Genomic DNA, 123734 nt, shown 5'->3' with positions numbered 1-123734 from the left:
CCCATAGACTTCTATTATGACGGAATGCCTCTTAAAGGCATTCCGTCATAGCCCATGGTAATGGAACTTGAAAAGATGAGGAGGCAGCACACTATATGAACAAGGGGTGCACGTCCGGCTGATGTGAACCAGCACCTAGGTCCAATGAACTAGAAGTAAAAAATAGCCAGCAGCACTCCAGGAAATCAAGGCAAACGGTGGTTTATTGGACCCAAAGTCAAGCGACGTTTTGACAGCTTGTTGCTGTCTTTGTCAAGCATAGTGCACATGTGACACAAACGTGATTTAAATAGGGATGTCAATCCACAATACATTAACATCAATCAAATACATTGTAGTATAAATATACATCTTACAATCTAAGAGTGATTCCAAATTACATATGTATTAAAGCGCCATAATCTGGCAAACATGGTGCATAAAAAATAGTAGAGCATAAATATAATATATCCTGTTTACTGTGAAGGAAAACATAATTGGTGCAGGTGATAGTGCTAATAAGGTGAATTAAAAAACTCACTACCCGAACCCTCAACTTGAACAACACAAGTTTGCTCATCCCTACTTACCAGCAATATTCTAGCTGTGTTACCTGTTTCGCCCTAGCTCAGTTGCATTGATACATTTTGGACGCTCCAATATGACCACCAGTCCGGAGCTTTCTTTCTTTTGTAGACAGGTTGTCAGTCTCTCCTGGGTGGCTGACTTCCTGTGAACTACAGGATTACATCATCATCTATCAATCAATCTCCTGGCAGCTCCCAGACTCCTCCCCTCTCCACCAAGCTGTGCTCTTCTGTGTGTCCCTCCATGTATAGAGTGCTGATAGATATATCATTTCTTCCCTATCTAGAGAGAGTAGGTGAGTGTCACGGGGCGCCAAAGGCGCACTCGGTCTCCCATCAGCCGCAGACCTGCTGCTTAGCTTCAGGAGCGAGGATCTGTGTTTGGCCTCGTTCCCAGGGCGGCTTTGCTAGCTGGGAGGCTCCCTGCTCCTAGGTCTGCCTTGAGCGCTGAGCTGATCACTCGGTGCTCGACTTGTCTGGCTGTTGGTCATGTGACGCTGGCCACGTCACATGACCCTCAGACCCCACTATAAATACAGGCAGCCTGTAGGCCACAGGTTGCCTGTTAATTCTAGGTTCCTGGCTATTTGTTGGACTACTGAATACTCACCTGATCCTGTTCCCTGACGATCCTTTGCCTGCTCCTCCTGTACTGCGCATCCCTCCTGGTATTGTGACCTCGGCTCCCACCTGACTACTCTTTGCGGACTCCTCTGGTACTTCTCTACTCTCCTGGTATTTGACCCTGGCTTCTCCTGACCATTCTTTGCTTAACCCTTTGTACTGCGTAGCTCTCTTGGTTCTGACCCGGTCCGTTCACGTTCCGTATTTTGTCTTGTCTGTCTTCCCTGCACATATCCTAAGTAAGGGACTGTCGTCCAGTTGTCCCCTGTCATCAGGACTCGTGAGGCAAGTAGGCAGGGCCAGGGGTGAGGGTGGAGGCAGTGGTTACTATCCTTCCCCCTGTGTGTGTGTGTGGACGTGACTGTTACAGTGAGTCCATGTAATGATTAGCTGTGGTCAAGTCCCCGGACTCACACTGTCTGTACTACTTGTGAGTGCTGTGTGCAGAATCTCCAGTGTATCCTATAAAATACTGCTTCCTCATGCTTGTAAAAGATGAGAGGGAGCACCTATCCTAAGCAGGAAACTGGTGAGACAGGCTGAAGCTGCATTACATAGGATACACAGAGACTCTGCAGTGTGAGTTAGTAGATGGCAGTTCTGTCACTGATTTATCATTTGCAGTGGTTTGGTAAGACTTCACACTTCTGTCTCTACAGAGTCAGAAGGCATAATGGGAAATGTAGTCCGCATCCTGAGAACTGAATATCTGAGATGGCAAGCAGCCCATAAATGCTACACCAGTTAAAACATACATAGATGAGGCTTACACAAGTGCCTCTATTATAATTCTTTAATAATAGCCTATGCTGCACGTCGTAGTACTATGGAAATTACTTGGCAATTGCAAGTCAATGTTATTGTATCCTTTCTGCATAAAGTGTGGAGGACAACGGAAAACCGCTTCACGAGATGACGCTCCGATTCAGAAATTAAGCATCAACTCTTGAAATGTAAACTGGATTATCAAAAGTGAAATGGACTCGCATAGGGTCGATATCCATGCCTGGACGGTGCGCTGCAGACTTCTGACATGTTCCTACAGGGCTAAATGACCTGTCAAGAAGCAGCCATTAACAGCCACCCTAAAAAAAAAAGTGCTTGTTAGGGTGCCTTCACACACAGCAGATTTTTGTGGCTGAAAATTCAGCTACTGAAAATCACTTCCATTAACCTCAATGTGCTTGCTGCCTCATTCAAATGAATGGAACTGATTTTCAGTTGCAGAATTTTCTGCCACTAAATCTGCCAAATGTGAAGGCACCCGTATGGGCAAAGAAGCCACAAGTGGAAAAATTAGATTTTTTTTTTTTTTTTCTGGCGAAACTGAATACAAAGTAAGGGCATAGATCAAAGTTTGTCCAGCGCTCACCCAGATAACCTTTTCGACCTAACCACATCCAAAGCTTTACGGCGCCTTCACACGGTGCAGAGATTTGCAGTGACTAAAAATCAGTTCCATTCACCTGAATGGGGCTTGTGGAAATCCATGTGCTTGTCACCCCACTGAAATGACAGTTGCAGAAATCTCTGCAATAAAATCTGCAGTGTGAAGGCACCCTTACAGCTGCTGAACCAGAGACTCCATCCCACTGAAGGAGCAGTGACACATTTGTGGTCCTTCTGAAGACAAAACTGCTACCAACGCTGCAGAAATGGTTTCCGAGTGGTCACTTTGTTTCAGCAAGCCCTGGCACTTCGCCATATATCCAGGTACAGCATGCATCGTTGGAGGGGCCGGGAAACTCGCCGGATTGAACTCAGTATTATTATTATCATTTATTAAAGCGGCATTCATTCCACAGCGCTGTACATATGAGAAGAAGATGTATACATACATAATACAGACAATTGCACTAATCATAAACAAGACGAGTTACAGACTGGTACAGAAGGAGAGAGGGCCCTGCCCGTGAGGGCTTACAATCTACATGGTATGGGAGAAGGACACAGTAGGTGCGGGTGAAGCTGGTCGTGGCGGTATAGAGGCAGCAGGGTCACTGGTTGTAGGCTTGTCTGAAGAGGTGGGTTTTCTTTTGAAAGATTCCACTGTAGGTGAGAGTCTGATATGTTGGGGTAGCGAGTTCCAGAGTGTGGGGGATGCACAGGAGAAATCTTGGAGGCGATTGCGGGAAGAGGTGAGAAGAGGAGAGAAGAGAAGGAGGTCTTGTGAGGATCGGAGAGTGCGTGTGGGGATGTATCGGGAGAGTAGCTCAGAGATGTGGGGAGGGGACAGGTTGTGGACGGCCTTGTATGTATTTGTTAGTACTTTGAAGTGAATTTGCTGGGCAATGGGGAGCCAGTGACGGGATTGGCAGAGGGGAGAGGCAGAGGAGTAACAGGGTGAGAGGTGGATTAGTCGGGCAGCAGAGTTGAGGATAGATTAAAGGGGTGCGAGAGTGCTAGATGGAAGGCCACAGAGGAGAGTGTTGCAGTAGTCTAGGCGGGAGATGATGAGGGCATGTACAAGTATTTTCGCAGACTCAAACTTGAGGAAAGCGCAGATGCAGGAGATGTTTTTGAGTTGGAGGCGGCAGGTGGTGGAAAGGGCTTGGATGTGCGGTTCGGAAGGAGAGGGCAAAATCCAAGGTCAGTCCAAGGCAGGGGACTTGGTTGACCGGGGATAGTGTGCAGCCATTGATCTGTGGAGGGGGTTGAGCAAGATGGGGGAAAGATGAAAAATTCTGTTTTTATCAATGTTAAGTTTTAGAAAGCGAAAGGAGGATATGGAAGATATGCATTGTGGGATTCTGGATAGTAAGGTGGCGATGTTTGGACCAGAGAGGTAGATTTGTGTGTCATCAGCATAAAAGTGATACTGAAAGCCATGGGACTCTATGAGCTGTCCCAGGTCGAAAGTGTAGATAGAGAAGAGCAGGGGTCCTAGGACAAAGCCTTGCGGGACACCAACAGAGAGGGAATGAGACGAGGAGGTGGTGTGAGAGTGAGAGACGCTAAATGTCCACTCTGTGAGGTATGAAGTGATCCAGGAGAGGGCCAGGTCAGTGATGCCAAGAGAGATTTTGCAACAGAAGGGAGTGGTCGACAGTGTCAAAGGCAGAGGACAGAGTAATATTTTTTGGTTTTGGCTGTTAGTAGGTCATTGGTGACTTTGGTAAGGGCAGTCTCAGTTGAGTGGTGGGGTCAGAAGCCAGATTGTAGCCGATCAAAGAGGGAGCAGGAGGAGAGGTGAGAGGACAGTTCAGAATGTTGCTCAATAGAAAGCATGTGGCTGGTGAAGAAATCACAAACAGGAAACGTGGATTGTGTAATTGGAAAGTGTGAGTAAAATGTGGTTCCAGGATCAAGATGGGAAAGATGTGCAGAAACCTGCTGGAATCAAAGCCCAAGATGGTGAAGCAATCCTGTTTTTCCCAATTAGGGAGAGGTCAAATCACTGTCATTTTTCCATTCTTCTGATACTGCATGCAGGATTTTTTTTTTCCATCTAAAAAAAATGGATCTCAGACCGAAATGGCTCAAACGGATGCCAAATGTGCATAACTGATGCACAGGATCCGTTTTTTTCACAGAATCCAGTTTTTTTTCTTCTGTTCTTGTGATCTATAACAAAAATAACGGTGATGTGAACTCTCAGTATTAGGCCTCTTTCACACGGACGTTTTTTTTTTTTCGTTTTGCGGGCCGTTTTTTGCGGTCCGTATACGGTCCCATTGATTTCAATGGTTCCGCAAAAAAAACGGAATGTGTTCCGTATGCATTCCGTTTCCGTTTTTCCGTTCCGTTTAAATATAGAACATGTCCTATATTTGGCCGCAAATCACGTTCCGTTGCTCCATTAAAGTCTATGGGTCCGCAAAAAAACGGAATGCATACGGAAGTGCATCCGTATGTCTTCCGTATCCGTTCCGTTTTTTGCGGATCCATCTATTGAAAATGTTATGCCCAGCCCAATTTTTTCTATGAAATTACTGTATACTGTATTTGCCATACGGAAAAACGGAACGGACAAACGGAACGGAAACGGAAACACAACGGAAACAAAAAACGGAACAACGGATCCGTTTAAAACGGACCGCAAAACACTGAAAAAGACATACTGTCGTGTGAAAGAGGCCTTAGGCGGAGGCACGGAGAGAATGGGTCCACATCCGTGATGCGGGGTGCACACAGCCGGTGCCTGTGTATTGCGGACCCACTGTTTGCAGATTGCAATACAGGAACGGCCGTGTGCATGAGCCTTTATAGAGGCAAAAAAATGCTGGAGTGCTCACTTCATCGCACACAATGGGGGTAATTTACTAACACCACTATGCCAGTTTTGGGGTTAAAAAAAAATCTGTAAGACCCCTTTTTGCGACTTTTTAGATGCCTGTGGGAAATATTTTGGAAGTGGACAGGATATTGGCCCCAGCAAGCCATAAAAGAGGAGTGAAAACCACTGCAGTCAGGGCCTGGGGTAGTTTTCACTCCAAGAGCACGGACTGCTAGAGGTGCGTCTAATTTATGACCAGGCTTTTCATGTGGCTATCAAAGCCAATCTTTGATAAATGAACTCCAATGTATCCCTGATCTTTCACTATGAATTCTTCTGATCTTGTGGTCACCTGCTCACTATGGATCCTCTGGATAATAGGGTCTTCCGACTAGTGGGGGTTCTCCTGATCATGTGGCCCTTCTGCTCACTATGGGTCCTCCTGTTCAAAGGGTCTTTCTGATAACTGTGGATCCTCCTGATCTTGTAGTCCTCCCAATCAGTATGGATTCTCCTGATTGTTTGGTTAGTGATCACTGTGATCCTCCTAATCTTGTGGTCCTCCCAATCACTATGGATCCTCCTGATCTCATGGTCACCTGACTACTGTTGATCCTCCTGATCTTGGGGTCCACTTGATGACCATGAATCCTCATGATCACAGGGTCTTCCTTAACTCTGTGAGTCCCTCCAATCTTGGAGTCTTTCTGAACCTACACTGCTTTAAATCAGGGGGGGGGGGGGGACACAACCTATTTTGATCAGGAACCACAGATTGAACCAAGGGTCACAATAAAACTAAATTCCCATTACCGTCTGACACATTTATGTCAGAAAAAAAAGTTTGAGCCATAAATGTCTGACAGGTGCCAGTTCCACCTCGAGGACTCCCAATTACTGAGAGAATGGGGGCCTCCTTCACCCCCTCACACTCCATAAAGGAAGAGATCATTCATGCACGCTGCTCTTTCCATTGTAGTTTATAAGAGATGCTGAATCAGCCACGTTTTATTACTCCCATATACCACAATGAAGATAGCAGCACTCATGCATGGCCACCTCTCTGGAGAGCACCATAGGTGCCTGGAGACCCTCATTCTGCCGATATGTATGAAGGACCCAGAGATGGGCACGGGCACTATTCGTACCTGCCTGTCCCCGCTCTATGTGTCATTCCTCTTCTCTCTGACATGTGAACACAGACAAGCTTGTACAGTACTGTTCAAAACTAGCAGTTCAACATCCTTAGGCCGAATGCACACGGCCGTGTTCCTCGTATAGTGTATTACTGTAGTGCAGCGGCGGCATGAAGCGCACGCCGTCATAGCAACCAAGGACGCCGTGCGCTCCTGCTCTCAACAGGAATCCAGGCTGTGTTACCACGGACCGCTCTCAGACGCGGAACACGGCCGTGTGCATTCGGCCTTAACCTGGTAAATCACTGGTTTTGGTACAAGTCGTATTTCTGTGTAGCAAATAATTTACTTGTTAGCGTAGTAAACTAATAGAAAGAAAACAGAACCGGCAATTAGGGCATGCATGACGAACATTCTGAGTAATTGAATCATTAATTGAAAGGGGCTTGCTCAAAATCAAGCAGCAAGGAGTAAAACCGGTGAAGTCATTCCGTGGAATAATAGGTCTGTGAAGGTTCTCATTTATCCAGGTCATGGTATATCTGTAAAGAATAAATCAAGGCAACTGGACTTACTGTAGATTTCTTGAAAACGTTTCACTCGTTCTTCCAACGAGCTTTCTCAATTCTGAGTGACTGTACAAGAATTCTCTGGGAATAAATGTGTAACTGAATCAACATCTGGTAATTATACCCAGCATGGGACCCCATGCTGGGTATAATGACCTCTGACCCCATGCTGGGTATAATTACCAGATGTTGATTCAGTTACATATTTATTCCCAGAGAATTCTTGTACAGTCACTCAGAATTGAGAAAGCTCGTTGGAAGAACGAGTGAAACGTTTTCAAGAAATCTACAGTAAGTCCAGTTGCCTTGATTTATTCTTTACAGATATACGTGGAATAATAGGTGTCAATTGCGGCCCTTCTTTAAGATAGGAAGGCAGCAAATGTTGCTTGTAGTGCATTTTCTTCTAAAATACTGGTGAAAATGGATAGTTCCAGACATTGTTCTCTTGAAGAACATACTTTCTTTAAAGAAAAACTTGATTAGAGAGGGGAAAACATATAGAGAAGTGCAGCAAATTATAGGCCACTCAGCTAAAATCATCTCAAATGGAAACAAAAACCTGAAAGAAATGTCACAAGGTGGGCAACCACTGTTCGAATGGATCAGAAAATAGCCAAAATGGCAAAAGCTCAGCCAATGATCACCTCAAGAAAGATCCAAGAAGATCTGAAGTTACCAGAGAGCACTGCTACTATCCGAAAACAATGAAGTGAAACCAAGTCTCCAGAAAGAACTCTCCGCAAAGTCCGATTGGAGAAAATAGGTTAAAATTTGCCAAGGAACATATTGAACGGCCCAAAGAGAAATGTTGCAACATTTTGTGGACTGAGGAAAGCACAGTTGTTCTTTTTGGGTCTAGTGGCAGCAAACAGTATGTCAGATGACCGCCGAGCACTAAATTTAAGCCACAGTCCACTGTAAAGAAAGTAAAGCATGGTGGGGATATGGGGATGTTTCTCACACCGTGGTGTTGGGCCTATCTATCACATACCAGGGATCATGGATCAGTCTGAATACATCAGAATACTTGAGGAGATCATGATGCCCTATGCCGAAGAAGAAATGTCCTTGAAATGGGTGTTCCAACATGACAGTGACCCAAAACACAGTAGTAAGAGAATAACATCTTGGTTACAAACAAGATTGGGCCGGCCCAATCCCCCGACCGCAATCCCATAGAGAACTTGTGGGGTGCCATCAAAAATGTTGAAGAACTGTGGAATGTAGTCCCCTCGTCCTGGACTGGAAGACCTGGTCAGAGGGCCCAGAAGGTGGTCGACTCCATGCAACACACGTCAAGCCGTTCTCAGAAACAATGGTTCCTCCACTAAATATTCGTGCAGGAATTGAAGGAGTTGAATTTATACATTACATTTTTAAGTTTTTGAAGAAAAATGCTGGCACTACTGTTTTTGAGCAGCCTAATGTTCATTTTTCTTTACTTTCTGTAAACACAAACTGGAGAAATGTTATGTTAAGTGTTGATTTGGAATTGAATGTGTAGTATCTCCAGTGCAAATGCATTTATGGAAATAAATGTTATTAGAATGGTTTTGCGACTTTTGCTCTTCTAAACTCTGCTATTTTTTTTTAACACTGCTGTAAAAGCTGCTTGAATAACCAGGTTTCATGACTCCCATATACCACAATGAAGATAGCAGAGCTCAAGCATGGCCACCTCTCCACCTCATCTCCTTTCTGGAGTGCACCATAGGCGTCCGGAGACCCTCATTCTGCCGATATGTATGTAGGACCCAGAGATGGGCACTCGCTCTATTAGTACTTGCCTGTCCCTGCTCCAACTCTACGTGTCATTCCTCTTCTCTCTGACATGGAAATTACATGTGAGCAGACACAGACGACACAGACGAGCATGCATGTGGCCATTGGGGGCCACAGAGAATTGCATTGCAGGCCACATGTAGCCCTGCGCTCCTTCAGTGTCTGGATGTGACTTTACTTCATTATATCTTCTTAGACCAGGGGCGAAGCTATAGGGGGTGCAGAGGTAGCCGTTGCTACCGGACCCAGGGGCCTGAGGGGGCCCAAAGAACCTTGTGCCGCATAAGAAGACACTGGTATTATAGAAAGTGCATGCTGGTCAAAGTACACCTCTGGCTGGAGGGGAAGGGGTTAGGTCTTTCCTGCCCCCAGACCACAAAGCATTGAGAGGTGGGCCCAAGCTGAACCCTTGCACCAGGGCCTATGTGCTTTTAGCTATGCCCCTGTCCTTATAAATGGGCCCGACCGGTCATCATTTACTGCACAGTAGTCAATCGCTGGAATCCCCCTTTAAATCCTTCATATCTGGTTATTACAACTCTCTGAACTATGACGTATATTCACAAGTTGCTTTTGTCACTTTTTTTTCCCGCATTATTGCATCAAACCCACAGCGACCGATACTGAGCATAAGATCCCATAATAGAGAGACAATCGTCTCCTGACGATCACATTTAAAGGGCCGGTAATGAAACAAAGGCAGAAACCAGGAAATGCAGTGGAAGAGGCGGCAGCCGGTGACCTTTCCCCTATATGTGACAAGCGGTTGCTCCACTAACCCCCCCTCTCCGGGTCCCGGAGGTGTGTGTGGATAAGAAGCCACAGATTGGTCAGGGGAGGGATGGAGGGTTGGACGCTGGGAGTTAGGATCCCAGAGCTGATGAGTGTGCAGGCAGAAGCTCTATGGCTGCACCACACAAGAGACTGCAGCCTCCCACTTGATGCCAGCTTCATGCCCCTGTGTTTGTCACTGTGCTTGGCTGACATCAGAGAGCACATTCGATGGACGTCTGATGCGAGGCATTTGCTGCGGGTCCTGATGGAGGGCGCCATGTCTCCGCTGTGACCGATTGCACCTGTTACAGATTTTACGTCCCTTTAACCTTTTGCGTTATTTTTCTCTGTGTATAAACATGGTGAGCCCTCCGCCTGGTGCTGCCATCTCCATTTCTCCACCGGTGGACTTCGTGCTGGGTGCGTCCGCGTGCTGCCTGGCATGTGTGTTTACTAACCCGCTGGAAGTGGTGAAGACGAGGCTACAGCTGCAGGGTGAACTGCGCGCCCGGGGGTCTTACACGCGGCATTACCGGGGGGTCGTACAGGCCATGGTGGCGGTTGGTCAAGCAGATGGACTGCGCGGGCTGCAGAAGGGGCTGACGGCAGGACTGCTATATCAGGGAATGATGAATGGAGTGCGCTTCTACCTGTACTCATACGCTGAGAACATGGGACTGACGAAGCAGCCGGGGGGCAATGTGGCTGCAGGGGCAATCGCTGGAGCAATGGGGGCATTTGTGGGGAGTCCAGCGTACCTGGTAAGTAAACCACTCAGTCTCTGGCCACTGTTTTGTTCCACTTTGTATGTACCACGGATGTAGCAGAGCTGAACCTGTCATTTAACTGAATACAAGCTTGTGATCATTCTCTGAGTACAGATAATGTAGAAGATGTCACCTGCAGTCCTATGTAACACCACAGATAACACAGTGATAGCTCTCTGAGTACAGATAATGTAGAAGATGTCACCTGCAGTCCTATGTAACACCACAGATAACAAAGGTATAACTCTCCAAGTACAGATAATGTAGTAGATATTACCTGCAGTCCTATGTAACACCACAGATAACACAGTAATAGCTCTCTGAGAACAGATAATGTAGTAGATGTCACCTGCAGTCCTATGTAACACCACAGATAACAAAGTGATAACTCTCTCAGTACAGATAATGTAGATGTCACTTGCAGTCCTATGTAACACCACAGATAACACAGTGATAACTCTCTGAGTACAGATAATGTAGTAGATGTCACCTGCAGTCCTATGTAACACCACAGATAACACAGTGATAGCTCTCTGAGTGTAGGTAATGTAGGAGATGTTCTCTGCAGTCCTATGTAACAGCGCAGATTATAGTGATAGATCAGAGTACAGATAATGTAGTAGATGTCACCTGCAGTCCTATGTAACACCACAGATAACACAGTGATAACTCTGAGTACAGATAATTTAGTAGATGTTCTCTGCAGTCCTATGTAACAGCGCAGATTATAGTGATAGATCAGAGTACAGATAATGTAGATGTCACCTGCAGTCCTATGTAACACCACAGATAACACAGTGACAACTCTCTTTTTATACTACCTCCATCACTATACCTCTTTCTGTCTCTGAGAAATCTGGGTGACACCAACATGGCTGCCATCACTGCTCCCATAGGTGTTGCCACTTTGCCCTTTTCATTCCCACCTTGTATTATCACATCACAATCCTCCATTCTGAAGTCTGGGAAAACTGGTTAACAACCTCGTGGGCAGACCTCACAGGTCCCTCTGAGGTATACTGTAGATTTTCAACTTTACAATTACAATATTGATCCAGAAAGTGTTTTTCCGGTTCCGTATATTAGACCCTATTAGATAATTTTGCGCTATTGTGCAAAAACTATTAATGTGTATAAATATGCAGGAAAAATTGACTTTCACACAATGAACCATAAGGTCTCGTGCACAGGACCTTATGTATTTTGTGGTCCGCAAAAAATACGGAAAAATACGTGTGCATTCCGTATTTTGCGGAACGGAACAGCCGGCCCCTAATAGAACAGTCCTATCCTTGTCCGTTATGCTGACAATAATAGGACATGTTCTATTTTTTTTGCAGAACGGACATGCGGACATATGGACACCGAATGCCCACGGAGTAACTTCCTTTTTTTTGCGGACACATTGAAATGAATGGTTACGCATACGGTCCACAAAAAAAAAAAGTAACAGACACAGAAAGAAAGTGGGGGCGGCCATATTGGTATCACTCAACTTTTCCAGCGACAGATAGAATTTAGAATTAGCACAATAGAGGTTTTAATAACCTCCCCGGTAAGAAAAGACCTTAGTTTATAGTGACGAGCAAACAGCCGCCATTGTGTGACAGAAACCAGATCTGCAGGTCCCTGGCACTGGTGGCGCTGACTCTGCCAGGCTCCTCTAACAATGACGAGGGGAGGAGGATCCTGGTAGATTCCACCTGGAAGATCATCACAGATCTCCTGTCCTGAGAGTTTGTGACAATGTATCAGTTCGGGTACCTTGTATCACTCTGGAGTCCAGGCTGTTCAGCTCATAGATTGCCTGGAATGGATATAATTGTAGCAAACCCTCAGCTTTGAGAAGTATTTGGTCTGTAGTAGCTTTTAAACCTCTGGATGTAAACAATAATGTTTTCATTCACTGACAGCAAAATACATTTTAAAAATAGTTAGAAATGATATACTAAATTAATACATTTTAATTAATTTTAATTAAAGGGAACCTGTCACCGGGATTTTGTGTATAGAGCTGAGGACATGGGTTGCTAGATGGCCACTAGCACATCCGCAATACCCAGTCCCCATAGCTCTGTGTGCTTTTATTGTGTAATAACACCGATTTGATACATATGCAAATTAACCTGAGATGAGTCCTGTATGTGAGATGAGTCAGGGACAGGACTCATCTCAGGTTAATTTGCATATGTATCATATGTATCAAATTGTTTTTTTTTTACACAATAAAAGCACACAGAGCTATGGGGACTGGGTATTGCGGTGATCTAGCGGCCATCTAGCAACCCATGTCCTCAGCTCTATACACAAAATCCCTGTGACAGGTTCCCTTTAAATGTTAAATTAATAATTAAATTTACAATTTAGTAAACTATAGTTTATTAGAAAATTGTGCAACTGCATAAGGTCCCCCCAAAACTGAGCAGATTGGCGACCCCCCGAGTTTCTCTTTAACAATGCAGCAATCCCTGTCCCCCATGTGACCGGCGTCTCTCGTTACTTATGACCTCTGTGTCGGTATTTTAGGCTACACGACTCCAAGGTGACATCACTAGGAGCTTCAGTCTGCAGGCGACCATTGAGGAAGGACACTGCTCCCTCATATGCATCCACCATTATACCGCCACATAGATTACAGTCCTTCCATAGTCTATATGTGAAGTCCTGGATAGAATAGCGCACTGCAGCCCCGGACCCTATAGAACCCAGTGTAAGTCCATGGCCTCCATCCAGGTGGAAATTAAAACTATGGCGCAGTGTGTAATAGTGTAACCCCCTCCCTGTCATGTCAGAGCTCGTACGCCCCCCACCGCTCACCCCAATATCAGCATCGCCCACTTATTTCCCAGGATTTACTTAATCTTACAATATTATTCCAAATACCGACTCCTGAAAATTCATCATCTGAAACCCTGCTCCTTTTCTACAGGTAAAGACGCATCTTCAGGCGCAGACGGTGGCCGCCATTGCTGTAGGACATCAGCACAATCACCAGGTGAGATGGGAGGAGAACCGACGTCTATAACCCCAGATACATAGTGATATATCCTGCAGATTATTACACCACTAACTTCTCTAGAAATCTGCAGAACATTGCTCTGTGCTCTCTACCTCCTGACAGATACATAGTGATATATTCTGCAGACTATTACACTACTGACCTCTCTAGAGATCTGCAGAATATTGCTCTGTCCTCTCTACCTTCTGACAGATAAACAGTGAAATATTCTGCAGATTATAACACCACCAACCTCTCTAAAGATCTGCAGAACATTGCTCTGTCCTGTACTGCCTGACAGATACATAGTGATACATTATTCTGCAGACTATTACACTACTGATCTCTCTAGAGATCTGCAGGACATTGCTCTGTCCTCTACCTCCTGACAGATACATAGTGATATATAATTCTGCAGACTATTACACTACTGATCTCTCGAGAGATCTGCAGAACAATGCTCTGCTCCCTCTGAGCAGGATTGGTGGGATCTATATGGTTGTTTACAGTCAGTAACTGGTTGTTAATGGTTTGTGTCAGGATACAAAGTCCAGAGGAGGTGGGAGCCGTGTCTCCTCTTCTGACTGGTTTAATGATTGTGACAGCGGCCGTTCCTCGTCACCCAATCGGTAATCCGTCCTATGGCCCGGCCCCCCCGAATTATTATTCTACTACTGGGGTGACTGGACTCTGCACATATAGTCTCTGCCTCCTGCTCCTTGTCACGTTGTCACGTTGAATTGTCACTGGTGGCTATAGCTGACAGTGCTGTGTGATACACATAATGCCTCCAATGAGATCAAAACCCCACATAATGCTTTAGGACCCCGCCTTTCCTACATGGCACCTGTGCTGGGTGTTCGTTTGCTCAGAGCACTAGGGCTCCATTGTAACAATGCCTATCCTTGTCCGCAAAACGGACAAGGATAGGACATGTTCTATTTTTTTTTTTTTTCCGGTGCTACGGAACGGACATACTGACGCGGACAGCACACGGTGTGCTGTCCGCATTTTATGCGGACCCATTCAAATAAATGGGTCCGCATCCTATCCGCAAAAAAACGGAACGGACACGGAAACAAAATATGTTTGTGTGCATGAGGCCTTATAGGAAGGAATAGAGGGGATCAGATCCTCCTGCCACCTATGGACGTCCCACTTCCAGTTCACTCCAGTCCTTCCCAGCAGCAAGACAGGACGAATGTATAGCACCAGGGGTCGGGGCTCAGATGCCCCATCTGCCCCCAGTGATAACAAGAAAAAATCAAGTGCCCCAGTGTTTTTGTTTATTGCCACAGGGAGAGAAGGATAAGTGGCTGCCCGACACCTACAGCTCCACTTATCTCCAGGGGAACAAACGATAGACATGTGCCAGAGATGGCATGCAAGCCGTGTGTCACTGGCACACAGCCTCACGAGACGCACAGTGCTGCACCTTTAATAAAAAAAAAAACAATTCAGATGCGCCACACAGGGTGTGTCTGTTAGGCCCTTCCCGCCGTGCCAGCTACCAGACTCCACTACCTCAAGGGCTGGCTGCTGTACCCGCTGGTGTTCCTCTGCTGCTCTATCACTGCTGGCATAGGCGACAGCAGAGAGAAGGGAGAAGTGGTGACACAAGGGACAGTGATGGGAGTAGTAGTGGCACAGGTGACAGCAGAAGGGAGGAGTAGTAGTGGGCAGGGCATGGTGTGCTAGGACAGGCAGATGGAAGGATGATGGTGAGGTTGAAGAATGGGGGAAGCATTGTGACTAATTTGGGGGTGGGAGGATGGTGAACCTGCAGGTGACTGCTGCGGGTAATGGGGGGACAATGTGGAGCAAGATTCTGGCAACTCTGGGGTGGTCGAAGGATGCTGAGCCTGCATGTGATTACTGGGGGTGATGGGGAGAATGCTTCCGACAACTTTGGGGGTTGTTGGAAGATAGCGAGCCTGCATGTGACTGCTGGGGGCAAGGAGAGCAAGCTTCTGACAACTTTGGGACGTGTTGGAGGATAGTGAATTTGCATGTGACTGCCGGAGAGACCCGAAAGTCTCCTCGTATGAACCACAGCTGGATTGTCTTTGCAAAGAAAATCAGGAACAAGGCTCAGACTGAATGGTAACTTTATGTCACATGCAGTTTGTTGTGTTAGGCCTCATGCACACGACCGTTGTTGTGTTCCGTTCCGCAAAATGGGGTTACGTTGTTCCGTGATCCGTTTCCGTGTGTCTTCCTCTTTTTTTTGGAGGACCACCAGACATAAAGGAAGGTAAAAAAAAGTCTAAGACAGGTTTGCCATGCAAATGATAGGAATAAAACGGACGCGGATGACAATCTTGTGTGCCTCCGCGTTTTTTAGCGGTCCCATTGACTTGAATGGGTCCGCGAACCGTTTTCCGCGGACAAGAATAGGACAGGTTATATTTTTTGGACGGACTAGAACCACGGATCACAGACGCGGATGGCAAAAGGTGCACTATCCGCATTTTTTGAACAGCTCCATAGAAATGAATGGGTCCGCACCTGAAATGCTAAAATCGGCGGAACGGACGCGGAAGCAAACAACGGTCGTGTGCATGAGGCCTTATATGACTTTCCTGTATTGCCCGGCACACTGAGCACTTCTGCTATGATTTTTTTCCTTGGCACAACGTCCGAAAAAGGTTGCCGACCCCTGTGATAGACCGTAATAAAATACAACCTACCTGATCCTTGTTTCCCCTCAGGCATAGGACATGTTAGATTTTTTTTTGCGGACCACGGAACGGAGCAACAGATGCGGACAGCGCACCCGTTGAAATAAATGGGTCCGCATTTGAGCCGCCAAAACTGCGGCTCGGATGCGGACCAAAACAACGGCCGTGTGCATGAGGCCTAAGGTGTGGATCTCATGTCTGATCACAATGTAATTATATCACTATTATATCAGTGATGTCACTAACAGGGGGCGGGGCTGTGACAACCTCTCAGACATGATATACAGGCTGGTTGTCAGCAGTGATAGATGAATAGCTGCTCCTGTAGTATAAGGTGTGTGGATCTGCAGCGAGCCGGACCGCAGGCGAAAACACGTGAGGCTCACGGTGGGCCGATGGGGGTAGTAGTTGTTTGTACTCACGGTTAGTAGGGCCTCCCTGGGCCGGCAGTGCAGTGGAGGGGAAGACAACACTAAATCCTCCGTGGTACTCTCTATTGCAGGGAACACCAGCCAGATGGAAGTTGAGGTGCCCTTGATGGTGTAGGTGTTATAGGTGCGTTGGTGGCTGGGCCCCTGTGTTTGTGACGCCAGCACCGTAAAGTGCAAATGTTGAGTGTGTTAGTAGTAGTAATGAAGAGTCAGTTGTAAAAAATACCAACCTTTCCTTGAATCAACAGTTTCCAGGCAGATGTTACAGTCCATCAATAAAGTGCATTCATGTGGCATAAGTGATGACTCCACTTATCAGGTTTAGGCAATTGTCAGTTGAGGAGTTCTCTTTAAGGCTGACACTTCACAGGCAAGACTTCTTAGAATAGTTCTAAGCTTAATCTATAGCACTCTGGTACTAAATATGCTGGTTTCGGTTTACTTTGAGCTATCCTATAAGGGGCGTTCTCCCTCGTGGCAGGCATCAGTCTTCTGCTACATTATTTGCAGGATGCTCTCCTAAAAAGGTTTAGGTTTTTCCACTATGTCCTGGAAGGCTTGTGTAGTGGATAAGGACAATTCTGCTCACTAATTATCCATACGTGTCCCGGCACTTGGAAAGTTGCTCTCAGGCACTTGTGCTGATGAGGTCCATAAGCTAGATCCAGCTGTAGCCCTCACTAGGCTTACTTCATATTTAGACATAGACTCACTGTCTTCTCCAGGCTTGATCAGGGCCCAGAGGAAAAGAAAACAGCTACATGTTGATTTAGGCCTGTTTCTCTCCTCCATGAACTTGCTTCCCCTCTCTCACTCTGACTCTAACATAACATTCTGCTCTAAGCTAGACACACCCAAAGCTATATATAGTGTGGTGCCAGCACCACCTAGGGGCGAATGGGTGGAATGACAATGCCAGACTGATAATGTGAAATATACCTTACATTAGATAAATACATAGATAAGCAGAGGTTTAAAGTGTCCCATTTACACAGATATGTGGGACGCTGCAGATTCATCACAATGACATGATATTACTATTAGGGTATTTCAGCCTTTATGTTGTTTCCCATGTGTTGGGGTTAGGGCTGTATTATAATGGCAGATGAGCCTTATGATTGACATGAAAGAAGCATTACTTCCGAGCAATCACCTGCTCGTCGGCGGAGGAGACCACTGCTATTACATGCAGTGATCTCCTCCACGGTATGGGGAAAAATGATCGCTGATGCCATCGCTTGACCTCATACAGAATCATTATTTACCGGCAGCTGAGCGCAATTAGTAGGGTGGCCAGACTTCCGGTTTTAGGCCGGACAGTCCGGTTATCAGGCTCCCTGTCCCCCGTCCGGTGCAGGGCCTGGACGGACACAGGGATGTTCTCCTTTTCAGTTGCTCAGGTTCAGACAGCAGCATTGCGCTGTCTGAGCGTGAGCTGCAGTAACTGACTGAGGCTTCTTTTACCCCCAGTCAGTCACTAGAGCCGCAGACATGGCTCCCTGTGGCTGACTGAGGGGGGGAGAAGCACCCCGGCTGCCCCCAGCTCACCTTCCCCTCCGAAATTTCTTCTCTCTCCTCTCCCCTTTTTTCCTCCCGGCTGGCGACAGGGGAGCGTGGCGTCACAGAGGTGTGGGTGTGGTTTTATTTATGAGGGCGTGGTTTGTCATTTGGGGGTGTGGCCGGTAAGGTCCGGCTTTCTTGGGTGAAGCCAGTGGCCACCCTAGCGATTAGGCAGCACGATCTGCTGGCGGCAAACGATGATTTTTGTGCCTGCATAGAAGATGCTCATTCATCAGTTAATCAGCAGCACCTTTACATTGGCAGATCATCGCTAACGAGTGTTCCTACGAATGCTTGTTAGGGCTCATGCACACAAACGTTGTTTGGTTCTGCATCCGAGCCACATTTTTGCGCTCCATGGGCCTGGAAAAAAAAATAGAACATGTCCTATTCTTGTCTGTTTTGCGGACAAGAGTAAGCATTTCTATTATGGAAGGCCTGTTCTGCACATGAGCGGCATTCGTGTTTTGCGGATCCACAATTTTATGGATCCGCCGCGCGGTCGTATGCATAAGCCCTTAGGGCTCTTTCACACGAGTGGATCCTGTGCGTGTAATCCGCTGCGTGGAAGAGAGCCAAGCCCCGTTCCGGACAGCAGAGACACTGAGCACTAACATGATTGTGATCTTTTTACTACAAAATTACAGTGAGATAAAGTGGTCACTGTGATTTTGTAGTAAAAAGATCACAGAGAGGCACGGAGATGTTAATGCTCCATGTCTCTGCTGTCCGGAACAGGGCTTGGCTCTCTTTCACGCAGCGGATTACCCGCACGGGATCCACTCGTGTGACAGAGCCCTTAGGCTGAATTCACACTTCAGTTATTTGGTCAGTTATTTCCCAACCAGGTTTGGGTCAAAAACACAGAACAGGAGGAAATCTTTCCATTGTACCTTATCTCTGAGTAGGCTTCACTACTGGTTTTGGCTCATAATAGCTGATGGAAATAACTGACCAAATAACTGAAGTGTGAATTCAGCCTTAGCGATGATCTTGACGACCCTCGGCCAGTGTAATACAGGTATTACCCTTGTATAGGCCGGTGACTGCTCAGATGTTTTGTTCAGCTGTTTTCTTATCTCCTTCACCTTTGTTCCAGCTCAGGGGCCGCACCTGCCGATTATGACACAGCAAAAAAACACGCTATCTCCTCATCAGTAGTGTTGAGCGAACTTCTGTTTTAAGTTCGGCGTCTAAAGTTCGGCTTCCGGTTAGCGGAGAATCCCGATATGGATTCCGAATTCCGTTGTGGTCCGTGGTAGCGGAATCAATAATCGGCCATTATTGATTCCGCTACCACGGACCACAACGGAATTCGGAATCCATATCGGGATTCTCCGCTAACCACAAGCCGAACTTTAGACTACTCATCAGGTGATGACGTGACTGAAGGTATAGCGAGAGTACGTTACCTCCTGGCAGGCAGGGCTGTGCAAAGCCACCAGTCATCAAGGAATAAAAGATCTGTCCTGTAACACTTGTAAACCAATGTTCTGCTGATCTCTAGGGAGGTCAATGGTGTAATAATCTGCAGAATAACATGTGTCTGTCAGAAGGGAGAGAAGACAAAGCAATGTTCTGCAGATCTCTAGAGAGGTCAATGGTGTAATAATCTGCAGAACAACATGTATCTGTCAGGAGGTAGAGAGGACAGAGCAATGTTCTGCAGATCTCTAGAGAGGTCAGTGGTGTAATAATCTGCAGAATATATCACTATTAGAGATGAGCGAATTTCAGGTTACGAAATTCATTCACACTTTGTTTACTGGTATAAGCTGAATCGCGTTATGGATCCTGTTACAACGGACCATAACGCAATTCTATGACGGAATGCATAACGGAATGCCTTTAGAGGTATTCCGTTATTCATTCCGTCATAATAGAAGTCTATTGGCTGCAAAACGGATCCGTCCCGTTTCTGTTATGCAGGGGAGTCCTCCTATTATGACGGAATGAATAACGGAATGCCTCTAAAGGCATTCCGTTATGCATTCCGTCATAGAATTGCGTTATGGTCAGTGGTAACGGAATCCATGATGCAATTCACCTTTTACCAGTAAACGAAGCGTGAACGAATTTCATAACCTGAAATCAGGAGGTAGAGTGAGCAATGTTCTGCAGAGAGGGTGGTGTAATGATCTGTCTGATGAACCCTTTATCTTTCGTACAGAGTGTCAGTTCTGCGTTTGAGACCATCTACAAGAAGCAGGGAGTCTTGGGACTGTGGCGTGGCGTTAACGGAGCCGTCCCGAGGGTGATGGTCGGATCTGCGGTGCAGCTGGCGACTTTTGCTAATGCTAAAGAATGGGTCAAGCATAAGAAGGTAATGTAGACGGGTCACCAGGTGGATCTGCCACTCCCTAGAGGTGGCCGGCTCTGATTCATTTTCATGGGGTGCTCCTTATAGGTACAGTATGTTCACATGCAGTAGACCTGAAATTTCACCTGGACGGGGCTTGCAGAAATCCATGCACCTGCGGCACTTTCAGAAATTTCTGTGACTAATCTGCTGCGTGTGAACCTACCGTAATAGTGTGCTGACGTATGTAGGGGACAGATAGGATAAATTGTTGGATTCCCGTGTCGATTTCATGTAATGATGGAGCTTTTTGTCTTCCAGTGGTTCTCAGATGACAGCTGGCTGGTGCCGTTGGCCGGAGGGATGATCAGCAGCGTTGGTGTGTCCGTAGCAATGATGCCATTTGACGTGGTCAGCACACGGCTGTATAACCAGCCTGTGGATAGTGAGGGCCGGGTGAGCGCAGCTCCGGAGTCTTCCTTGTGTCTTCTCCTTCTTCTCATCCCCTCCTCGCTCATCTTCTCTTGTCTTTTGTTCCTCAGGGCCGACTTTACCGGGGTTTCCTGGACTGTTTCTTGAAGATCACCCACAAGGAAGGTTTCCTCGCCCTCTACAAGGGCATTGTCCCGGCTTACGTCCGCCTGGGGCCACACACGATCCTCAGCCTGCTCTTCTGGGAGGAGCTAAGGAAAATGACGTATCATTACCAGCACCACTGAGGGCGGAGCCAGCGCGGACTTAACTTCCAGGACCCCAACATGGGGGCCCATATGATCTCAGGACTCAAAGTTTCCAAAGCAAAACTGAGGTGATGATAAGTGGCAGAGATTCTGGTTTCTTGTGCCAAGAGTGGGGTGAGCGATGGTTATAATGTCACCTGCAGACAATGGTGCATCCCCTGTGGAGAGCGGACGCTTGTTGCAAGTGTTCGTAGTTTTATTTTAGTTACTTTTTAATATTTTGGGGTGCAGGCGCCCTGTCCTCCCTCCCCCAGATAACAGGGTCCATATAATGTACAGAATCAGGGTTATCCCTTGTTGTGGGGGAGGGGGTTGTACGTATGATAAATTAAAATGTGGCGTTATTGACGCCATGCTGTTTTTGAATCATGTGACCTCCCCAAATATGCTGTGATCCCGTGACTCGGCATCAACCCCTTGGTTAGTTTACCTATTTATTACCTCCCAGCAGCAACCAGACATTATGCTGCCGCTCAAACTAAAGGAATCCTAGCAGTCTATGACCTTGTCAGCTCGGAGATTTATGGCGGTAATATGAACGTTAAAATGCGCCCACATCATAGCCGTGTGAATAAGGGCTCATGCACACAAACGTATTTTTGGTCTGCATCCGATCTGCATTTTTTGCAGGTTGTATGTGGACCCATTCACTTCAATGGGGCCACAAAAGATGAGGACATGAGGTCATCCGTATGTCCGTTCTCCGGCCCCGCAAAAAAAATAGAACATGTCCTATTCTTGTCCGTTTTATGGGCAAAGATAGGACCGTTCTATTAGTGGCCGGCGATTGCGTTCGGCAAAATGGGGAATGCATGCGGGAGGTATCCGTTATCCAATTTGCGGACCGCAAAACAGCCAACGGTCATGTGCATGAGTCCTAACAAACATGAAAACGACTTCTACTATAAATAGGACAAGAATTAGCGTCTGCATGTTCTGAGGAGTCAGATCAGGGAGTAATACGACCACATCATATAAGTGCCTTGTGTACTGCGCCACCTGATGGAGAGTTACAAATAAAAAGATCTTTCTTACCTGAAATCTGGCGAATTTCTTTTTACATTATTATGGCTCTATCCACACGGCTGTAGTTGTTTTTTTTTTGAGGATTATTGGGGATTGGGTGCGGACCCATTAATCTCAATGGGGCTACAGTTCCGCGGCCCTGCAAAAAAAAAAAAATATAACATCTCCTATCCTTGTCCGTTTTGCAGACAAGGATAGGACATTTCTGCAGGAGAAAATAAACATGGCGGCAGGCACTCGGCTGGGATCCGCGTTTTGCGGACTGCAAAAACAGATACGGTCGTGTGCAGAAGCCCTTATTATATTGGGTTATTACAAAATGCCAATTATATCAAGTGATCAAGTGACAATGGCACTCGGTGACATTTATCTATCTCTCTGATGCTATGAGATTTACCACCCCTTTCCCGTGCTTGGGCAGCAGGAACCACTTGGCACTGAAATCACTAAGCATGGGCTCCCTTGTGCATCCCAATGCCCATATCACGCTGTACTTTCCTGTACAGCGCTTCGATGTGGGCGCTGAATGCAGCAGGAGCCGATGAACAATGTTCTCACAACCTACCTCCCCCCCTCACCAATGGCTTGGTACCACCACATCACGCTTCCAGGATGGTGAAGCAGGAGCCACTCTCCACTACATTGCTCAGTGCAGGAGTGAGTTTGGATGAACCGCTTCCTTCTCCCCACTCGCGCTTTGAACCTCCTACATCAGAACCCCCCCAGCTGGTAAGTGCAGACCACAGTGCGCTCTACAGTATAAACAATTAGGTGTCAAGTCCTCCTCTATTGGCTTACATAATATATACCATATTTTCCAGACTATGAGGGCTCATTCAGACGACCATATGAATGGGTCCGCATCCATTGTGGAACGGGTGTGGACCCATTTATTTCAATGGGACCGCAAAAGATGCGGACAGCACACCGTGTGCTGTACGCATCTGTAGTTCTGTTCCACGACCCGCAAGAAAGATACAGCAAGTCCTATTCTTGTCCAGAATAGAAGACAAAAATAGTCATTTCTATCATAGTGCCGGCCATGTGCGGTCCGCAAAGTGTGGAACGCATATGGCCGGTATCCGTGTTTTGCGGATCAGCAATTTGCGAGCCGCAGAACAGTACGGCAGTCTGAATGAGCCTTAGGAAACAGAAAGTTTGAAAAAAAATGTTCCTACTTATTAAACTTTTCCCAGTGGTTTAATAAAGTGGAGGGGTCAAGGTCAGTAACAAACGCACACAGCACTGCTGCATACACACTTGACAAATACAGCTTTCATACACAGCTGACATATATACACACAGCACTGCTGTGCACACCTAACAAACACAGCCGTGACGTCTGTGTTTCTTCCTTTTTTTTTGGACGCCCCATTTACTTCCCTTTCTTGCGGTCAAGAATAGGACATGTTCTACCTTTTGCACAGAAACAGAACATACTGGTGTGGAAAGCTTTTAGCATCCATATATCCGCTCCGCTAAGAGATAGAACATGTCCTATACTTGGCCACACAATGCAGACCACAGACTCATAGCAGTCAATGGGTCTGCAAAAAAAAACGGATGCAACACGGATGTCATCCATATGTCATCCAATACATACAGTTGCAAGAAAAAGTATGTGAAACCTTTGGAATGATATGGATTTCTGCACAAATTGGTCATAAAATGTGATCTGATCTTCATCTAAGTCACAACAATAGACAATAGACAATCACAGTCTGCTTAAACCAATAACACACAAAGAATTAAATGTTACCATGTTTTTATTGAACACACCATGTAAACATTCACAGTGCAGGTGGAAAAAGTATGTGAAACCCTAGACTAATGACATCTTCAAGAGCTAATTGGAGTGAGGTGTCAGCCAACTGGAGTCCAATCAATGAGATGAGATTGGAGGTGTTGGTTACAGCTGCCCTGCCCTATAAAAAACACACACCAGTTCTGGGTTTGCTTTTCACAAGAAGCATTGCCTGATGTGAATGATGCCTTGCACAAAAGAGCTCTCAGAAGACCTACGATTAAGAATTGTTGACTTGCATAAAGCTGGAAAGGGTTATAAAAGTATCTCCAAAAGCCTTGCTGTTCATCAGTCCACGGTAAGACAAATTGTCTATAAATGGGGAAAGTTCAGCACTGCTGCTACTCTCTCTAGGAGTGGCCGTCCTGTAAAGATGACTGCAAGAGCACAGCGCAGACTGCTCAATGAGGTGAAGAAGAATCCTAGAGTGTCAGCTAAAGACTTACAAAAGTCTCTGGCATATGCTAACATCCCTGTTAGCGAATCTACGATACGTAAAACACTAAACTAGAATGGATTTCATGGGAGGATACCACAGAGGAAGCCACTGCTGTCCAAAAAAAACATTGATGCACGTTTACAGTTTGCACAAGAACACCTGGATGTTCCACAGCAGTACGGGCAAAATATTCTGTGGACAGATGAAACCAAAGTTGAAGAAACACACAACACTATGTGTGGAGAAAAAGAGGCACAGCACACCAACATCAAAACCTCATCCCAACTGTGAAGTATGGTGGTGGGGGCATCATGGTTTGGGGCTGCTTTGCTGCGTCACGGCTTGGACGGATTGCTATCATCAAAGGAAAAATGAATTCCCAAGTTTATCAAGACATTTTGCAGGAGAACTTAAGGCCATCTGTCCACCAGCTGAAGCTCAACAGAAGATGGGTGTTGCAACAGGACAATGACCCAAAGCATAGAAGTAAATCAACAACAGAATGGCTTAAACAGAAGAAAATACACCTTCTGGAGTGGCCCAGTCAGAGTCCTGACCTCAACCCGATTGAGATGCTGTGGCATGACCTCAAGAAAGCAATTCACACCAGACATCCCAAGAATATTGCTGAACTGAAACAGTTCTGTAAAGAGGAATGGTCAAGAATTACTCCTGACCGTTGTGCACGTCTGATCTGCAACTACAGGAAACGTTTGGTTGAAGTTATTGCTGCAAAAGGAGGTTCAACCAGTTATTAAATCCAAGGGTTCACATACTTTTTCCACCTGCACTGTGAATGTTTACATGGTGTGTTCAATAAAAACATGGTAACATTTAATTCTTTGTGTGTTATTAGTTTAAGCAGACTGTGATTGTCTATTGTTGTGACTTAGATGAAGATCAGATCACATTTTATAACCAATTTGTGCAGAAATCCATATCATTCCAAAGGGTTCACATACTTTTTCTTGCAACTGTATGTGCATGAGGCCTACGTGCAAATACTGAGAATTACACCCAGTATATAGGACAGGAGAAGTGGTACTGTGCAGTGTGCACTGTACAAAAACGTTGCCATAAAATTTTCCAAACAAGGTATAAAGTATATACACTTACCCTACTGGCCCAGCTACATGCATACTATCTCATTCATACCTACTAAAAAAAATGGAGAAAATGAAACCTAGCCTAACGTAAACATCCAATCCGGCTGAGCCCCGACTATATACAAATTTCTCAGAACAGAAAATAAATTACAACTTCTTACAATAAAAAATAATAAACATAAAATAATCATAATAGAAATATTAAATAACTATAATATATATATATTTTTTTTATATATATATATTTTTTTATATATATATATTTTTTTATACATTATTTTTTTTATATATTTTTTTATATTACACACATATATGAGAAAACACAAACCTATACTAACCCTACCAATCTATCTATCTATCTATCCCATCACCTTCACCCAGGGCCAACCTCCGCCTCTTGTCCCTCCATGAGGCCAGCCCTTCCACCACCACCCACACCCAGCCCCTCGCCTCATGTCCTCCTATGTCCGCATAGTCCAGGGCTGGATGCAGGCCTCCCCACACAAAAATATGAACCTCCCCACCCCATCCCACCCAACCCAACCTAACTACACCCCACTTACCCTATCATACAATATATACATCTTATAACAACCATATCAATCTATACAAACCAATATTAAAATCCACCCGAAGGCCCAAGTTCAGTCATTTGCAAACCTTTCTTCAAAAACTCATCTTAAATACAAAACAAAAACCTAATGTGAAAGCCTCAGCCCAACACCAGGAAAAGTGCTACTGAGGCTAAGGCACATCAAAGGTGAAGCCTCTCCAGAGGTAAGAGACCCCATCCGTACCCACCTTCTCGCACTCAAGAGAGCGAACCTTCGCCAGGTCACCTAGAATGTTCCTACACACCTCTTCCACAGGGAGGATTTTCTGCTGGGTTGAAACTAAACACTGTGCGTTCCATGTGAAGTACCTGATCACTATGCTAACTATAAAAGCTGTGCATGGGTCCCTTCCTCCCAAACCTTTGAATGCTCCATAAGCCCATTCCGCATAGGAGAGGTTGGCTAGCCTAGGCCAGCCAATAGATGCACCCACCCGTTTGTATACCTCTGTATTAAAGGGACACTGAAGCAGGAAGTGCTCCATACTTTCTAGTATGTCGCCACAGTCCTCCCGGAGACAACCACTTTCATCAGAGTTCCTGTACTTCAAGTTGTCCCTTACATACAGCTTCCCGTGAAAGCAGCGCCAAGCCAAGTCCCAAAACTTCAAGGGGATCCTTGCCGAATTTAACAACTGTAACCCCTTGTCTAGATCCCGGCTTGGGCAATCCTTAAGGGCCAGGGGCTTCCGGAAGAGGGTCAACAAGACCCTCTCGTCAAGGGATCTCCTTGACTGGGTCTTGATTTCCCTCACTCCCAAACCCCACTGGCGGATCACCTTCAGAATCGGGGTGACATAAGCCTGAAGATATCCGTGAGGTGTACGCAAATCCTTCACTTGCCCTCCTGTCTCCCACTCCTGGAAGAAAGGCCGAAACTAACCCCTGCAAGAGACTACCCACGGAGGAGCCCTCTCTTTCCAGAGGTTTGCCAGGTTGATCTTAACAAAGGTGTTCACAAGGAACACCACTGGGTTGACCATACCCAACCCCCCTAATCTCCTCGTACGGTATGTCACCTCTCTCTTGACTAGGTTCAGCCTATTCCCCCATAACAGTTGAAAGAACAGACTCTAAACCCGAGTCCAGAGAGGTTCTGGCAAGACACATACACTGGCCAAATAGATAAGCAAAGGGAGAAGGTAAGTCTTGATCAGGTTCACCCTTTCCCTGAGGGTCAAAGACCAACCCTTCCACTGGTCAACCTTCTGAGCGGCGATCGTGAGCCTGCTGTCCCAATTTTGGGTGGGATAATCCCCATGGCCGAAATGAACGCCTAGGACTTTGGCTGACGACTGGGGCTCTGGGAGGGTGTCCGGGAGACCGAAAGATGGATCACCCCCTCCCAGCCAGAGACTCTCACACTTATCCCGGTTAATCACGGACCCAGAGACTTCCAAGTAGCGTTCTACCTCCGACATCACGTATTCCGCCTCCCCTCCCGAGGACACGAAAACAGTGACGTCATCAGCATACGCCACCACCCTCAGAGTGGCTTCCGGCTCCTCCAGACTCATCCTGACTCCCGCTAACGGTCCCCGATCAATCCTCCTAATAAAAGGATCAATCGCAAACACGTATAAGAGCGGGCTCAATGGACAACCCTGGCGGACTCCAGACCCGACCTCAAAAGGGCTGCCAGACCAACCACCAGCGGGAAACTCTCTGTCCCTACATACAAAATCTTTAACCAATCGACAAACCCTCCCGGCAGGCCATATTTCAGAAGGACTGCCCAGAGGTACTCGTGGTTAACCCGATCAAAAGCCTTTGCCTGATCTAAAGCCAGCATGTACCCCTTCCAGTTACCCGACCTACTCTGCTCCACTGCCTCTCGGACACCGAGCACAGCACTAAACGTGCTTCGGCCTGGAACTGAGCAATGTTGGGTCTCCGAAAGGAGCCGGGGCGCAAACTGCACCAACCGTTTAAACAGTATCTTGGCCAGGATCTTTCTGTCCGTATTGAGAAGCGCTATGGGACGCCAATTCTCAATACGGCTCGGATCTTTACCCTTTGATATAAGGATCAGAGCTGACCTCCTCATTGACTTCGGCAGAGCACCCGAGGAAAGGCACTCATTGAATACCTTAGTCAAGAGGGGAACCAAGGAGTCCTTAAAGGTCTTATAAAACTCGGATGTTAAGCCATCCGGGCCTGGCGACTTCTTTAGGGCAAGCCCTTCGATCGCCAGGCTGACTTCCTCTTCTCTGTTTTCTTCTATCAAAACGCCAAGAGAGAGGTCTACTCTTGACTCAGGGATGGTTTCAGCCAGGAAAGCCGAAATCCTGTCCCGATTCAGATCCTTCTTCCTCAAGAGGCACGAGTAGAAGGACTTGACGATTTCCAAGATCCCTGATCTGGACCTATCCAGAGATCCCGTACAATCGACCAGTCCCGTCACCAACTTACTTTTCACTGACATCTTAAAGTTTCTGTAAGGGTTGGGCGAGCGGTACTTCCCGAAATCCCTCTCAAAAACCAAAGATGTGTGCCTATCGTACTGGCGCCTCTTAAGCAAAGATTTCACCCTGGAGATATCCTCTCGGCTACCTCCAGTCGAGACCAGTTGTTCGAGTTTCCTCCTCAGACCCTGATACAAGCGGTACTTGTTCAGGGGCCTGAGGCTCGAGAGCTGGCGGAAGAATTTTGCCACCCGATCTTTGAATATCTCCCACCACAAAGATCCAGCAACTCTACCTGACTCTGAAGGAAGTCCTTAAAGGATTGTCTCACCTCTGCTTCCTCCAGGAGGGCCGAATTTAGCTTCCAATAGCCTCTTCCCATTTGGGGGGATTCTGCAACATTCAAAGAGAACATAATCATACAGTGATCGGAGAATTCCACCTCTACCACCTCTAAAGGTGAAAAAGTAGTCTCCTCCTTTAAATAAAACCTGTCTATTCTAGACCTAATCTGACAACCTCTATAATAAGTGAAACCACCGTGGCCTGGGGTGTGCCTAATGTGGACATCCACCAGGCGAGCCTCGCTAGCTATGCTATTCAGGGATACACTATCATAAGCCAGCCGGTTTCTGGCGCCTCCCCGGTCTTGGGACCTTGTGACTGTATTAAAGTCCCCGCCAAAGACCACCTGCCGACTCGTAAAAAGGAAAGGTTTGATCCTCATAAAGAGACGCTTCCGATCCCACCTGGTTTGGGGACCATAGATGTTTATCAGGCGAAGCTCTTGACCCTTCATGAGGACATCTAAAATCAAACACCTCCCCATTTCTAACTCAATCACTCGTCGGCTTTCTACTGGTGCGGTAAAAAGAACCGCCACTCTGCTATACGGCTCAGCCGCAAGAGACCAATATGGAACGCACCTCCACTCCTTTTTTGCTTTATATACAGCCGCCAAATCTGGCAGCCTGGTCTCTTGCAAAAATAAAATGTCAGCTTCAACCCGGCTGAGAAAATCAAAGGCTGCAAACCTAGCCGCATCCGATTTAATACTGGCGACATTAATGGTCGCCAGCGTCAACGAAGTGAGTGCCGCCATATAGAGTGATTAAGTTAGACGGCCTTCTTCCTTCCCTTCCCCTTCTTGTTCTTCTTCTTACCCCTCTTGGGGCTACCCCCTAAGGTGGCACGATCTCTTTTGAGAGAGACAGTGGTGTCCATCTCATTAGTCACCACCGCCTCCCCCTTCGCACCATTCTTGTCATTCCCATTCCCAGTGTCTGGACCCACCCCACCTCCCGAGGACCTTGCATCCTCACCGGAGGGAGGCGCGGGCCCTTCCAGAGGCTCCTTCTCTTGCCCCTCCGGCTCCCCACCTTCAACCTCCTCCCCGGAAGAAGAGGAGGCGGAGATCTCATCCAAGGTGAGGTACCGGTTGGAAAGATCCAGGGGAAGAGAGTCAGGATTAGAGAGGTCCAGGGGGGAGCTGGCTTTGCCTTCCACAGGCACTCTAGTCGGGCTAGATCTTTTTTTGGTCAGACGTTTCCTTCTTGTTCTTTTAGACTCTGTCTCACTCCCATCTGTTGCACTCTCGTAGCAAGAGGACAGAGTCACCTCGGAACGGTCTAGTCTCCTGAGTTCCTCATTCCCCTCGATATCCCCCAGGGTCTCAGCTCTAGGAGAGGCATTCTCTTGGGAGGGCACAGGCATCACCCCAGGACGGGGTTCCACCTGCCCCCTCTCCATTTGACGCCTCTCCCTCCGTCTCTGCTGAGACGGGCCGTCTTTTCTCTTCATCGACCCCACTGCCCTGTTGCCTTCGCCAGCACTCGCCTCGGCGGTGGGGGCCTCCCGGCGAGCCTCCGCGCGTGCACGAGCCACGTTGGCGACAGAGCGAGGGCAACGACTGAACGGGTGCCCTAGCTCACCACACAGGTTGCATCTAATCTGCCCACAAGATGCAGCTAAATGGCCTTCACCCCCGCACAACGCGCACCTCTACACTTGGCAGCTGGCGCTGAAGTGTGAAGGGCTGCCGCACTTGTAACACAGCTTAGGCTGCCCCCTGTAGAACACCATGATCCTATCCCGACCAAGGAAAGCAGATGATGGTATGTGGGAAACCGACCACCCTGAATGTCTCAACTTAATCTGAAACGTCCAGGCACCCGACCAGATGCCAAACTCATCCAGGTTCTTGCTAGGAAGACCCTGGACGTCCCCGTACCTGCTCAACCAGGTCAAGATGTCAACACAAGAAAGTGACTCGTTACGGGTGAGAACGGTCACCTTCTTGACCTCATTCTGGCGGGTTATCGCTTGCACAAAAAACCCCTGCCAGTCCGGCTGGTCTTTTGCCAGTTCATACCCAGACCAGAAAAGTTCAAGACCCTCTGGCCGGGCAAAACTGACATCAAACTCCCGGGTGCCATACGGATGTATCAGGGCAAAGGGACCACTGTTAGCCAGAATGGCCCCCATTCTTTCCTGCAGCTCTTTAATAACTTCTTTTAAGACTTTTATTTTTCTTGATATTTCTGGCCTGTTTTTCCTGGCTGCTTTGTCCACCTTCCCCCTCTCAAGCTTTAGGTTCACCCTCACCTTCTTGAGGGTCCTATTCGCTTCCTCGTACTCCCGGAGGTAGGCCGTGATTCGGGAGCTGTAAACGGCGATTAGTTCCCGGGGCTTCATGTTGCCCCAGTCAGCCTCAACCGGAACCGTCCCATCCCCAGGAGCACTCCGCGTACCTCTTGGAGGGCTACTGTCCGCCCTCCTGGAACTGCCGGCGATGGACACGGCTTCACCTCCGGGGGCTGCAGGGGCCGCTGCACCACGACTCCTGCTGGATCTTCTGACCCCCGAGGCGGAAGATGGAACTGAGGCCGGTAGCTCACCTCCCCTACCTCCCGCCGGCCTACCCCGGGAAGCAGGATCCTGGGTCTTCAGTCGCTTCATGGCCCAGGACACTACCAGCTCCCTGGGGAGAGAGAGGCAGGGCCTGGGCTGGGAAAGATGGAAAAATCCATGGTAGCTTGTCAGCAATCAGCAGGAGCTCCTCCAAACACAACCACACCCGTCCACTGGCTCCTGCACACTGAGTATTACACCCAGTATACAGGACATGAGAAGTGGTACTGTGCAGTGTCCATATATACTGAATAAGAGCAGATACTGAGGATTACACCCAGTATACAGGACATGAGAAGTGGTACTGCGCAGTGTCCATATATACAGAATAAGAGCAGATACTGAGGATTACACCCAGTATACAGTACAGGAGACGTGGTACTGTGCAGTGTCCATATATACAGAATAAGAGCAGATACTGAGGATTACACCAAGTATATAGGACAAAAAAAGTACGGCTGACTGTACACCAGATACCTGTTGTATAACCACCTCTAGTGTTGGTTTATTTTCACCAAAACAACTGGATTAGGTATTTGATAATCCAACAGCCCGTTCCTTATCTCCCTGACATCTGCTGTCGGGGGGAGAGTCGGGAATACCCCTTACACATTTGACATTTTGCCAATCCTGTCAAACATGGTGTGTTGTGCAGTTATACATCTAGGGGTCTTTTCACATCTGCATTGTTTATTACAGGAGCAGAACAATGAAGCGGTGCCTGATCCATTGCATTTTGAACAACAAAAGGCGCCTGAAGGACCCGAAGACTATAACAGGGGTTTCCGACATGAACAGAATCTGCAGCACACATGGGAACACGGCCTTGTGTATGCTGCTCAAGGATTTCAGCGGTGTTGTGCAGTGTTTCCAGTTTACATTATTGACTTGGAAACCTTTATGTCTTCTTTCCTCTGAATCTTGAATGACAGGAGCAGAGCGGTGACTCTACTTCTGCTGCACTCCTTCCATATCAGTAATGTGCGCTGTTATTTGTTCCCTTCCCCCCTTCGTCTTGTGGACAACATCCAGTTCTATTCCCAGACTATTAAAAACCTGTGCTGACCACTCGGGTTCCACGTGCCGCGCAGGTGCTAGGAAGCTGCAGGACACGAGGGAATCACGACCCATAAACAGAAATAATAATTATGGGGCACATTTACTAAGACCGGCTTGTTAGGTCGGTCTTAGATCCTCCCTGTGCTGCCATAAAACTTATGACGAGGCGTGCGCCAGTGGCAGTTCTTGCGCCTGGCTGCGTAGTTTTTCGAAAACATTTACACCTGGAAACTTCCACACTTTGCCTCCATGCACAGCTGGTTAAAAAAGGGGATTTGCGACTATTTTATGCCTAAAATAGTCACAGCATAAAAAACAGCATAAAAAATGTGATAAAAAAATGCACATAACCATTTTCTGTGCCGTTTTTTTGCGGCCCGTAAGTGGATCCATTCACTTCAATGGATCCACATAAAAAACTGAATTAACTCCATGTGCATTCCATTTCCGTATGTCTGTTCTGCAAAAAAATAGAACATGTCCTATTCTTGTCCCCATTACGGACAAGAATAAAACGTTAAAAATCATGTTAAAACGAGTAGTGTCTAAGGGTGGGAAGGACTGGACCTCCTTCTGCCCTATCTTATGTTCACAGTGCGAGAAGTGCCCCAGACCTCTACTGGGTTCTCGCCCTTCGAACTACTATATGGCAGACATCCACATGGTCTGTTGGACATAGCCAAAGAGGCGTGGGAGCAACAACCCACACCATATAAAAGCGTTATTGAATACGTCACCCAGATGCAGGAACGTATGGAAACCGTGTTGCCGCTGGTAAAGGAACATATGGAGGCAGCTCAGCAAGCTGAATAATCAGCAGGCTCGGGTCCGGATCTTTAACCCAGGAGATCGGGTTATGGTTCTGGTACCGACAGTGGACAGTAAGTTACTGGCTAGTTGGCAGGGACCCTACGAGGTACTCGAAAAGGTTGGAGAAGTAAACTACAAGGTACACCAGCCAGGGCGGCGCAAGCCGGAGTAGGTGTACCATGTGAATTTGCTCAAACCTAGGAAAGATAGAGAGACCGGTACTGACGATAGCCCGCGGCCGAGTTTTCTAGGAGGAGAGGTTCCGGCCCCTCAGTCTGATGTAAGGTATGCGGTTGCCACACTGAAGATTGCTGACAGCCTCTCCTCTAAACAGACTCAGGAGGCCAGGGAGTTCGTCAGCAGGAACACAGACGTGTTCTCGGACCTCCCTGGATGCACTTCCATAATCCAGCATGACATTGTCACTGAGCCTCAGGCCAAAATCTGGTTAAAACCATACCGGGTACCCGAGGCTTGGCGACAAGCCGTCTCAGAGCAAGTGCAGCTAATGCTGCAACTAGATGTCATTGAGGAGTCCAAAAGTGAGTGGGCCAGTCCAATAGTCTTAATACCAAAGCCGGACGGGTCGTTACGATTCTGTAACGATTTCTGGAAACTAAACGAAGTCTCGCTGCGTATCCCATGTCCCGGGTAGACGAGTTGATTGAGTGGTTAGGACAAGCCCGGTATTTTTCTGTTTTGGACCTCACCAAAGGGTACTGGCAGGTACCCTTAACGGAGGCTGCCAAAGAGAAAACTGCCTTCATCACACCGGAGGGGCTATACCAGTATAAGGTGTTACCCTTTGGTCTGCATGGTGCCCCCCGCCACTTTCCAAAGGCTAATGGACATTGTGCTTCGTCCACATCGTCGGTACACTTCGTCTTACCTGGACGATATTGTCATCCACAGTATTGACTGGGAAAGTCACCTACCCAAAGTGCAGGCTGTAGTGGACTCCCTTAAAAAAAACTGGCCTAACCGCTAACCCAAAAAATTGTGCGATAAGGTTAGAGGAGACAAAATACGGGGTATGGGGTATGTCATTGGGCGCGGAGTGATCAAACCCCAAGTAAACAAAATAGAGGCAATAAGAAATTGGCCCCGACCTGTCACCACTAAACAAGTAAAGTCATTCCTAGGAACAATAGGCTATTACATGAGATTTATTCCGCACTTTACTACTGTAGCTGCGCCATTGACAGGACTCTTGAAGGGACGCAAGTCAGTGATGGTTTACTGGAATGACCGGGCAGAAAAGGCTTTCTCGCTTTGAAGTCGGCCCTGTGTGGGTCCCCGGTTTTGGTGACGCCCGACTTCAAGCGAGAATTCATAGTACAGATGGATGCCTCTGAAGTAGGCCTCGGTGCTGTACTGTCTCAGAAAGTCAACGGGGAGGAGCATCCCATTGTCTTCCTCAGCCGTAAGCTCACCCCAGCCGAGACCAGGTATAGTATAGTGGAGAGAGTGTGCCTGGCTATCAAGTGGGCACTCTAGTCTCTCCGCTATTATTTGTTGGGGAGAACATTCCGCCTGGTGACCGACCACTCCCCTCTCAAGTGGATGAGCCAGGACAAAAAGAGAAATGCCCGAGTCACCAGGTGGTTCCTGTCCTTACAAAACTTTAAGTTCTCCGTAAAACACAGGGCAGGCCGGTTGCAGGGAAACGCGGATGCCCTGTTCCGAGTGTACTGTATGGCATGTGTTCACCCCCTCAGGGTTTATTGAAGGGGGGAGGTATGTAAGAAGTTACAAGGAATCATCGTGGGTGATAGGTACGTGTCACCAGTGATGGTCAGTTCGGAGTGTTCGCCAGCGAACACATGCGGGCTGCCATCTTTAGTAAGGTAGACTCACCCGTCCGGCGATGCACAGGTAAACCCTCACCTGTGCCCGTGGCGGTCTGAAATCAAATGCAGTCACCGGGAGCCTTCATCGGGCTGTTCTCGGAACTGCCTGCTCCCGGTGACTGCATTTAATTTCAGACCGGCTCCCGGCACAGGTAAGGGCTTACCTGTGCATCGCCGGATGGGTGAGTCTACCTTACTAAAGATGGTAGCCCGCATGTGTTCGTTGGCGAACACTGCGAACTGACCCTCACTGTGTGTCACTGGGGTTCCTGGCCTAGGTGGAGTAAGAGCCGGTTTTTATGTGTCAGCAGCAGTTGCTGTTTGACACCTTGATACTTATTATGGGATGGCTCTTACTGGGAGTAGTCAAAGTGCGGGGTGGGGGAATACTCCCCATGTTCCAGGCCGGGTTTTGCCAGGCATAAAAACCATCCAGCACTGCCAGGTAGAGAGGATTACCTCCGTCTGACAGTGGAGCTCAGGAGGTCTGTGTGCTGTGATCTGAGGGCCGTGTTGGGATCTGCGACTTGAGTCGGGCTGGAGGGCTCAGACCCCTGTGAGGGAGAACAAGCCGCTTAACGCCTGCCTGTGGACTTGACAAGACAGAACTTCCAACAGGGTGTGAAGTAACACCCAGGAGAAAAGGTGACTGTTTTGTACACCCTGTACAGAATTATTAGGCAAATGAGTATTTTGACCACATCATCCTCTTTATGCATGTTGTCTTACTCCAAGCTGTATAGGCTCGAAAGCCTACTACCAATTAAGCAAATTAGGTGATGTGCATCTCTGTAATGAGAAGGGGTGTGGTCTAATGACATCAACACCCTATATTAGGTGTGCATAATTATTAGGCAACTTCCTTTCCTTTGGCAAAATGGGTCAAAAGAAGGACTTGACAGGCTCAGAAAAATGAAAAATAGTGAGATATATTGCAGAGGGATGCAGCACTCTTAAAATTGCAAAGCTTCTGAAGCGTGATCATCGAACAATCAAGCGTTTCATTCAAAATAGTCAACAGGGTCGCAAGAAGCGTGTGGAAAAACCAAGGCGCAAAATAACTGCCCATGAACTGAGAAAAGTCAGGCGTGCAGCTGCCAAGATGCCACTTGCCACCAGTTTGGCCATATTTCAGAGCTGCAACATCACTGGAGTGCCCAAAAGCACAAGGTGTGCAATACTCAGAGACATGGCCAAGGTAAGAAAGGCTGAAAGACGACCACCACTGAACAAGACACACAAGCTGAAACGTCAAGACTGGGCCAAGAAATATCTCAAGACTGATTTTTCTAAGGTTTTATGGACTGATGAAATGAGAGTGAGTCTTGATGGGCCAGATGGATGGGCCCGTGGCTGGATTGGTAAAGGGCAGAGAGCTCCAGTCCGACTCAGGCGCCAGCAAGGTGGAGGTGGAGTACTGGTTTGGGCTGGTATCATCAAAGATGAGCTTGTGGGGCCTTTTCGGGTTGAGGATGGAGTCAAGCTCAACTCCCAGTCCTACTGCCAGTTTCTGGAAGACACCTTCTTCAAGCAGTGGTACAGGAAGAAGTCTGCATCCTTCAAGAAAAACATGATTTTCATGCAGGACAATGCTCCATCACACGCGTCCAAGTACTCCACAGCGTGGCTGGCAAGAAAGGGTATAAAAGAAGAAAATCTAATGACATGGCCTCCTTGTTCACCTGATCTGAACCCCATTGAGAACCTGTGGTCCATCATCAAATGTGAGATTTACAAGGAGGGAAAACAGTACACCTCTCTGAACAGTGTCTGGGAGGCTGTGGTTGCTGCTGCACGCAATGTTGATGGTGAACAGATCAAAACACTGACAGAATCCATGGATGGCAGGCTTTTGAGTGTCCTTGCAAAGAAAGGTGGCTATATTGGTCACTGATTTGTTTTTGTTTTGTTTTTGAATGTCAGAAATGTATATTTGTGAATGTTGAGATGTTATATTGGTTTCACTGGTAAAAATAAATTATTGAAATGGGTATATATTTGTTTTTTGTTAAGTTGCCTAATAATTATGCACAGTAATAGTCACCTGCACACACAGATATCCCCCTAAAATAGCTAAAACTAAAAACAAACTAAAAACTACTTTCAAAAATATTCAGCTTTGATATTTATGAGTTTTTTGGGTTCATTGAGAACATGGTTGTTGTTCAATAATAAAATTAATCCTCAAAAATACAACTTGCCTAATAATTCTGCACTCCCTGTATATGAACTTTCATGTGTGTGAACGATCACCAAGCAACGTGCATTTTTGTTTTGCTTTCACGTGTGAATAAACACTGATGTTTTGAACCAAGAACTTTGCGGCACCCGCTAATCCTATCTACCAGAGCGAATCCCCACACGCTGTACAGAGATGTGTGACTATGACAGACATGTGACGCTGTACAGAGACGTGTGACTATGAGAGACGTGTGATGCTGTACAGAGATGTGTGACGCTGTACAGAGATGTGTGACTATGAGAGATGTGTGACTATGAGAGACGTGTGACGCTGTGCAGAGATGTGTGACTATGAGAGACGTGTGACGCTGTACAGAGATGTGTGACTATGAGAGACAGGTGACGCTGTACAGAGATGTGTGACTATGAGAGACAAGTGACGCTGTACAGAGATGTGTGACTATGAGAGATGTGTGACGCTGTACAGAGATGTGTGACTATGAGAGACAAGTGACGCTGTACAGAGATGTGTGACTATGAGAGACAAGTGACGCTGTACAGAGATGTGTGACTATGAGAGACGTGTGACGCTGTACAGAGATGTGTGACTATGAGAGATGTGTGACGCTGTACAGAGATGTGTGACTATGAGAGACGTGTGACGCTGTACAGAGATGTGTGACTATGAGAGATGTGTGACGCTGTACAGAGATGTGTGACTATGAGAGACGTGTGACGCTGTACAGAGATGTGTGACTATGAGAGATGTGTGATGCTGTACAGAGATGTGTGACTATGAGAGATGTGTGACGCTGTACAGAGATGTGTGACTATGAGAGATGTGTGATGCTGTACAGAGATGTGTGACTATGAGAGATGTGTGACGCTGTACAGAGACGTGTGTATGAATACTGTGGATTAATAACAGGATAAATTAACATTAAGGTATGACAATGAGATAATGATGCGGTGTGTGAATGGGGCCCTTCGTGTTGTCTTATCTGTTTGTGGTGTTAGTATAAAGGTAAAGTTACTTCCTGTGTGAAAAGTTACTCACTGACTGTTCAATTAACAGCAGAGATCAGACTACGAGCCTCGCTAAGTAGAAATGGGTGAGGCAGCCCAACTGAAGGGGGAGGTACTTTCTATATACCACCTTAGGCTCCATTCACCTGTCCGTGGAATGGGTCCGCATCCATTCCGCAATATCCGGAACAGGTGCAGACCCATTCATTCTCAATGGGGCAGGAATGGATGTGGAGAGAACACAGTGCGTTCTCCGCATCCGCATTTTTGGAGCGTGGCCCCGATCTTCCGGTCCGCAGCGCCAGAAAAAAAATAGAACATGTCCTATTTTTGTCCGCAATTACGGACAAGAATAGGCAGTTCTATGAAGGTGCCGGCCGGGTGTATTGCTGGGTGTATTGCGGATCCGCAATACACCACGGACGTGTGAATGGAGCCTTACAATGGCGTCCCCTCAGACCACGTCCCACCCTGTGTCAGAATATGTTGATATTCTCTCAGCATGTGACGCAGAACAGTGAGGGTTTGAAGAATCTATTTGTGAAAGGCAGCAAAGTGTCCAAAGATAAGCAGCAGTCCTAGCGTAGACCATGGTCTCATTTCTAGGACTGTGTACATTTCCAGGTTTGAAGTGTATTCAGAAAACCCCTCTCCCTGGAAATCCATGGTGAATGAGGCAATGTTTAGGAATAGTAGGGTATTGTGAAGAGGGGACACCTGGTGCCTCCTCCTGCTTAGGCTGAATTCACACCTCCGTGGAACACGGTCCGTGAGATACCGGACTGGCATCCTGCTTAGTGCAGGAGCGCACAGCGCCATTGGTTGCTGTGACTCCTTGAGCTTTGTGCCGCCACCGCAGTACAGTGATCTACAATGACGCCATGCGCTTCTGCACTAAGCAGGATGCTAGTCCGGTATCTCACGGACCGTGTTCCACGGACGTGTGAATTCAGCCTTAAAAGGCTCATAAGCAGCTTCATAACTGAGCACATGATTGACCATCGCACTAGTAGACTCCCCACTACTGTGGACTATGCCAGACATGCTAAACTACAATAAAATAAAAATAAAATAAAAATAGTTTTTTTTAAACAAAACTTTGTTTTATTTTGACATAAACATCATTACATCATTGATCCATTTCTACAATTTTCATATGCATTATATGAAAAGTCAGGTTGTTTACATTACACCATACAATAATGTGCAACTTCAAATACAACATCCTATTTATCTAATTAACCCCTCTCTGTGTCCCAATCACTGTCGCTCATCATCACCGATCATCCTATGTATTTGCCACTAAGTTTTGTGTACCCCATTATCGTGTCATAGTTTGACTATATTGTATGTACCCCTCAGTTCTGGTCCAACTTTCCCAGTGTGCCTTTTAACTGTTCTGTCATGCAGGGCAGTCTTTAATATTGATTGGACCCTGGGCAAGAATTTACTTGGGCCCCCTGGATCCCGCCTTCACACACCCTAGCATGCAATCACGCCCTCCACCACAACACATAACCCACAGTCAATGGGTCCGCATCCGAGCCGCCAAAACGGCGGCTCGGATGCGGACCCAAACAAGGGCCGTGTGCATGAGGCCTAAGCACATGCAGTCTCAGGAGTGGTCGACACCACACCCCTGCCTTGCAGCCTCACAGGAGTACAGGACCAGTATCTGTACACGTATGTATGGCATAATTGGGATGCACATCACACATGACATGACACAGGTCTTTACCAGGCTGCAGGCCAGCAGACACATTATTATTGCCACATGTGTCACATGCCACTACTGACTGTACAGCCGTTCAGAATTCAGACAGTTCACAGTTCCACTTCCTTCAGAAAAGCGAGCCTGCCGTGCACTCCAGCGACTTACAGATAGAGGCAGTGGCGTTGCTGTGGCTGGTGTCACCCTTTGCTCAGGGGGGCCCTCATGGTGTGGTGTGGAGTGGTCATTTTTACTAAGGAATATTGTTTAACCGTTTATGTCCAAAAGAGAAAAAAAAGAAGTCACTAAGTCAGCTCCAATCAGATATCTGCATAGACCCAGAGTCTTGGTCTATGTGTAGATATCTGATTGGAGCCAACTTCTTATTTTCTCTTTTGCACATAAATGGTTAAACTATATTCCTTAGTGAAAATGACCAGTCCAGTCCACACCATGAGGGCCCCCCTGAGCAAAGATTAGTAAATGTGGCCGGTGGTGGCCCCAGGCCACAGTTCAGCGGCAGACAGAGAGAACCCAACCCCTTATGTCTCCTGGGGCCGTCTGTCTCTATAATAATCCCCCACTAATTTATGAATGGATCTGGGGTTAATTATTAATTCGGTGACCTGACCGGTCTAAATTTCTAATATAAAATAAAGTCAATATGCATGCTTTTTGCTTTACCTACCTCCTCCCCTCCTGGCGCGGCAGTGGCAGGTCTGGTTGTGTAAGGTACTAAGGGGAGTGAGTCACTGGTGGTCTGGTCACGTGAGGCCGTGACTCACCACCCAATCCCTTTAGCTCCGGACCGGAGGTGGAGACTTAGTCCCTGCTGCTGGCTGCTCCGCCGTGGCGCCACTCACCAGGCTGCGGTGAGTGACACCCCCTTTTACCACGTGACAGCGGGGCGCAGACGTGCTTGCTAAGCAGCGCTTGTAAGTTGTTCTGAAGACTGCTGCTGCATAGTGAATGGGAGTCGCGAGTCGGGACTCGGGAAACGGAGCTCCCTTGGGCCCCCAGGAGCAACTGGGCCTGGGGCAGCTGCCCCTTTTGCCCTGCGGCAAAGACAGCTCCGCTGTCATGAACCACGTTGTTGATCTATATGGGTTTATCAATGTTTTAATTTCTTCTTCATCTAGTACTTTTGTTATAAAGTTCCTTCACTTTTTCATGGGCCCTTTTACCATTTTCTCTTTTGTTTGTTCCGTAGCCAGGAATTCCAACCTCATACCCCCTTTCATTTGGTTTATTATATCTAATAAATGCGGTGTGGAAGATTTTAACCAATGTTGTAATAAGCATCTTTTGGCTGCGATAATGCTCATATGTGTTATTTGTGTGATTGGTGTATTATCTGGGTGATTATGAAATAAAATGGTTTCCAATGTTAATGGTACGTCGCTCTTTATTACTTCTTTGGCCCATTTTACAAAAACCTCCCAGAAGGATTTGGATTATGTCCATGTCCATAACCCGTGATATAGATTAGTATTACTCATTTTGCATTTTGGACATTGTGTTATACTGTCCCGTTGTATTGCATTATATGATTCATGAAAACCGTAGATCGCCCTATGAATAATTCTAAATTGTGTTTCTCGCCAAATTTCATTTGGCGTTACCTTTGTTATATCTAACCATCCCCGAAGTATTTTGTCCTGCAGATTTGGGATTGTCGGTTCCTTTTCCCAAGATTTTAAAATTGTTCTTTTCGTAATTTGAGTACTATATCTGATAGTGATAAGATATTATTATTCGGCTCATCATTTGCATAATACCCGACAGTGAATCAAATTGGTTTGACAGGAATTCACATGAAAGGTGTATCAACCTCGATTTTAGAAAATTCAGGACTTGTAGGTATGCCAGAAAATGCTTTGGGGTCAGTCCATATTTGGAGCAGACCTCATGGAAGAAGAGATATCAATTTTCTGATTCATGCCATAAGTCTTTCACTATTATAACACCCTTGTGTTTCCATTCATTAAATTGCTTGTTTTGTGCCCCTTCCGCAAATTCAGGATGGTCCCAAATGGGCATGTGTTTTGACAGAGAGAATGACAGACTGTAATTTTTTCGGACTGCCTTCGAAGTCGCCACTGTATCCTTTATTAGCAAGCTCTTCTTCATTAGGACTCGACTGTGATATCCAGTCTATGCAGTGTCGGAGGTTGCTCGCTACAATATACCTCCGTATGTTAGGCCTCTTTCACACTTGCGTTGTCCGGATCCGGCGTGTACTCCACTTGCCGGAATTACACGCCGGATCCGGAAAAACGCAAGTGTACTGAAAGCATTTGAAGACGGAACCGTCTTCCAAATGCTTTCAGTGTTACTATGACACCCAGGACGCTATTAAAGTCCTGGTTGCCATAGTAGGAGCGGGGAGCGGTATACTTACAGTCCGTGCGGCTCCCCGGGCGCTCCAGAATGACGTCAGGGCGCCCCATGCGCATGGATGACGTGTCCATGTGATCACATGATCCATGCGCTTGGGGCGCCCTGACGTCACTCTGGAGCGCCCGGGGAGCCGCACGGACGGTAAGTATGCTGCTCCCCCGCTCCCCACTACACTTTACCATGGCTGCCAGGACTTTAGCGTCCCGGCAGCCATGGTAACCACTCTGAAAAAGCTAAATGTCGGCTCCGGCAATGCGCCGAAACGACGTTTAGCTTAAGGCCGGATCCGGATCAATGCCTTTCAATGGGCATTAATTCCGGATCCGGCCTTGCGGCAAGTGTTCCGGATTTTTGGCCGGAGCAAAAAGCGCAGCATGCTGCGGTATTTTCTCCGGCCAAAAAACGTTCCGTTCCGGAACTGAAGACATCCTGATGCATCCTGAACGGATTTCTCTCCATTCAGAATGCATTAGGATAATCCTGATCAGGATTCTTCCGGCATAGAGCCCCGACGACGGAACTCTATGCCGGAAGACAAGAACGCAGGTGTGAAAGAGCCCTTAGGAAAACATATCCCTCCTTCCTCCCTTCTGCATTGATATTCTTGGTCGCTTACTCCTCCGAATGAAATATCTGAATGCTGTCTCCAGAGTTTTAATGTCTTTGAGTGTTTAATCAGCATCAGTTTCGTCTGCATAGGATATAAAAGCCTGGCAAAGCTAATCATCTTTAATAAATGGCTCCTTCCCATAAGTGACAATGGCAGGTGCATCCAATTGTCTATATCCTGCAATATTTTTTGAATCAATGGTGGGTAGTTGAGGTTGTATATGGATTCTGGGGTCCGTCCCACTTTAAGGCCTAGATACTTTATATGTGAAGTAGCTACTTTAACTGGCATATTCCGCAGAAATAAATTTGTGGAGTGATGTCCTTGCTTTAGTAATAACAGTTCGCTTTTATCCTCATTTATTTTGAAGCCAGATACATGTCCAAATTCCTTTAGGTGCTGTAGTAACGTATTTAAATCCCTCTGTGGGTTTTCAAGAAAAACGAATAGATCATCAGCAAAAAGGGCATGTTTTATTTCTTACGACCCTATCTTTATCCCTTCTAAGTCCAGTGTTGAATGTATGAAGCGTGAGAGTGGTTCTAGCGTCAGGTTGAATAATAATGGCGATAAAGGACACCCTTGCCTCGTCCTTTTTGTTTATTGTGAATGTAGGAGATAGAAAACCCAGAGTGTTTATTCTGGCCTGTGGGTTTGTGTACAGCGACTTCAAATAGTTACTAAATGGAGAAAATCACAGAAATAAAGATAATAATGCACTTAGTAAAGTAGATGCAAGCATTATATATGGACAAAGTCCTCACTCTGATATAATAATATCTGAGACACTTAGCCAATATATCATGATCAAAACACATCTAAGCCCGCCTACCAAGCGCCAAGGTGGTCTCAGGTCAGACGGGTCCTACGCTAAACCTACCTAAGCCATTGGGCTTCTATGTTCAGGAGCGCAGACGCCGCACATATGGTGTGCTGCTCCTAGTCACCTCCATGTGCATCAAGCAAACAATGGGAGGAGGAGCCCGCACACCCATATGTACCACCTAAAAAAGGCGCTCTATTGGATAGGAAGGGCAAAAGTGCAAAGGAATGCTACTCCCAAGATAAAATAGGTGCACATTCACACTTGAAGGTGCCACTCCCTCAAGCAAATACTACATAGACAAAAAAATCACAGAAAAAACTAAGATAAAAACATCCTGCACGGTATGATATACAAATGTGCGGATGTCCCTGGCCATATTATTGAAGAAAATCACAGAAATAAGATAATAATGCACTTAGTAAAGTAGATGCAAGCATTATATATGGACAAAGTCCTCACTCTGATATGATAATATCTGAGACACTAAGGCCTCTTTCACACTTGCGTTGTCCGGATCCGGCGTGTACTCCACTTGCCGGAATTACACGCCGGATCCGGAAAAACGCAAGTGTACTGAAAGCATTTGAAGACGGAACCGTCTTCCAAATGCGTTCAGTGTTACTATGGCACCCAGGACGCTATTAAAGTCCTGGTTGCCATAGTAGGAGCGGGGAGCGGGGGAGCGGTATACTTACAGTCCGTGCGGCTCCCGGGGCGCCCCAGAATGACGTCAGAGCGCCCCATGCGCATGGATGACGTGATCCATGTGATCACATGATCCATGCGCTTGGGGCGCCCTGACGTCACTCTGGAGCGCCCGGGGAGCCGCACGGACGGTAAGTACACTGCTCCCCCGCTCCCCGCTACACTTACCATGGCTGTCAGGACTTTAGCGTCCCGGCAGCCATGGTAACCACTCTGAAAAAGCTAAATGTCGGCTCCGGCAATGCGCCGAAACGACGTTTAGCTTAAGGCCGGATCCGGATCAATGCCTTTCAATGGGCATTAATTCCGGATCCGGCCTTGCGGCAAGTGTTCCGGATTTTTGGCCGGAGCAAAAAGCGCAGCATGCTGCGGTATTTTCTCCGGCCAAAAAACGTTCCGTTCCGGAACTGAAGACATCCTGATGCATCCTGAACGGATTTCTCTCCATTCAGAATGCATTAGGATAATCCTGATCAGGATTCTTCCGGCATAGAGCCCCGACGACGGAACTCTATGCCGGAAGACAAGAACGCAAGTGTGAAAGAGCCCTTAGCCAATATATTTTGATCAAAACACATCTGAGCCCGCCTACCAAGTGCAGAGTCCAGAGTGAGGACTTTGTCCATATATAATGCTTGCATCTACTTTACTAAGTGCATTATTATCTTATTTCTGTGATTTTCTTCAATAATATGGCCAGAGACATCCGCACATTTGTATATCATACCATGCAGGATGTTTTTATCTTAGTTTTTTCAGTTCCTAAATGGACCCTTTAATCCCATTGAGTCAAATACTCTTCCCATCCATCCCCAGCCCACATTGTCAAACGCCTTTTCTGCGTCGATAGTCAACAGGGCTGGGGATGAATGTGCTGCCGGCCTCAATTTAACCTCGTCCAGGACCGCCATTACCCGTCTTACATTAGTAGCGGCTTACCGTCCCTTTACAAAGCCCACTTGTGATGCGGATATTATTCTAGCCATTATTTCCCCTAGTCTCCCCGCCAGGATTTTAGAGAGGATTTTAATGTCCGTATTGATTAATGATATGGGCCTATACGAGGAGGCCAATTGTACATCTGCAGTAAGCCGGATTGGGACAGATGCACACTGGCGCAATATTAATAGTTTTAGGTTTGTGACGCCAATTGCAGCTTGCGCAGGTACTGTAGCAGGGCCCTTTAAGATGTTGCAACTCACGTACCAAGTGAGGAATGCCAGAGGGGGGTAATGTCTATGTATAGTAGGTATAGTGTCAACGGTGTCTCCTACCTTGGTACGGCTGGACTCCTGTATCCTGGCTCACATGCAATAAATTTAGTGTGGTTAATAGGAGTAATTGAGGAATGATGGAAATCCACACAGATAATAGGGTCCAACTTGTCTTTACTTGGTGGTATGCAGCTTTTATCCATACAGTTACAGCATAGGTCAGGGTCCCAGCAGGTAGTGGCAATATGTGGCAGGAATTTATATGTATTCTGCTTCTTATACATATGCCTATTAAAAATCTGGCAGGTATCTATCTTCTGCTCTGTCTGTAGTCTGCTTGATTTGGGCCTGACTAGCTGAAGGAGGTATTTGGCTTCTCCTGGTCTTTGGATTAAACACTCACAGTTCTGCTCGCAGGGAATAGCTTCCTGGAGATCTGTAGATCTGGAGGTGGCTGCTTGCTTGTCAACCAGCACTGAGGTAGATGATTCAGGCTGGGAAGAGGGATCCTGGGCCTCAGCCGAGGCTGGATCCTAGGTTGGGATCCCTGCGTCTGGGAGCTCCAGCTAACACAGCCTTCCCCAAGGAGGGGGGCTGGTACACACTGGATGTAACTGGTTTCTTCCCTTCCTATGAGGCAGGATGTGGGAACATTCCACTCCTCCTCAAAGAGGGGAGCTAGCCTGGAATGAACTATTCCAGTCTAGGTATACTAACTGGCTTGGTTCTGCTACATACTGCTGCCACCTGCTGGTGTACATTGACATTACAGCAAATATATAAAACAGGCATAGAAATACATACATTGGCAATGCACGGTTAGATTACATAAGGTGGAAATACATATGCACCTGACATGTTGTAGCAGGGAGAAAGAGTTTAGTGACATACTCTGGGATGTTACACATCTCTACCTGGTTTTGGTAATAGATTGATGTGAGACGTGTTTGTCTCTTGGGGAATGTTGATACCATCCAAGTATCTTTATATAAAGATGTTAAAAGTGGTGATATTCTTTCCCCCAGTATCTTGTAAAATTCTCCTGAGTACCCGTCAGGGCCTGGGGCTTTCCCCAATGTTAGGTTCGCAATAACGCTTTGAACGCAGCTCTTCTGGAGAAATCTGGGGCATCTGGATGTTTTTCAGCCAATTCTCCCCCTTTATATCACTTTCACCTACTTTGTATAGGTTTTTGAGAAGTCCATCAAAATTGTGTTTATATTTTTTGGTTCATTTTTCAAAACGCCCCTTATATCCCGTAGAGCTATGATGGGGGGAGATGGTTTGTACCCTTTCACTAGTCTGGCCAGTAATTTACCCGCTTTGTTCCCGAACCTATATAGTTGGACATCTGCCTGAGATTGGAACATTTGTTCCCTTCTCTGTAGCCAGTGTTCATAATCTATTTCCTTTTTCCATTTTTGTTCCGATTCCATGGATGGGTTTGTTTTAAAGGCGGTATATGCTATTCTCAACGCTTTGCTATGCATTTCTATTTGACTTTCTATTTTTTTCTTTAACAATGAGACATATGATATCAATTTGCCTCTTAACACTGCTTTCCCTGCTTCCCATGTTAATTGGACATTATCTGGATTTACGTTTACTTCTATATACTCATCCCACCATCACATGAGTAATTTGTGTAGTTCCTCATTTGCATACAGATCAGACGGAAAACGCCAAATATAGTCTAGACCTCTAGGTATAGAGTCACGTAACGTTAATGTCATAGGGGCATGATCTGATATAACTAATTCCTCTACATTGGATGACATACATCTACCAAAAAGAGTTAAGGTCATCTCTCCTTCTGTACCAGTCTGTAACTCGTTTTGTTTATGATTAGTGCAATTGTCTGTATTATGTATGTGCACCCCTTATCATATATAATAATAAATAATAATAATAATATAGTCAATACGTGACCATGATGAGTGCGCTGAGGAGTAGTGGGTATACTCGTGTCCTTCCAGATTGAGTATTCTCCATGTATCTACCAGACCCACTGAGGACATCAGTTCTTTCAGGACCTTCGTTTTACGTTTTATTGGTGGCTTACTACTTCTACCAGACTTCCTGTCTTCATCCCATTCTGCAACCGTGTTCATATCCCCAGCCACCACCCTTTCTGGATTCTGGTCATTTAATAGCATTCTGGTTACAGATCTAAAGAACTGTTCACTCGTATCATTAGGACCGTATATATTATATACACTCAATGTTCCCATTGAGGATTTTAGGCTGATTTAAATTATCCGCCCTTCATTATCAGCTGAATACGACATCACTGTATACAGTACATTTTTTCTTAATAGTATGAGTAGTCCTGCCTTACGTGCTGTTGACTGAGAGCCATACACAGCTCCTACCCACAACTTTCGCATACGGAAGAAATCTTTTTCCTCTAGGCGAGTCTCCTGGAGGAGAGCGATATCCGCTCGCAACCTATCAAGATGGCGGAGTATCATTAACCTTTCTGTGGGGAATGGAGCCCCTTAACACTCCATGAAATTATTTTTACCATGGTACTACGTGATCATATATATCTCTATCATAGGACAATTGTTTGGTGACTGAGATCCATTGTATTTCTTTTCTTGTATCATTTCAGACCCTCCCTCCCCTTCCAAACGAAATAATAAATGGTAGAACAAAAAAACATTAACATATTTAAACGTGAAAACCATGGCAGCCAACATGTACCATCGTAAATGTGCTTTCTGAACTTCACTTCTTCCCGACATATTAGGAGCAGTTATGGTCAAAAACAATATATCTTTTTCTCACCCCTTCACTGTCACCCTTTCATTTTAGTCCAGCCTTAAAGGAGGAACATACCACAACTAGAAAATATTGCTTGACCCCCTTAGCATTTATCCAGTCCCAAACATAGTACACCGATATTTTAATCTTCCCCTGCAAACTACCTATTATAGCTGTGAGGTATGCCCGATACATGCTCTACTTGCCCCATCCGTAAACCCTGAAGTTCATGTTGCCTGACGCCCCCGGTCGGTCTCGGTCTTTGCTCTCTGGGTTGGTCTTGCTGAGGCAGCATTACTGATGTTGTTGTTCATTTTGGCGGGTTTTCTCTGTGACGTGGGCTCTTAGTTCCAAGTTCACGGACAGGCGTTGCTTGGAAGGCCATTGCTTTTTCTGGATTCACAAACGTGTCATATGATCCCTCCGCGTGAAATATCTTCAGTAGAGCAAGGCAAACTTCCTATTTTGTTTGAACATAGCCGTGCATACATGGGAGAATGCCTTTCGGCGCCTGGTTACATCCGCGGAGAAGTTGCTGAATAATAAAACTTTATTCCCCCTGATCTCAAGATCCCTCGTTTTTCTTTTATACAGCCGCAGTATCTCTGTTTTTTTCAGAATAATCAAGATACTAAGGGCTCTTTCACACTTGCGGCAGGACGGATCCGACATGCTGTTCACCATGTCGGATCCGTCCTTCCGCTATTTCGCCGTGCCGCCGCTCCGTCCCCATTGACTATAATGGGGGCGGAGCTCCGGTGCAGCGCGGCGGTGCACGGCGAAAGCCGCCGGACTAAAAAGTCGGACATGCAGGACTTTTTAGTCCGGCGGCTTTCGCCGTGCATCGCCGTGCTGCGCTAGAGCTCCGCCCCTGTCCCCATTATAGTCAATGGGGACGGAGCGGCGGTCCGGCGGCACGGCGAAATAGCGGAAGGACGGATCCGAACAGCATGAACAGCATGTCGGATCTGTCCTGCCGCAAGTGTGAAAGAGCCCTTACATAGTTAATACATAGTAAGGCTACTTTCACATTAGCGTTTTTCTTTTCCGGCATAGAGTTCCGTCCTAGGGGCTCTATACCGGAAAAGAACTGATCAGTTTTATCCCCATGCATTCTGAATGGAGAGCTATCCGTTCAGGATGTCTTCAGTTCAGTCGTTTTGACTGATCAGGCAAAAGATAAACCCGTAGCATGCTACGGTTTTATCTCCGGCGAAAAAAAACTGAAGACATGCCTGAATGCCGGATCCGGCATTTTTTCCCATAGCAATGTATTAGTGCCGGATCCGGCATTCAAAATACCGGAATGCCGGATCCGTCCTTCCGGCCTGCGCAGACCGGTAAAAATGTGAAAAAGGATACAAGACGGATCTTTCTGTCCGCATGACAAGCGGAGAGATGGATCCGTCCTTGTAATGCATTTGTGAGACAGATCCGCATCCGGATCCGTCTCACAAATGCTTTCAGTTAGCGGGCAGATCGGCGGACCCGGCGGCCAGTTCCGACGACTGAACTGCCCGCCGGATCACACTGCCCCAAGTGTGAAAGTAGCCTTACATAGTTAATACAGTTAAAAAAGACATAAGTCCATCAAGTTCAACCAAGTGATAGGTGGGGACGCGAATCCCAGAAGGATTTCTACACGTTTTCATAAGCATTAATGTTTTTTACTTTTAAGAATTCGTCTAAACCCTTTTTGAAACTATCCACTGTTCCTCAGGACGTGGTCACAGCAGGAAGTCTATTCCACAGATTCACAGTTGACGCTTCTGGAGACTGAACTTTTTCCTTCTCCAGTCGGAGGCAGTGCCTTTTCACCATATTTTTTGTATGGCCCATTTATATATTTGTATAGGTTTATCATGTCCCCCCTTAGACGTCTCTTCTCAAGACTAAATAAATTATATTCTTTTAATCTTTCTTCATAACTAAGACCCTTAGTGTGATGGGGATTTGACTCACTTTAGAGCGATGTGTGACGGAGCGCTGCTCACTCGCCTCCTATCATGTCAGCGCCGGAACTGGAAGTCTCCAGACTTTTGTTGTTGATGAAAGTTCTGCAATTTATGTGGTAGATGGAGTAAGAAGGAATAATGGAGGCCAAGGCCTGGCGGTCTTACCAAGGGCACCTACTGTCCCTGATCCTCATACCCTGCTTAATGACAGAAAACAAATTCTTCTCTGTGATTGACATCAGCAATGCATTCTTCAGTATACCTGTACATAAGGACAGTCCGTTTTGGTTTGCTTTTACCAATAAGGGAAAAAGGTATACATTCACCAGGATACCTCAGGGGTACTGTGAGTCACCAACTATATTTTCTCAGACTATTAAAATAATAAAATGTATGTGGTGGCTCACCTGTCGTGATATCTGGATTAAGATGCTCGGTTATAAAAAGCTACACCCAAAAGCTTTAAAAATATATATTTATATGTGGTTAACAGGCACTCTAAACATTTGGAGCTGCATTGAAAACTAAATAATTTTAATTAAATGTAAACTTGGATGTAAACAATACCATTAATAAAATATACCATTAATAAAATAATTCATTACCCCTGATAATTCATCAAAGATAGCATCAATCCTAATACATATAATACATCATTTCATATGAAAAAACTCATAAAATATTAAAAAAAGAGGAAAAGGAGAAAAATATAATATAAATGACAGTTCAGTTCCCTGATTAATATCTTTTCTGTTGTCCGATGATTTTGTCCAAATAGAAGCAAAAGTTCATAATTCACATGATTAATTCAACGATATATTTGTTACAAACGGAAAGTCCAAAATGATAAAAAAAAAGTGGTGTTAGCGATAAATAATAAAAATTGAGAAAAAATTATTGAAAAAAATATGATGAATAAAAAGTGACTTGATAAGTTGTGATTTCAATTCATCCTTAAAAATCCATCATTTATATGTCTGATTAATTGTATTTATCTCATATAGTGTCCTTGTTGATATGTAAAACGTGCCAATAAGTAACAATATGTCCTTAGACTTTTGCTTAATAGTTGTGCCTCTTTGTTTAAATAAAATGTTCATTCAGACTTCAGAAATGAAACATAATAGATTTGTATTTCTACTATGTTGACTGTAGCGGGAGCAGTTAGTATGGGAACTGCTTCTCCTATATCGAGTGCTGTAGCCGCAGAGGTTCTTCCCCGACCTTAGCGTCTCACGTGTTGTTGGTTACGCCCGTCTCTTGAGTTACCGAGTCGCTGCTGTATCTTAGGTCACTGATCTTTCACTTCAAACGAGTGTTATCGATGTTTTTTGTGTCTTTAGTTTAGCAGTCTCCTCTTTTGTGGCTATATTATATATATATATATATACACACACACAGTCAGGTCCATAAATATTGGGACATCGTCACAATTCTTTTTTTTAATCAGATATTTTTTATTGAAAATTTTTCAGTTTTAAACACAGACAAGACACTGTCCGCCCAATTCCCCCCACCCCCCAACATAACCCCTTGAGACAAGAGCATAAAAAATATTCTGTATCGCATGATCTGACATTTCAGTTCAGTACAATATGTTTATCCATTTAAATAGTTCAGAACAGTGTAACATATTTTCAGCAATATGACAAATTCTACAAGATCTCCTATTCAGGTTCCCCAGTTGTATGACCCCCTCATCCTGGAGCATTCAATTTCCAAACCTACCCTATCGATATCCCATTCCTATTTTAATATTTCTCCTCTCACACCACTCCTTCCTTCATATCTCTCATATATTCTTCACTCCATCTCACATTCACTCTCCTATGTTTGTAAGTTATAATGTTGAATCCAAGGTGACCATATCTTTTTAAACTTTTTAATACAATTCCTTTTTTGGTATACATATTTTTCTAGGCTAATCAGTACATGCACTTTTTTAACCCACTCATCCACTGTTGGTGGTTGAACATCTATCCAGTGGAACGCGATTACCTTCCTAGCTTGATAAAGGATTCTTAGGGCTCTTTCACACCTGCGTTATTGTCTTCCGGCATAGAGTTCCGTCGTCGGGGCTCTATGCCGGAAGAATCCTGATCAGGATTATCCTAATGCATTCTGAATGGAGAGTAATCCGTTCAGGATGCATCAGGATGTCTTCAGTTCCGGTACGGAACGTTTGTTGGCCGGAGAAAATACCGCAGCATGCTGCGCTTTTTGCTCCGGCCAAAAAATCCGGAACACTTGCCGCAAGGCCGGATCCGGAATTAATGCCCATTGAAAGGCATTGATCCGGATCCGGCCTTAAGCTAAACGTCGTTTCGGCGCATTGCCGGAGCCGACATTTAGCTTTTTCAGAGTGGTTACCATGGCTGCCGGGACGCTAAAGTCCTGACAGCCATGGTAAGTGTAGCGGGGAGCGGGGGAGCAGTGTACTTACCGTCCGTGCGGCTCCCGGGGCGCTCCAGAGTGACGTCAGAGCGCCCCATGCGCATGGATGACGTGATCCATGCGCATGGGGCGCTCTGACGTCATTCTGGAGCGCCCCGGGAGCCGCACGGACTGTAAGTATACCGCTCCCCCGCTCCTACTATGGCAACCAGGACTTTAATAGCGTCCTGGGTGCCATAGTAACACTGAAAGCATTTGGAAGACGGTTCCGTCTTCAAATGCTTTCAGTACACTTGCGTTTTCCGGATCCGGCAGGCACCTCGGCAACGGAAGTGCATGCCGGATCCCAACAACGCAAGTGTGAAAGAGGCCTTACTATAGCTAGCCTTCTTTCGGGCACCAATCCCGGTACCTCCACGCACCCCAAAATACACGTCACAATATCCATACTAAGTTCAACATCCCAAACCGTTTTCACAGTCCCCACTACCTCACTCCAGTATCTTCTTAGCCTAGGACAATTCCACATCATATGGATAAGGTCAGCATTCGTCACTTCACACCTCGGGCAGCAATCATCCGTTCTGTACCCCATTCTTTTCAATAGGACAGGCGTTTTGTATACTCTGTGCAGCAATAGGAGTTGCGATACCCTTTGCGCTTCACTCACCGCTATTTGTGTGAACTCTTCCAATACCGTATCCCATTGCTCCTCAGTCAAATTGGGAACGTCTTTCCTCCATTTATCATAAAGCAGGAATTCCTGTCTTTTAAATTGCGCTTCCATAAGACATGCATAATTAAGGGATATTATTCCCGCTGTGCCTCCCCCAGATTTTACCAAATCCACTATTTTTCTTTGCAGGACGTACTGCCCCTACCTGTTCTTGAGCACGTAGGGCGTGCCTAAGTTGCAAATAAAGATAAAATTGGGATTTCTGTAATCCAAATTCTTGCTGTAGCCCTGAGAATTCCTTAAGGACATCATTATCAAAGAGTTGACACATGTATTTAAGCCCAGAACCAGCCCATACCTTGATCCCTTTAACTTTATTCACTTCTGTGTACATATAATTTGGCCATAGAGGCGTGATATCAGAGTAGCCCTGTATCCCTATTATTTCCCTAACCTTCCACCACGTTTTATGAATGGCTTGCAATATCCGGTATTTACCACCTAATGCATGGAAAGTACCCTCCTCCAGAGCAGATCTCAAATTTTTACATCCTACCAATGACTGAATAATCCTACTAGCAGTACTCAAGCCGTCGACTCCCATCCCCTCATATGCTGCATTTGTGCTGCCAGGTAATACATCCACGGATCCGGGACTCCTAGGCCTCCATTAGTCTTTGGCCTACATAGAGTTGCCAGCTTGATGCGGGGTGTTCCCTTCTTCCATATAAGGTCCCTAAAAATAGCATTAATTACGTAAAAGATCCTCAGGGGAAGCCATACCGGAGAATTGTGCAGCACATAGAGAAGCTGTGGCATCAATATCATTTTAACTAGATTTGATCTACCTATAATGGATAGCTGCAGTTTTGTCCAGGCATTTACCTTCTGTCTAAACCTGTGGAGAAGAGGGGAGATGTTCAATTTCTCAAAATCTAAGTCATTACAAGAGATTTGAATGCCCAGATATTTGAAAGAATGCACCACCTGTAAGCCCTCCTCCCACGAGTCCCCGACATCTATACCCTCCTTCAGTGGCATCAGCACGGACTTAGTCCGGTTGATACATAAGCCTGACATTTTCCCAAACCCATTAATAACTTCCATCGCTACCGGGAGGGAGGTTTTCCAATCATCCATAAATAACAATAAATCATCTGCATATAATGCCACTTTCTCCAGCAAGGAGCCGTACTTAAAGCCTCTAATCCCTACAGAGGATCTGATAGCTTCAGCTAGAGGTTCGACTGCAATCGCAAATAGCAGAGGCGATAATGGGCAACCCTGCCTCGTCCCCCTATATAGTGTGAAGCTATCTGATAAATTGCCATTTACCCTAATCCTAGCCGATGGCTTGTCATATAAAAGCTGAATCCACCCTATAAAAGATTGGCCAAACCCTAACTTCCTCAGTACCTTCCATAAGTATTCCCATTCTACACTATCGAATGCTTTGGCCGCATCAAGAGATGCGACCGCCACATCCGAAGCACGTCCAACATCGTCACAATTCTAACATTTTTGTCTCTATACACCACCACAATGGATTTGAAATGAAACAAACAAAATGTGCTTTAACTGCAGACATGTCAGCTTAATTTGAGGGTATTTACATCCAAATCAGGTGAACGGTGCAGGAATTACAACAGTTTGCATATGTGCCTCCCACTTGTTAAGTGACCAAAAGTAATGGGACAATTGGCTTCTCAGCTGTTCCATGGCCAGGTGTGTGTTTATTCCCTCATTATCCCAATTACAATGAGCAGATAAAAGGTCCAGAGTTCATTTCCAGTCTGCTATTTGCATTTGGAATCTGTTGCTGTCAACTCTCAAGATGAGATCCAAAGAGCTGTCACTATCAGTGAAGCAAGCCACCATTAGCTGAAAAAACAAAACAAACCCATCAGAGAGATAGCAAAAACATAGGCGCGGCCAAAACAACTGTTTGGAACATTCTTAAAACGAAGGAACGCAACCGGTGAGCTCAGCAACACTAAAAGACCCGGAAGACCACGGAAAACAACTGTGGTGGATGACCGAAGAATTATTTCCCTGGTGAAGAAAACACCCTTCACAACAGTTGGCCAGATCAAGAACACTCTCCAGGAGGTAGGTGTATGTGTGTCAAAGTCAACAATCAAGAGAAGACTTCACCAGAGTGAATACAGAGGGTTTACCACAAGATGTAAACCATTGGTGAGCCTCAAAAACAGGAAGGCCAGATTAGAGTTTGCCAAACGACATCTAAAAAAGGCCTTCACAGTTCTGGAACAAAATCCTATGGACAGAGTGAGACCAAGATCAACTTGTACCAGAGTGATGGGAAGAGAAGAGTATGAGAAGGAAAGGAACTGCTCATGATCCTAAGCATACCACCTCATCAGTGAATCATGGTGGAGGTAGTGTCATGGCGTGGGCATGTATGGCTGCCAATGGAACTGATTCTCCTTGTTTTTTATTGATGATGTGACTGCTGACAAAAGCAGCAGGATGAATTCTGAAGTGTTTCGGGCAATATTATCTGCTCATATTCAGCCAAATGCTTCAGAACTCATTGGACGGGCGGCTTCACAGTGCAGATGGACATGACCCAAAGCATACTGCAAAAGCAACCAGAGAGTTTTTTAAGGGAAAGAAGTGGAATGTTATGCAATGGCCAAGTCAATCACCTGACCTGAATCCGATTGAGCATGCATTTCACTTGCTGAAGACAAAACTGAAGGGAAAATGCCCCAAGAACAAGCAGGAACTGAAGACAGTTGCAGTAGAGGCCTGGCAGAGCATCACCAGGGATGAAACCCAGCGTCTGGTGATGTCTATGCGTTCCAGACTTCAGGCTGTAATTGACTGCAAAGGATTTGCAACCAAGTATTAAAAAGTGAAAGTTTGATTTATGATTATTATTCTGTCCCATTACTTTTGGTCCCTTAACAAGTGGGAGGCACATATGCAAACTGTTGTAATTCCTACACCGTTCACCTGATTTGGATGTAAATACCCTCAAATTAAAGCTGACAGTCTGCAGGTAAAGCACATCTTGTTTGTTTCATTTCAAATCCATTGTGGTGGTGTATAGAGACAAAAATGTTAGAATTGTGTTGATGTCCCAATATTTATGGACCTGACTGTGTATAAATATATATATATATATATATATATATATAATGATGATGTACATTGTGTACACGCAGTCTTACCCTTAAGGGCCTCGATGCGCTTAGCTGGCTGATTCAACAAGGGAGGAAAAAGAAGGCGGCATGACACTTTACCATGGGCCGCAAAAGCCTAGAGCAAGGATGGCCAACCTGAGGCTCTCCAGCTGTTGCAAAACTACAACTCCCATCATGCCCGGACAGTCTACAGCTATCAGCCTACAGCAGGGCATGGTGGGGAGTTGTAGGTTTACAACAGCTGGAGAGCCGCAGGTTGGCCATGCCTGGCCTAGAGGATAAGGCAACCTATTCCAGAGACCAATTCCTAGCACTTATCAAAGGGAGAATCAAGAAAAAAGGGAGGGAAGCTAGAGGGATCTCAAAGGTTCACAGGTTCGTACGAGATATAGAGAATGTGAAGAGAACAAAATTAATAAACGTGAGGAAAAGGGATCTTTGAAATAGAAGGGACATTACCAACCGTGAATTTATAGACTAAGATTTAGGAAAGCCCCCAAAATTATATGAACCAAAAATAAATGTTACATAGGAAGATCAAACGCCTGTTTGAAAAGTAGGGTTTTCAGTGCACGTCTGAATAAGAGAAGATTGGGGATCATTTTCAGGGCCAGAGGTAGGTGGTCCAAAATCTGGCCCCTTGAGCCGAAAAGGGATCTACCTCCTCGTCTGATCTTATTACTTGCGGATGTTAAAATTCGCAGAGTTACTAGACCTCAATGTCCTCAACGGGGCGTACCTGGTGAATTTACGTCGGCAGGTACAAGGGCCCCCACACATGGAATACCCTATGCATGAAGCATCCAATCTTGAACATCACCCGTTGTTGGACATTAAGGCATAAGAGAGGGAGTGATATGCTCTCGGCGGGCAACACCCGTTAGTTGCTGCGGCATTCTGCACAAGTTGAAGTCTATGCAAGTTCTTTTTAGGGAGTCCCATGTACAAGGCATTACAATAGTCCAACCGACTGCTGATCGCTGCTCCGACCAAGGCTTTCCTGAGAGGGGATTCGATGTATTTTAAGATCCTCCTCAGAAGTTTCAGCTGGTAGTGGCAGGTACTAACCACCTGATTTATCTGAGGAGCCAGGGTTAATTTGGAGTCCAAGACCACTCCCAAGTCCCTGACCTGGATGGCTGTCTCAGGGACAGGTCCAAAAGACAATGGCCATTGGGGTGCTGAGGGTGTAATTTTCTGGTCACTGAATGTAATACATTCAGTTTTGGTGCCATTAAGCTTTAGATAATTGGCACTCATCCAGTGATCGATCTCCAAGAGACATCCGTCCAGATCGACTTGATCAACTGTACCTTTGGCAAGCCTAAAGTACAGTTGTGTATCATCCGCATAAACATGAAACTGAAGATTGTGGCTCCTGATGATGTCAGCCAATGGTCTCAGATAGAGATAGTGCCGAGCCTTGTGGTACTCCACAGGACAGTGGGAGATCGGCTGAGTGAAATACCCCCAGCTTCGTTGTACCCTGTCCTGGAGAAATGAGACCATCCATGCCAAGGTCTTTCCATCAAGTCCGGCTACCACTTTCAACCCGGTTCAGTAACAGTTGATGGTCAATAGTGTCAAAAATATGATGATAGGTCCAGAAGGATTAGGACCATAGAGTCGTTCTGGTCTAATGCCATCAGTAGATCGTCCTGGACATTGACCAGAGAGGTCTCAGTACCCCTTCCAGGTCGGAATCCCGACTGGAAGTCGTCAAGAATGTGATTTGCCTCCAGATACCCCTGTAGTTGTGCAACAGCCTACCTCTCCCGCCTATCTTTGCAGCGAACGGCAGTCCCGAAAGTTGGTCTAAGGTTAACTCAGATCGGTACAGGTAGCGCTGGTTCTTAGCAGGTGAGTTACCACTGCCTGCTTCAGAATAGCCGGCACCTGACCGCTGGAAAAGGAGCTATTTATAATGTCTCAAATGTATGGTGCCATTGCAACCGCGGCGGACTTCACCACGGCCGCCGGGCATGGGTCTAGAGCATGGGTGTGTGTGTGATCTCATAACTGACGCTTTATGCTTAATATAGCAATGTGGTAATAAGTTTAACCGTCAGTGCCAGCGAGATGGTATAAGATGTATTCTATCTAGATGACAGACTTCACATTGATGACACCTTCATCTATGATGTCTCCTTGCCGGGCAAGTAAAAACTTCCTCAAATCCAGATGTCTCATATCCTGACTTGATAAAAGAAAAACTTCCATAACAGAAGCCGTCCGTGTTGTATCCATGTTTTTTCATGGACCCATAGACTATAATGGCCGTGAGGGATCAGTAAACACAGACAATAATAGGGCACGCTTCCGTGGTCTAGCACCGTACTGTGATAAATCACGGATATGTGAATATGCACATTAAAATCTATGTAACATGGAAAACACGGTCAGCACACGTCTGTGATTCAGCGTCACATGAATAAGACCTTACATTGATCTCGTCGCTTGCCGTTTGGAATTTGCAACCAAGAATCCGGCAGCTTTGGATTTTTTGCGATTGTCACATGTAGCAAAGCAGCCACATTCACAGTCATTTCTCGCAATGTCACACAGCCAGTCACCATGCGGCTCTAGTCTATAGCTCATAATTTCTAAATGCACAAAACTTTTGTTTTTTTCCCCCCAGTTATTTAGAAGAGAACCTGTGCAAATGGCTTTTCCTGCCCGAGACGCAATTGCTGGAGAAGACCATGCGAGGCATGCTAACAACATGGCCCATAGAAATGCACAAAATAGCACGTAATTGTGAGGTAAATGCAACCTTTATAGTGCACGTGTCAGTCAGGCACAGTCACTGATGCAGACCATCGCACAGCACAACCCCTGTCCCTCTACTGTCACTGCCGATAATGAAATGGAAAGTGTCAGGAGTAAGTCTTGCCTGTTTTCTGGGGGTGAGCAGCGCCACCTTGTGGTGAGGAGAAGTCATTTGGGGTCATTTATCATGCTCGTCTGTTTCTTAGAGTGGGATTCATAATGATCCGCACCGCAGGTGTCAAATTAGGTGATGCATCTTTGTATTCGTCAGGGCGCCTCACAAATTAGATGCAAAAGTGCAACGGAAAAGTAGCATATGCCGTTTGCAGATGCAGACCCATTCACTTGAGTGGGTCTGCAATCCGCACGCAAAAAAAATAGAACAGATTCTTTTGTTTTTTGCAGCTCAGAAGCACGGACCTAAATGCCACGTAAGCACTCTACAGTGCTTCTGTGGGCTTCCGCTCCATATCTTGCGGATTGCAGACCCATTCAAGAGATATGGAGCTCAACGCCCGATGCCTGCATTTTGCAGACCAGCTGTTTGTGGTCGTCCACAATACGGGCATCGGCCACACAAGTTTGTGTGCATGAGAGCACACAGCCCGCATCTGTATTTTGCAGATCCACAATTTGCAGACTGCAAGACACGGTGCGGATGTGTGCCCCACCATTTTTAGAACCATTGCTGTCTATGGGGCTATTCACATGGACATTTCCTATTTTTGGACGTTTTCACGACCAGACGGACCCTATTGAAATCAATGGGACTGTTTTTAACGCCCGCTTAGACAGGAGTGCACCCGTCTAACGGCTGTTAAAACTGGGTACACTAGAACAATATGGCCTTTTAGGGGTTAAAAAAAATACCTCATCCACTGGCACACGCAGTCACTAATCACTTGATTGAAAAGGACCTTCTATAGACCTGTGCTCAGCGTAATGTGGCATCACAGTGAGTGCAGGTCCTTCGAGAGGAGCGACGGCCTCTGCACGGGCAAGTGGATGAGGTGTGTATATTTATAATTTTTTCTAAAGCAAAACATTACAGCTGGGGCCACTATGGGGGACATTATTACATCTGGGGGCCACTATGGGGGACATTATTATTGCATGAGGCCACTATGGGGGACATTATTATTGCATGAGGCCACTATGGGGGACATTATTATTGCATGAGGCCACTATGGGGGACATTATGTGTACGGAGGGCACTGCAGGGGTTGGGATCTTTATAAAAAATTAAAAATTTTAACTGATTTTTTAACGGAAAACAGCCATGAAAAACTGACAGTGTGTCTGTTTTTAACAAAAAATAAATAAATTTCCACTGTAGTGTGCAGGTAGCCTTAAAGGGGTTCTGCACTTTGTTATAACTGATGATCTATCCTCTGGATAGATTATCAGCTTCTGATTGGCGGGGGTCCGACACTCGGGACCCCCGCTGATAAGCTATTTGAGAAGGCAGCGGCGCTCCAGCAGCGCCGCGGCCTTCTCACTGTTTACCTGTCACGGCTGAGGATGGGGGAAATCCTCAGCCGTGTGGAGCCCGGTGATGTTACGGCTGCTTGGCCATGAAGACAGGATTAGGGAGCAGGTCACCTCCTAAGGCATCCCTAACCTGACCCTAGCTCCTAGCTGCATGGGCCAACCTTGATGGTAGGAGGGCCCATGCTCCGGAACCTAAAAGTCCCTGCTAGCCCTCAAGATGACCCTCACCTAGGAGCTAAGTAAGACAAGCCCACTCCTCCTAGACACGGAGGAGCAGGAGTCTCAACGGCCAAGCTGCAGGAAAAGGGGAGACATAAACAGCTCTATGGATATGGCAGGTGAACAAGGAGTTCCACCTACCTGCCACAGCCTTGCTGACTGGATCCCTGTGTTAGCAGGGTGCAGATCACAAGCGCATCCCCACACAGGGACCCAGATCCATAGCTGCACAAAATCACATATAAAACATCACACGGACATCACACATAACTGGAAATAACTAAAGCACAATATGGTTATGACATTAAGGTTTATGACCACAGGGGTGGCTCTTACTGGCAGGTAATAAATACATGAGGCTGCTCTCAGCTAAGCATGGCTGAAGCAACCTGAAGGCCTGCAAAAGCAGTGAGGCTTTATAGGCCAAGAAGCCACACCCCACAGTCGGACACACCCAGTGATCACACACACTAGGAAGGGGATTAACCCTTCCAACACCAGGGAAGGGAAAACACCACTTAAAGGGAACGTGCACACAATAACATAAAACACAGTGCACACATCCACACATCCCCACACAAAACGCATGCGCAGCGTAGCGAGCTGCATGGCACAGCTCAGCTGCTACGCTGCCACATACATACTGTTGCCAGCGGCAACCACAGGTGAGGCCAATACCACAGCCCCTCACCTGTGATTGAACACCAATGAAAACCGCTGACAACCGCATGCGGTTCAGGAGTCACGGTCATAGCCATGGCCGTGACATTACCGCAGGCCCAGTGATGTCACGACTTATATCAACTAGCGTGGGCGGGTCTAAGCTCCATTCAAGTGAACAGAACACGCTAGTTGATACTAGTCGTGACGTCAGTGGGCCGGCGGTAAACAGTGAGAAGGCAACGGCGCTGCTGGAGCTCCGCTGCCTTCTTAAACAGCTGATCGGCAGGGGTCCCGGGTGTCGGATCCCGGCCGATCAGAAGCTGATGATCTATCCAGAGGATAGATTATCAGTTAAAACAAAGTGCAGAACCCCTTTAACCACCTCAGCCCCCAGTGCTTAAACACCCTGAAAGACCAGGCCACTTTTTACACTTCTGACCTACACTACTTTCACCGTTTATTGCTCGGTCATGCAACTTACCACCCAAATGAATTTTACCTCCTTTTCTTCTCACTAATAGAGCTTTCATTTGGTGGTATTTCATTGCTGCTGACATTTTTACTTTTTTTTGTTATTAATCGAAATTTAACGATTTTTTTGCAAAAAAATGACATTTTTCACTTTCAGTTGTAAAAATTTTGCAAAAAAAACGACATCCATATAGAAATTTTGCTCTAAATTTATAGTTCTACATGTCTTTGATAAAAAAAAAATGTTTGGGTAAAAAAAAAAAATGGTTTGGGTAAAAGTTATAGCGTTTACAAACTATGGTACAAAAATGTGAATTTCCGCTTTTTGAAGCAGCTCTGACTTTCTGAGCACCTGTCATGTTTCCTGAGGTTCTACAATGGCCAGACAGTACAAACACCCCACAAATGACCCCATTTCTGAAAGTACACACCCTAAGGTATTCGCTGATGGGCATAGTGAGTTCATAGAACTTTTTATTTTTTGTCACAAGTTAGCGGAAAAAGATGATTTTTTCTTTTTTTTTTTTTCTTACAAAGTCTCATATTCCACTAACTTGTGACAAAAAATAAAAAGTTCTATGAACTCACTATGCCCATCAGCGAATACCTTGGGGTCTCTTCTTTCCAAATGGGGTCACTTGTGGGGGTAGTTATACTGCCCTGGCATTCTAGGGGCCCAAATGTGTGGTAAGGAGTTTGAAATCAAATTCTGTAAAAAATGACCTGTGAAATCCGAAAGGTGCTCTTTGGAATATGGGCCCCTTTGCCCACCTAGGCTGCAAAAAAGTGTCACACATCTGGTATCTCCGTACTCAGGAGAAGGTGGGGAATGTGTTTTGGGGTGTCATTTTATATATACCCATGCTGGGTGAGAGAAATATCTTGGCAAAGACAACTTTTCCCATTTTTTTTATACAAAGTTGTCATTTGACCAAGATATTTATCTCACCCAGCATGGGTATATGTAAAAAGACACCCCCAAAACACATTCCTCACTTCTCCTGAGTACGGGGATACCAGATGTGTGACACTTTTTTGCAGCCTAGGTGGGCAAAGGGGCCCATATTCAAAGAGCACCTTTCGGATTTCACTCCTCATTTTTTCCTGATTTGATTTCAAACTCCTTACCACACATTTGGGCCCCTAGAATACCAGGGCAGTATAACTACCCCACAAAGTGACCCCATTTTGGAAAGAAGACACCCCAAGGTATTCCGTGAGGGGCATGGCGAGTTCCTAGAATTTTTTATTTTTTGTCACAAGTTAGTGGAAAATGATGATTTTTTTTTTTTTTTTTTTTTTTCATACAAAGTCTCATATTCCACAAACTTGTGACAAAAAATAAAAACTTCCATGAACTCACTATGCCCATCAGCGAATACCTTGGGGTCTCTTCTTTCCAAATGGGGTCACTTGTGGGGTAGTTATACTGCCCTGGCATTCTAGGGGCCCAAATGTGTGGTAAGTAGGTAAATGACCTGTGAAATCCGAAAGGTGCTCTTTGGAATGTGGGCCCCTTTGCCCACCTAGGCTGCAAAAAGTGTCCACACATCTGGTATCTCTGTATTCAGGAGAAGTTGAGGAATGTGTTTTGGGGTGTCTTTTTACATATACCCATGCTGGGTGAGATAAATATCTTGGTCAAATGCCAACTTTGTATAAAAAAAATGGGAAAAGTTGTCTTTTGCCAAGATATTTCTCTCACCCAGCATGGGTATATGTAAAATGACACCCCAAAACACATTCCCCAACTTCTCCGATTACGGAGATACCAGATGTGTGACACTTTTTTGCAGCCGAGGTGGGCAAAGGGGCCCATATTCAAAAGAGCACCTTTCGGATTTCACAGGTCATTTTTTACAGAATTTGATTTCAAACTCCTTACCACACATTTGGGCCCCTAGAATGCCAGGGCAGTATAACTACCCCACAAGTGACCCCATTTTGGAAAGAAGAGACCCCAAGGTATTCGCTGATGGGCATAGTGAGTTCATGGAAGTTTTTATTTTTTGTCACAAGTTAGTGGAATATGAGACTTTGTATGAAAAAAAAAATTATAAAAATAAGCATTTTCCACTAACTTGTGACAAAAAATAAAAAATTCTAGGAACTCGCCATGCCCCTCACGGAATACCTTGGGGTGTCTTCTTTCCAAAATGGGGTCACTTGTGGGGTAGTTATACTGCCCTGGCATTTTCCAGGGGCCCTAATGTGTGGTAAGTAGGTAAATGACCTGTGAAATCCTAAAGGTGCTCTTTGGAATATGGGCCCCTTTGCCCACCTAGGCTGCAAAAAAGTGTCACACATGTGGTATCGCCGTATTCAGGAGAAGTTGGGGAATGTGTTTTGGGGTGTCATTTTACATATACCCATGCTGGGTGAGAGAAATATCTTGGCAAAAGACAACTTTTCCCATTTTTTTATACAAAGTTGGCATTTGACCAAGATATTTCTCTCACCCAGCATGGGTATATGTAAAATGACACCCCAAAACACATTCCCCAACTTCTCCTGAGTACGGCGATACCAGATGTGTGACACTTTTTTGCAGCCTAGATGCGCAAAGGTGCCCAAATTCCTTTTAGGAGGGCATTTTTAGACATTTGGATACCAGACTTCTTCTCACGCTTTGGGGCCCCTAGAATGCCAGGGCAGTATAAATACCCCACATGTGACCCCATTTTGGAAAGAAGACACCCCAAGGTATTCAATGAGGGGGCATGGCGAGTTCATAGAAATTTTTTTTTTTTGGCACAAGTTAGCGGAAATTGATATTTTTAATTTTTTTCTCACAAAGTCTCCCGTTCCGCTAACTTGGGACAAAAATTTCAATCTTTCATGGACTCAATATGCCCCTCACGGAATACCTGGGGGTGTCTTCTTTCCGAAATGGGGTCACATGTGGGGTATTTATACTGCCCTGGCATTCTAGGGGCCCTAAAGCGTGAGAAGAAGTCTGGAATATAAATGTCTAAAAAATTTTACGCATTTGGATTCCGTGAGGGGTATGGTGAGTTCATGTGAGATTATATTTTTTGACACAAGTTAGTGGAATATGAGACTTTGTAAGAAAAAAAAAAAATAATTCCGCTAACTTGGGCCAAAAAAATGTCTGGAGCCTTACAGAGGGGTGATCAATGACAGGGGGGGTGATCAATGACAGGGGGGTGATCAATGACAGGGGGTGTGATCAATGACAGGGGGGTGATCAATGACAGGGGGGTGATCAATGACAGGGGGGTGATCAATGACAGGGGGGGTGATCAATGACAGGGGGTGATCAATGACAGGGGGGTGATCAATGACAGGGGGTGATCAGGGAGTCTATATGGGGTGATAACCACAGTCATTGATCACGCCCGTGTAAGGCTTCATTCAGACGTCCGGATGCGTTTTGCGGATCCGATCCATCTATCAGTGCATCCGTAAAAATCATGCGGACATCTGAATGGAGCTTTACAGGGGGGTAATCAATGACAGGGGGGTAATCAATGACAGGGGGGTGATCAGGGAGTCTATATGGGGTGATCACCACAGTCATTGATCATGCCCCTGTAAGGCTTCATTCAGACGTCCGGATGCGTTTTGCGGATCCGATCCATCTATCAGTGCATCCGTAAAAATCATGCGGACATCTGAATGGAGCTTTACAGGGGGGTAATCAATGACAGGGGGGTGATCACCACAGTCATTGATCATGCCCCTGTAAGGCTTCATTCAGACGACCGGATGCGTTTTGCGGATCCGATCCATGTATCAGTGCATCCGTAAAAAATCATGCGGACATCTGAATGGAGCTTTACAGGGGGGTAATCAATGACAGGGGGGTAATCAATGACAGGGGGGTGATCAGGGAGTCTATATGGGGTGATCACCACAGTCATTGATCACGCCCCTGTAAGGCTTCATTCAGACGTCCGGATGCGTTTTGCGGATCCGATCCATCTATCAGTGGATCCGTAAAAATTCATGCGGACGTCTGAATGGAGCTTTACAGGGGGTTGATCAATGACAGGGGGGGTAATCAATGACAGGGGGGTGATCAGGGAGTCTATATGGGGTGATCAGGGGTGATTAGGGGTGATCAGGGGCTAATAAGGGGTTAATAAGTGACGGGGGGGGGTGTAGTGTAGTGTAGTGGTGCTTGGTGCTACTTTACTGAGCTACCTGTGTCCTCTGGTGGTCGATCCAAACAAAGGGGACCACCAGAGGACCAGGTAGCAGGTATATTAGACGCTGTTATCAAAACAGCGTCTAATATACCTGTTAGGGTTAAAAAAAACACATCTCCAGCCTGCCAGCGAACGATCGCCGCTGGCAGGCTGGAGATCAACTCTCTTACCTTCCGTTCCTGTGAGCGCGCGCGCCTGTGTGCGCGCGTTCACAGGAAGTCTCGCGTCTCGCGAGATGGCGCGTATATGCGTGACTGTGCGCAGCGCTGCCACCTCCGGAACGCGATCCTGCGTTAGGCGGTCCGGAGGTGGTTAATAAACCAGCGAGTTTAAGTCTGACCTCTAGTGGTTGTTTTCTTGTAAGACAGATTCATATTCATTAAGACTTGTCTCATTGGTTTGAGCATGAAAAAATTGCATAAATGACGCAACTATCTCTTCAAATGCAAGAAATGGTTCCACGTGCAATCTGCGGATCGGACACTGAAGAATACGGTCATGTGTATGAGGTCTTAAGGGTATAGCCAAATTGGAGCAGTTTCGGTGCAACTAGGATTTCTCCAAATATTTTGATTAGCTGAAAGGAGGTATGGCTTACTGGGAAGGGGCGGGCACTGCAAGAAAGAGGAAATGCCCTAAGATACAATGTTTTGCGGCAAAATAGCACCACAATTCTGGCATAAAATACTGGGGCACATTTATCAAGCTCGTCTGTATTTATTAAAAGTCGCACAGCCATTGATGAATTAGGCCTCATGCACACGACCGTTGTGTGCATCCGCGGCCGTTGTTCCGTTTTCCGTTTTTTTTTTCGGAAAATGCACCGCTTTGCAGCCGCATCCGTGTTTCCTGTCCGTCAAAAAAATATGACCTGTCCTATTTTTTGGACGGACAACGGTTCACGGACCTATTCAAGTCAATGGGTCCGTGAAAAAAACACGGATGCACACAAGATTGCCATCCGCGTCCGTAGGCTACTTTCACACAGACGGATCCGCTGATCTGTCTGCATAAAAGCTTTTTAGATCTGATTTTTCACTTCGTGAAAACTCAGATCCGACAGTATATTCTACCACAAAGGCGTTCCCATGGTGATGGGGACGCTTCAGGTTAGAATATACTAAAAGAACTGTGTACATGACTGCCCCCTGCGGCCACATTGGTGGCCATTGCGGCCGCCCCCCCTCCCTCCCTTGTATTTAACACATTGGTGGCCAGTGCGGCCCGCCACCCCTCCATCCCTCCCTTGTATTTAACACATTGGTGGCCAGTGCGGCCGCCCCCCCTCCCTCCCTCCCCGCCTCTAATTAAAATGAGGGGGGGGGGGAGGGAGAGGGGGGGGCCGGCCGCACTGGCCACCAATGTGTTAAATACAAGGGAGGGAGGGGGGGCCAGCCGCACTGGCCACCAATGTGTTGAATACAAGGGAGGGAGGGGGGCCGGCCGCACTGGCCACCAATGAGTTAAATACAGGGGAGGGAGGGGGGGCCGCACTGGCCACTAATTAGTACTTAGTTCTTTTAGTATATTCTAACCTGAAGCGTGCCCATCACCATGGGAATGCCTCTGTGTTAGAATATACTGTCGGATCTGAGTTTCACGATCTAACTCAAATCCGATGGTATATTCTAACATAGAGGCATTCCCATGGTGATGGGGACGCTTCAAGTTAAAATATACCATCGAATTGGAGAAAACTCCGATCCTATGGTATAAAAGGGACGATCCGTTTGCAATTGCACCATATTGTGTCAACATCAAACGGATCCGTCCCCATTAACTTGCATTGTAAGTCAGGACGGATCCGTTTGGCTCGCCAGGCGGACACCAAAACGACTTTTTTTTCATGTCCGTGGATCCTCCAAAAATCAAGGAAGACCCACAGACGAAAAAACGGTCACGGATCACGGAACAACGGAAATCCGTTTTGCGGACCGCAAAAAAAAACGTCCGTGTGCATGAGGCCTTAGTCTGACCTCTGGTGGTTGTTTTTCAGTACTTCAGTACTACTAATTCACTTAGTCTGGTCTAATTTACTTGCATATGAAAAAAGTCCCATCTCTGCGGAAAAAAGTTGCATGTCTGCAGGTAATGTGTGACTTAGGGCTTATGCACAAGACCATATGTATCCGCAAAAAACGGATCCGGATGATATCAGTGTGCATTCCGTATTTTGCGGAATGCTACAGCTGGCCCCTAAAACAGTAATGTCCATAATATGGACAATAATGCGGACAATAATAGGACATGTTCTATTTTTTTGCGGAACAAAAATACAGACATACGGAAATGGAATGCACACGGAGTAACTTTGGGACCCATTGAAGTGAATGGTTCCGCATACGGTTTGCGGAAAAAAACGTAACGGACACGGAAAGAAAATACGTTTGCGTGCATGAGCCTCATAATGCAAACAAAGTTGCACTTCACCACTAGAAACAGATGAAGAAAAGTACACCAGCCCTGGAGTGGAGTAGAAATTAGACTGTTTTTGCAACAAATTCAGGAGCAAAAAAAGGCGCACCTAAATAAATAGGTCAGAAAAAAAAGTTGCAAAAAATAGACAACTCTTAAATTAGTTTAAATATTCAAAATAGTAAAATGAGGCACAAAAGCCTCACAAAACAGGTGCAATTTCAGTAGTAAATGCGACACAGCATTTTCACCTAAAAATAGGCGCAGACACTATAGTAAATGGGATCATTTATTACGGTGTTTCGTACCTGTTTTAGACTAATATTTTTAGGCGCATTTACTAACGAAAGTGTGTGTTTTGGAGGCCTTTGCGCCTCACTCAACAATTTTCTGTTTTAGACTAATTCTGGTGGCCTTTTTTTACGCACAAATTGGGTGCAAAAACATTCTAATTCTTCACCACTCCAGAGGTGGCTTAGTTTTTTCATCAGCTTTGTGTGGGGCTGTGCGACAATTTTATTTTAAAAAGTCGTGTCTTCTGGTAGACGTGTGCCTTTTCACAAACATAAACATGAGTATATGGCTGTGACTTTTTATACATAATATGCAAATTTTTACATCTAATATGCGGCTTTCTCACTGCACTTTTGCACCTAATTCGTGAACCGACCAACGAGTTGTCTACCTGCACTCTGATGAATACAAAGACGCATCGCCTCATTCCTCACCTGCTGTGCGACTCCTTATAAATATTGTGCAAAATACCGACAGGCTGATCCACTAAGGGTACCTTCACACTTGCGGCAGAGGATTCCGGCAGGCAGTTCCGTCACCGGAACTGCCTGCCAGATCCGGCAATCTGGACGCAAACGGATGCGGATCCGTCTCACAAATGCATTGCAATACCGGATCAGTCTTTCCGGTTGTCATCCGGAAAAACGGATCCGGTATTTATTTTTTTCACAGATTTAATGGTTTGCGCATGCGCGAACGGAAAGAACAGATCCGTTTTGCCGGAACACTTGGGGCCGGATCCGGCATTCAATGGAAATTAATGCCGGATCCGGCATTCCGGCAAGTGTTCAGGATTTTTGGCCGGAGAGAAAACTGTAGCATGCAGCAGTATTTTCTCCGGCCAAAAAAACGTAAGAGGGACTGAACTGATGCATCCTGATGCATACTTAATGGAATGCTCGCCATTCAGAGTGCATTAGGATAAAACTGATCCGTTTTTGAGCCCCTAGGAAGGAACTCAGCGCCGGAAAAGAAAAACGCTAGTGTGAAAGTACCCTAAGCCAGTCTAATTGCACTCTACAAAACAGACGAGCGTGAGAAATGACCCCCAGAGACTGTACATGGAGCTCTCATGTATGGGCCTACCTAGTGGCTGCCATGTGAATAGTAAATGTGCAGATATGCAGGTCTGCATTGTTTTTTAATTAACTGAACCCATTGGGGTTCATTTACCATCTACACCTTACCAGTTTTTGGCGTAAATCTTTTTTTTTGCAAGACCTCATTTTGCTACTTTTTATACGTCTGTGTGACAAAATTTGGTTTTTCATTTTTGTGCCGTGCTTGCTACTTTGGAGTGGGCTGGGCTAGGACATCAGGCCCAATTTTTTTAATCATCTTTTATGCCTGGAAAACAGGTGTAAAAGTGGAGTGAAAAGTACTCCAGTCAGGGGCAGTAGACTGCCAGCGGTGAGCCTAATTTATGATGAGGCATTAGCTAGGGGCTTTCTCCGTCAACGCGGGGGGGGGGATAACAAAGACTGGTCGAAAACACTGGTCTTCGTAAATGACCCCCATTGCGAATGGAATGGCCGTGTGGTTTTGTAGGTTTAGCTTAGACCTTATTTGCACTTTAGTGTTTTGCATGTCTTCCGTGTTCTTGCCGTTTTTGGACATGTCTCTGCTGCCCGTGGGACCGTGCCCTAACACATATTTATTGCTGCTTTGATTTCTGTGTGCAGCATATGATAAGTAGAATCTTGTTGACAAACTTTTGCTTCATATTGTGCATTTCTATTACAGGTGAACAGTGATCCAGGGGGACTATATGCACAAGTAACCCTGGTGCAGACGCATAGTAGAATACAGCTGCACCCTGTGGGGCACACTTATCAAGCGTGCCTGTTTTTAGGTGCAAAAATCAGACTGGCCTATTTCATTTGTCAGTCTTTCTTGACGGGTATTTATCAAAATTCGCACAGCCATTGATGAATTCGACTCGGCATATTCTAAGTTTGACCTCTGGTGGTTGATTTTCAGTATGACAGTTTAACATTCACTTAGACTGGCCCCGATCTTCAGGTCCGCAGCTCCGCAAGAGATAGAACATGTCCCGAACATGTCCCGGACAAGAATAGGCATTTCTATAGGGGTGCCGGGCGGGTGTGTTGCGGATCCGCAATTTGCGGGTCCGCAACACACCACGGACGTGTGAATGGAGCCTAAAAAGGCGCATCTGGGTGGAGAAAAGTTGCATGTCTACCGGAAAGTGCAAAAAAAGTCACACTTCACCACTAAAAACAGACGAAGAAAAATACACCCTGGAGTGGAGTAGAAATTAGACTGTTTTTGCCACAAATTCAGGCTAAAAAAAAAAAAAACGCACCTACATAAATAGGTCAGAAAAAAAAGTGGAAAAAGTTAGAAAACTTCTGAATTAGTCTAAAAAATTTAAATAGGCGAACGAGGAGCGAATTCCTACAAAACAGGCGCAATTTCAATGTAAAGTCTTATTTAGACTAAAAACAGGAGCAGAAAGTTTAGTAAATATGCCCCTGTGACTAGGGTTGAGCAAATTCTTTTAAAAACTATGTTAAGAACATGGAGGTCTTTTCGAAGTTTCAGCAAATATCGCGAGACTTACTTTGTCTCGCCACTATCACGTGTCACTTTGTATATTTTGATACAGTCATTTATGCGAATAAACGAAGTAACACGTGATAGAGGCGAGACAAAGTGTATCGCGATATTTGCTGAAACTTCGGAAAGTCCTCCACGGAGGCCCTTCCTGTGACCTTATAATCCAATCATTAAAAGGGGGGGGTGGGGGGTTGCTCTGAAAACAGCATTGTGTGAAGGAGCTGAAATGAAGGCAATGTGTAAAGGTGGGTGCTCCCTTCATGAGGTTTGGCATCAGCACATTGCTATCATGGAGCCTCCAGACCTTGTCCTATCACCTGCAAATATTTACCTGGTAGAATCCCTCCATGAAAGAGACTCCTCTGCACCTACCTGGTCAAGGTCCTGCTGAGCCAAGCATTAACCCGTAATACCCAGAGAGTCCAACTTCTGTCTGCAGACGCTGACATCATTGCATAGGAATTGGGTGGAAAAATTAACAGTTACTCTATCTGACCCCAGCGGTGACTTATCTCCTGTGAGAACAGAAGGATCGGGCATTAAAATATGACTGATCATCCTCTCCCCTGACATCATCTGTTGGAGGTGAGTCAGGAGCTTCCCACACACGACATTGTCAACCGGTCCTGCCCAAAAAAAGCTGGGTTCATACAACAATATGGTAATGTGTATTGGGGCCTTGAAGGGAACAAAATGGGGGTCATTTATAATACTCCAGTCTCTGTGGCGAGGGCTACACAGTCGTGGCCAGGATCGCTGAGCAGCGGTGATCCCATAGAAATGAATGGGATCACCGCGGCAGCAGCAAGACATCCAGCTGTGTTGGATTTCATGCAACTGCCGCGGCGATCCCATTCTTTTCTATGGGATCACCGCTGCTCAGCGATCCTGTGTAGCCCTTGCCTATTATCCCTCGCACACTTCGTCATATATTAGGTGCACCTGGGGCAGTCTGTGCGCCAGGAGTGAAAGCTATCCCAGCTCCTGACAGGAGTAGTTTTTACTCCTCTTTTACACCTTCCATTTGCTGGGGCCGATGTCCTAGCCCCGGCACTCGCCACTCCCAAGTGCCGAGTAGGATGTAAAAACGCAGTGCAATAAAATATTGTCGCACTGGCGTTTAAAAAGTTGCTTAAAGAGGTCTTGCAACTCAAAAAACAGGGATAGCGATGTTTGCAAGGGTCCATTCACACGTCCGCAAAATGAGTCCGCATCCGTTCATTTTTCAATGGGGCCGGAATGTGCTGTCCGCATCCGCACTTCCGGATCCGCACTTCTGTTCCTCAAAAAAATAGAACATGTCCCATTCTTGTCCGCAATTGCGGACAAGAAAAGGCATTTTCTATGAGAGTGCCGGTGATGTGCGGTCCGCAAAATGCGGAAGGCACATTGCCGAAGTTCGTGTTTTGCGGATCCGCAAAACACATACGGACACGTGAATGGACCCTAAATGACTCCCAATGTATTCACCGCTCTACAGTGAGCTTCTACCGGGGTAACCCACATGGATTACATGCGGTTTTTCCACATGGATTTTCATGCAGATAAAAAAGCAGCATAAAATACAGTAACGGCAAAGTGAATGAGAGTTTCCAGATCTCATGTACATGGTGCGTATTTTTCTTACATGCAGAAATGTTATATATAGTGGGGGAGGTTTATCAAAACTGGTGCAGAGGGAAAACTGTCTTAGCTGCTTATAGCAACCAATGAGATTCCACCTTCCATTTTTCAGAGCTCCTTTGGAGCTCAGTTTGGATAAATCTCCCCCAGTGATATTTCCTATAGACTTCAATGGGGTTGTTAAGGTCCATCTGTCAGCAGATTTGTACCGATGACACTGGCTGACCTGTTACATGTGCGCTTTGTAGCTAAAGGCATCTGTGTTGGTCTCGTGTTCATATGTGCCCGCATTACTGAGAAATATTATGTTTTAATATATGCAAATGAGCCTTTAGGAGCAACGGGAGCGTTGCCATTACACTTAGAGGCTCTGCTCTCTCTGCAACCTCCGCACCCTCTGCACTTTGATTGACAGGGCCAGTCAGTGAAAACGTCATCATGCCTGGTCCTGTCGATAAAGTGCAGAGAGAGCTGAGCCTCTAGGTGTAACGGCAACGCCCTTGTTGCTCCTAGAGGCTCACTTGCATATATTAAAACTTTATTTTATTTAAACTTTTTCTCAGCGATGTGGCCACATATGAACATGGGATCAACACAGATGCCTTCAGCTGCCAAGCGCACATGTAACAGCTCAGCCAGTGTCATAGGTACCAAACTGCTGAGAGATGGACTTTAACATAAACAGAAAATCGGCAACAAATAATGCACCAAAACCACAATAAATAGTTTGGATTTATGTGCATTTTTTATGCGGTTTTGGTGCAGATATCATGTGGATTTTCTGCATACAAATCTGCATTATGTGCAGTTACCCTAAGGCTACCTGCAGACAATAAGATTAAAGCATGATAAGGGCTCATGCACAAGACCGTATGTATTTTGCGGTCCTCAAAAAATACGGATGACGCCCGTGTGCATTCCGTATTTTTCGGAAAGGAACAGCTGGCCCCTAATAGAACAGTCCTATCCTTGTCCGCAATGCGGACAATAATAGGACATGTTCTATTTTTTGCGAAACGGAAATACGGACATACGGAAACAGAATGCAAACGGAGTACCTTCCGTTTTTTTTTGCGGACCCATTGTAATAAATGGTTCCGCATACGGTTCGCAAAAAAACCGGAACGGACACAGAAAGAAAATACGTTCATGTGCATGAGCCCTAATACAGTGCCAGCAAAGGGGGTCTTTCATCAAGGGGCTTACGACTATTTTAGTAGAAAAAACAGTCCCCTTTTTTGACCAACACGGCTGGTGTCAAAAAGTATTTGACAGTTGCGTGGGACAAGGGTGGCGAGGGGGCATGTTGGGGGCCCCGGCAAATTTACTAACATGTGCATCTGGAAACAGTCGTACATGCTGGAGAAAAACTATGCCAGCCTCTGGCAGGCGCGCAGATTTTGATGCGTATTTGGATGTGGACTTGCTGCAGAATTGCAAAGAAGGCAAATCACCATGGCTGCTGAGGACCTGGCAGGACCACGTCAGGCAGTTTCCGTTGACCAGCTGGTGCCATATTTACAGCTGCCCATTCCTACAGCGAGAGCCTGCATTTGTCAGTCACGTGGGGGCCACTGGTCGGTGCCCCTCAGAGCAGTCTGGTCCTGCAGGGGTTAATGTCTGCCCCTTTGCACAGTGTTTATCAGTTGTCAGGACTCGGATTGACCTTTACTCTCACACAGCAGACAGGGAAGAGCTGCAGCTGTCCTTCCCATACCCAGGCTCACCATGGGGCTCCTGGACTATGTGGTCTCCTTCCTCCCCGGAGTGCCCTGGAACCTGTGGGGCAGTGTGGACTCCTTCCTACAAGGTGAGATGAGTGCCCTGAACACAGAGGGATATTAACGCCATGCAATAGAGATCTGGGTGAGGTGTCCCTCTGTGTATAATATTTCACATAAGGTTGTTTCTTCCTGTTCCCTCAGGTCTGGTCGGGGCCTGCGCCGTGTCCGTTCTGTACAACTTCATGAAGGTTCATCTGTACATCATGTGTTTGAAGTAAGAGGGTCAACTAACCTGTAACTATACTGAAAGGTCACTAACTAGTACTTACTGCACTAATGGAGACTGCAAACTAGTACTCACTGCTAACTACATTGACGGAGACTGCTAACTAGTACTCACTGCTAACTAGACTAATCGAAAGTGCTAACTAGTACTCACTGCTAACTACATTGACAGAGACTTCTAACTAGTTTTCACCACTAACTACATTAACGGAGACTGCTAACTAGTACTCACTGCTAACTACACTAAAGGAAATTGGTAACTAGTACTCACTGCTAACTAGAAAAATGGAAATTGCTAACTAGTACCCACTGCTAACTACATTGACAGAGACTTCTAACTAGTTCTCACCACTAACTACATTGATGGAGACTGCTAACTAGTACTCACTGCTAACTAGACTAATCGAAAGTGCTAACTAGTACTCACTGCTAACTACATTGACAGAGACTTCTAACTAGTTCTCACCACTAACTACACTGATGGAGACTGTTAACTAGTACTCACTGCAGTGCTAACTACACTAAAGGAAATTGCTAACTAGTACTCACTGCTAACTACACTAATGGAAAGTGCTAACTAGTACTCACTGCTAACTACATTGACAGAGACTTCTAACTAGTTTTTACCACTAACTACATTGACGGAGACTGCTAACTAGTACTCACTGCTAACTACACTAAAGGAAATTGGTAACTAGTACTCACTGCTAACTAGACAAATGGAAATTGCTAACTAGTACCCACTGCTAACTACATTGACAGAGACTTCTAACTAGTTCTCACCACTAACTACATTGATGGAGACTGCTAACTAGTACCTATTGCGAAGTACACTGATGGAGAATAACCACACTAATGGAGACTGCTAACTAGTATTCACTACTTACTGATGAAAACTACTAACTAGTATATTGCTAACTACATTGATGGAGACTGATAACTAGGATGCACAGCTAATTACACTGAAGACTTCAGCAAATGGGATTTATCATCTAGACACAGTTAGTATAAGGCACTTACTAATGTATTGTGATTGTCCATATTGCTTCCTTTGCTGGCTGGATTCATTTTTCCATCACATTATACACGGCTCGTTTCCAGGGATTACGACCACCACTGCAGAGCAGATATGAGGTGACCGAGGGGGAAGATGCTGCGCATGCGTGCCTAGATGCTCTCACAGTCCTGGCCACCAGAGTGTAGCGCCTTTTACAATCGTGTGCAAGCACGACCACCGCTGCTGGATTGCAGGGTGGTCCTAACCCCTGAAAACGAGCAGTGTACCTCATATACTCTTTATGTATTGAGGAATACCCCTAACTTTCTAGGAGAGAATCTCTGTACATAATACTAACCCTAATCTATATTACTGAGGCCTAATACTAACTACTCTGACCACTAACCAGTACATACTAACTAACTATACTGACCACTGACTGGCACTCCCTACACTGTATAGTCACCATCTTTTTCTCGCCCGCAGTAACCCCGAGAAACAGAAGAAGGCGACACAACTCAGCTCCCCGGCTCGGTTTCGTGACCTCCTCCATCTCCTGCTCCTCACGTTCATTTACTCCATGCTGGGGCCCCGGGTGGGGGCTCTGGTGGTTTTGGAGTTCTCCCTACGTGCAGTCTCCATGATATTGTCTCTACAGAAGGTTTGTTGATGTCGTCACGTTCATCCATATTGCATGTGACATCACAGCTGGTGACTGAAACAATTCACTTTTTTAGAATATTTTTTGCTGTTTTTGTAACACTGTAGATATATACGGAAACACATGTGAACTATGCAAACATGGAAGATGTGTTTTTAAATTCAATCCATTGACTTCTATGGGATGGAAATGGTACCCATACGGATCCATTGGAACATGCGGCGCATTGATAAAAATGTTATGCGCTTAAAAACAATGTGCATATAAAAAATGGAATTCACCTGGATCCATAATCCATAAGTGTAAATTGCATCTATAAATTGCACGTGGAAAATCGGGATGCAAAAATTGGTTCCATTCATCTGAATGGGGTTGTTTTTGCTGCGAGCACATGGATTTCTGCAAGCCCCATTCGGGCAAATCAGACAGGCCTAAGAGATTTCTGCAACAAATCTGCAAATTCACCCTTAGGCCCCTTTTCACACGAGCGAGTTTTCCGCACGGGTGCAATGCGTGACATGAACGCATAGCACCCGCACTGAACCCTGACCCATTCATTTCAATGGGTCTGTGTACATGAGCGTTTTTTTTTCACGCATCAGTTCTGCGCTACGTGAAAAACGCAGCACGTTCTATATTCTGCGTTTTTCACGCAGCCCTGGCCCCATAGAAGTGAATGGGGCTTCAATGAAAAACGCATTGCATCCGGAAGCAAGTGCGAATGCGATGTGTTTTTCACTGATGGTTGCTAGGAGATGTTGTTTGTAAACCTTCAGTTTTTTATCACGCGCGTGAAAAACGCATCAAAACACATTGCACTCGCGTGGAAAAAACTGAACGCAATTGCAGACAAAACTGACTGAACTTGCTTGCAAAATGGTGCGAGTTTCACTAAAAGCACCCTGAACGCATCCGTCACGCTCGTGTGAAAGGGGCCTTAGAGCTCATGCACACCATTCCGTTTTTTTTTGCGGACTGTATGCGGTACCATTCATTTCAATGGGTCAGCAAAAAAAACTGAAGCTACTCATTCCGTTGTGCATTCCGTTTCCGTATTTCCGCTTCGCAAAAAAATAGAACATGTCCTATTATTGTCCGCATTACAGACAAGGATAGGAATGTTGTATTAGGGGCCGGCTGTTCCGTTCCGCAAAATATGGAATGCACACGGACGTCATCTGTATTTTTTGCGGATCCGTTTTTTGTGGACTGCAAAATACGTACGGTAGTGTGCAGGAGGCCTTAGGGCTCATGCAAACAACAGGTGTTTTGTGGTCCGCAAATTGTGTATCCGCAAAACTCGGATACCGGCCGTGTGCATTCCGCATTTTGCAGAACAGAACATAATGCGGACAAGAATAGGACATGTCCTATATTTTTGCAGATGCAACGGAACGGACAAACGCATGCAGACAGTACACAGTGTGCTGTTTGCATCTTTTGCAGCCCTATTCAAGTGAATGGGTCCGCATCCAACCCCGCAAAAAATGCGGCTCGGATGCGGACAATAAATACGTTCGTGTGCATGAGTCCTTAGGCACCAAAAGCCACATTGAATCCACTCCCATTGCTTTCAGAGAAAAATCCGTGCCGTAGTTTACATGGTGCGATTTTTGTATGTGTAGGAAAAAAAGTTCATTGTTGGTGCAGACTTTGTATGGAAATTTCCACTGAAATCAAAGGCAAGCCGGAAAACCAAAAAAATAAATAAATAAATAAAATACAGTATATTGAATTTAGATTTTGTTTTACTATAAATTCTGTGATCGGGAATAAAATAGGCTTGACAATGCTTAGGTGCATAGAGCTGAGCTCTTTGTTACGTAGCTAGAGGTTCTCTAGCTTCCTGGTCCCCCCAGTGTGTGGTCTGCAGTGAGCAGTACACATGTTCAGTTGCTTTGGTTTGGACTAGGGATGAGCGAATTGACTTCAGATGAAACATCCAAAGTCGATTTGCATAATACTTTGTTTGAATACTGTACGGAGCGAGACTTCGGATAATACCACTTGGAACCAAACCCAATTTCGGAAAAAGTTTTTTTTTTTTTTTTTACAGTAGAAATCAATTTATGAAGGTATTACGCGAAGTCTCGAGAGACTTCTCGAAGTAATAACTTCGGCTCATAGGAGCCAAAGCATTCTAATACTGTACGGAGCGCTCGCTTCGTACAGTATTCAAACGAAGTATTATGCAAATCGACTTTGGATGTTTCATCTGAAGTCGATTCGCTCATCCCTAGTCCAAACCAAAGCAACCGAACATGTGTACTGCTCACTGCAGACCACACACTGGGGGGACCAGGAAGCTAGAGAACCTCTAGCTACGTAACAAAGAGCTCAGCTCTATGCACCAAAGCATTGTCAAGCCTATTTTATTCCCGATCACAGAATTTATAGTAAAACAACATCAAAATTCAATATACTGTATTTTCAAATGCATTTTTATTTAATTTCTTGGGGTTTTCCGTTTGCTCATCCCTAGTTTAGACCATAGGAATGTGGCCAGGTACCTGTTACCAATAATATACTACATTACAAGTAATCAAAGGGAAAGAACCACTAAAAGAAACCTTGAAACACAGGTGTGGATTCCGTGTCTAAGGGAGCCTTCACACGCTGCAGATTTTGTTGCAGAAATTTCCGCGACTGATCATCAGTTCCATTCATTTAAATGGGGCGGCAAGCACATGGATTTCTGCAAGCCCCATTCAGGTGAATGGAACCTATTTTCAGTCACGGAAATGTCCGCAATAAAATCTGCAGCGTGAGAAGGCGCCCTAAACATTCAATGGGCTAATACAACTGTGTGAACATACCATTAGTATGTCCACACAAGACATTCCGTGACTGGCAGATTTTGCATTGCCAGGAGTAGACTGGGAACCTAAATTGGCCCTGGAAAAAAATAAACGTGGCCCTGTGTGGTAGTGAGGCCCAATATGACAGAAGGCAGGAAGGCATATTGTGGCACATTATACCACCTCAGCAGAGCCAAATACCACAGTGCCCTGGAAGCACACAATACCTCCCCAAAACCTGCCCTTCTGTGCTGGCCAGTTCCAGCTGCCACGTTCTGTCCTCCTACTCCAGTTGCCTTATGATGGCAATATAGTTAAATCTTACAGTAGGATTACGTATGCAGCTCTGGAGGTGACTGGAGTATGTCATACTGTAACTCATAATGTTTTATTTGTCTCCGCAGGGCATCCAGAGTTCCCAGCTGTTCCTCCTCTGCCAGTTCTCATTGGGATGCGGAGTAACTTGCAGCCTGGATTACCTGCATGAAGGGGCCCCTCACCGAACATGGAACCTTCTACTGGCGGTGGGCCTATCGGGGCTGATTGTGTGGCAGACGAGCAGGATGTGCCGACATGTGGCAGTTATGTACCAGCTGCACAGCAGCAAACGTTACTGTGGGGTTTGCCTGTCTTTGCTGGCCTGCTGGCACGACATCCCTACTGGGCTGTGCCGGGCACTGAAAGTGGCATTCTTCGTATCGGATCTGGCAGCCGTGGCCGTGATTAACCGGGATTTCCTCAGCACGGCAGAGGCTGTGAGATTTTGGACGCCACTGACCATCTGCTACACACTGCTGGTGATCTATATGCAAGGTAAGGACTGCCATGATCGCACCCCAATCTGATGTCATAGGAGGGTTGCCAACCTCCCATCAATAATTGGACAGTCCCTTAAAATAGGAGCTGGGTGACAAGCAATATAACTGTCATTACAGCTCCTATAGGGATTGTTTCACAGCTTTCCTACTGTACTAAACAATAAATGTGATAAATGTCTCCTATCCCTGTAAGGCCTCATGCACACGGCCGTGTTATGCAGTCCACAAATCACGAATCCGCACGTGTGCATGCCGTCACTTATTTTTAAAATTCTGTAGAAATGTCCTATCCTTGTTCGCAAAACGGACAAGAAAAGGACATGTTCTATCTTTTTTCGAGGGCCGCGGAATGGACATGTGGATGCAGACAGCACACGGTGTGCTTTCCGCATCTTGGGCGGCCCCATTGAAATGAATGGGTCCACATCTGATCTGCAGAAATGCGTATTAAATGTGGACAGAAATTAGGGCTGTGTGCATGAGCCCTAATGCTGTATAACTCGGGTGAGTCCGGGAAAGCAGGGTGGATTCTTATGGGAAAATGCTTTTATATGTGTTGGGTTCATACCTGTGCTGTGTTTGTCTGGCAGAGGAGCAGCACCAGAACCCCACGGAGCAGATGGCATATCAGACAGTGTTTGTTCGCATGGGGGGCCTCCTGATCCTGATGATGACAGTGGGGAGATGGTCAGACATTTTACACATCTTCATCTCGCTGGTCGGAGAGCTGTGGTGCCTGGTCCATGCCGGGGTCATGCTGGACATCTGCAGAGAGGAGGTGAGAGATCAATTATGGATGACTACGCCAGCTGATGAATTCCCCCTGCCAGGGCACTAATGGATGTCAGGGGCAGAGTTATACGCCCCATGTAAGATCTTTACATGGGACTACTGCCCTGCTGTGGTTCCCCTCTGCACCATAGTGGACATCCAGTTAGCGTTAGCGCCTCCTTTGGTGAAGAGCAGTTTGCAGGCTCCTTCATGCATAATTTTGGTCCTGTTTTTCTTTTTCTTTTTGAGGAGTTTTTGTCCCTATAGTGTGTTTTATAATAGTGTTTTTCGTATGCCTAGTGTTTGAAACTATGTAAGCCTATATAATGTCACTTCTACGTTAGATCTCTATGGAGAAAAATCATTGGTAAAAAAACACAACACCATGACACGAAAAATGCCAACACACATTACACATGCATGCACGTGGATTTTTGTGCAGATTCTGCTGTGTTTTCACACCAAAACCCAGATGTATTACTTAAAGGGGTTATCCCATGACAGACGTCATATAGTACATGACAATACCTTCCTAACAAAGCTGGAACCAGCCCTGTACCTCACATGGATCCAGAGATCTCCCCATAGATTTATATCAAGCTGCCAGCTCAAGGGGAGTGTATTTTCTGCCTCAGCTCAGCGGACGGCACCATTCTGCTGCAGCTCTTTCCCCATCACAACTCAGGAGGCAGTTGATGAAACTGAGCATGTGCGACCATCTCAGTGAGCCGGGCAAAGAAATAAGAAAAAAAAAAACAACAACAGCAGGTGGCGCTATACAGATACATTTTATTGAATAACTTAGTGGCCATGCAACATTTTTAATTACATGCAATTACAAAAGTATTCAGACCCAGGTGCTGGTTTGAAAACTGCAGAATATTGTTTATGGGACAACCGGGTTAAGGATTTTCTATGCGGATTTCGATGTGGTTTTGCCCCAGATCCCACTGTTTGCATTGCAAAGGGTTGACTCTGCACTGAAAATACGCCTGAACAATTGACATGCTGCGGATTTCAAAAATCCACGTGGAAAATCTCTGCACCGTGTGTAGGAGATTTTGAAACTCTCATCTGCTTAGCTTTTATTATTTTATGCACTTATATAGCGCTGACATATTTCGCAGCGCTTTACAGACATTATCATCACTCACTGTCCCCAATGGGGCTCACAATCTAAGTTCCCCATCAGTGTGTGGGAGGAAACCGGAGAACCCGGAGGAAACCCAGGCAAACGTGGGGAGAACATACAAACTCCATACAGATGTTGTCCTTGATCAGATTCGAACGTAGGACCCCAGTGCTAACCGCTGAGCCACCCTGCTGCCCACACTGGCACCATACTACACTGTGGATTTTCCACACAAAATGTGCACCTTGTGCCTATCGCCTAAAGGTGCAAACGCCACTACTACAAATAAAAATAGCACCAAAAACTGTAAAAGCTCTCTGTGTGAACCCGCCATACTGCTGTCATTACTTTGGTTGTAATTCCCTGTGCAGACCCTAGATGGCAGCACACAGACACACACAATTTTTTATGGCCCTTGTTCCCGTATTCTGTATTATTTTCCACCCTTTTATCTTCTGTCTAGGATTATTCAGCCAGATTATCGACCTCCAGACACAGTCCAATGCCTAGAAAACCTAAGACAGAGACCGCCCTGGAGGGATGAGACGGATCATATCCTGGAATTTCTTATAATGACTGTTTATGAAAGCACCATGACCGTGAAAGGCACTGACCCCGCAGTCCCATAGTGGAGGGTGAAGGAACGATGATGGAGAACTCATACCCCCTGGATCATCTGCATTTATAGAGCAGGAACCCACGGACTTTGCATGTCTCTGAATCCAGATCACGGGTGCCTGCAGTGCAAAGATAAATCAAACACAAATCAGTGCATCATGAAAACTTTTGCAACTTTCTGATAGACTTATTTAGATTTGTCACCGTTATTAAAATCTCTGCTTGCTCTCAGTGAATAGGAACATTGTGGTTTACATTCAAAGTCTGTAAACCTGTACAGACCTAACAGTTCTTACAGCTGAGGGTTTGTTACAGTTGTATCCAGACTAGTCAATCCTGTTCCCATTCACTGAACAAGGTGAGTAAAGGAAGTGCAAAGGCTATCAGAAAGTTGTATTTCCAGAGGACTGGATGAGCGCTGGACCCAGGGCACTCACCCCGATAGTGTTCGGCATTTAGGAATGTTTTTTTTATTATTATTATTATTATTTTTAAGCGTATTTAGTGGAGATAGTTATTTGTCTATAGGATTTGGGATCGTGTTATGTGATCTTACAAACACTGCAAATCCATTCTGTGCAGTACCCTGTGCACATCTATAGGTGGCGCTCACACTTTGCTGCACTGTCATCACTAAGGTCAACTCTAACAGGTATGTCACTCTGTAGGTAAAAAGCCACGGGTCTATATTAAACTTACTTGTCCTATGACGCACTTCGTATACGATTTGATAAAAATGCATAGGCCATGTCAAGCCTACAGGTGCGGCTGCAAATGAGAGTAGGGACCCATTCAAAAAGGTCCACCTTGACGTGGTGACTGGGCCTATGCATTTTCATCAAAACTTATATGAAGTGCTTCCATGGAGCTATTTATAAAAGAAGCAGTAGATGAATGGCGGGTGGTGTGCGACCCATGCCTTTTCTTCTACAGACCGTCGACTCGAACAAGCCGTAGGTCACACCAGGAGAGTGAGCGATCTGACAGCCCGTGTTGCGTCCTGGCTCCAGCCTTCCCAGTTGTGCCAACCAAAAACATGTGTAAATAAATTGGCTGCTGTATCCAAGCTCCTGGTGTGTAATACTGTCTACTGAGCTGCCGTATCTAAGCCCATCATGTGTGATACTGTCTACTGAGCAGCTGTATCTAATCCTATCGTGTGATACTGTCTACTGAGCTACAGTTTCTAAGCCCATCATGTGTGATACTGTCTACTGAGCAGCTGTATCTAATCCTATCATGTGTGATACTGTCTACTGAGTAGCTGCAGTATCTAGGCACATCATGTGTGATACAGTCTACTGAGCTGCAGTTTCTAAGCTCATCGTTTGTGATACTGTCTACTGAGCTGCTGTATCTAAGCCCATCATGTATGATAATGCCTGCTAAGCTGCAGTTTCTAAGCCCATCATGTGTGATACTGTCTGCTGAGCTGCTGTATCTAAGCCCATCATGTGTGATACTGTCTGCTGAGCTGCTGTATCTAAGCCCATCATGTTAGGTACTGTCTACTGAGCTGCTGTATCCGTACTTACCAACATGTAAAAAAAAAACAACTCAAAATCGGGACATTAAACTGTCCTGGCAAAAACGGTGACTGTTGTCAAGTATGTGTATGTAATCCTATCCCTGAGATACTGGCTGCTGACCCGCTGTATCTAAGCCTATCATGTGTGACCAGCTGGCTATATCCATTAGATGCACGTTGGCCAAACCGAACCATGTACAACGGACGGCAGATTAGTGGGATAAGGATCAAAGAGTGAGGATTCAACCTGCCTGATCCTTCTTCCACCACCAGAAGAGTCTGTCAGCAGCTTACTCCATTCTCCCTATTGAGAACACATGCATGCTCGGCCGAGCTGGGGGAAGTCAGCTGAAAAGGCTGTCCTAGTGAGCAGCATGCTATCAAAAGTGTGCGCCTCTCATGTGTTATACAGTGCTGTGTCTAAACCACTCATGTGTGATACTGTCTTCTGAGCGGCTGTATCTAAGCTTGACGTTATACAAATCTATAGTGTGGGCCAAACGCTTAGCAGACAGCTACTTCTCCTGATCCTCCCATACATATGCATGCTTGGCTTTGATGAGCATGCATATGTAGGGAATGGGGACGGGAGAGAAGCTGCTGCCAGACACCACTTATCTCCTAAGAGCAAAAGGATCGGGCAGTGACCGATTTGGTCACTGGCGTCCATGACCGGGGGAGCCCCATACACATTAGATGCTCGGCTGAATCCAAACGATATCTAATGCAATGCAATATCTAAGCTGCTACCTGGAGTCACATACAAAAGAATCTCAGTATCTGACCTACAGGCGAGTCTCCTGGGGTAGTGGTTGTGGAGACGTCGCTGGGAATAGTGGTGGGAGGTCAGACAATACATAACATACGCTCTGAGATACATAGATCTCCATACCTGGCACAGAACACACTACGAGCGTGTGCCTGTGTAATGCACATGAAGCAGCTGCTGGACCTACATTCTCGCTATAAGTATTCCCCTTCTCTAAAGATCCTGTTTCTCGTCTCACATCTGGGAACAAGAATTTTTTTTCCTTTTCAAGCAAAAAAAGAAAAGAAAAACAAGAGCTGGGGCTCAGTAATCAGCCAGGAATCCAGCAGAGGAAATGAGTGATTTGTTACATTAACCATTTCTGCGCCTCCTCTGCCCCTTATAATGCGCCGCCATCCCGAGTAACTACCTCGAGCTGAAGGGGTTAAGGGACCGTTACCAGAAACTGGATCCATCTCTGGGGAGAGGACGGCTGTGCGGCATGTCATGGCAGAGCCCGCAGGTTACATCCCACCATAATGCTATATATACACATACAACACAGGGGGTGACTGCCCCTCACACCGCGCTCCCTGCCTCTTTCCGGGCGCCAGACTTAATTTCTCCTGACGGGTATAACATCTGGCGCAAATTATCAACCTGCGAGGATTCTGACCTCACACCGCAGGAAATGGTGATGCAGCAAGAGGCAGACTGGATATACGACACCGCCGGGAGGGGGGAGACGGCGACAAAACACAGATGTGAGGCGAACAAAAAGCAACGCCATACAAACAAGAGGACTGGAGCGAGGACTCAGCTAAGAAATCAGCGCGCCGAGAGATCCTCACTGCGGTCATAAATACGTACAATAGACCCGACACATTGGGGAGTAGGATGCGGGAGAGACGACGCGCAAAGCGGTCACAATACGTCACCTCAACTTCTGCTAAATGAACTTACCAGAATATTTACCAGTTTTTCTGCCTGCATTTACTAACATGATTCTGCCTAGAATTTGGCTCGAAACGCGCCAACAGTTGTCTCAATGTGCCGTACTTAAGTGTTAGAATTATTCATGAACCAAATGTGACAAGAAGAAAAAATATCTGAGGACAGATATCCAGTTTATAGGGGGTAATGTATGAACGGCTCTGCGCCGGAAAAGTGCCGCATTGTTAGCTGCGTAGTAGGAAATGCTGCAATTTAAGAAGCGTTAGGGACATATTTTAATGCGTTTTGCTCTGTTCCCATCACGGTGTATTTATTAATGGGTGTGTCCTTACTCAGGGGGAGCATCCTGTCTGCTGCAGGTCTCTCTATATCACAGATCGGGGGGGGGGGGGGGCGTGTCCTTTCTGCTGCAGCTTTCTCCCTATTGCATCTCAGAGTATGTGTCCTTCCTGCTGCAGCTCTCTTCTATTACAGCTCAGGTTATGTGTTCTTTCTGTTGCAGCCTTCTCCCTATCACAGCTCAGTATGTGTCCTTTCTGCTGCAGCTCTCTCCCTATCGCAGCTGAGGATGTGTCCTTTTTGCTGCAGCTCTTTCCTTATCACAGCTGGGGGGGTCCTTTCTGCTGCAGCTCTTCCCCTATCACAGCTGGGTGGGTGTGTCCCTTCTGCTGCAGCTCTCCCTATCACAGCTGGGTGGGTGTGTCCCTTCTGCTGCAGCTCTCCCTATCACAGCTGGGTGAGTGTGTCCTTTCTGCTGCAGCGCTCCCTATCACAACTGGGTGGGTGTGTCCTTTCTGCTGCAGCTCTTTCCCTATCACAGCTGGGTGGGTGTGTCCTTTCTGCTGCAGCTCTTTCCCTATCACAGCTGGGTGGGTGTGTCCCTTCTGCTCCAGCTCTCTCCCTATCACATCTCAGGAGGCAGTTGAAGGATGGAACTGAGCATGTGCGACTACCTCAGCAATATGGAGAGAGAAATAATAATAAAGAACAAACAGCAGGTATCTCAGTGCCTATAATAAATGTTTAATTACATGCATTTACAAAATAATTCAGATCCACTGCAGAATATTTTTGTGGGACAGCCTCTTTCAGGGGCGGACTGGGAACTAAAAGTGGCCCTGGAAAAAGTACTAAAAGTAGCCCCGTTTTGTTGTCGGTCCAAATTGATGGAAGTCAGGGCCAGCAATACCATATTGCGGCACATTATACCACCCCAACAGAGCCAAATACACAGTCCATCACAAAATACTGTCCCCATCAGCATAAGCTCTGGGGTCTGGCTCTATTGCGGCAGCAGGGAGATCTGTGTGGCCCATAAATCCTATTACACTCAGACACCTCCAGGCACATTATACCCTAAGAGAAGGCTCAGCAATGACATATGGCAGTTATATATCAGTGAGGATGATGGGGGCATTACCTGCTATATATCATATGGATAAGGATGATGGGGGTATTATTTATTACATATCACTGATGGGGGTATTATGTCATATAGGTGACAATGATGTAGTATTACGTTATATATCACTGAGGATGATGAGGGTATTTTATAATATATTCTGACAACAATGGGGTACTATCTGTTACATATCCATAAGGACGATGGGACTATACAGTATATTGGTGAGGATGATAGGGGTATTACATATCTGTAAGGATGATGGGGGTGAAGATAATATGGATATTATAGTTTGTGGACAATGATGGGGGTATTATCTTTCATAAACTGATGATGATGTGGATATCATATGTTTCTAGCTGCCGATGGTGGAGTGTTCTAGATCGGTGAGAATGATTGGCCATTAAATTTATATACAGGTGAAGATGATGGGTTATTTTGCATTGACAAGGATGATGGGGGTACTACTTATAGAGGATGGTTGGGCACTCGCCCTGGCAGTGAAGTGCTGTATCAGGCTCAAAAGGCGTTGGCAGGGAGGGCGCCCTCAGGCTGTTCCCGCGTCTCTGGAATGTTGTGTGGGAAATTCACCCGGACGGAGCTGAGTCAGGCGGATTTCTGAGCTGAGTAACTGAGGATCCTACATGCTGCACATTTACTCCTCTACTCAGGACCCGTGTGCAACGGTCTGCGCCTCTGAGGTATGAGGCCTAAACCTTCAAAACCTCACCAGGCTCCCGATACCTCACAGCTGGGTTCGGTCTTACCGTCAGGATTGCGTTGCTCTTTGACGCTCTGAATTGTGCGGCGGCCTTCTTTACTGTATCTAGTAAAAAAAAAAAATATCAGAAACAGAACGGATCCAAATGTATAAACAGACTCATAAAGGATCCGCCGTATCCATCCACAGAAGCTGAGATCACCCACAACTGCCCTGGATAACCCCCTACATTTAACACTTTCACAGTCTTGATGCCAAGAGTGCACGTGTCCTCACTAGGGAGAAAAGGGCGCGAGCTGCTGCTGGACACGTCTGTCCATGGCTTATTTCCCCTGAGAATAAAATCATTGGGCATACTGAAATCCACTGCCAGACCCTACATTTCCTTGAGATCTGCTGCTGGGAAAAGTCAGGAGGCCTCACACACATAAGAAAGCCGCCTGGATCTGCAGAGAGACAAACTGAAGTAATTGGGGGCATTTACGAACACTTTACGCTAGTTTTTTGGGTAAAAAAATAGTTGCAGAACTCTTTTTTGCGACTTTTTAAATGCGACAATATTTTGTCGCAAGGGCATTCTTATTCCATCCTCGCCTCTGGCGGGGGCCGGGACATCGGCTACAACATATTTACTAACATTTATGCCCAGAAAAGTAAATGTTGGCAAAAAACGACTGCAGTCAGGTGCCGGAGTAGTTTTTACTTCTGGCGCACAGACTGCTGGAGGTGCGCCTAAATTAAGGAAAGGCCCCATTCACGCGACCGTATTTTTGGTCCACATCTGAACTGCATTTTTTTGCGGATTGGATGCGGATCCATTCCTTTCAATCTGTATGTTTGTTCCGTGGTTCCCGCAAAAAAAAAAAGGTAGAACGTGTCCTATGCTTGTCCGTTCTGCGGACAAGAATAGGCATTGTTATAATGGGTCCACAAAAAAAAAAACGAATGCAACACGGACGTCATTCTTATTTTTTGCGGACCGCAAAACACATGTAGTCATGTGAGTACATCCTAAATTACATGAATCATCCGGCAGCTCAGGGGAGAAACAAAAAGTGGTGTAAAAATCCAGTCTTTGTAAATGACCCCCATTAAGACGAATTCAAGCAATTGTGGCCTGGACAGCTTGCACATAACGGCTGGGGATGCTGCATCGTGGAGATCCATAGGTCTAAGGATATAAACACACGGCGTGGTCGCGTCGCTGTTGTGATGTGGCCACCACACAGTCGTAGGAACTGCAGCGGGCTCTAATTAAACTAATTAGGACGGCACTGTTTAGTCGGCCTGCATTGTTAAAGGCTGCGCAGTATTGCAGGTGTTGTGCGGCCATTAACAATGCAGACCTACTGAACAATGCTGCTCTAGTCAGTTTAACTAGAACCCACTACAGCTCGTACAACCGCACTGTACCGGACCGCAGCGCTGCCATATCACAACCGCGCTGCCTGGTCATATCCTAAGGGCTCATGAACACGACCATACGTATTTTGCGGTCCGCAAAAAATACAGATGACCTCCATGTGCATTTCGTATTTTGCGGAACGGAACAGCTGGCCCCTAATAGAACAGTCCTATCCTTCTCCGTAATGCGGACAATAATAGGACATGTGCTATTTTTTAGCGGAATGGACATACAGAAACAGAATGCACACAGAGTCATTTCTGTTTTTTTTTGCGGACACATTGAAGTGAATGGTTCCGCATACGGGCTGCAGAAAAAACAGAATGAACACGGAAACAAAATACGTTTGTGGGCATGAACCCTAAGGCCCCTTTCACACGAGTGAGTATGCAGCGTACTCAAGTTAGGTTTAAAAATGTTCCTGGGTGTTGTAGTGCAATTGTGACACTAACCTGAGACAGCTGACTCTCTGCAAGGGCAGGTGATGATAAGTAATGTTCGTGACGCCAGTGCCAATTAAACGGTGGCACGCCGTTTGCTGATAGCAGGAATAACTGAGGAACCACGTGATGATAAAACAGAACTCAAACTTTACTAGTCATCATACATGGACATAGATGGAAGCGCAGTTCCTTCGCAGACAATTGGTTGCAGTACAGTTGATGCAGGCAATATATGTATAGCAAGGTGACTTCAGAGTGTTAAACACAGGACTTGCAGTACAGGCAGCTTGCACTCTATTCCTGACTGATCCTGGAACATAGAAACTCTTCTCCAAGGTCCGATGCCCTAGCTCTGGCGTATATCCTTGGTTTTATAATTATCAAGTACCTCCTCTGTTGTCTTTAGTACCTCTTGCTTTTCTGGACTTGCCTCTGTCTCTCTCAGTTTCCTCAGGCTGGTTAACTGTGGTGTTCCTGCTTCTGCATATATAAACTCAGGAGGGGAACCTTCTCCTTGGATCTGGAACCCGGTTACAGGGACTGCAATACCCTCTCCTGGTCTGCAGGCTTCAGGCCTGGACTTGACTCAGACATAGTCTAATCTCCAACTCCAACTCTTTAACTCTAGACTGCCTCTCCTTACCCTGACTGGGCCTTATATAAACTAGGGCTCCCTAGCTCCCTCTAGTGACTAAGAGCTGGAATGACACCCCTAGCAGGCCTGTACATGCACATTTTACAGTAACAGGGAAGTACATAGCATTACATTACATTATATTTTATGCAGATGACTCATACCAACCTCCCCATAAATAAGGGGAAACGACAGCACACAAGTGACCCTTCTGTAGTGACGGGCATTACAGCTCCCGTACACTACATACCCCGCTGCTTTAAGCTGAGTACGACCTCGTACTCCATCAGGGCCCGCCCAACTGGAATCTTTACCTGAAACAGAAAAAAAACACATGCAGGCATACATATATGTCATTCATATCAGGTCCAATTGGCAAAGGTGAAGTGTGGTGACAAGGGGCGTCGTTCTCTTCTCTCAGGATAGTGAATGGAACTGGGGCGCTGACCTGGCACAGCGTAACATTATTACCAGGATAGTCCATATGTGCAAATTGTCCTTAATAGAACAGCATGAAAGATAAAACAGTATAAAAGTTCTTGGAGGCTCAAAGAACAAATATGAGTCCGTACCCAGGTTACTTTGTATAATTCACAGAGGCTCTCGTGCGGTGGAGTCCATCTCTGGGCACATTTCCTTAAAAACAAAGATCTCAGAGGCTCAGGTACTTTTGAGTCTATCACTGGGCACATATCCTTGGAATCCAGTTGCACAATAAAAATGACAGCTAAAAACAAGTGCAGTAATATCCCTGATCAACCTGAAAAGGGGGTTAAGGGTAAAAGGTGCAATAACGGAACAGGCACAACTTGGCGTGGGATAGCAGAAGCAGGCAGGAGGTCCTGGAAACAAACTTGGCTTTGCTGACTTTATTATTTCAGTGGGTGACACCTACCACTGAGCCGTGGATAAACTGGCAGCAGCAACAAAGGACCAGAAACATAGGACTCCTGTCCTGGAAGAGTTAAATTTTCAAAATCATCTCTTGGCAAAATAAATCAAAGGCCCAGCAGGCTAATTCAAAAGGGCCTGTCATAATCACCCGGCTCTGCTGGCAAATATGGCCTGTAGTAGTCCTCTACAGGAGGATGTGCCCACATCACAGTGTCAGGGGGCAGCTGCAAAGTGAAGGGACCCCTAATAGGAATTGGCCCCATAGGCCTAGGGGTAAATACACTGGTGGACCGTACCGGTCCAGGCATAATGATTGTAGGTTGCGGTGGACTTGATACCGCCGCCGCAAGCGGTCCGGTGGGCTCTGTGCAGCAAGTCACAGGATTAGCAGGTCTTCTTTGGGACCTTGACAGAGCAATGTTAGCAGAAGGTGGTTTACGGGTGGCGACAGGCACCCTTACCTCGTCCTTCTCAGGCGGCGTCTGGATCCTGGCGGTGGCAATCTTGCGCAGCTCCCGCAACTTCTCCTCCAGCCGAACGATCTGGTCACCTATACTTTCAGTGTCAGAGTTGCTGTCTTCTGCTGGCGCCGCCGGCGCAGGTACAGTGTAGGATGCATCAGACGCGGCCGCTGCAGGCTCCGGTGGCGCATCGGGTCTCCTACCCTTCCGGATATTCTCCAGGGTAACGCGGAGTCCTTTGAGATTTTCCAGGTCTTGGATGGTCTTCTCCCGGCGAGGCAGCTCGGGGGACGGATAGGGACTCACCCATTTCTCCAACACGGTTGGCTGCCAGAATACATTAGGACCAATGAAAGAGCCCCGCTCCTGGAACGCGTGATGGGCTGGTTGTTCTGGAGAGCGTTCAGGTTCCCGCTCGCAGCCAGAATAGTCCTCTTCTGCCTCCCAGTCCTCCGGTTCCCTCTTGGGACGGGTCACGGCAGTTGCATATGGGCCTCGCAGACTCTCGGCAGGGGTGAACTCCACCTCCTCTCCTTGGCGGAGGCTATGCTGATATGAAGGGAGGTAATCTCTCTTGACAGATCTCCTGTTAACGTATAAGTCTCTGCCAGTTAGGTAGTCTTGTATGAACCCGTAGCCACGGGTCTTGTCAAAGGACACCACCAACCCCTTCCTCCTTTCCAGGCGGGGTTGGGTATTCGTGTGCCGCTCGTGAATCGTCTTGGTTAGCTCTTCATAATATATTTTAGTTTTGGTATTCCTCTTTATAGCGGCCTCCCGAATCTCTGCCATTAACGCGGACCACTTGAAAGAGGGCTGAAAAAAGTCTCTCCAAGAGCCATAGCAGGGCTCTGTTTCTTTCCTCGGTGGCGGGCAGGCGGGTCTCTCCGGTCCCGGAGAGTAGGCCGGTGGAGCGTCCTCTGGCTCTACACCGATATCCGTCATTTTTGGTAACTCAAGCGCGGACGTCGCAGCAAAGCAGTCCTCACTCTCCAACATGCTCGATCCTTCTCTGGAGAGCGACAGGGTGGCGCCAACAAGTTCAGCCAGATCCTCCCATTGCACTGGGTGGCCGCCCCCCAGGTATTCCAGTATCTGGAAGGCGGAGTCCATGCTGGCAGACATGCAAATGTCCAGACGGGCGATGGCGCCTGACCTTGAACTTTTTCCCGCTTTTTCAGCAAAAAGGCGCCAACTTTTCCCGCCTTTTCGGGATGAAGATGACGCAGCAGTAATTTCAGCAAGCTCAGCGGCCATCTTTAGCAAAAACCGCTGTCTATTCACTGACAGCAAGCAGGCTGGTAAAAAGTCCATAAAACCACACTCCGATGTGGCGATTTCTTTCCTCTTGTTAGCGCAACACTGCACAGCGCTTTTTGGAGGTTTTAGGGACACTTTTGGTATGTTTTTCAGTCCACAAAGTCCACTTTAAATAAGCAGGCAATTTGTCACTTTGGTCACAGGGCAACTGTATAAGGCACAAAGTTCACGCTTCTTGCACTAGAAAGCGTGCGTATCCTGTTCGTGACGCCAAAAGAGAGGTTGCAGCGTACTCAAGTTAGGTTTAAAAATGTTCCTGGGTGTTGTAGTGCAATTGTGACACTAACCTGAGACAGCTGACTCTCTGCAAGGGCAGGTGATGATAAGTAATGTTCGTGACGCCAGTGCCAATTAAACGGTGGCACGCCGTTTGCTGATAGCAGGAATAACTGAGGAACCACGTGATGATAAAACAGAACTCAAACTTTACTAGTCATCATACATGGACATAGATGGAAGCGCAGTTCCTTTATAGACAGTTGGTTGCAGTACATTTGATGCAGGCAATATATATAGCAAGGTGACTTCAGAGTGTTCAACACAGGACTTGCAGTACAGGCGGCTTGCACTCTATTCCTGACTGATCCTGGAACATAGAAACTCTTCTCCAAGGTCCGATGCCCTAGCTCTGGCGTATATCCTTGGTTTTATAATTATCAAGTACCTCCTCTGTTGTCTTTAGTACCTCTTGCTTTTCTGGACTTGCCTCTGTCTCTCTCAGTTTCCTCAGGCTGGTTAACTGTGGTGTTCCTGCTTCTGCATATATAAACTCAGGAGGGGAACCTTCTCCTTGGATCTGGAACCCGGTTACAGGGACTGCAATACCCTCTCCTGGTCTGCAGGCTTCAGGCCTGGACTTGACTCAGACATAGTCTAATCTCCAACTCCAACTCTTTAACTCTAGACTGCCTCTCCTTACCCTGACTGGGCCTTATATAAACTAGGGCTCCCTAGCTCCCTCTAGTGACTAAGAGCTGGAATGACACCCCTAGCAGGCCTGTACATGCACATTTTACAGTAACAGGGAAGTACATAGCATTACATTACATTACATTTTATGCAGATGACTCATACCAACCTCCCCATAAATAAGGGGAAACGACAGCACACAAGTGACCCTTCTGTAGTGACGGGCATTACAGCTCCCGTACACTACAAGTATTCAGCGCGGGTGCAATGCGTGATGCGAACGCATTGCACACGCACGGAATCCGGACCCATTAATTTAAATGGGTCTGTGTACATGAGCGTTGGTTTTCACACATCACTTGTGCGTTGCGTGAAAAATCGCAGCATGTTTTATATTCTGCGATTTTTACGCAAAGCTGGCCCCATAGAAGTGAATGGGGCTGCGTGAAAATCGCATCCGAAAGCAAGTGCGAATGGGATGCGTTTTTCACAGATGGCTGCTAAGAGATGTTGCTTGTAAACATTCAGTTTTTTATCACGCGCGTGCAAAACGCATTAAATCGCATTGCACCCGCGCGATAAAAACAGGCGATAAAAACTGATCAACTGAACGCGATAGCAAACAAAACTGAATGTACTTGGTTACGAAACCGAGCAGTTATCACTGAACGCATCCGCACCTAAGGGCTCATGCAAACGACAGTATTTTGCGTTCAGTATACTGGACGTTTTTTGAGTTCAGTATGCGGAACATATACTGAACCATTCATTTTAATGGTTCAGCAAAAAATACTGAAGTGTCTCCGTTTCAGTATTTCCGTACCGTGAAAAGATAGAACATGTCCTATTCTTGTCCGCAAATCACGGTGCTTGGCTCCATTCAAGTCAATGGGTCCGCAAAAAAAACGGAACACATACGGAAATGCATCCGTATGTCTTCTGTATCCGTTCCGTTTTTGCTGAACCATCTATTGAAAATGTTATGCCCTGCCCAATTTTTTCTATGTAATTACTGTATACTGTATATGGCATACAGAAAAACGGAACGGAAAAATGGAAAGGAAACGGAAACACAACGGAAACAAAAAACGGAACAACGGATCCGTAAAAAACGGACCGCAAAAAGCCATACTGTCGTGTGCATGAGCCCTAATCCGGACACGCTCATATGCAAGGGGCCTAAGGGTCATTTTTCACACCCTGATGCCGGGCTAATGGCGAGCGCCAATCTACAAAGTACAAGGCCGACAACACTCACCTTTCACACAGTCTGATTCAAAGTGAAAGGGGCCGGGCAATCGTTATTACAATCGTTTGTCCCCAATTCACTTTGAATGTTTACATAGGGCGGTGTGCTGCCGACACATGAGGATTTTGGATGTCAAATGAAAGATGCAATCACCTGTCAGGCAAGCGTTTTGCTCAGTTCACAGGTGACTAGCCTAGGGTGCGGCAGGCCATGTCCGCCTATGGAAAACAATGGCCACACCACTTGCACCCTGGGGTCACACCACCATCTCCTGCACATGACCGTATCCGTTATTGCAGAACGTAAAACACAGATAACAGCTGTTGGAATCCCGCGTTTTCCCTTCTGCAGGTCCCACTGTATATTTCCAAAGGCTATTCTTATCCGCAAAACAGACAAGAAAAGGGATGTGTTAAAAAAATAATTTGCGGAGCCGCAGAACAGACATGCGGATGTGGACAGCACATGGTGTGCTGTCCGCATCTTTTGCAACCTCATTGAGATGAATGGGTCCGCATACGGACCGAAACTACGGTTGTGTGCATGAGGCCTCAGCGTGCTGCATTTTGGGTGCAGCAGAAACCTGCATAAAAAACTGCATGCAGTTTTTTCAACAGCAAGAGGGACATTTATCAATCTCCCCTGTTTTTGGCCATAAAATGAAACTGGCGTATTTCATTCGGCTGCCTTTCTTTTGTCGAGTATTTATTAAAAGTCGTATAGCAGTTGATACATTAGACTCAGCGTATTGTTATCAGTCTAATCTATGGAGGTTGTTTTTTTAACACCAAAAACTGGAGCAGCGCCCATCGTAAATGACCCCCAATTATTTGTACTCACCAGAGCTTCAAATGGCTGGTAACAGGGAACAATGGGTGATGATCGCTGCTCTGCTGATTGTCCAGCACTGTGGATATAAGAAGAGTACAATACATTAGTAGATGTGATAATGCACTGAACACATAACATGGGGAGGGGGTCAGCCATTGTACACAGCCCCCGCATACACCCTCAGGCTCAGGCTCAGCAGGGATTGGAGCCAGGACGTGTACGGTGTTATTTGCATACAGACACCCAATACACAGTACACACTGATATGCAATTATAATGTCCCTGACTGCAGGCAGGTACAGGGCGAGCCCACCCCATCCTGCCTCCACCTACTATGGGATAGACAGGGATGGGGGGGGGGGCAGGGTTATGAGGACTGGGGAAGGACTGGGAGTGCAGGGGGCAGGATTGGGAGGAGTGGGACTGGGGAGTGATGTCAGTAGGAGGCTCTGGCTCAGTCACTGACCCCTGTACAATACTCTGCAGATCTGAGAGGCAGACACCGGGCGCCTATTGTTCTGAGGTGAGGGGCACTCACCCACCAAACACCCCGCAGCGGCCAGGTAGGATATTTACCTTCATTCCTGGGGGGCGTTATGGGGGATAAGAAGGGAAAATTTCCTTATTATGTGCTTAACTTTTTCTGTGGACAAATGAATTGTCAGCTCTTTGGGTCAGTGTGGGTATATCTCCTGGGATGAACTTGCTGTTTGGCCACTGTTCTGTTTCCTGCTATATGTGCCCATGTGTATAATGTGCAGAGTCTCTAGTAGCTGTGGAACTACAAGCCTCAGCATGCACTGCCATCCAGTCCGCCTCTGCTTACTGGAGATCATTAACCTGTGTCTATCCATCCATGACCGCCGTCCAGGAATGTTTAACTGGGCGGCTGCAGGGGGTCTGAGCTCAGCTAATCCCAGCCCTTAATTAGAGGAGACCCCAGGCCATAATACAAATGTCTGTATACTGGGCGTGTAAAGATGAGGAGACACAGAGGTATATGTGATATCATACACTGACCCTCAGCCAAGGAGAATGACATGATGGGGAATATATTGCTGGGGGGCTCCAGATCCGCCTGACATCTATTCCTCCGGACACCCCCATATACATGCATGTCCAGCAGCTGCCACAGAAACAAAGGATGCAACATTAAAATCCAGCTGCAGCGTCCTTCTTCCTCCAGACATCTGCTATCAGGGGACATATTAACTAGCCAATATTCATCTAATGTGTATGGGCACCTTTAGATACAGCAGCTAAGCAGGCAGTATCACACATAATAGGATTAGATACAGCAGCTAAACAGACAGTATCACAAATTAAAGGCTTAGATTTAAAAGACTGTATCACACATAATAGGATTAGATACAGCATCTCAGCAGACAGTATCACAAATGATAAGCTTAGATAGAGCAGCTCAGCAGACAGTATCACAGATTATAGGATTAGATACAGCAGCTCAGCACACAGTATCACACAAAGGATTAGATACAGCATCTTAGCAGACAGTATCACACAGGATAGGCTTAGATTTAAAAGACTGTATCGCACATTATAAGATTAGATACAGCAGCTCAACAGACAGTATCACACATGATGGGATTAGATACAGCAGACAGTATCACATATGATAGGATTAGATATAGCAGACAGTATCACACATGATAGGCTTAGATACAGCAGCTCAGCAGACAGTATCACATATGATAGGATTAGATACAGCGGCTCTGCAGACAGTATCCCACATGCAGGGCCGGATTAAGAGCATCATGGGCCTGGTGCTGAGGATTTTGCTGGGCCTTTTTATGGAACTGCACTCAGTGTCTTAATTACATATATATTTTATCGATACCATTAAAGTATTTTGTTCCTGCAACTACCCCTTCATTTGGCTTCTATCTTGGCAACATGGAGGGGGACCACGGGAGGGGGACCCTGAGGGTGGGGCACCCTCAGGGCACTATAGTGTCAGGAAAACCGCTTTGTTTTCCTGACACTATAGTGATCATTTAACATGACTATGAAGATTACTGTTTTCTAGCTGCTGTGGACTGTGGACAACAGCAGCTAGAAACAGTAATTTTCATAGAGCTGTGTTATGATTTATGGACACAGCACTCAGCATGCTCAGCCGGTCAGATAGAAGGCTGGCTAAGCATGCTGAGAGCTGTGTCTAAATAACATAACACATTAAAGGGATTCTGTCACCAGGTTTCACCCCTGTCAGCTAAACATATGCTGATGTTCAGGGCGTCTTCACGATTCCTAATCTGGGCTTATAAATGTCATCTGTGGGCTTATTTAGCTAAAAAACAGCTTTTACTAACCTGTCAGTCAAACAAATAAGGTGCCCAAGGGGATGTTAATGAATGCAAGGTGTCGGCCGCACCCGCCGCCGTTCGTGCCCAGCGCCGCCTTTCCGGACTTCTGCGCCGCCTCCTAATCCTCTGTGCCGCCTCTCGCTCTCCCTCCCTCCTCCTGCTGTAAGATCTTGCGCATACAGGGGTTGAGCGAAGTGCCGGCGCATGCGCACTTCGCTGTAAGAAGCCAAATGGAGAAGTCTGCACGGGCGCATCAGGCAGAGCCCTGTGCGCAAGCGCGAGATCTTACAGCAGAAGGAGGGGGGAGGGAGGGAGAGCGAGAGGCGGCACAGAGGATTAGGAGGCGGTGCAGAAGTCCGGAAAGGCGGCGCTGGGCACGAACGGCGGTGGGTGCGGCGGGCATCTTGCACCCATTAACATTCCTTTGGGCACCTTATTTGTTTGACTGACAGGTTAGTAAAAGCTGTTTTTTAGCTAAATAAGCCCACAGATGACATTTATAAGCCCACATTAGGAATCGTGAAGACGCCCTGAACATCAGCATATTTTTAGCTGACAGGGGTCAAACCTGGTGACAGAATCCCTTTAAAGAAATTACTGTTTCTAGCTGCTGTGGACTAGCTGTGGACTATGGACTGTGGACTAGCAGCTAGAAACAGTAATTTCTTTAATGTGTTATGTTATTTAGACTGAGCTCTCAGCATGCTTAGCCAGTCAGTAATTTTCATAGTGCTGTTATGATTTATGGACACAGCTCTCAGCATGCTTAGCCAGCCTTCTATCTGGCTGTGCTTCTTGAGAGTCACAGTCCACAGGCTCAGAAACAGCCAGATAGAAGGCTGGCTAAGCATGCTGAGAGCTGTGTCCATAAATCATAACAGCACTATGATTGCCCTCCCTTCCAATTGGATGAGTTTATCTGATACCTGCCCTGCTCCAGAAGCTCCTGCTGTCTCACGGGCTGGTGTGGCTGAGCGCTGTGGGCCGTGTGCTGGTCGAAACTGCTGAGTAGGTTGTACACAGCGCAGCGTGCAGGAGGGATAACCGCGGGCGCACTGAGGTCATATCCGGCGGGCCGGCATTACAGGAACCGCACCAGCTGCTCTGACGTCCTGCCGCCGGATATCCTGTGACGTATATCCGGCGGCAGGACGTCAGAGCAGCTGGTGCTGTTCCTGTAATGCCGCGGCCCGCCGGATATGACCTCAGTAGTGATAGGAAGTTCGGATCTTTCAGATGAATCGGTTCATTTGAATCAGCTCATTCAAATGAACCGATTCATGAATCGGATCTTCGGTTCACTTGGTGAGTCACTGACTGCTGAGCTGACTCGCAAGTGAACTGAAGACTCTAGGTGCCGGTGCGCATGCGCAGATGCTATCCATCCGATTCACTTGCTGCTGCTGACTCAGTCGGCTCTTCAGCTCTCTAATGAGTGAGTCAGGATCAGGAAGAGTGATTGATTATAGTGATAGTGAAGGGAGGCTGAGGCTGACGCCGGACAGGAGTCAGGAGCTGTCACTGTGGTGTGCATTGTTGTCTGTTGTGCATTGTTACCCACAGGGACAACAGTCTGACACTGACAGTAGTACAACGAACCAAGTGAAGTGAAATGTGAATGCAGCACAGGGAAAACTATGTGCTGAACTGATAACAGTATTACAGTAACACAGTCACTGGCTGATAATAAAATAGTCCCCACAGTCCCCACTTAACGGAATCCATAAAGGAGATGTGAACCCACCCTTAGTTATATAGCTACTGAATGAGATGCCTTTAACATATATATCTCCTGAGAAGCCAATTTGATCCTAAAGGGTTAATTCAACCTGTAATCTAAACTCTGTGTCATCTGTCACTTCTCTTATCTCTCTGCTCCTGTCAAAGGCGTACATAGAAATCACTGGGCCCCATAGCAAGAATCTAAATTGGGCCCCCATTCCCCTTTTATAGCCCCTCCCACTACCCATTCCAGGCCTCTCTCTTTGTTCCATGAACTATGTTCGCTGCTGTTTTATAATTTATGCCATCAGGGCCGGATTGGGATTACAAAACAGGCCTGGCACACAAACGAGGTATAATAGATACAGTGTGTACAGATGTATAGTGTATACAGCAGTGTACTGATATGTGAGGAACGTGGTATAATATATGCAGTGTGTTCAGGTATATAGTATATACAGCAGTGTACTGATATATGAGGTATAAATTACAGCTCGTACCTCACATATCAATCCAATGCTGTATATACAATATACCTGTACACACCATCTATTATACCTTGTACCTAACATATCAGTACACTGCTGTATATACAATATATCTATACACACTGCATATATTATACCTTGTACCTCACATATCAGTACACTGCAATATATATTATATATCTGTACATATTGCATCTATAATACTGTTTAATATATGCAGAGTGTGTGTGTGTGTGTGTGTGTGTGTGTGTGTGTGTGCATATATATATATATATATATATATATATGTGAGGCATACAAGGTATAATACTGTAGATGCAGTGTTTATAGAAATATGTGGTCAGTTATACATTATAGTCACTGTGTGTGTGAAGTACATGAGGTTGTGGTCACTGTACCTGTCTGAAGTATTATACATGAGTGAGCAATGAGTAAAAACAGGGCATGGAGGGTGGGTAAATGATGAAAAGTGGAGGACCTCCTCTTACCTCTCCATTCCAGTCTGTATGGATCAATGCAGAGCTGCTTGTGAACTTCAAATACTTGCTGTTAGGGGTTGAAGGACCTGTGATGATGTCATCACAGGTCCTGGCAGATGTACCTTTGAAACCTAGGAACTACACCATTTTTGGTGCAGTTCCTTTGCTAGATTCTGCAGGACCTGTGATGCTGAAGATGATGTCATCACAGGTCCTGGCAGATGCACTGTTCTAACCTGGGAACTACACTTTACACTGTGCAGTTCCCTTACAGGACCTGTGAAGTGCTTGCCTTGCCTCAGCTCTGATTGGTTGGTGGGCGGGGAGGGGAGGGGCTGGCAGAAGCAGCTTCCACTCTAGGATCATATTACGCTCCTCCCGAGTCCCGCCCTCAGGCTCCTGCTGCCAGCGTGAGGTGAGCGTCTCTGCATTGACTGTGTGCTGTGTGACGCTGTACAACAGAGGACTTTTAACCCTCCCGACGGCCTTTTGGCTGGCAGATGGGCCTATTTTATGGTGGGGCCTGGAGCTGCAGCTCCATCAGCCCCTACGTTAATCCGGCCCTGCCCACATGATAGGATTAGATACAGCGGCTCTGCAGACAGTATCACACATGATAGGATACAGCGGCTCTGCAGACAGTATCACACATGATAGGATACAGCAGCTCTGCAGACAGTATCACACATGATAGGATTAGATACAGCAGCTCTGCAGACAGTATCACACATGATAGGATTAGATACAGCGGCTCTGCAGACAGTATCACACATGATAGGATTAGATACAGCGGCTCTGCAGACAGTATCACACATGATAGGATTAGATACAGCAGCTCAGCAGACAGTATCCCACATGATAGGATTAGATACAGCAGCTCTGCAGACAGTATCCCACATGATAGGATTAGATACAGCAGCTCTGCAGACAGTATCCCACATGATAGGATTAGATACAGCAGCTCTGCAGACAGTATCCCACATGATAGGATTAGATACAGCAGCTCAGCAGACAGTATCCCACATGATGGGATTAGATACAGCAGCTCTGCAGACAGTATCCCACATGATAGGATTAGATACAGCAGCTCTGCAGACAGTATCCCACATGATAGGATTAGATACAGCAGCTCAGCAGACAGTATCACACATGATAGGATTAGATACAGCAGCTCAGCAGACAGTATCACACATGATAGGATTAGATACAGCAGCTCTGCAGACAGTATCCCGCACTGTCCCTGAAGATGCCAGTAATATAGGGGTACAGTGCAGTTTACATTACATTCAGGGTGTGTGAATATTTACACCTGGGTAATTTGTATATTTTCCTTGGGATGAGATCATTTTCATTGTTCTGGATGTGGGGGCAGATAATTAGCCGGGCCAGGGCTGTAGGGAACCAGACGGTAATGAGTTTCCTTCCTGACACTTTGATGACTGTTTGGCATATCTGGACGCCAGTGATTGTTTCCAGTCCACGAGGCGCTGATTTATACAGAACCCACATGTAGATTACGTACGTTATTTATGTAGCGCCATCGTCTTCCATGGTGCTGAAAAGTGAGGGATGACAATGGGGTAGAGATATCAAAATGTCTTTCTATAACCTTATACAGTATAAATACACTATGTGCTGAAAGAGATATACACTACCAGAAAATGGCGAAAGAACAAAGAGCTGAGACTGACAAAGTATAACCTGCTCGTGGTGCTCGGTCAGTGATCACATAAACAAGGCGGTGCCCCCTTTATTTTGGGTTCTGCAGCAGGGTGTACGATGAGGTCCCATTAATACTGGGTGGCATCTCCCCTTGCTGCGATGCAGGCGGCCACTCTGGCATGGTGCGGTCATACAGATGCTGGATATCCTCCTGTGGTCATTCCAAGCTTCTTCATCTTGGTGCCAAAGTGGTTGTTGGCTGCTGTACATAGAAATTCATCGCCCCATCCAGTCCCAGTCATTCTTGATGGGGGAGAGATCTGGCGATTGAGCTGCTGCAGACACTGAAGATCATGTTGTGTGGCGGCATTATCTTGTTGGAACACCTCATCAATTAAGGTCAAAAAGTCAGTGGGACTGGTTCCACCATGTCCTGGACATACTGAAGACTGGTTGGTGTTCCCTCCAGAAATACCAGAAACACTTCTTGCCCAACGCTTTCCAAGATTTGAAGGACACCCAATGAACAGTCCTGTAAGAGAGAAGATGAAAAACAGTGATGCCAGCCAAAAAAACAACAGTGATGCCAGCCAAAAAAACAACAGTGATGCCAGCCAAAAAAACAACAGTGATGCCAGCCAAAAAAATGTCTGTGGAGCATCTGTGTGTAAAGGGAGGATCTTGGAATTTTCAAGATCACTACATGTAACCCTTTAGCATCGCCATATTGTAAAATAGGCTTTTTCTTTTCATTCCCTTCAAGATGTTCTTTTTTTTTTAACTTTCCGGTTTTAATAGAGGGGTGGAGCCGTGGACACCAATACAGACATAGGCCATTTCGAAATTGCGGTCCCCAATGCATGGGCAACATCCATGCAGCTGCCGCAGACAGATCCATCCACACCGCAAAATAATTCAATTTTTTTGGGCAGTGCGGAGGCACGGAGAGAAACCCCACTTTCTGCACCACACCTTCAAGTTAATAGGTCCGCATCCGTGATGTGCACACGGCCGGGGCCCGTATATTGCGAGCCCGCTGTTTGCGAGCTGCAATACAGGCACAGCCGAGCAATGGCCATGTTCAAGAGGCTATATACTTAGGTGGACAACCTCCCCTCTATTGAGAACTGCACATGTGTTGAGGGGTACAGGGTGATGAGAAATGGGGAGTATATAGGGGGACTATAAGGCTACTTTCACACTAGCGTTTTTGCTGGATCCGGCGGAGTTCAGCAAAAAACGTTTCCGTTACTGATAATACAACCGTCTGCATCCGTTATGAACGGATCCGGTTGTATTATCTGTAACATAGCCAAGATGGATCCGTCATTAAGTCCATTGAAAGTCAATGGGGGATGGATCCGTTTTCTATTGTATCAGACGGATTCGTCCCTATTAACTTGCAGACGGATCAGTTTTGCTTCGCATCCCAGGATGGAAAGAAAACCGTAGTATGCTGCGGTTTGCTCTCCGGTATAAGAACGGAACGGAATGCATTTTGGAGCCCTCCGTTCTGTTCAGTTACGTTTTGTCCCCATTTGACAATGAATTGGGACAAACCGAAAGCGTTTTTTTTCCGGTATTGAGACCCTATGACGGATCTCAATACCGGAAAATATTAACGCTAGTGTGAAAGTAGCCTAATAAAAACATAAGGGACCCTCAGGGGACAGTCCATTTGATAGCCACCATCTAGAACGGGGTAGGCAGCCTCCGGCACTCCAGCTGTTGTGAAACTACAACTCCCAGCATGCATACCTGCTGTGTTCTTCTCAGAACTCCCTTACAAATGAATGGAGCATGCTGGGAATTGTAGTTTCACAACAGCTGGAGTGCCGAGGGTTGCTGACCTCTGGGGTGGTGGGGTGCCTTCTGTAAGCCCTGCCTTGGGTGCCTCCCCATTATTGTGTCATGTCAGCTGATCAAAATCTAATAAATTATTTAAATGGAAATTCCTCAATACTACATACTCAGAGCTGCCCCCCCTTCCCCTTTCTGTAAATGCACCAGTCTGACACCAGTATGTATGACATTTTCTAACGACCAGTACATTTTCAGTCGGTCCTGATAAAGTTGTAGCAGACTTTAGCGTTTTTCTTTCCAGTAAAGTGTGTGGGCGAGAGGAGACACTTTGGACTCTGGACTTTCGCTCAACCTCTTAAGAACAAGATTTGGGAACTTCCTTTATCTCCTCAGAAATCCCCTGCAGACATATACAATGTGTGCAAGCAAGGACTGGGATGGGCTACACAGGGGCCCCTCAGACACTTCAGGGGCCCAGCATATATTGTACATTTATATAAACCAAGTGTCACAAAGCAAAGGTCATAACGTGTTTATGCGGTGACGAGCGGGGACGTCGTTTACACCCACAGTAAACACACACACGCCCGGGCACACCCATCAGCCCGCAGCACTGACATCACAGCCAGGAACACTATAGGTGTACGTGTCTATCATATACAGACCCAACGCTGTGTATAGGCCCTCATAAAGGGGGGGGGGGGGGGTATGCAAAAGTATTAGGCTAGTAAATCTTATTCAGTTGCAAATAATCAATTCGGCAACATTCTAATATTTTTCATTTGAATTCCTCGACATTTTCAAGTCTGTGCTTGCTGTCAGTGAATGGGAATACATTTTGATACAGGTGTGTGACGGGTTATCAGTGCAGCCATTCCCGCTCATCAGAGGGTTTACTACAAAGTATCAGACAGCTCACAGATCACTGTGTAAGGCCTCATGCATACGGCCGTGTGCCCCCCGTGGCCATATTGTGGCCCGCATACAGCGGGTCCGCAATACACAGGCACCGGCCGTGTACATTCCGCATCACGGATCGCGGACCCATTCACTTGAATGGGTCCGCAATCACGGAGATGCGTAACGGAGGCACGGATCGGAACCCCGCGGAAGCACTACGGAGTGCTTCCATGGTGTTTGTGGCCGTGCCTCCGCACCGCAAAAAAGTAGCGCATGCACTACTTTTTTGCGGTGGGACCATCGGATGCGGATCGCGGACCCCATTCAAGTGAATGGGTCCGCGATCCGCATGTGGCTGCCCCGCGGTCTGTGCCCGTACGTTCGTGTGCATGTAGCCTAAAACTTTATACAAATGTAGCAATTTTATTAGGGTACTTTCATACTAGCGTTAGAAGAATCCACTAGGCAGTTCCGTTACCGGAAATCCGTATGCAAACGGATATCATTTGTTTCCGGATCCGTCTGACAAATGCATTGAAATAGCGGATCCGTCTCTCCGGTGTCATCCGGAAAAACTGATCTGGTATTAATTTTTTTCACATTTTTAAAAGGTCTGCACATGCGCAGACCGGAAAACCGGATCTGTCAATGCGGTAAATTCATGAACACATGAATACATTTCAATGGAATCGGCAAACCGGCGAGTGTTCCGGAATATTGGCCCGGAGAAAATACCGCAGCATGCTGCAGTATTTTCTCCGGCCAAATACCGTAAAAGGGACGGAACGGAAGACATCCTGATGCATACTGAACCGATTGCTTTCCATTCAGAATGCATTAGGACAAAACTGATGTGTTTTTTTCCCCCGGTATTGAGCCCCTAGGATGGAACTCTATATCGGAAAACTTTAACGCTAGTGTGAAAGTAGCCTTAGAAACTTTCAGGACGCTTTGTTATACAGTCATTATAACGGTATTATAACCTGTGACTGTTGTTTCCCGGCAGGAGATGTCTAGCAAACGCATGGTGTCGACCGTTCAGATCACCTTGTCTCCTCCAAAGAGAGCAGAACTTTCACGGAGGAGCCAATCCCCGCAGAACACAGAGCCGCAGCAGGTGAGGTCGGATCCTCCTCCTGATGTTGTATCCAGCCTCAAACATCGTCATAATGACTCCTGGATGGACCGGGAGGATCTCCAGAATGGAGGTAAGGTATGGACATTGGCCGAGCTTCCCGCGTGTACATTATGGGGGGTCAGTTATTAAATTTTACACCGCCGTTGCTGCCAGAAAACGTGCTTAATTTATGACAGGGTGAAATTAACATCAGCCCCCTTTCAGCAGCTTTTATGCCATTTTCCTGGCTTAAAATTAGTCAATTTGCAGAGCCCCCGCTTGGTGCTCGTCAGGGGCGTAGCTATAGGGGGTGCAGGGGTAGCAGTCGCTACCGGGACCCGGAGCCTGAGGGGGCCTAAAGACCCTTGTGCTGCATAAGAAGACACCAGTATTATAGAAAGTGCATACTGGTCAAGTTACACCTCTGGCTGGAGGGAAGGGGTTAGGTCAAGAATTTTGCATGGCTTCAGGCAGCAGGAAGGCAGTGAGGGAAGGGGGGCCCAAGCTGAACTCTTGCACTAGGGCCCATGAGCCTTTAGCTATACCCCTGGTGGTCGTATGTGTCAAATGAAGCATAAAAATGCTGTGTAGTTAAAAAGTCATAAAAAAGGAGTCATGCGAGAATTTTACACCAAAGAGAGGAAGTAAAACTGTTTGTAAATGACCCCCTATATCTGTAGAAGTGCAGCGCTCCTGAACTATCAATGTACCTGATGAATGCACACAGGGCTTGTGTCCGGGGAGAAGGGGTCTGAAGAGGTTTGTATTTCTTGATGGAAGGATTGGGGGGTATATGATACTTTCTCCCCCTTTATGATCCACTCCTGATTTTTGCTTGAAATAATGCCATAAGAAACCTGAACAAATGAGTGTATCTCCACATTTTTGTGCTGCAGTCTGCTTCTCTCACTATTTGCAGCCTAAGGGCTCATGTCCATGAGCGTAAGCGCTAAGTGGTACAACCGCATGCGGATCGCGGACCCATTGACTTGAACGGGGTCCGCGATCCGCATCCGACGGTCCGCACCGCAAAAAAGTAGTGCATGCACTACTTTTTTGCGGAACAGAAACACGGAACGGATCCCCACGGAAGCACTCTGTAGTGCTTCCGTTCTGCACCGCATCTACGGATTTGCGGACCGATTCAATTCTCCATCATCAGGTGAAATGTGTACACCTCAATCATCGATGGCGGGCAGTAGATCGTCTAAACAGTGATCTGCCGCCCAAAATCAATGCAGCTGTATGAGGACGAGCGATAGCAGTAGTGACCGCTCGTCCTCATACTGTGGAGGTGATTGCTGCATGTAAATGCAACGCTTCACCTCCACTAAGGAGCAAGCAGTGTAAATATAAGACAGGTGACTGGAAGCTACGGTTCTCTGTTATCAGCAGCTTCAGGCTGGGATGAGAGACAGGAAGTGAAGAAACCTCCCTGCCCCTATGATCACAACTTTATGTCACAGGGCTGATATCATCTGTTCCTCTCAGGCTGCATTCACACAGTCAGTGTTTAGTCAGTGATTGTGAGAAAACCAGGATTGAAGCCTCCACAGACATAGGGTATAAGGGAAGGATCTGCACCTGTTCTGTGTTTAGAGCCGCACCTGGTTTTGACTCATAATCACTGAATGGAAATCACTGAACGAACACTGACTGTATTGTATATATTATATAATGTCCCCGCATTGATATAATATTAATATTCATGGCCACCCCTGATTTGTGACCTGAATGATGGCCCCGCTGCCCCAGGACTTTTTAGTGACTTTATCTCATACAGAAGGCACCACCAAGAAATATTTAGTCCCTGCTGGGCTTTACGCTCAGTCCTGCATTTGACATGGTCGGGGGACAAATGTTTGGATAAATGTTCCTCCGCCCCAATCCTTGGCCTGTCTAAACAACCCGGAAATGAGCAACTGATGGCCGATCAGATCTTTTATGTGAGCAAAATCTGCCCGTGTGAACAAGGATGCACGGCCAACATACTGTAAAGTGTAGGGGGTACAAGCGATTGTAGAAACGGCCATTGGTTCCCTTAAGAGGCTGAATAAAGGAACGCTGAACGTCACTTTCAGCCCCGCATCCGGATATGTAAAAGGGCCCTTTAGAAGCACTAATCTAACACATCGGTGTTTATGGGGCGGTCTGGTGGGGGAGTCATTTATCTTGTTTGCGAGGACATCTGAAGGACAATCAACAGCCATCACTGTTCCGCATTCACTAGACATTTGTATTGTATCTGCCCCTTGTAGTTATTCCAGGAATTTACCCCCCTCGTCCCTGGGCTGCCTGGATCGTCAACAGTTTATAATAGGGGGGAGCCCAAGGAGAATCTGTACAAGGCACCAGTCAATGAGCAGATCAATGTCATCTCCCCAGCGGCTCCGCCAGTAATATAGCCGGAAGGTGTTTGCCATAATTGCCCTGAATAGAATGGTCGTTAAATATATCAACCCCCGCCGCTTGTCAGAAAAAGAAGGCATGGCCTTCAAGTCATCCAACCTAACACTTCTGCACATAACAGGGGTCATTTACTGAATACCGGTGTTTCACATGTCCGTGTTAGTAAAAACCCTGCAGGAGTAAGATCCCACCAATTTATAAACAGGCGCCAAAACCAAAATCTACTGCAGACAGGAGCTAGAGTAGATTTCTGATGTGCGCCAATTTACTGGCACGTATGTTGGGCAGTAAAGGTCCCGGCCTCCTTAAAGGGAACCTGTCACCGGGATTTTGTGTATAGAGCTGAGGACATGTGTTGCTAGATGGCCGCTAGCACATCTGCAATACCCAGTCCCCATAGCTCTGTGTGCTTTTATTGTGTATAAAAAGTGATTTGATACATATGCAAATTAACCTGAGATGAGTCAAAGCTTGAAAATATGACTCTTCTCTGGTCACACAAGTAAGATATGACTCTTTTATGTTAATTTGCATATGTATGAAATCGGTATTTTTACACAATAAAAGCACACAGAGCTATGGGGACTGGGTATTGCGGATGTGCTAGCGGCCATCTAGCAACCCATGTCCTCACCTCTATACCCAAAATCCTGGTGACAGGTTCCCTTTAAGCCCCCTTTTTAGGATAAACTAAAAAGTTGCCAAGTTGCAACAAAACTTGAGACTTTTCTACGGCAGAATACTGATGTAGAGCTATAATAAATGACCCCCAACGAGTGGTGCGACCTGGCATAATGCCATAGCGACTGACTATTCCTCATTCTGTGCATATGACAATATAATTCCATCCTGGTCCCAGTGTATCCAGATACACAGGAGCTTCTGGGGTAAACACTACACACTATGGGCAACATTATAGGAGTGGCTGGTTAACAGCGCCCTCTAGGGGCCCGTGGCTGAATCTTCAGTCTGTCCTTTTGAAAGCGTTGCTAACTTTAGAAAAAACGTTTTATATGTCATAGAGACATATCAAAAGTTTTGATCGGTGGGGATCTGGGTGCTGAGATCCCCACCGATCTCTAAAACAAGGGGAGAGCATGCATATTGCGCTCTTTCCTCCATGCTGAAGACGGAAACTAGACAGGCCCATAGACTGACAGTGAGGAGAGAGAGCGCAATATACATGTGCTATATTAGGGAATATCAAAAGTTAGAGACTAGTGTTGAGCGAAATTCTGTTTTCAAGTTCGGCATACGAAGTTTGGGTTATCTAAGAATTCCGTTATGGATTCCGCTACCACAGACCAGAAGTTATAACCCGAACCTTGTACGCCGAACTTGAAAACAGAAGTTCGCTCATCCCTATTAGGCCTCATGCACACGGACGTATTGTGGCCTGCAAACGGCGGGTCAGCAATCCACAGCCGCCGGCCGTGTGCACCACACATCACGGATGCAGACCCATTCACTTGAATGGGTCCGTAATTCCGGAGATGCGGAACGGAGTCACGGAACACCAGAAGCACTACGGAGTGCTTCTTTCTGTTGTTCCGCACCGCAAATAAATATGACCTGTCATATTTTTTTGCGGTGCGGACAGACCACGGACCCATTCAAGTTGAATGGGTTCGGCTACTGCACGGATGTTGCCCGTGCATTGGGGACCGCAATTGCCGTGTGCATGAGGCCTTAGTGACGATTTATGGCAGTGCTAACTAAACTTTGGTAATTTACCCAAAACTGGGTAAGGTTTCCATCAAATAAAAAATGCCATGAATTTCATGTGTGTGGTTTTTATGCAGACATTTTTGTCATCTACTTTTCAGATGCTTTTTTTTCCTATAGAGAAGCCTATGGAAAAACACTAGAAAAATAAATAAATAAATCACAATACCTACCATATGCTGATTTTGTGAAATGTACCAAAAGTGAGGAAAACCCCCACAAGAAATGTACAGTTTGTATTGCATTTCATATGTCTATTGAAATTCCTGCTAAAACTTGGCCATGGCATTTACAGAAGCGGTGTCAAATATCCAGCAGGAAATACTGTATGACCCCTTTAAGGGGGTTGTCCAGCTGCATAACATTTTCTAACCCCTACCCCCACCCCGCGGGACCTATTGCTCCTTGGGTCCACCACTGTCTCCTCCGGGGAAGGGGGGGGGTTAAAAACTGATGACGGGCTGGACAACCCCTTTAAAGATTGCAACGTGTACTAAAATATATTGGAACATATCACAAAGTATTCCTTTAAGACGACGATTGATTAAATTATCAAAGGCAAATTGTGGAAATGACATGAAGATCATTCAGTAATATTTTTATAACATCATGAGGGGCCTGATGATTATGATGAGAAGAACAGACTTCTGGTTAAAACTCCATTCAGACAGAATAGAAAGGCGTGCGCAGATCCGAAGGCCTGCTGCAGGGGAGAGCACATTTTGATGTAAGGTTATGAGGCGGTGAACGCACAGGAGTTACCCGTATCTGCCCTACCTCGCAGATCAGGACCCTGTGAGCAGGAGATGGACGGCAATATTACATCACACATTCCTCATATTTGATAAGATCTCAGTACAAACAATTCTAGAGAAATTCCAGTAACTAGAAGACAGTTCCCTCCGCCCCCGCCCAGATCCTTAAGGCCCCCGTGCACACCAGCGTATTGTTGGGTGAACCCACCGAGAACATCAGGTTTGGGCCATAGTCTAATGCAGGGATCAGCAACCTCCGGCACTCCAGCTGTTGTGAAACTACAACTCCCAGCAAGCTCCATTCACTTCTATGGGAGTTCTGAGAACAGCCAAGCAAGTGTGCATGCTGGGAGTTGCAGTTTCACCACACCTGGCACCTGGAGTGCCGGAGGTTGCTGACCCCTGGTCTAATGTGTATGGGGAGCTTCTGATTCTACCCCGACAGATGATGTCAAGGGAGAGAAGGATCAGGAAAAGTGAATATTTTTGCCTTGGGCTTCTTTCACACTAGCGTTTCTATTTTCCGGTATTGAGATCCGTCATAGGGTCTCAATACCGGAAAAAAACTGCTTCCGTTTTGTCCCCATTTATTGTCAATGGGGACAAAACGGAACTGAACAGAACGGAATGCTTTAAAATGCATTCCGTTCCGTTTGGTTGCGTTCTCGTACCGGAGAGCAAACCGCAGCGTGCTGTGGTTTTCTTTCCGTCATGGGATGCAAAGCAAGACGGATCTGTTATGACCCACAATGCAAGTCAATGGGAAGGGTCCGTTTAACATTGACACAATAGAAAACAGATCCGTCCCCCATTGACTTTCAATAGAGTCCATGACGGATCCGTCTTGGCAATGTTAAAGATCTGTTCATAACTGATGCAGATGGCTGTATTATCAGTAATGGAAGCGTTTTTGCTGAGCCCTGCCGGATCCAGCAAAAACGCAAGTGTGAAAGTAGCCTTTTGTTCTCCTAGGAAGTGTCTGGAGTCGGCTTTCTCCCCTTTCCCTCTTGACAAAAGAATACACGATCAGCCGAACTAAGCATTTATATGTATGAGAGAGTAATGAAGGATGGCTGTCGGCCGAACGATCATTCCTCCAACAGCATTTGACTCTTTACTGTCATCTGGTGCCGCCGTTATTGGGATGGGACTGCAGTAGGGATGCTTGCTGTCTGTCATAACAACTCATCCTTCTCTCCCCAGATCTCCCAATATTTCCCCCTTACACATTCCTGGATGAGATCCCAGAAGACTGCCTCGGCCCAGACCTCCCGCCTCCACCCCCACCACCTCCAGTTATGCCGCTGTCCCCTAAACGTGTCCCCCTAGAACCCTCCCCGGCTCCTATCCCAGACTCTTTAAGTCTTGAGTTACAGAAGCTGGAGCTTACCCGACCTCCACCTTCCCAGGTAAGTGCATGACCTATTCATAAATAAATGCAGGAAACACGTACGGAGCTGCATTCACAATTCTGCTGGTTGCTGCTGCCACACCCGAGCTTCACCAAACTCTCTAAATGATCATATGTCTGGTGTGGACACTACATCTCCCGCAATGCAACACAGCAGAACATGCTCTGGCCAGACACTGAACCATGAGTTACCGTAGATGAAAGGTCTTGTGGCAATGTGAATGCAGCTCTGGATGTGACTGGAGGAGAACACACAATGTTACTCTGGTACAAGTAAAAAAAAAAAAAAAAAAAAAGTGTTAATTAATATTGCCAGTCTCTGTGCCCCTCTACATTTAAGACTGTCCTCCAAATATGAGCAGTCAATATGGTTGCTAGAAATCACTGACTCTTCAATCCATTCTATACAGAAACTGTTGACGTCTCCATCACCAAAGCCTGTGAAACCGCTGTCCGTGCCCAATAACCAACAGAGAAGAGAGGAGGTCGCTCTAGGGAAGCAGAGTGTGAACGGCTACAAAGGGAAGCAGGAAGGCTCAGGTACGTGGGATCTATCAGCGCATTCCTAGCCCATAATGCAACCTCCTCGACGTAGCCTGCGAATGCAGGGAGTGCCAGGCGGGACAAGCCGAGGCAGCTGTCTCTGGCGGCGTGGTGTGGAGGGCAACGTGATGCAAGAAAGTCATTACCTGCAGCAGGAGACAAGGGCATGAAATCCTTGGTAATCTGCCATCTCGATCGCAGTTTGGTTGCAGTTACAGGTATTTCCCTGTTACCAGCTATAGCTCTATATATTAGGTGCATTCACACAACCGTATGTATTATACGGTCTGCAAAAAATACGGATGATGTTCGCATTGCACATGTTTTTTTGCGGATCCATTGTAACAATGCCTATTCTTGTTCACAAAACGGACAAGAATAGGACATGCTGTATTTTTTTTGTGGGGCTGCAGAACGGACATATGGATGCGGACGGCACACCATGCGTTGTCTCTATTTTTTTGCAGCCCCTCTAAAATGCAAAAAAAGCTGATCAGATGCGGAGCAAAAATAAGGTTGTGTGAATGGGGCCTTACTGTGTATAACGGCGCAGATCCTGATCATTAACAGTCGGGGGTGGAGGTTTGTGGCCGCTGATCATCCAGTACATGACATTAGTGCAGGACGTGCTGACCTCATGGTGACCGGAGATGCGTTATATACCGAATATTCTACAGGATGCAATAATTACAAACTGATTTTTTCTTTCTTTTCTACTTCAGACATTTGTGCCTTCTGCCATAAAACCATCCTCTCCACCACAGCCACCATCGAGGCCATGAAGAAGCAGTACCATGCCAGCTGCTTCACCTGCCGAAAGTGTCACCGACTCCTGGCCGGTCAGATGTACTACCAGAAAGATGGACAGCCGATCTGTGACCACTGCTATAAGGTACAGGGTCCAATGGAGGGGATACATGGCAGACAGTATCACACATGATAGGATTAGATACAGCAGCTGAGCAGACAGTATCACACATGATAGGATTAGATACAGCAGCTGAGCAGACAGTATCACACATGATAGGATTAGATACAGCAGCTCAGCAGACAGTATCACACATGATAGGATTAGATACAGCAGCTGAGCAGACAGTATCACACATGATAGGATTAGATACAGCAGCTGAGCAGACAGTATCACACATGATAGGATTAGATACAGCAGCTGAGCAGACAGTATCACACATGATAGGATAAGATACATCAGCTGAGCAGACAGTATCACACATGATAGGATTAGATACAGCAGCTGAGCAGACAGTATCACACATGATAGGATTAGATACAGCAGCTGAGCAGACAGTATCACACATGATAGGATTAGATACAGCAGCTGAGCAGACAGTATCACACATGATAGGATTAGATACAGCAGCTGAGCAGACAGTATCACACATGATAGGATAAGATACATCAGCTGAGCAGACAGTATCACACATGATAGGATTAGATACAGCAGCTCAGCAGACAGTACACCCATGATAGGATTAGATACATGGCTCAGCAGACAGTATCACACATGATAGGATTAGATACATAGCTCAGCAGACAGTATCACACATGATAGGATTAGATACAGCAGCTGAGCAGACAGTATCACACATGATAGGATTAGATACAGCAGCTGAGCAGACAGTATTATAGATGAGTGAATTTCATGTTATAAAATTTGTTCACGCTTCGTTTGGTGGTAAGAGCAGAATTGTGTTATGGATTCCGTTACCACGGACCATAACGCAATTCTATGACGGAATGCCTTTGAAGGCATTCCGTCATAATAGAAGTCTATGGGCTGCATAATGGATCCGTCCCGTTTCCATTATGCAGAAGAGGACCCCCCTGCATAATGGAAACGGGATGGATCCGTTTTGCAACCCATAGACTTCTATTATGACGGAATGAATAACGGAATGCCTCTAAAAGAATTCTGTTATGCATGGATGGATCCATTATGCAGGCCATAGACTTCTATTATGACGGAATGCCTCCAAAGGCATGGTAACGGAATCCATAACGCAATTCTGCTTTTACCACCAAACTAAGCACGAATGAATTTCAAAATATGAAATTCGCTCCTCTCTAGACAGAATCATAAATGATAGGATTAGATACTGCAGCTGAGCAGACAGTAGCAAACATGATAGGCTTAGATACACTGTATATGCAGCACACTGGAGATTTCCTCAAGGTTGCGTGTCCTTCCAATAAAAAATTGTGATACTTGAAAATAGACAGCTCCATAATACAAAAATGCTGATGATCCTGAGCTGGTGACAGAGTCCTGAACCTGCAGCAGATGAGAGATGTGACCGGTTACAGCGGCAGCAGACTGTAGTATATTATACCTGCACCATTACATTACTTTGGGGAGATTTTGCTGGAATGGGGTACAATACAAATGACTAGGCACAAGTTCAACCTAACAGTTTTTTTCTGTGTTTTTTTTATATTTTTAGGACACATTGGAGAAGTGCGCCAAATGTAAGACCCTGATTCTGCAGCACATTGTCCGTGCACTGGGCAACGGCTACCACCCAGAATGCTTCACGTGTGTGGTGTGTAACCGGCCCATCGCTGACGAGAGTTTTGCTGTGGATGAGCACAATGATGTTCACTGCGCAGAGGATTATTACAGGTAGAGACTGCAGATTATATTATACATTAGTGTGCCAGGGTAGAGCGATAGTATATATGACACATTATATGGTGTGCCAGGGTAGAGCGATAGTATATATGACACATTATATGGTGTGCCAGGGTAGAGGGATAGTATATAAGATATATGGTGTGCCAGGGTAGAGGGATAGTATATATGACACATTATATGGTGTGCCAGGGTAGAGGGATAGTATATATGACACATTATATAGTGTGCCAGGGTAGAGGGATAGTATATATGACACATTATATAGTGTGCCAGGGTAGAGGGATAGTATATATGACACATTATATAGTGTGCCAGGGTAAAGGGATAGTATATATGACACATTATATAGTGTGCCAGGGTAGACGGATAGTATATATGACACATTATATAGTGTGCCAGGGTAGAGGGATAGTATATATGACACATTATATAGTGTGCCAGGGTAGACGGATAGTATATATGACACATTATATAGTGTGCCAGGGTAAAGGGATAGTATATATGACACATTATATAGTGTGCCAGGGTAGACGGATAGTATATATGACACATTATATAGTGTGCCAGGGTAAAGGGATAGTATATATGACACATTATATAGTGTGCCAGGGTAGACGGATAGTATATATGACACATTATATAATGTGCCAGGGTAAAGGGATAGTATATATGACACATTATATAGTGTGCCAGGGTAGAGGGATAGTATATATGACACATTATATAGTGTGCCAGGGTAGAGGGATAGTATATATGACACATTATATAGTGTGCCAGGGTAGAGGGATAGTATATATGACACATTATATAGTGTGCCAGGGTAGAGGGATAGTATATATGACACATTATATAGTGTGCCAGCGTAGAGGGATAGTATATATGACACATTATATAGTGTGCCAGGGTAGAGGGATAGTATATATGACACATTATATAGTGTGCCAGGGTAGAGGGATAGTATATATGACACATTATATAGTATGCCAGGGTAGAGGGATAGTATATATGACACATTATATAGTATGCCAGGGTAGACGGATAGTATATATGACACATTATATAGTATGCCAGGGTAGAGGGATAGTATATATGACACATTATATAGTGTGCCAGGGTAGACGGATAGTATATATGACACATTATATAGTGTGCCAGGGTGGAGGGATAGTATATATGACACATTATATAGTGTGCCAGGGTAGAGGGATAGTATATATGACACATTATATAGTATGCCAGGGTAGACGGATAGTATATATGACACATTATATAGTATGCCAGGGTAGAGGGATAGTATATATGGCAGGGGTCAACAACCTCCAACACTCCAGCGGTTGTGTGAGTCTGCATGCTGGGAGTTGTAGTTTTAAAATGGCTGGAGCGCGGAGGTTGTTGACCCCCTGTTATATGGTGGGACAGTGTATATCTTATACCCCCCCTTCACACATTGAGTCTTTTTAGTTTGCAAATGGCCGCTGGAGATTTACAAGCCGCTTGTCTTGTCGTATTACAGGAAATATGCCCCTATTTGCAATTCTTGCCATGATCCCATATTACCTAAAAATGGACAGGATTCCTATAAAATTGAATGTATGGGACACAACTACCATGAGTACTGCTATCGCTGTGAGGTGGGTATGGTCAGCATGTGATGTCGCGCTCACGTTCTTTGGGGTTAGCACGGTCCCTCAGGACTTTCTCATCTGCATTTTCTTCCAGAAATGTCAAGTGCTTCTGTCCCTGGAGCCAACAGACAGCGGCTGCTTCCCCCTGAAAGGCCATTTACTGTGCAAGCCCTGTCACCTGTCATGGAATAATGAGGCGTCCTAACCATCGGGGCCGAGCTGAGACCAAAAGCAGAATTCACCCCACATCCTGATGTCCTACAGGTTGTCACAGGCGTCCTAATATCACATCTAAGAGTGAAATCTGACAACTCACAACAGAAAAGGCGAGATTCACCCAGTGCTCCAGATGGTAGTCACGTGGGGAGGAGGGGGCTCAATGTGGCACATTTCCAGACCCCTATCTCCGGACAAAACATTTCATGGTATTTGGATGCCATCCACTTGCACCTTAATATACACTGTGCTGATTGTACAGAGCGTCGCCTCCGCACGTATCACATGTGTCCGCACGTCCTGTACTCGCCAGTGATAAATACAATCACAACATGATACGACTCCTCTATTATTATAACAGCCTGCGCTATCACACATGGGGGGCAGTGTACCGCCCTGGTGTCAGTATGATAACCCACGGCGCCAAACATTCCAGACTGCTGCCAGAGATGATATTAATACCGCCATATGACCTCATTCATGCTTAGCATTTACCACAGATATTTGGAGGACTGTGAAGGAATTTTTGTAAAATGTAGCATGTCAATAATATTTGTATGTAACATATAATCATCATCAGTAACACACAGGATGACATCACAGGGTAGTGGTAACACACAGGTTGACATCACAGAGCGGCAGAAACACACATGATGACATCACAGGGCAGTGGTAACACACAGGATGACATCACAGAGCGGCAGAAACACACAGGATGACATCACAGGGTAGTGGTAACACACAAGGTGATATCACCTGTAGTAACACAGGATGACATCACAAAGCAGCAGTAACACACACACAGGATGACATCACAGGACAGTGGTAACACACAGGATGATATCACAGGGTAGTGGTAACACACAAGTTCACATCACAGACCTGTAGTAACACAGGATGACATCACAAAGCAGCAGTAACACACAGGATGACATCACAGGGCAGTGGTAACACACAGGATGACATCACAGGACAGTAGTAACACACAGGATTACATCACAGGGCAACGGTAACATACAGGATGCCATCACTGAGCAGCACAAAATAAACTCGAATCCAGCCGGCACTTGCTGTATTACCTGACGTTGCAGCGGAAAGAAGCGTCGCTCCACGTGGACCAGTGAAAAAATTCCAGCAAACCGCCAATATGTTGCAAAATGTTATTCTTCTTTATTTCATGACTCAATTGATTTGATTATATATATATATATGAAACATTGAGTCATGAAATAAAGAAGAATAACATTTCGCAACATATTGGCGGTTTGTTGGAATTTTATCACAGAGCAGCAGTCACACACAAGATGACATCACAGAGCAGCAGTCACACACAAGATGACATCACTGAGCAGCAGTCACACACAAGATGACATCACTGAGCAGCAGTCACACACAAGATGACATCACTGAGCAGCAGTCACACACAAGATGACATCACAGAGCAGCAGTCACACACTGTGGAGCCACTTTGCAAAATGCAACATATCAGCAAGAGGTGCACAGAGAAGAATTGAAGTCTGTATGTAAGGCATGATTACAGTACAATAGACCCCAAGTCAGGCAGCAACTCACAGCATCATAAATCATTATGATTTTATAAGTTCAGGTCAGAGACGCAGTGTAAAGTCTTGTAAATGTGGCCATCACACAGATCGTATTTTGCGGACTGAACATGCTTGTGTGAAGTGGGTTTACATGTGCAGATTTTCTGATGGTGCTTTTTTTAAGTCAAAACCAGGTGTGGATCATAAAGGGAGAGTTGGTATACATACTGCTTAGGGCTCATGCACACCAACGTATTTTATTTCCGTGTCAGTTCGTGTTTTTTTTTTGGGGACCATATGAAGAACCATTCATTTCAATAGGTCCGCAAAAAACAGAAGTTACTCCGTGTGCATTCCGTTTCCGTATGTCCTCTCCGAAAAAAAAAAAAAAGAACATGTCCTATTATTGTCTACATTACGGACATTGATAGGATTGTTCTATTAGGGGCCAGCTGTTATGTTACGCAAAATACGGAATGTACGCGGCCAGTATTTTTGTGGATCCGTTTTTGCAGACGGCAAAATACATACGGTGTGCATGAGGCCTTAACTTTTTTTTTTTTTTTAATTCACTCCTGGTTTTGGCACCAAGAATTGTATGAGAAACCTGAAATCTGGAACATGTAAATCCAGCCTCAGGGGTGTTTTGAGTAATTAGAATATGGTAAAGACTAATAAATTACATTCATCCAGACCAGAATGTTAAAGCCAGCCCTGCAGAATAATAACGTACAAGCTGAGCTACACACCATGAGGGATTCAGCATCCATATCTGGAATATGCAGCTCAGTTCTGGACAACGGAGGCTCTGGACATGGAAAACGTAATAAAATGAAAAAGGAGCTGGGAGGACCTGAGTAATGAGCACAGCAAACAATAAGACTGGTTTAACATATACCGGTAGTTTGTTTGGGTAGATTTTGGTGTGTTTTTAGGCAAAAACCCAGGTCGGAACTGCAGCAGGCTCTGTGTCTGGCATTTTTGTTTTTGTTTTGCATGGTATTTTTTGTGACAATAAGGCCCCTTTCACACGAGCAAGAATTCCGCATGGGTGCAATGCGTGATGCAAACGCATTGAGCCCGCACGGAATCCGGACCCATTCATTTAAATGGGTCTGTGTACATGAGCGGTGGTTTTCACGCACCACTTTTGCGTTGCTTGAAAATCACAGCATGTTCTATATTCTGTAATTTTCACGTAATTGGCCCCATAGAAGTGAATGGTGCTGCGTGAAAATCGCATCCGCAAGCAAGTGCAGATGCAATGCGTTTTTCACTAATGGTTGCTAAGAGATGTTGTTTGTAAGCATTCAGTTTTTTTATCACGCGTGTGCAAAACGCAGTAAATCGCATTGCACCCGCGCAATAAAAACTGAACAACTGAACGCGATCGCAAACAAAACGGAATGAAATGTTTGCAAAATCGTGCAGTTTTCACTGAACGCATTCGGACACGCTAGTCTGCAAGGGGCCTAAGGGCTCATGCACATGACCGTTGTTTTGCGGTCCACAATGCACGGATACCGGCTGTGTGCATTCTGCCTTTTGCGGAACGGTCGGCCCCTAATAGAACAGTCCTATCCTTGTCCGTAATGTGTACAACCACATACGGGCCGCAAAAAAAATAAAATGTAACAGGCACAGAAAAAAATACATTCGTGTGCATGAGCCCTAAGGCTGTCTTCCAGAAATTCCGCAACATTTCCAGAAAAAATGCATTTGTTACTTTACGGTTTTGCCGCAGATCTCACCATAAAGGGCCGTTTACACGGGCTGATTCTCAGCCAGATGGCCGCTAACAAGTGTTCATAGGAATGCTTGTTAGCGATTATCTGGTGGTGTAAAACAAAACTTGCACGAGATGTGTTTAGGCACAAAAGTACCTGCTCTCCACAGATTTGTGAATTTTTTTCTTCTTTTTTTATATATTGAAACAGGTGAAATCCGCACAAAAGAACCACACAAAGAATTGACATGCTGCAGATTCAAAATGAGCGCAGCAGATCAATTTCAGCATGGAACGAAAAACGTGTACCGAAATTGACCTGCCGTGCTGATTTTAAAATCTGCAGTATGTCAATTGTTTCTGCAGATTTTTGGTGCAGATTCTACCCTTTATAATGCAAAGTGTAAGATTGGGGAGAAACCACATCAAAATACGAAACAGAATATGCAAGTAATGTGAAAATGAAGAGAAATCTGCATGGAAAATTGCTTGTAAACCTGCAGCGCATGTGCAGGTAGCCTTAAAGGGGTTGCGTCGGCTGGGACTTTGATGTCATATTGCTAAGATATGGCATCAAAGAGATAAGTGCAGGTGCTACCTTATCGCCAAAACAGGCCCCCGAAAGTAACGGAGAAAGCACAATGCATGCTCAGCGTGCACTCCTACACTGAAGTCCAATAAAAATGAATGCACAGCTGCTCTCTGCTCACTTCGGGGGTCCTGTTCTGGAGATAGGTGTGGGTCCCAGAGGTGATATCCTAGCGATATGCCACTCAGATGAGACAACCCCTTTATCTGCTTAAGCACAAGCACAGTACATGTACGGCCCTCTGATCGAGTGGGAAAGTTGCAAGTTTCATTTTGCACCATCCCCTTTGTCAAAATGCTGACTCCACCCCTTGATATATAACTTGAGGGGTATAATTTTCAAAATGGGGTCACTTATTGGGATTTTTACTGTATGAGTACTAATGTGATGCAGTACCTAAAAGCCAAATGGCGCTCCTTCCCTTCTGAGCCCTACCCTGTGCCCATACAGCAGTTAACATCCACATTTATGACATTTCTATACCCACCAGAACCTGCCTATTAATTCAAGTAGTGTGGTGTAAGTCTCAGATGGCACACGCTGGGCGCAACCTATTAGGCAGTGAAAAAGATTGCAATTTTAATTTCACACGGTCCGCTGTGTATTGATTCTTACAAGATAAATGTGGCGCCAAAATGCTCACTCCACCCCTTAATAAATACCTTGAGTGGTGTAGTTTCCAAAACATGGTCACTTTCCAGGAGTTCCATTTATTATTTCACCCCAGAACCTCTACAGTTCCGCACAGAATGATAACTGTGCTGCGTACCGCAATTTGGGGACGTGGTCCTGTGCATGAGGCCTTAGTGGCACATTTCACGCATGTAATTACATTTGCGACAAACTGCAATCTCCACAGCATGCCCTAAATTCTGCACTGTTATTTTTTGTTTTTAGCTTTCTTGGATATGAAGAAAATTAGGAATGCCCCGTTTCTTTGCGTATAGTACCCTTCTGGTGAAGATTTTTAGGGTGGAATCTATAAAACGTATATAAAAATAGTATGAGCAGCTGACAAAACACAAGCAGTCCTGGAAGTCATCTCACACTTGTTTTAGTACTGCAGACCAAGACGATCAGGATGAGATGATTTCTTAAGCAAAATAGCCTAAAGCCTTATGTAAAAGTGTAAAAAAAATAAAAACTGTCCGTCGATCCAGTCTGCCTGCCACGTGGAGTCAGAAGATTGTTTTCCCATTATGGGACATTGGAGGGAATTTATCAAGCAATGCACGCCAAAATTC

At 46.0% G+C, this 123734-nt stretch overlaps 3 protein-coding genes and 2 long non-coding RNA genes across 5 annotated transcripts; 4 read left to right on the top strand and 1 right to left on the bottom strand.

Moving 5' to 3' along the window:
* Window positions 1-9774: 9774 nt before the first annotated feature.
* Window positions 9775-22187, top strand: SLC25A34 (solute carrier family 25 member 34). Its single transcript, XM_040423417.1, has 5 exons — window positions 9775-10431; window positions 13367-13432; window positions 20278-20430; window positions 20728-20862; window positions 20949-22187. The coding sequence occupies exons 1-5, from the start codon at window positions 10030-10032 to the stop codon at window positions 21123-21125; spliced, it is 933 nt and encodes a 310-aa protein (XP_040279351.1). The 5' UTR covers window positions 9775-10029; the 3' UTR covers window positions 21126-22187.
* Window positions 22188-68599: 46412 nt separating this feature from the next.
* Window positions 68600-71631, top strand: LOC120994674. The gene is made up of 2 exons (XR_005777454.1): window positions 68600-68639; window positions 71467-71631. It is a non-coding gene; the product is annotated as an uncharacterized LOC120994674 (long non-coding RNA).
* Window positions 71632-74828: 3197 nt separating this feature from the next.
* On the top strand, window positions 74829-84499 carry TMEM82 (transmembrane protein 82). Its single transcript, XM_040423393.1, has 6 exons — window positions 74829-75309; window positions 75425-75497; window positions 76992-77166; window positions 80369-80777; window positions 81373-81560; window positions 83149-84499. Exons 1-6 carry the CDS (start codon window positions 75228-75230, stop codon window positions 83227-83229), a joined length of 1008 nt encoding a protein of 335 aa, XP_040279327.1. The 5' UTR covers window positions 74829-75227; the 3' UTR covers window positions 83230-84499.
* LOC120994666 lies at window positions 83780-87284 on the bottom strand. The gene is made up of 2 exons (XR_005777452.1): window positions 84953-87284; window positions 83780-84443 (listed from the first exon to the last, which is right to left on the bottom strand). It is a non-coding gene; the product is annotated as an uncharacterized LOC120994666 (long non-coding RNA).
* Window positions 87285-97209: 9925 nt separating this feature from the next.
* Window positions 97210-118975, top strand: FBLIM1 (filamin binding LIM protein 1). Its single transcript, XM_040423380.1, has 8 exons — window positions 97210-97365; window positions 107187-107388; window positions 113390-113595; window positions 114008-114137; window positions 114863-115032; window positions 116600-116778; window positions 118304-118421; window positions 118510-118975. The coding sequence occupies exons 2-8, from the start codon at window positions 107190-107192 to the stop codon at window positions 118618-118620; spliced, it is 1113 nt and encodes a 370-aa protein (XP_040279314.1). The 5' UTR covers window positions 97210-97365; window positions 107187-107189; the 3' UTR covers window positions 118621-118975.
* The last annotated feature ends 4759 nt before the right edge of the window (window positions 118976-123734 follow it).

This window comes from Bufo bufo, chromosome 1 (genome assembly GCF_905171765.1).
Source record: "Bufo bufo chromosome 1, aBufBuf1.1, whole genome shotgun sequence".
In the NCBI taxonomy this organism is placed as follows: Eukaryota; Metazoa; Chordata; class Amphibia; order Anura; family Bufonidae; genus Bufo; species Bufo bufo.
This window is presented reverse-complemented; position numbering and strand designations above follow the sequence as displayed.

What these genes read in the sequence shown, in the direction of transcription:
- SLC25A34 (XM_040423417.1), top strand. Translation starts at nt 10,030, where the DNA reads ATGGTGAGCCCTCCGCCTGGTGCTGCCATCTCCATTTCTCCACCGGTG. An exon ending in AATGGGTCAAGCATAAGAAG is followed by an intron (nt 20,431 to 20,727) that starts GTAATGTAGACG and finishes TTTGTCTTCCAG; the next exon opens with TGGTTCTCAGATGACAGCTG. An exon ending in CTGTGGATAGTGAGGGCCGG is followed by an intron (nt 20,863 to 20,948) that starts GTGAGCGCAGCT and finishes TTTGTTCCTCAG; the next exon opens with GGCCGACTTTACCGGGGTTT.
- TMEM82 (XM_040423393.1), top strand. Translation starts at nt 75,228, where the DNA reads ATGGGGCTCCTGGACTATGTGGTCTCCTTCCTCCCCGGAGTGCCCTGG. An exon ending in CTGTACATCATGTGTTTGAA is followed by an intron (nt 75,498 to 76,991) that starts GTAAGAGGGTCA and finishes TCTCGCCCGCAG; the next exon opens with TAACCCCGAGAAACAGAAGA. An exon ending in TGGACATCTGCAGAGAGGAG is followed by an intron (nt 81,561 to 83,148) that starts GTGAGAGATCAA and finishes TCTTCTGTCTAG; the next exon opens with GATTATTCAGCCAGATTATC.
- FBLIM1 (XM_040423380.1), top strand. Translation starts at nt 107,190, where the DNA reads ATGTCTAGCAAACGCATGGTGTCGACCGTTCAGATCACCTTGTCTCCT. An exon ending in GGAGGATCTCCAGAATGGAG is followed by an intron (nt 107,389 to 113,389) that starts GTAAGGTATGGA and finishes TTCTCTCCCCAG; the next exon opens with ATCTCCCAATATTTCCCCCT. An exon ending in TGCGCAGAGGATTATTACAG is followed by an intron (nt 116,779 to 118,303) that starts GTAGAGACTGCA and finishes GTCGTATTACAG; the next exon opens with GAAATATGCCCCTATTTGCA.